Source organism: Lycium ferocissimum, chromosome 7, assembly GCF_029784015.1.
Source record: "Lycium ferocissimum isolate CSIRO_LF1 chromosome 7, AGI_CSIRO_Lferr_CH_V1, whole genome shotgun sequence".
Lineage (NCBI taxonomy): Eukaryota > Viridiplantae > Streptophyta > Magnoliopsida > Solanales > Solanaceae > Lycium > Lycium ferocissimum.
In genome coordinates this window covers 27620555-27762769 of record NC_081348.1, presented here as the reverse complement: position 1 = coordinate 27762769, position 142215 = coordinate 27620555, and the positions used below count along the sequence as shown (strand labels likewise).

The following is a 142215-nucleotide window of genomic DNA, read 5'->3' as shown; positions in this document are numbered from 1 at the left end:
CTCGATATACATCTGATATATACACTTTGGTATGTATATCTGGGGTATATTGCGTGTGGGATTTAACAGAAACGCGCATTCATGCACGTTTTAATTCCTGATTAATCGTACTGATATGTTGTTTGTTGGTTTAATTCATGTTTGGTTTAGGTTTTGTAGGTATATGCATTTCGTGGATAATCTGGTCCTCTTTCTGTTTGTTTGAATAGCATTAGTATGATCATGAATATCTTGTTTGAATTTGAACCTGGTTATTGCATAAGTTATTCAAGCGAAGTGCGTAATATAGTCGAATCCAGTTTTGGTTTCTGTTGAGTAGTTCCCTGTGTAGATTTGACTGTGGGTTTAGTTTGTTAGTTAGAAGATTAGTATATCTATTAACTGATCTTTGGTCATTATGATGCATTGCAATGCACACGATTCTGAAGTTATATGTTATAGAGACTTTGACTGATAGATTGAATGTGAATATACAATAGATGGATTTTGAATCATGAATTTTTAATCGGGTTTCCCTTCGCTCGATCTATAAATCGAATTCTGGAGCATTTGTTTGATGATGATTGTAAGATTGAATGTTAGGAGGAGATCTTTTCACTAAGCTTACTCTTCATCATATTATGCATTGACTCTTCCCCTTTCGGTTTGAAACGCTGCATTTGCCCCTTAAAAAATCATGTGTAAGCTCTGTTCGTCATATATAATGAGTCTGTCTTACAGACATACTAAATACTATATTTTTTTTTATTTTAAGACAGATAAGTACCTTTCTTTAGCATCAAATTGGGTCTTTAGTCTGTCCCAATTTAGTTAATTCAGAATAGGATGTCATTTTACAAGAATTCAGGTTTGTCGATAGATAGCTTAAAAGGAAACTTGATAGATAGTCACTGTGGTGTTGCCTATCTGCTGAGTTGTACTCTCTGCTACTGTGGTTGAAACCTGTTTTCTGCTATAATTAGTTGCTGGTTCAAAGTGACATATTCCGGGCTGTCATTTGTTATTCAAGGCTGTACGATGTGTATGTCTAAACCTGTTTGTTTCCATTTGAATCGAATTTGAAGCCTTAGAGTAACTGTCCTCAAGTGAATTAATCTCTAATTTGAACATTTTAGAAATGGCTAGTGTATCAGCGTGCACAATTACCTGGAAAACGAATTAAAAGCAATTAGGAAACTGTTGCTACATTTAACCATTTTACCGCTTTATCCTGGGCCATGAACCATTGCATTCTTTGAGTTAAAATTCAGCCACGATATGAGTTAAATTTCAGCCTTAGACTGAGTTGAATTGTCATTGCATTTCGAGGTTGAAAATATTCCTTTAGATTGACTTTTCTGCTGTAAGTTTTCAGCGAATGATCACTATACATGCTTGTGCCTCCACGATGTTTCCTTTGAGTTTCACAGGGCATATTCTTACTTGTATTTCCTTTTGAATGGCCTGTTCATTTTGTGAAGACATCCTGCATGTTTTGAGAGATAGAAGTATAGTATAACAATCGAATTTAAGGTTTGCTTGTTTGCTGTTTTAGTATTCCATATCAAATTAAGAGATGATATACTCAGATATACCTGAGATATACAACCTTGCGGTACCACGGGTACACTGGAACCTGTATATTCAAGGTATATTGAGGTATACTAATTTTAGGATGCCCTTCAGATTACTCCTATGTCCCATGTGAACGCGTACATATAGAATGTACTAGGTATGCATAGTACGTATGTAAGGTTATTGATCTGTCCTCCTCTTGAATTTGTATCTTACGTGTTTAATTTCATTCATCGATTATATACTAATCCTTTTCTTTTTCGTTTCTATGCATGACATCTCGCATACGAGTCCAAGTGACTCGTCGTCGTCTCTCACATTCGGTGTTGGGCTAAAAACCCAACGCAATTTCTCTATCGAGTCAGCCATTCTGCAGCCAAACAAGGAAATAAAATTTGGGCCAAAGCCCAATAAATGTGAACAGCAACAGTAGCGGACAACAGCATTCTTTAATGGGCCAAGCCCATTTACATTATATCTACCCCTCTATTTTTATCTTTTTGTGTGTATTTAACGTGTATTGTATGACTAACATTTGTGCTTATTAATTAAGATAAACTTTAGTAACATTAAGGGTTTTAGTTTAGTAATGGGTAATTAATTCCATAAATTACATTCACTTCTATTTTTAAAACTATTTATAGTATCTACAACATTTATTTAAGTAATTGATTTTCAAAATAGCATGACTACATCTTTTAGCTAAGAGAATCATAATTTATGTCTACTACCTTAGAAGTTTAAAACGTCACGAATCTTACACTAATGTTAGCTTATTCTAAGAAATAAAAGGCAGGTTAGTTTCAACGGATAACTTCTCACTTTAGTTCCTTTCCAACACTTGAAATACATATTTGTTTTAAAACAACTTTAGCACAATATAGATATTAAACTACTAGTCTTTATATGAAACCTTTAAAATTTCTTTAACATTAATCTTACAATAACTCTTTTAATTTGTGAGTCGGTATAACTCACTTTTCTCCAAATACATATAAACATCACATGTCCCATTTCTTTTAGTTTATTTTTTTTTTAACTAAACTCTTTATGCAACTATTATTTTCTACAAGTTTTACTTTGAATAACTTTAAGAATACTTATAAGATATTTTCTTAAATATTTAAAAATACTATATTCACACTTAGCCTAACTAATCATAAGTCCGGTCGGTTAACCATTGTTAATGGGTCTTAAAGGGTGCCTAATACCTTCCCTTTAGACTAATTGAACCCTTACCTAGAATCTTAAGTTTCGTAGACCTTAAACATGAGTTAACTTTAGATAATTACTTTAATAAACCTTAGGTGCCCTAATTCACCGTAAATAATTAGGTGGCGACTCCTTAACTTTAAATAACCCCGGAATTACCCGGATGTTGTAAACTATTTTGACTTAGGTTAAAATAGGGTATAACAGAGAGCACTTCTGATTGTTTTACATTTGATATAAATGGTACCGTATTGAGATTTACCATGAGAGAATTTGCCCTTATGAGCGGGCTAAATTGTGTAGCCGATGAAGGTGAATTTACATACGAGAGGAAGAATCGAATAGGATTATGGATGCATATTTTGGTGGAACTAGGAGTAAAGTAAAAAGATTGGAGTTCATTGATTGCTTTAAGAATAAGTGTTGGGGAGATAATGATGAGGACGCTGTTAAGTTTGCAATTTTATTTTTTATAAATACATACATCTTTTGCAGGGAGCCTAAGAAAACGAGTATACCAAGGGTTCATTTTGAAGTGGTTGAGGATGGAAGGTATGTAGATTATCCATGGGGCAAAGAAGCTTTTAACGAGTTGATTAGAAGCATCAGCAAGAAGTATTCTGCCACAACACGGATTATAGGATCCATACGGGATGCCACCGGCTATGCAAGTTTGGCTTTATGAGTGTTGTTCAAGAGTTCCATCGTATCTCGCTATTAAATCCGGAAATTCCATTCCAAGAATGTTGAATTGAGGTCCATCGACGATCGACCAAAATATAGTATTTTGATGGAAGGCATTTTTAGAGACGGCAAAAACAAGAATATTCGACACTCTAACTTATTTTTAAGTTTTTTCATAGCTTTTTATTTTGCAATTATGCCTTACTGATTTTAGTTTGTACTCCAACGCTTTCCGTCATATTATTGCTTTTTCTTCGCTGGTTTTTTTCCCGATTTTTTGTATTTCACTATATTTCGGTGTATTTCCTTTTGCATTTTCACCATTTTTTTTAAATTTCATTATATTTCACTATATTTCACTGTATTCTCTTGTCATAACATTTTATTTCTTTCTTCACCGTAGAATAATTTACATTTGCAAATACAATCCCCACTAGCAATATAGTTGAGGGCCTCCAATTGCCCGATGTTGTTGTCTTAAACGATAAATAGACAAAAATGTCTTAGTTGATGCCAATGAAGGTACCCAAGTCATTGATGAAAAAAAACATATGCCGGATGACTTTGATGATTTCTTTACAAAACTCCCCCAAATTAAAAAAGGGCAAACAACAACAACGGACGAATCGTGAAACACGATTCTCCACCTTCAAAGAGACGCAACAACTTCCTACAACAGCTTCCACATCTAAGAAACAACAAATCCACACCGAACCTACTACAACCGTGAAGAAGAGTCACAAGGATCAAAAGGTTGCTCAAAAGCCTATTTTAGTAATGCCTCGTATCTACCAAAAGTTGAATGAACAAATGAATAGACCCCAAAACAAACGTATTCTATGTGATGTCCCTACTATATCCATGAAAGAGGAAATACAAAAATAAGGAAAGATTTTCAAGTTTTCAAGGAATGGAAAAAAGAAAGTGATTTTAGTAACGAAACCAAAAAAAATTTGGTGTATTTACTTTTATTGTTTCTAAACAAATTGAAATACTATTTTGTTTAAATATTAGGTCATTGGTGAGTTCACAAGTGAGTTGTCAAACGAACATTCATGGATGAAAAATATAAGAAGCTGTTCAAGCAATCAAGGTGAACATTAAGAATGGACAAGGTAAATGTGTGAAATAGCAATTGAACTAACAAGCTTTTTTTATTGCGAAATACAATTTATATTAATTCATTTTTTTTATGTGAAGGTGTCAGCCGATAGCGAGGCACGGAGCATCAAACCGATAATTGGGATACGTTATATAACGCCCGAAGAAAACTTACGTCATGATTCTACCATTCAAACATCCCCTCCCAAACATGATGATGAGTCAATTAAACAAAATGAATAGTGACGTGAAATCCATCTTTTAAAGTTATGTTGTTGTGCATTGTATGCACAAAAAAGTATATGGTTGCCATGTTCAAAACAACACTTAAATTTTGAAGTTATGTTTTCCTCGGTATTTTCTATTTTACAAACTTTCGTATTTTATGGCGTTACGTTTGTATTTCAACATACAATTGTCTATTTTACAATCTTTTTTTTTTTTTTTTTTTTTTTGTATTTCTATGTATTTCCATGGCTTAATCAATCTAATCGACACTATTTCTGTGTATTTAGTAATTCTCAAACCTTTTATATTTATGTTATGATTATGTTTTACATTTTGATTTTTTCTTATTCAAAAGGGTGTTGGACCAAAGTTACATGAGGAAGTTCCGGAAATTGTAGTGACAAATGCGAAAATTTAACAATCCCCGAAAAAAAATAAAAATAAAAATGATTCATTTGAGAGATTAAATTTAACGAAGGAACTTTCAACTCAACGATGAGGAAATTTTACATTCAATCTTATAGATCTTTTCAAGATACTGCTATACTTAACATTTATTAAATTTTTTTTTTTTTTTTATGGGAATGGTCGCAAAGATGCTCTTGAGTTGCCTCTAGAAATTCGTGTACCAAATGTAGATGATGTGGGAATACAACCGGGGGACATCACCGATCATTCAATTTTAGAGAGACAAAGTTCGATGAGAACATTACTAAGTCTCAATGGTTGATACGACGAAATGTTAAAAGCCAAATAGGTTCGTCGGATTAACGTGTTTCATAAATTAAATTTCATACGGAATGTCCGTCGATAAAGGAATACAAGAGCCGGTGATTAATGCGGAAGTTTTTTTTTTGCTAAAAAGTATGTTATTCCAACTAGGATAGTCAAACCTAGTAAATACTTGATGTTCACCTTACATGAACACCAATTACGGTATGCCATGGCACTATTCAAAACCCCACACCTTCCATATTTGAAAAGAAGCATCCATTTGTCTGAAGATCCAATTAATGGCCCGCGAAATACTTCGCTTATTCAACAATGAATGGCTTCAGATCTAATTTAAGGCATGATAAAAAGTATGTTTGAAAATATTAACCTTTTTAATTTATATATTTATTCTTTCATCAAAGTAAGCTGTTCAAATGAAAATAATGATTGTTGTTAAAAAGAAAGGGTAAGGAAAGCCGTTACAAAAAGAATAAGCAAGCTTTGGATCCCGATGACATCAAGTTTGGCTTCAATTTTGGTGTGTTACATGAAATCGATGAGAAAATAGAGTTCTATCTTTTATCGATGAATGGCCGCCTTGGAATGATGAGGTACTATATTCCATTTCCTCTTTTACCATATCTCTCTATATTTCTCTATATTTCCTATATTCTCGATATTCTTTTCTGTATATTTCTCTATATTTCAAATCTTGATGCATATCAGATCCAAAGCTTGCTTATTTCTTTTTTTTACCTTATCCTTTCTAAATAATTTCATTTTTTACAGCATATTGATGTTATCTTTTACTACTTGCGGAAGAAATGAATATATAAATTAAAAAGGTTAATCAAATTCAAACATACTTTTTTCTCCAAAATTGATGAAATTCATCGTGCATATGCTAATCCGAGGGGACCGAAGTAGTGTTGCCATTCGGAGAACGAAATATGTGAGTACATTCAAACGGGCATGGGGTTTGAATCTTTGGCTAATTGTGCCATGGCATACGAATTGATTGTGTTCTCATAGGTTGACATCAAAGAGGAAAATCACCGGATCTTGATTATAGTGCCATTAATCGACGGTATTCCTACTTTTTTTTTTAAAAAAAAATTCATTAAACCGGCATATCTCCTTTGTTCCTCGTATTTCTATCCTACAAGGTCCGTATGAAATTTAATTTACCCACGTTAACTTATTTGGCTTGGTAATTTTCTTTTACGTGCCGGGATCAACCATTGTGACTCATAATGTTCTCATGATCGTGTGGAGTCTCTAAAGAGAAATACACAAGATAGCTACCCTATTGCCACATCATCTACATTACACGGATTTTATGAGAAAAAAAAGAGCATCTTTGGATTAACCACCCATCAAAAAAAAATTTAATAAATGTTAAGTCATGTATGTGAACGACGTGCCACAAAAGATCTATAAGATGTATGTCTTTCAACATCGAGTTAGAAAGTTTTTTTTTTTTTAAATCTCTCAACCAATAATCATTTTTATTTTTTATTTTTTTCGAGGGATTGTGTGTGTAACTTCCTCATGTAACTTTTGTTCCAACAGGCATTCCATAAGAAAAATCAAAATGTAAAACATAATCATTACATGGGAAATATATAAAGTTTGATTTGAATGCGTTCTACAATACCGCCGCCAAGAAATAGGGGGATTAGATAGATTACAACGCGGTGGAAATACATAGAAATACAAAAAAAAAAAGTTGTTAATTAGTCCACTAGGTTTTAATGTTGAATACAAACGACGCCATAAAATACGAAAGTTTGTAAAATAGAAAATACCGGGAAAACATTTAATGTAGATTTTGTTGTGTTGTTTTGTAAAGAATTGACAACCATATACTTTTTTCATCAATGACTTAACAATTTCTTTCACTACTATTTTTTGTTTAAGGCACCATATTATTTATCGTTTAATGAAAATTGACTCATCATCATGTTTGGGATGTTTGAATATATTCCAATGTTATATAAGTTTTCTTCGATTCGTTAACCGTATCCCAACATGAGTTTGAATACTACACTTTGAACTATCGACATACCTTCACATAAAAAAATGAATTAATATAAATTGTATTTCGCAATAAGAGTCTATTCCATTCTTAATGCAACTTAATATTTCTCAAACATTTCATATATTTTTCATTTTAATTGTTCACCTTGATTGTATGCATTATTATTATGAAAATGAAGGACAAAATCACTGTGAACTCAATGAACAAGCCTAATATTCTTTCAAAATAGTATTTCATTTGTTTTTTTCCAAATTCTCAACCAATAATCATTTTTATTTTTTATTTTTTTGGGATTGTGGTGTGTATGTTCACGCGATTTTGAAAACTTGAAAATCGTTTGTTAGCAATTCGTATTTCCTCTTTCATGGAAATTGAGAGGGACATCACGTAATAGATACGGGGCATTACTTTGGGAATACGGATTCGTAAAATAGGCTGATTTGAGCAACCTTTTGACAATGTGACTCTTCAAAGACCAGCTTAGGCTCGCATAGATTACAACGGTGTGGATTGTAGTTGCTAATTAGTCCACTAGGTTGTAATGTAGAATCGTTTTTCAAGGATCTTTCTTTCCGATTCATTTTTATATTTTGTTGTTGTTTTGTAAAGAATTGACAAATCATCAATGTTTTTTCATCAATCCGTGACTTAACTTTTTTTTGTTTAAGTCTAAGACATTTTTATTTATCGTTTAATGAACAACAACATCTAGTGCATTTTCAATATATTCCAATGTTATATGGGATTTCAATTCGACAAATTATTCCGAAGAAGAAAGAATAATTTTTTTACATTTTGAACAAAGAAATACGGAGATATACACGAAATATAGTGAAATTTAATGAAAAAAAATATAGTGAAAATGCAAAAGGGAATACACCGAAATATAGTGAAATACAAAATATCAGGGTTGTAAACCAGGCGCAATATCGGTTATTGCGGTCTAATGCAACTTAATATTTCTTCAACATTTCACTTATTTTCCATTTCAAAAAACTTAAAAATAAGTTATGCAATGTTATATTATGCCGCCTATAAAAATGAAGGACAAAAATTATATTTTACAACGATGAACCTCTTTATTCAATATTTTTGGGGAATGGAATTTTTTTAAAAAAAAAAAATTACAATCATAAACCAAACTTCTTACGTGGCATCCATGGATCCTATAACGTCTATTGTGACCAAGACGTCCACAAGTACTACAATATTCCTCGTTTAAAAGCTTCTCTCCATTAATGGTTTATCTACTTTTACCTTCCATCCTCAACCACTTCAAAAATGGGGTCTTTTGTATCGTTTTCTTAGGCAAAACAACTTCATGTATGTGTTAAAAAATATTCAAACTTCACTCGTCGTCCTCATCATTATCCCCGTGCACATCTTAAACAATCAATTAATCCAATCTTTTTGGTTTGAATAGTTCCACCAATATTCATCGTGCATAAGACTTTTACTCTTCAATACCTCATCATGTGGACATGGTATCTCGTCCATTCGGAACATCCACAATTTAGCATTTTTTCTTTTAAGATCAATTATGAATCGCCTTGCCTCATCATTTACGGTATACACATATTTATATCAATACTAAAACGAAATGTGTTCCTTGAGCTCTCTTGAATATGAAGCACGGGGATAAGTAATATGAAATACATCGAAATATACAATCCAAACAGAATTACTTAATATTGTCTTGGAAATATACAATCCAAACAAGAATTAGCTTTACTTCTTGATATCTTTGAACACCTCGATATGTGGCTCGCATCGATGGAACAAAATCAGATAACATACCGTCATACGTAGAGATTTACATTCCTAAAATAAAAATGCAACACTAAGTTAAGTGTTGTGAATTGTATAATACATACACACACAAGAAAGTGCAATTCCATCTCCAAGAAAAATATACACACAAAAAAAAAAAATTGCAAAACACAACTAACTCTTTTAAAATCATTAATACATTTAGTAAACATCATTGTCCACTTGTTGAAAAAACATAGAAATATAATGAAATACTCTTTTACCCGAAAATCAACCTTCTCAATCTTCTGTTGTATACGATATAAACTACAGCGTGTGTATAGATTTTGCATTATATATAGAATACGGACTCAATACATATCCAATTATGTCGAAATTGTATTTCGTGGTCACATTTTTCCAAAACAACAACGTAAAATTTCATCAATACTGTTGGATCCTCTCAGATCTACATCTTTAATGATGCTCTTGTCTAACGATACAACATACATGTTATCCTTATTCCCATTATTTTGTTGAGCAACTCAAAGAACCTTTTTTAAGACTTATCATTTTTGAATCGTTTATCACACCATATGCCAATGGTAGAATATTACCCCGCACATACATGGGTTTTTGTGTATTATTACAAAGTGAAATATAACATAAAGCATATTTGAAATACATTAGAAATAGTTGAAATACAACAAAATATACCAAAAGAGAAAAAATGTATTTAAACATTTTGGCATCTACCTCGAGTATTCCATGGAACTCTTGCCGCCATTAAAATGGAGAATTAGATCTTGTTTTAAATAGTCTAACACTATTGGTCTACAACACTCGAAGCCTTTTAAAAAAGGAATGAAAAAGAAACAAGAAAACGATGAAATATAAGAATAAATATAGAGAATTATCACATAAAGTGATTTAATGTTTTATCAAAATGTAGACATATCCTAACTTCTTGTATGATTGTGGGTCCCCTCTTAATTCATTCATTGCGAAGCCCTGGCCGTCATAATAAGAATAGATCAACTCCATACTCATTTTTTACGTCGTCTACTATAAGATGGGAGAGTATATTTCCTTTGTGATTTGCTATTTTTGGCTTAACATGGACCGACGCACCAATTACCCAAATTGTTGCTTGCCTTTGGGAATACACTTTGTAATTTTGAACGTATTTAAGCTATTAAAAATAAATAAAATAAAAGTTAGCTATTATTAATAAACAATCTTGAAGATACCGCAGTGTAACTACATAAACGAATACAATAAAAGAATTTGTGTAATTGAAGTTTCAAACACATAAGATATCAATGTCACCATTTAAGTTATATACCCATTAAGAAAGTTTAGATAATAGATTGATGGCAACATTACAGTATCACTAAATTCATGAATTAAATCCAGGTTTCAAATTGATGGTAAAAAATTTACCTTATTTCAATGTATTTCTTAGTATATTTCAAATATATTTCATAGTGTATTTCAATGGATCATATTTTTAGGTGACTAACATACCTTACGGCATTCGACCTCTCCATCCCGAAAATTGAATCTTTTCCGAATTGCATAATTCGCCATAACATTCTTCGTGAGTGTCCTTATCTTTGTAGATTTGATCAACAAAAACATCCTTGTGTTCCTTGTTTGAAATTATCAAGTCATCGTTGTTTTGAAATAAAACAACAGCCTTAGCACAATCCGACGCATCCAAATCATTTGAATCAACTACGTCCATAGCATGCATATAATCATTAAATTCAAGTTGAAACATATCGTCTCCAACTGCATGATTCGCCGGACACAAAATTCTCAAGATCATTATCGCTTACGCTAACGCACAACGGATATGCTTCAAATCCCCTCGTTTTCTCTCTTAAGCTCAACATAAACCCTTACTCCCATATTGTTGCGTATTTCAATTGGCATGTTGTCTCCTTCAACAACATATTTTATTGATATCGTTTTCCTGCTAATATCAACACCTAACTGAATTGCTATAGTTTCAACCAATTCACCGTATGAACAATAATCTTTGAAGACAACTGCGTCTAGTTTGTAATCAACAAAGCAATTCTGTTCATTCCAAAAACCGGAGTGTCTGATCACTGTTGTTATGCTTGACATGTTTCGTTTTGATAATTCAACAAAACTAGAAGAACATTGACTGCATTGGAAAAAAAATTCATCGTTCCAATCACGAGAAAATTAAATAAAAAAAATCACCCAAATCATTGAAAATTTGAAACATACCTTTTGTAGAATCTGAAATACAAATCTGATCTTCACTAAAATTCCATTTATACACTCGTTCGTATCTTATTGAGTGTATTTCAACTTGATTTTGAAGAATTCGAATGTAGAAAACGAGCTCAAAGAGATACTTCGTAGTTGGATCTTTTTAGATCTTGAGTATTTTTTTGAATTCAAAAAGTTTTGATTGTGATAAAAGTGGAGAGAGATACGTAATCGTTATGGAACAACATTCATTACGCGTGATTAATGGGCGATTTAAATCGAATCCACGAATTTAAAAAAAAAAAAATCTTTTCCATAAATACGGCCTAATTTTACTCAAGAAGGTTCGGACGTTCCGTGTATTTCAAGATATTTCAAAAAAATGAAATACACGCGTTTCAACCAAAAAATCAGCTACGCTTAGTAAATAACAATTTTATAGCTATTTCTTGTTACAAGCTACTAAAAGGTAGCTATTTATGTAAGTTTCACTGTTTTAAATAGTCTAACAATGGTCAAATTTAAAAAAAGGAATGAAAAAGAAACAAAGAAAACGATGAAATATAAGAATAAATATAGAGAAATACAACAAATAAAGTAAAAAAATTCTAATAAATTATCAAAATTGCTACCTACACCGTGTGGGTAACGATTAAGGAAGATGGAATCGTGATAATAATGATGATAGATAATGTGTGTGTGATAATGTGGTTGAAGATATTGAAGATGGGAGAGAAATTAATTTGAAAAGAGAAGAGATTGGGAGTTATTGGGAACATGGATAGTAAGTTTAGGGAAATACGAGTAGACGCTTGTAGAAGCTTAATTGTAATTTTGAAATTAATTTAAGCTATTAAAAATAAATAAAATAAAAGGTAGCTATTATTAATAAATAAGTCTTAGAGGTAGTTATGTGCAGTAAATTTTCCAAAAGAATTTGTGTAATTAATGTGCACAAATAAGATATTTCAATGTCACCATTTAAGTTTTGACCCATTAAGAAAGTTTTGCTAGAATAGATTGATGGCCAACATTACGTATCAAAATTCATGAATTTTCAGGTTTCAAATTGACGGGAAAAATTTACCTTATTATCACAATAATTGCCAGAATTTCTCTTCAAATTGGCTACAAATCCTGACGGATCACTAGGATTTCTGGTCAAATTCTGATGGATTGTCAATATTATGACCACAAATTCTGACAAATCGCCAAAATTGGCCACGAAATCTGTCCTCGCGATAATTTGTTATGTAAAAGTCTCACCAATACGTATTTGTTTCATATCAAGTTATCAACACCAAATTTGATGTACAACTTTCTAAAAAAAAGGTTCTATTGGTGTTGTTACGGATTTGTGGCCAAATTTTGGCAATTTGATATACAGCGCCATTTAACTTGTCCGGGTAATACATTTCATTGTACTTTTCAGAATAGGTATAGACCTCTCCAAAGCCATTTGCTCACCCAAGATAAACTACATATACCGAAAAGGGTCTGATATTTTTATTGGTAGATTCCACTAATTGATACTCCATCTTGTAATAAGTTTTCGTACTAATATTAATAGGTGGATAAGCCTGGAAGACGCACTTTCTATGTGGTGAACCAATGAGGAAATGTTGAGAAACGGAATTCCCATGAGTACGGTCTTATAAGTTGATCATGTTTTTCCATGTTCCTTATGGGCCTGTTTGGAAAGCCACCTGTAATGAGTGCCTACAAGTAATTACACTTAGGTGGATCAAGCTGCAGATTGTAATTGGTAATTACACTCTATTCTCAAATAGGGTGTAATTACACCGAGTGGTTACTTTTTAGTTTGTTTATTTTTTTACTTTAATTTATTTTTATTTTTAATTTATTTTATTTCTATTATTTTAATTTTTTTATTTTTAATATTTTTTTATTTCTATTATTTTAATTTCTTTTTTTATTATTTTAATTTTTTAAAATGTATTTTTTTTTTATATTATTTATTTTTTCATTTTCTTTCTTTTCATTCCTTAACCTTTACTTCTTGTGATTCCATGTTCGTATTTTTTTATTTTTTTATTTTATTCATTTAGCATAAGTTATTATTCTAATATTTAAAACTACACCTCTTAATATTGGAAAGAATGAGTTATTCAAACTTGATTAAATTGTGAATGAGGTTATAAACTTATATTTTTCCTTTCTTTTGAATTATTTACTTAAGTTATGTTGGAACTTACTTATGTAATGTTGAAATTTGACATAAGAGTATTATGTTGAACTTTTTCTTTTGGATTTTGAATTTAGGTTATATTTTCAATTTTAAGTTATTTGCTTTCACCATGTTGTTTATTTTTCACTTACATTTGATGGATTTTTTGTGTCAAACATTTGAATAATGTTATGGAATTATATATTAATATTATTTTTTTGTCAAACATCCAATCCAATCACAAAAAAAGTCTTCTTTTAAGTTTTATAATTAATTAAAATTAAATATTAATTTGAAAAATATATATCAATTATTTTTGTTACAATATTAGTTACAAATATATGATTATTAATTAATATATTTTCAAGAAACAATGTGTTATTAAATAACTAATTTAATATCATTTATAAAGGCAATATTTTTTAAATATTAATTTTAAATTTTTTATAATTAAATTTTATTTTTAAATTAAACCGACCGTGTAATTACACTTGTGCAACCAAACAAGACGCTTGTAATTACACCGTAATTACGTTATGGTTGTAATTACACTATCATGGTAATTATAGTAATTACTACCCTAGTAATTACACCAATTCCAATTTGGCTTTCCAAACAGGCCCTACATGTTGTTGAAAGACTTTATAACTTCTTTTCTAATTAAAGCTTCCTTGAGATGCAGGGGGTTGGACATGAACCCCTACTTGTGTGTATGTATATATACCAAAATACAAAGTTACATGATTTTGGTGGTTAAAACTAACACTTTTTTTTACCTCCCCATTTGAAGGAGACTATAGTGTTTTCACACTTTCTTTCCCTCCAGTGTAACTCAAATCTTGGACCTAGCTACTGGTAGTTGGTGAAGGTGTTAAAACAACACTTCAATGCATTAAAAGAGGAATGAACATTTTAATTCCAATACAAAACATTTAAAGGCAAAAATATACTTTGAGGGACAATCATTTTATACCTAACTTAAGGTTTATACTACTAAATCATCTAAAAGATAATTACAAGTTTTAAAAAATAAAAAATAAAATAAACTACCGATTATTAAGGTTAAATGGTTGTACGAAACAAACATTCTTAGCTTGTTGCATCCGCCTTAACATAGTTTATGGCATTAGATCATTTTGTTAAATAATAACTACAAGTAATAATTCATAAAAAGTAAAACCTATTTTACATTGGTAGTATAAACGAATACAAAGTTAAATTCTTGGAGCACACGTGCATTTAAAACAACGTGAAAGAATAACACAAAGGAATTCTAAAATTTGGATCTGGCTCCTCTCCATTTCTTTCTCTCCATTTACCCAAGTTCTTACTTGGATAGGTGACACATGGCATATTTATAATTAAAGGTTAAGATTTAATTGACTAAAGTAAGACCCTAACCATGATTTAGCTAATTAATTTTTCATATATTTACTTCCTTATTAGTTTGAAGAGCTCCCAAATATTTCCATATATATATTTGCTCTAAAAAATTCTGACAATATTATATTCCACAATCATAGCAACTAAATTATTTATTTTTGTGTGCTTTCTTTTTCTTTTATCATTGAAAAAGGGTAGTTTCATGCTAATCAGTTCAAAAACGCAACTTCTCTTATTCTATAGATTGAACAAATTAGTTATTAATTTCTTATAAATTTGACTTCATATTCGAAAGCATGCTCTTGATTTTTGCTCTAAATATGCTCATTTTGACATCACTTGCAATAAAAACTCTTAATTAATATAGGTTATATATCATTGTTCAAATAATTCAAAAGGTAGCTTTCTGCTACCAAAAGAAATAAGAGATATTTTCAAATCATTGAAAAAGGGTAGTTTCATGCCAAGCAATTCAAAAGCGTTACTTCTCTTATTCTATAGATTGAACAAATGAGTTATTAATTTCTTATAAATTTGACTTCATATTTGAAAGCATGCTCTTGATTTTTTGCTCACCCACATTGTGGAAATTTACTGGGTATGTTGTTGTTGTTGTTGTTGCTCTTGATTTTTGCTCTAAATATGCTCATTTTGACATCACTTGCAATAAAAACTTTTAATTAATATAGGTTATATATCATTGCTCAAATAATTCAAAAGGTAGCTTTCTGCTACCAAAAGAAATAAGAGATGTTTTCAAAATTGATTAGCTTGAATATCCAAGTTCAATGATAAAAAACGAGAGTTGGCTAAAAAAACACTGTCAATATAAAACATTAAATTTTGGAGGTCTTTTTGCAAGATAATTTGTTATAAATAGAATAATAATTATTACATCCTTAATTCAATTGGTGGGGGTTACCAAATATTTTGGGAGAAATATATGGAAATATCTTTTACTTTAATTATGGTTAAGACCCTTGGATTAGTTAATTTCATCTAGACCATTGATTTTATTTTTAACCATATAGAAGAGCCATAAACATGGACGACCAAGGATATTTTCGCGAATCCGACTTCATTTAAGGGTAAAAATATAATAGTAGCATAGTGGTTAAAATGGAATCTAGAAAGATCTGATTTTCATTCTCAAGACCCACAAAATGCCTTATTCCACGTCAGGAGTACTGCACTCTGTCCAAACTCATTTATGTTCTTTTCTTTCTGTGGGATCAATATTAGTTCCCTTTGTTAAGCATAATAATATCATAAATACTAAGGTAAGCATTTTAATTTTATTTTTAATTGAACATTAGATTGTACATAATAGTAGTATAATAATAAAAAAACCTGTTAATATAAAAGGTTTTTATTCTATCGACAATATTTGAAAAGAATTCCAAATTAATTTTTTTAATCATAATGACATGTGAAGAATTGTAATTATAATTTTTTTGTGTAATTTTTTTAATATCTAAATTTTAATATTAAAATATTGAGTTGATCTAATTCAATTTAACTTCAAAGATTAATCAAATCGACTCTTGAGAAACAAAAAGTATCACATAAATATGGACGAGAAAATAATGTGTTATTTTAATATTATCAAACCCACCTCAAAACTTTTGAAAATCTACAATTTCTCTATTTGCTCGGATTACTTTTAAATATATAACGCGACAAAGAATGTTAATTTGATAAGAGAACTAAATTCAACATATTTGTTAAACAATTTGTAAAACCTTATTACTGGTAATTGTGTATTTGGAAATAAAAAAGGTGGCCCAAAATGATTTCACCTGATAACTAAAAAAATGATTTTTTGACTTAAAATATAACAATAAACAAAACACTCTATGTGCTTGATAGATTTAGGCTTTCTTATAAATTATATATGCAAACTTCAATCCTCACAAGATAAAAGAGCCTAGCTAGAGAGTAGAGAGTCAACAAACTTCACTTTCTTAGGCCCCGTTTGGACATGGTTTCAAACCATGTTTGGACATACAATTTGAACATTTTAAGTTATATTTTTTCTTATAGACATAAAAACCCCACAAATTGCGAAAACTATCAAAACATTCTCAATTCTTATATAATCTTACCAAATGAGCAAATCATAATTTATAACAAAATTAGTACAGTACTAGAAGGCCTTTCTAAAAAATGCAACATCAATTAATCAAACTTTCGTTCAATAAAAACGAAAATTTAACATGAATAGTAATGTAACTACTCTTTAATATAATCTTCCCACATAAATTAAAGGTTGGTAGACATAAATAAAGGTTGGTGGAAGTTAATGAGATTGGTAAATGATTGGGGTAATTGTTAAAAATATCTACCAACTTATGGGTCTTTTTTTACAAAATATAAACTTATGGGTTAAATTTTATATTTTAAAAAGTTGAAACCATGGTTTCAAACCCCAAATCATGCCTTTTTGGATGATTTGGGGTTTGAAACCATGGTTTCAAATCATGGTTCCAAACGCATGTCCGAACGCCTACTTAATATACCAATGAGTTTGAGCTGAACCCGAGTAATCTACCGAAACATCCATTTATATTTTAATAGAATTGATCAACAAATCTGAAGAAAAAAATAATCCAAAAAAGATTACATGAAGTATAATAAAGTTCTTTCATATTATTATAATGTAGAGTTTGTTTGAGAAACTTTTAATAAAATATCAAAAGGTAAGAAAAACGGAAAGGCATATGAGTGCTCCTTTCATAGACGAATACAGTCTCAATACGCTCCTACTGCGCGTCTGCGCGGGAATCTTAGTCGTTCAGGGCCGATGGACGAGTTTACATATTTCTAGCTGCGCAATCCTTCTATTATTAAATACTTCACAATCTCTTCACAAATTTTAAGAAAATATATGAAATTTGTATTTTAAAATAATAATGCAAGTTTTATAAATATAGATATTTACTCTGTACTTCAAATAGTTATAAGAATATTCGCATAAATGTATACCCTAACAAAAAGAACTCCATTTTAAAAATCTAACAATTAGTTGACCAACAATATTTTTTTAGCAAATAAAAATTCAAGATGAATAACTAAAGAATTTTTAAAAACTTTCAAGTTTATAACCTTCCTTGTTATACAAAAGCGAAGTGTCGCCTGCACATAGAGTATTCGTTCTTTGAACTTTGATAAACTTGAAGTTAAATCTTTTACGAAACACAATGAAATAAGTTACAAGAGCGTTAAAATTGAAGATTTATTTAACTTTAGCAATTGATAATTGTTCATGAAGATGTCCATTGGATGATTTCAATAATATTCAAATGATAGAAAGAAGCGTACTTCTCTTTTATAAGAGGATGTCACAAATAAATCAAGAAATGCTCTATCAAAATTATTGTTAGACTTCTCGACCAATTATATTGCGCCTATTTTGTTATTATCACTAAGTCTACTAATCTTCATATTAATATTGTCTTAGCTAAATTTTGATAGTGTTGTAGACAAATCCATGATTAATATAGTGTATGCTCAAAATTTATCTATTAAAATAGTTCTCGTTCGAGATAGATGAATTAGTATTATAGGTTGACTTTTAGTTGTTTAACGCAATATTTAACTGACAAAAACTATCAAAGGTTGTAATGAAGTGCTAAGTATTTCTTCATCATTAACTAGAGATCTGAGGTTTGAGCCCTGAATATGGAATCACTTTTAGTAAGAAGTGTTTTCCCTTAACAGTGGGACTTTCTAATATGGATACAAATTAGTCGATTCCAAAGCGAATACCAAACATCGAATGAAAAACCAAAAGAAATTATGAGTTTCAAATTTATAACACGGGCCAACCTAATCTTGTATTAAAATAGAACACATGTCATCTATCCAAGTAAGAATTTGGGGAAAATGGAGAGAAGAGAAATGGGGAGGAGTCGGATCCCTAAAACTTGACCTTATGATCCAAGTTATGCGTATACTTTTTCATGGTGACGCTCAGCCTTGTTCTGAACGAAGATTTCTACTTTTTTTTTTTTTTTTTTTTAAAGCCACCTTCAGGGTGGGGGGTTAGGCCGGACCCCTACCTTGTATATTAATAATCAAAAAGAGAATACATGCACTCGAGGTATGAAGTGTCTAACCTCATATACAGTTTGTAAAGTAAAGGACATGCCCTTTGCTTCAATTCTTGCTAACCAAGGCCTAGTGTTAAAAGTTCACAAAAATTAGGACCAAAGGTCACTATACAGAGGATGAGAGTATGACTGTCTTGATAGTAGTTAAGCTTCCAAAAGTATAAGATTTAGACAATACATGAGGAACCACATCAACAATAGTCGCATGTAATTAAGTGTTACCTCTTCTTCTTCTTCTTCATTCAGGCAAAAAAATTAGAAGTCAAACATCTCTCCATGATACTTTGACTATCCAAATTGGCAGTAGCTAAGCTATTAATTAGCTCAACATTCCTCCTCTTCGAACTCGGCCCATCCACATTATTATTCAGATTATCTCCTAAGTAAGAAGAAGAAGATGAAAACTCCGAATTAGACGAACAAATATCAGGCGAACGCGGACGTCTCCTTGGCCTCACCCTATTAATCTCCGTTACATTAGATTCAATCAAGTGCGGAAAATTCAGTACAGCTCTTGGACCACGCAGCCTAAATGCGGTTCTATCATAAGCCAGTGCTGCATCCTCAGGTGTCTCATAAGTCCCTAGCCAAAGCCTAGCACCTTTTCTTTCAGGATCCCTTATTTCTGCAGCATATTTTCCCCATGGCCGTCTCCTCACTCCTTTGTATTTTTTCCTCTCCAATGGTATTGGCTCCGTTTTTTCTGTTGTCTCTTGTAATATTGGGATATCTTGATTTTCTTGATTGAGTTGAACAACGTCTTGTGGAAATAGTAAGGTGTTTTGATCAGAATTTGAGTGCCTAGGGGTTGGGAGGGTGTTATTGAATGTATTTAATTCTGAATAGATTTGGGTAAAGTCAGGATCATTGAAGAGATGCTGCATGGTATCAAGAAAATTAAGCTCAAAATCTAATGATATTCCCTGCATGATGATCTTTGATTATAAGGGAACATGAAATGAGTTTTTTTTTTTTTTTTCTCCTTTTCTTGATTGGGGAACTTTTCAGCCTGGCAAGGGAGAGAAAAATGATGATGCATATATATATATATATATATATATATATAAGTATAGGAACTCGTGGGGTTCTTGGACATTTAGGTTTTCGTGCATGAACGTGGGATTTGTTGGCTTCGCTCCAGGGCGATTAAGTTGCATTTTCAAATAATCACGGTCAACAATATCTTAATAAAATTTGATTGTTTTCAAAGGGGGACTATATGAGGAATAAGGAATATAGGTCGCCAACGTAACATATACTTGAAAAAGTGATGCCTCAAGTTGAAACAAAGGTTATTCAGGAAAAATAACTAATTTTAATTTATGCTTACACCAAAACAAACAATTTAATCTTAAAAGTAATTTCATGGCTAAAACTCACTTAGCTATCATTAAAAATAGAAGTTTACATACACAAACACTGTTCTATTAGTAACTGACACAGGCGGATCTATAGTGTCGGTTACGGATTCATGTGAACTCAATAATTTTTATCTTTATGCACCCAATTATTATTGTATAATATTAATTTAAGATCGTTGTAGGAACTAATAGCGGAGCCACCTTTATCTAATGGGTGTCAATTGATATCCCTCAGTGGAAAAATTACATTTTCTAGATAGGTATGTAAAAGAATGTTTATGTGTATATACGATACATTGAATCTCCTTGGTTTATTCTTGTGTTTATTTCTTTATATTATGAATCAATTCCTTTAGTGAAAATTCTAGCTTTACCATCAATAAAAACCATAAATTCTAAATCCTAAAACCGCTTCTATTAATTTATGTAAATATGTGGTGCGACTAATTTGTACTTCCTCCTTTTCAATTAGTTTGTCTTAGTTTAACTCGACATGAAGTTTAAAAAAATAACTAAGAAAATCTTTTAATTTTGTAGTCTTAAACTGAAGATGTGTGATTTTTTCTCCCGTTCCTCCAAACCCACAACATTCTCCTTATAGGATACCTAGAAAAATGTACCCAGAACAGCCTTGACGGAACCGCCCTCTTACTCTGTTTTAGATAAGAATGCGAAAGACACTGACCCCCCTTCCATCCAGAGAAGGTAAGTTCAAAGCCTAATTATTTCCTTTTCTACTTATTCACATCCTCACTCGAATAACACAAAAGCCTTCGAACTTACAGCCACTACCCCAAAACACATCGGATTCTAACCCTCAGGTGACTTCACTCGCTTTAGAGACGATAAATATTAAAATGCTCTTTTTAAAAATACTAACTACTCGTCGAAAAATATTTATCAACTACTCATTCTACAATGAATTTTGTAACAAAGGGTATTCAGGAAAAAGTAACTAATTTTAATTTATGCTTACACCAAAACAAACAATTTAATCTTAAAAATTACATGCAGGCTAAATGAAAATAAATAAATAAATATAATATATATATATATATATATATATATATATATATATATATATATATATATATATATATATATATATATATATATATATATACACACACGTTATATGAGGTCCGGGACTCAAAATATAAAAGTTGTAATAAGGTTTTTCGCACAAATGCCCCTATTTCGGTGTGGTCTTTAATTTTACCCCTCAAACTTTAATTTTTGCCGTTTAGGACTTTTGGTGCGGCATAAACTAAATTTCGGCCGACATAGTTAACATTTAGCTTCGGCATATGTATCATACCATCCCACCAGACAAAGAAAAACTTTCAATATTCAATATAATCTTAAAACAGGCATAAGTTTAGATTTTGCTCGGCATAGTTAGCGATTAGCTTCGGCATATGTTTCATCACATCCACACAAGTTATGCCGGAAAAGGCAAAATTTTCAACACTCAACATAATCTGAAATCCGAAAAATACTTTACAACTTAAGTCGTACAACTTAATTCGTACAAAACTTGTGCCGAGCAAGGTAAAAGTTTAGTTTCCGAAGATAAAAATGTCACAGAACTTATGCCGAGTGAAGTATATCTGGATATTTTCATAAAGGGAAAAGGTGCAAATATACCCCTCAACTTTGCGATTAAGAACTGATATACCACCCATTATAAAAGTGGTGTAAATATATTCCTGCCGTTAAAAATGGTGCAAATATACCCTTTTTGCTGACTGATTTTTGTTAAAAAATCATTTAGTTTATTTATCAATTAAAAAAAAAACCACGTGCCTTTAAAAAAAAATCTACCCATTTTTTTTAGTAGGCATATTTTTCTAAAGCAACATGAATTTTTCTTCCTGGTGGGTCAGGTGTAGTTCTTTTAAATTTTAAAGCCTTGGAGATATTATTTAAATGAGCTAGTTGAGGGGTATATTTGCACCTTTGCCCTTCATTAAATAAACAATGGGGCAACAACAAATACCAGTGTGTTTGAAGGGTAATCTGTGCAAAAAAAGTGAAAGTAGTACAGTAATATTTTAATTAAAGAAGTATAATCTATAACATATTTTCTTACCGCATAATTCGTATAATTCGGTGGCACGTTAAACATGTATTGGTGACAAGTCTTCATTATTATTAAAGTTTTTATTCACCTAATTAGATAACTTTTAAACAAAAATTATTTATGAAAAAGATAGTTTAGCTGGAGAATTATCAAATACCAAAAGGACACAAGCGACTTATTTCAGTAAAGTAACATGATTTAGATTATGTAAAACAATTACAACTAAGTGCAACTCATAAATAGAAAATATTGGCATCTTTATGCATTTGTGAACACAAAATTTCTATATTTATAGATAGAAACATATTTTATTTGGGTATTAATTAAGTTTAATTTCACTCGTGATATTTAACGTAGCAAGAGTTTATGCTAGTTAAATTTGATAATTTAAGTTTACTTTAGAGGAAATTAAGAAAAAAACTAAACTCATTAAATTAATCTCAAGAATCAATTTAGCCCTTCATATACGCTTTATGCTTCAAAATATTGTTTCTCAGTTATAATTGCAATTTATAGCACTTTTTGTATATTTAAAATATTAATTTGATCTAATTGAATTTAATTTCAAAGTTTAATCAAATCGACTCTCGGGAACGAAAAGTGTCACATAAATTGAAAGAGAGAGAGAGAGAATAATTAGTAAGATATAATAAATGTTCCAGTTGAAAACGAAAATGTGGCTATAAAATTGTTAAAATTAAAATGTATAATGACAAATAAAGGGCAATTTCCGATCCATATTTATGTTTTTAGCTTAGACACACCCCTTAATAAATCACCTACACCTAGTAAGTAAGAAGCTTTTTCACTAAATTACTCTTAATTAAATAGTCTCAATTTAATATGATTTCTTGATTAGTAAAAATTTCATTATCTAAATAGTGATAAATTTGGTAAAAAAAACTACTAATACCTTTTTTAGTATATAAAAAATTGTATTTAGACTAAATATAAAAAATTGAAAACACCAGATAATAGAATCAGAGGAAGTTAGGGGAAAAGATTAAGAAAAAGTATAGCAGCATCAAAGAAAAAGAATGATAACAAAACGTAAGAATAGGCGATAACAAAACGTAAGAATGACAACAAAGCTACGTGTAGCAGCGTCAAAGAATCAACATTAAATACTCTAAAATTGGGCAATACGTAATACTTTTCAAATGTGAGACAGAAATGACTTAAAACTAAAGGGCTGCTGTCTTTTTCATAATTATAATGTGCAATTACCTCATCAACATAGAATGTACCCTCTCCAAGAAAATCAACTTTAGAAAATGACATTTATAACATGTGAGGACGACAAAAGCATCCTCATTCCCTCCTTTATTAAGAGCCCGTTGGATGAACTTATGGCTTTTGATTTATGCTCAAAAATTATAAATTAGAAATTCTAGCTTATAACTTTTGATTTATTTATATTGTTTTGGCTTACAAATAAGTGGGCAATTAGCAGGAATGCCCTTATTTTGGTGTGGTCTTTAATTTTTGTCCAATAAATTGGTGGTCTTTAATTTCTACCTTTCGTTAGAACCCCTTAGTTTCGGATTCGAATATGTGCTCAGTCAAAAATTAAAAAAAAAATTGGCAAGGCACAGTTTGGATTCAGGGCAGTTCAGGCAAAATTTTGCATGATTCGGGCAGAGTTTCAATTTTGGGCAAAACTCTGCTAAGGCCGAATTTACTTCTGCCTTAAGGTAGATTTTTGAAGGCAAAAGGCAAAATTTTGAAGGAAAAATTCTGCCTTTGCGAATTCAAACCTCTGCCTTACGAATTTTTTTTTTTTTTTTTTTTTTTTTACTGAGCTAGGGTTCAAACCCAGAATCTCAGAGTATTAGGCCAAGGCCAAAAATTAAAGACCACCCCAGAAGAAGGGCAATCCACGCAAAAAAAAAAAATGCAAATAAGTGCTTAATAGCATTTTTCTTATTTACCCAAACACTACAAAAGTGCTTAAAAACTATTTTGGCTTAAAAGTACCTAAAATAAGCCAATCCAAACAGGCTCTAAGTAGTAATATCACTTAGCTATCATTAAAAATAGAAGTTTACATATATACACAACAGCGTTTGTATTAGTAATTGATGCAGGCGGATCTATAGTGTTGATTACGTATTAATGTGAACCCAGTAATTTTTATCTTTGTGCACCCAAGTATTATTATATAGTATTAATTTGAAATCGTCGTAGAAACTAATAACAAAGCCACCTTTATCTAAGGAATCTCAATTGATATCCCTTAGTGGAAAAGTTACATTTTGTAGATAGGTATGTAAAAGAATGTTTATGTGTATATGTTGAATATCCTTGATCTATTCATGTGTTTTTTCTTTATATATATTATGACTTCCTTTAGTGAAAATTCTAACTTCACAATCGATAAAAATCATAAATTTTAAATCCTGAAACCGCTTCTATTAATTGATTTAGTGTAAATATGTGGTGCGACTAATTTGTACTTCCTCCGTTTTAATTTGTTTGTCTTAATTTGACTCGTCATGAAGTTTAAGAAAATATAGAAGATGCGTGTGAATATTAAATTGCTCTTCTTGAATTTTGTGGTATTAAATATGTCACGTAGAATGTTGGGTGTAACGAGTTACTTATTAAATATTAAAAGAAATAATTTTTTTAAATAGACTAAAAAGAAAAATAAGATTGAAAAATCGATACGGAGAGGAGTAAGTAGTAACATTGTATATCAATAGCATGCAAGAAATTTTTCACAGTTTGGAAAACTTTGCACCTTACCAGTTGATCATTCAAACAACAAATGACGACGCAAGTTGAAAATTCATATATAATACTTACTAACTACTCGAGAAATATTTATAAACTACTCATCCTACAATGACTTTTTAAGCCACTCGTCATATCAGCTACCTGTAAAAGATGTATGATGTTATTCGGTCAATCTTCCATCTGTTGGTCGATTCAATGAATGGATTTAGGGGCCACATTCATTAAACTGTTGTTAAAGTCAGTTCTTTATATGTTGTCTACTTAATTTCAGTCTCTCACCCCCATTTTAAACAATAAGAATATCAGTCGTTGCTTTGATATCTAAATATCTAAACAAATAAGACACTTTTTTCTTTGACTTTATCTAGACCTTTCTGAAAAATAGGAAGGAAAAAATAAAGTTCGTTTCTTCAAGTAATCTATAGGAGAAGATGTTCTCCAAATCTATTTGGCTCAACTATATGAATTTCTTTCTATATTTTTAGCATATGATGAAAATGTTTGAAACGTAAATTCATTAAAAATATTATTATTTCATATAATTTTCATAGAATTTAACAGTTCAAATTAATCAAAATAATCAATCTAATGCAAAATTGATGTGATTTATTTTTCCTATCAAATTTCACTTTAAACTATCCCCTTTGTTTGATCATAAAGTGGAACTAAGTTGACCGCATTAATGGTTATTAAAACTGGGTGAATAATGTATTATGTGATAGCGTTAATTAAAGTGTTACGAAGCTGAACGTGGAATAATTCATTAGTACAGTGTCAAATCAAAATTAAATAATGTAAGATATTTAAAAGCTATTTATATTAACTTGAATAATCGGAGGAAGCTGAACCTCTAAAGTAAAATATCTGGGTCAAAACAAACATTTAATAATGTTGGTAATTCTATTGGAACCCGAAGAGAGTATTAATTTTCGTAATTTCTTCTATTATTATTTACATAATGGACTTGTTAGATTAATATTTTAAACTCCGCATCTACTCAAACAGTGACACATAAATTGGGAAGGAGTGAATATCATTTTTTTTTTCAAATGTAAGTTGTTATTATTCGATGATCTTCATAGTACAAATATATTCATCACTTAAGACGTGATTAAATTCTAATAATGAGTAATAATAGGCAATAAATGCTGTCTTAATTCTAAATCGTAACGTCTGCTTCGAACTTGGACCGGTCACACAACGTTCATCTTTCATTAATGACTCGAAACAATTGACTTGGTAAGTTTGCTCTGGGGTTATTCTGGGTCTCTCATTCCGATCAAGTTAAACGACTAAGCAGCATTTCACCTTCAGCTGCCACGTGTTCCTTTCTCGTCATGCCATGTGTCAAGTTATATTTTATCATGTATACACTTGAAATTTATTAATATCCTAAAAGAAGTACATTATTTTCAACGGAATACGTGAATGGGACAATAATAAGAGTTATATATTTTTGTATTTCAAATTTAGAAAGAAAAAAAAATCTTTACTCAAAAACTAAAAATTCTCACAGGAAAATATTTGATAAGAGGGTTATTGTTCGCATTCAATATGTACAGGGGTATCATTTCCCAATCTTTAAATGATAAAGGGTTAAAGCAGGATCACTCATATTAATATGAGGATTTTAAATCACACAAAACAGGTTCATTATTAGCGATAAACTATTTTATTCTTCTAACGATACAGCTAAGCAAAATGACGTGACTGAGCACTACATATGTCTTCCAGAAAAATCAAAACTTGACAAAGCTGTGGCGGCGTCCCTGGCTGCTGCCTCAAAATTATTACAGCCGAGTCATATTTAGGCAAAACGAAAGACATTACTGTAATAAAAAGTAATTTGTCATCATGTGATAATTAATTCAACAAGACTCCTGACTAATGCTAATAAGAGATTAAGAATATAAAAATCAAACTCCTTCCGTAAGTTTCACCTAATTCAACTAGACTCCAGACTAATGCTAATAAGTAATGAGAGATTAAGAGTATAAAAATCAAACTCCTTCCGTAAGTTTCTCTGTCTTAATGTTCATTCACTTTCAACTGTTGATTAGTGTGTCTAAATATGACATCAAACACCTCAATTCACTTTAATTAATTCATCGAATTTTTACACGGAGTAGCTAACATTAAGAGGTATTTAAGTATAATAACTACACTTTATTTATATTACCATCCGTAGCTATAATTTGACTTTTATCAAATTTCCAATTCCAATTCTCACACCGCTACTCCCTTTTTTCTGTAGTTCCTTGTTCCTCAGAAAACGAGAAACGACCTCTGTTTCCTCCATCGGACCGCCAGATCCATCACCAACGGAAAAGACCCGACCAGTCCGTCACCTCATCCAAACAACCCAGAACCACCATCGCCGCCATCTTCCATCAATACCCTAAAAATTGCACAGAATGATAGAATCACAATTCAAAACCAGTTTCTTACAATCAATCTCTTGAGGTCGATTCATCAATATCTTCAGCGTTCAGGCGGTCAATAAATTAAAATAAATTCAAATCAAAGAATAATCTAATTTTATTATATTGATTTGAGTGTCTTCTCCATCTTTTTAGTGTAAATACAGTGTATTTTGTATTTCGCCGGAGATATGACCGAATTTGATTGTATTCTTCATCTCTGAATACAGTGTATTTTGTATTTTCGTTGGAGATTTGGCCGGATTTGATTGTATTCTTTATTTTTATTTTTTAGTGTAAATACAGTGTATTTTTTGTATTTCTGTATTCCGAAAGGGAAAAAAAGTGTATTTGAATACACCCAAAATATAGTTGTATTTGACTGACTGTATTTTAGAACTATATATTTGAATATACATAAATACACGCGAAATAGTTAAAAAGTAGCTACGAATTGTATTTAAGAAAATAGTGGCTATGGTTGATTAGAAGCCTAAAAACTATAGCTATTTACGTAAGTTACCCTTAATTCATACCACTATTGTTGTTCAATAAACTGTCTCTGTAGTCCACACTTCCTACACGTATTTTCTTGAAGATTGGTTGGAAATTTTCTTGAAGAAAAAGGATTGAAACAAGAGTGGACCCACTCCGGGTTAACATGAATATATTGTCCATACTGTCTCTATTGAAATTATGTGTTTCTAAATCCAGCATAATGATGTAATTTTGTGTGAATCACTTGCAAAAACGAGATATTTCTATGGAGTTGTTGTTTGCTGCAAACGGTTTTAGGGTTAAAAAAAAAAAATACTTGTTTTGTCTATTTGTTTAAGGGATCCCTTTGTTTAATTACAATAATTACTTTTCAGCTTTTTGGAAAAAAAAAAGTTTCAGACTCACAGGCTAGCCCAATCCAATCCTAGTGCAATTTTGCTCAGCCCAGCCCAGCCCAATGCAACTAATGAGCCAGGTTGGGCCAACCCGACAAGACAAGACAAGCTCGTGTTAGCTTTTTGGAATCACTAGTTTTACAGACGCGCTTTTGCGCTGACTCCAAGAAAGATATGTCATTTGACAACAAACATTTTATAGGATTAGTGATAATTGACGTTTTACTATTTAGTTTTTCCTTCATATTTTAATCATTTGATCAAGGATTCATTTGTTTTATATTCTTTTTAAATTCTACTATGTGCAATATAAATTCATGACATATTAAAGTTTTGATTGTATTGAACGATTAAATCACATTAAAAAGATAGCATGAAATCGACTCAAGCTGGTGAAGTGGAACACCAACTACCCCTCCACCAGGAGCGAATGTATATGGTGGTGAGGGTTTTTATGTATATATATTACAGTGTATATATAGGGTAAATTTTTCGTGTTTATGTACATATATTAACTTTGGGAAAATAGCTACAGTGCACCCTAACGTTTGGCCGGATTATTTATAACACACTCAACCTTTATAGGTGACCAATTACCCCCCTGTACTTATTTATAATGTGTCTTATTGGCCATTAAAATGTCACCCCTAGTTTTTTAAAGTCAGGTGCACCCCACGCACCTGAGAAAAGTCTAAAACGCCCTTACCATTATAATATCTGCCCATTTCTTCTTTTCTTCTTTTCTTCCCATTCTTTAACACTTAGACGAAAAACACTCCTTGCACATTGTAGTCAAATCGTCGAGTTTGGGGTTTGAATTTTGGCACATTTTGCACTGAAGACACTAGAGTTTACCTATTTCATAACTTAATGTATACAAAAATTTGGGGGAAATTAGAAACCCTAACCTACTAGATATAAGAAAAAAATGAAAGAAGAAGAGAAATTTACTCAAGTTTGTAACTTACCTCTTGAATCCATCCCTTAATTTGAAGTTAAGGTTTCAATTTTTTAAGCTTCAATGGAGTGCCAATCAGGTAATGTGGTATAGAAATGGGTCAATAATGGATAAATTGAGGGGATTAAAAAAAATAGCCGTTGGGAGAGCCAGGTGGCCAAAAAAAGGGGTCAGCCGAGTTTAATACGCACCTTACACGCCCCTTGTGCGTGTCCTCAAGCTCATGTCCTGCTCACCACAAAAATGACAATAAAACACACTCTAAATAGGTACAAGGGGGTAATAGGTCACCCGTAAAGGTTGAGTGTGTTATAAATAATCCGGCCAAACATTAGGGTGCACTGTAGCTATTTTCCCATAACTTTTGAACACCCTGAACAAATGCAAAAAGTTAGCTCAAGCGGTCCAGGTGTTGAAATTTTTCTTTAGTGTCCTAGGTTCGATCCCCAAGGACAACATATTTTTTATATTTAGCTTTTGTTGTTTTTTTAGAACCCCCTCAGTGAAAATCCTGAATCCGTCACTGCCCTCCACTGGTTTCAAACATGAATTCACCTATAAATTTTTAAAAGTTCTCAATTTTTTTAACGCAGTACACACGTGCAACACACGTAGACTTATTCTATTTAATTTTCCTCACTTAATTCCAGATCTTTTGCATATTGCTGCATGCCAGCAAACAATAACAATCTTATGATATCTGTTCAAACAAATCAAGATTGAGGGAGAAAATCCTCATTGTCTTTCTTTTCCCCAATTTTCAAGATAGTTTTGCTGTATCCTACAAAAGGAGGGGGGGAGAGAGATGCAAAAATCAAAATTTTAGTCTCGCACTCTTTCTTTTGGGTGAGGTCACAAAATCTAATGAACATAAATTATGGCAATGGCAATTAAAAAAAATCTATGAACCAATTTCAACTAAAATTCAGCACAAAAAATCCAAGTCACGCAAAACGCATAATAAAATAGGTTAATGACAAAACCAAAAACACTTAAAACAATGAACTTAAATTAACGACAAACGTATGTTAGCAGCAGATAAAAGAAACTCCAAAAAAAGATACATATTACATAGAATGGAAAATAGATGTAGACAATGGTGAGAACGCAGTGTACCTATTAAAATCAGTCAAAAGTTGTCTGCTCTTGTGAGAATCTGCATCCTACAAAAGAAAAAAAAAAAAAAAGAAGAAGGGAAAAACCCAAAAGTTTAGTCTCGCTCTCATTCTCTTGGGCGAAGACAAAAATCCTAATGAACATAAATTATGGCAACTAAAAAATATGAACCAATTTCAACTAAAATTAAGGATAAAACTCAAAGTCACACAAAACACATAATAAAATCACACAATTAGGTTGATGATAAAACCAACAAACACTTAAAGCAATGAACTTAAATTGACGATAAAGAAAAGAAAATTCAAAAAAGATACATATTACATAGAAAAGAAAATAGATGCAGACAATGGTGAGGACGCGGTATGCGTACGTGCGTTGCTCGTGTGTATTGCATTAGTGAGTAAAAAATTGATTCTAAATAATTTATTTATAACAACAATTGATGTTTGAATATCTCCGCAATATAGCTAATGATTTAGCGATAAAAAAGTTCCGCGATCACGTACGCGGGTTTTAAAAATATGTTCCTTGTTGAAGCTATCTCCTACAGTTGCTGTAGGGGTTTTGGCTAAACTCGATTTTACTTCATTGTTAATATTCTTTCATAGATGTGATTTTCTAACCTAGGTAGAATTTTATTTGGATTTAATAGTAAAAACTTTCTTTAATTTCAAATAGGGAAAAGTAACTTGGAATGTATTATCGTTAATTTACATAGTTTGCCAAAAATAGATTCCTATGGAGACTTTGTTGTACACGACAATTATGCTAATTGTGAATGTCAGTTTTCCAATGGAAATTTTCCATAAGTTTAATTATGGAATTAATTTTATATTTGTCAAAGTAAAAAGGACTCTAAAAATAAATAATCAAATAATAATTTCAAAAAGTAGTAAATGACAATTTTGTCTATTGTAGAGTCTTTTAATGAAGGACAAAAAGTTCAATCAACATTTAATTCGCAGGAATGCCCTTATTTTGGGGTGGTCTTTAATTTGTGTCCCTCAAATTGGTGATCTTTAATTTTTACCCTTCACCTAATACCATGAGGTTTGGGGTTCGAACCTCGGCTCAGTCAAAAAAAAAAAAAAATCGCAAGGTAGAGTTTTGTAGCAAAGTTAGGCTTGCAGGTAGAATTTTGCCTGCTTCAGGCAGAGTTTCAAAATTCAGCTTCAGGCAACATTCTGCCTTGCGAATCCAAACCTCTGTCTTGTGAAATTCCTTTTTTTTTTTTTTTTTTTTACTAAGCTGAGGTTCGATCCCAGAACCTCGGGGTATTAGGTGAAGGGCAAAAATTAAAGACCACCAATTTGAGGGACAAAAATTAAAGACCACCTCAAAAGAAGGATGATCCGCGCAAAAAAATGTTTCTAAGTTTTTTCGTGCTTTTAATATAGGATAGATTTGCACTTCTGGTCCTATTTTGTGCTTGTCTTTAATTTTTGTCGTTCAAATGAGCTGGTCTTTAATTTTTGCTCTTCAAAATCGAACTTATGCATATAGAGGCATAAGTTAAACATCATAATATCCACAAGTTATGTCAGCGCTCTTAAGGAACTTATGCCTTTATAGGCAAAAATTTGATTTTGAAGGCCAAAAATTAAAGACCAGCCCATTTGAAGGTGGGGAAATTAAAGACCAGTCCATTCGAAGGACAGACCGTGCAATTACTTTAAAAAAAAAAATGTTTCAGCCTCACAGGCTAGCCCAATCCAATCCTAGCGCAATTTAAATGGACCTAAAAAATACCAGCCCAATGCAACTAATGGGCTAGGTTGGGCCAACCCAACAAGACAAGCTCGTTTTGACAGTTAATAGCATTAATTAAAATTATATATAATTGAAATATTTACGAAACGTAACGATAGCTTTCCTTATTTACAAAACATAACGATATATTACAAAACATGACGGATTTTCATATATTTTTCGTTTTTTTATTTTTTTTCCAGAAAATATATATATTTTTTATAAAAAAAATATTTTTTTTAAAAAAAATATTTTTATTTTTTAAAAAAATAATTTTTATATATATTTTTTAAATATTAATTTTTTTTTTTTTTGCTCAATGGCTTAAAAATTACCTCACGTATGAAAGTTGTATGAAATGTGTATGTGTGAGCAAAATTTTTAATATAATTTTCATATACAAAATTTTTGGAAAGTCTTTAAGAATATTGTATGAAAATTAATGTTGTTTTTGTATTAATTTTACGTAAATCTAACATGAACTTTATACCGAAATTTTAAGACATGAGCAAGAACATTGTTTTTACACAATTATTTTTTAAAGAAATACACATTTCATACATTTTTCATACACTAAATTTTGAGCAAACTTTTTAAGTCTTGAGATATACACATTTCATACAACTTTCATACATAAGTTTTTGAGCAAAAAAAAAAAAAAAAAAAAAAAAAAAATAAAAAAATATATTTTTTAAAAAAAAAATAAAAAAATATTTTTTTAAAAAATGATTTTTAAAAAATAAAAAATAATTTAAAAATAATTTTTTTTTAAATATAAAGCATGTTTTGTATAGAATTTGTAATGTTATGTTTTGTAAATATAAAACTATCGTCACGTTTCGTAAATATTTCTCCTTAAGATGTATATATATGTCAAAGACCCATTAATTAATTGTTAAGTACTCCCTCCGCTCCATATTAGTCGTCCACATTATTAAAAATATTTGTCCCAATACACTTGTCCATTTACAAAGTCAAAATAGAATTAATTTTTTTCCTTTCTATTTTATCCCTAACATTAATTATTTTTTAAAGTAACTAATATTGATTAGAGTGCAATTTATTGGAGAGAGATAAGAGTAATGTGGTAAACATATACATTTATAATTTCTTAAAGGACGTGTAAAGAGGAAAGTGGATAAGTATAATACGGGACGGAGGGAGTATTAAACTAAATCATCCTCATTTTCTTCTTTTAATGAGTAATGAGTAATTAATGATTATATGTCTTCTTGGAGTAGTAACCAGCTGGAGTTGGCAAAAGTGAAAGATTGTATTAGGAGAAAACAATAGACATATTGGTTTGAATTTACATTACAAAAACAGATCAACAGAAGAAGGAAGAGGTTGACGATGATTAACAATTTAAAGTTTATTAAGTGGATACACAAAATCGTCAAGAACAAGGTGAAAGAAATATGACTATACATGGTAAACACCTTACTCTCTGTCTTTATTAATTTCACATGCTGTGCTGCCGAAGTCCTAATATTTAAATAGAGCTACTACTAATTTTTTTTTTTTTTAAAAATAGAGTAAAATATTCATGACTATACATATCTTATAAATTAAGATATACACTAATACTTTATAAAAATCGAGACATTTAAAATTGTATATTATCAAATTCTAATTTTCCCAATCTTATATCAAGAGTATAAATTTTTATACTATTAATTCTCAAAAAGGGAAAAGATGCTTTTTCTTATGAGAAAATAATTTGTATCCTTATAATAAAAATATCCTTTAAAAAAGAATATATACCACCTCAAAAATATACATAACTAATGGTTGAAAATCATTTTCATCCCCAACTTTTATTTAAAAATCAAACACTCCCCTCAACTATGAACAATAGTCATTCTCCCCCCTTTATTCTATGCAATGTCTATTCTACCTTGACATTTTCAATCCTCCATCTATGTAATACCTTTTTATATTATATAAAATTTATTTTTTCAACCTATGTATGTATAGATTTTTATTTAAATTCATATTATAAGAAGAATAATCTTTTATGAATTTATCACAAAATTTAATGTTACTTTTTATGATTGATATTTTAATATTACATGGATTAAGTATATAGTACGTATGTATATGCATGTGTGTGTGTGTACACCTATTATTTTTACATATATATGTATATGTATATTTAAGTTTCACTTCTCTCTTATTCTTTATTGTCAATATATAAACATGTTTTTAAAATTCTAAATTATAATGAAATATTCTAAATTATAATTTAAAATTCATTTATAATATAAATAGGTAATCTTTTAGGAATTTGTTATAGAATATACTTCTATTTTTATTAATTATTTTGTATAACCTGCATTGAAATATATTTATAAAGTTATTTTTACCTGTTGTTTTTACTTGTATAAATAGATATCAGATTTTTGATTATTATTAATAAAAAAATTCTTATTCTTCTCGTTTATTTTATTATAGAATGACATTATGTATACTTGTTGTCTTGAAAATAATATTTAATTTTTTTAAAGGAAATTTGTTATATAGATTAAAGAGATAAAAAAAATCATGATTTTAAAGAAGTAAAAGGAAAAAAAAAAAAAAAAAAGAAAGACAAGTTGATAATGTAAGGGTAGAATAGGAATTGAAAAAAGTCAATTAGGATAATCGGGGGAGAATGACTATTGTTCGGGAGTTTGATATATCATTCTCAATGGTTCGAACTTACGGGGTCTTACATAAACTCGTGAACAACCTTAATCCCTTCGAGCTAATATGAATTTAATACAACATATCCTAACGTCAAGGTACGAGGTGTTACAACTTTAGACTTATTTCTTGAAGAATTTAGACAAGTGTAGTGATTCACTCATTTCGTGTTGAAGTTCTATTAAGGGCAAGGGCAAATACAAAGCAATTGGCTAACGGCAAAAACATAAACGGACGAAAAGTGAAATGACAACAATTTTGAATGTTGTATGGACAAATATTTTTTTCTGTTATTATCTAACAACAAAATCCTTGGATTGTGCAGAGTAAGATCGAGGATGGCTCCGACACAATTGCCGTTCACTTGACATGGATAATGTCCTTGTTATTGAACAACCCACACGTAATGAAAACGGCCCAAGAAGAAATAGATACTGTATGAAAGTTGGTAAAGAAAGGTAGGTAGAAGAATCTGATGTTGAAAATTTAGTCTATCTTCGAGCTATTCGTTACGCCTAAATCCACCAGTACCCTTGTTAGTACCTCATGAGGCAGTGGAAGATTGTAAAATGTCTGGTTATCACATTCCAAAAGGTACGCGCTTATATGTAAATGTATGGAAAATACATCGTGATCCCAAAATTTATTCTGAGCCTGAAAATTTTATACTAGAGAGATTTTTTGACGAATGAAATAAAGATAAACGGTCGTGGACAACATTTTGAGTTAATTCCATTTGGTTCAGGGAGACGATCTTGTCCAGGAATGACTTTTGCGTCACCAGTGACACATCTTATTCTTGCTCGATTGCTTTAAGGTTTTGATTTTAGTACGCCATCGAATATGCCAGTGGATATGACAGAAGGCTTAGGCATTACTATGCCAAAGGCTAATCAAGTTGAAGTAGTGGTTACCCCTCGTTTGTCTTGTAAGTTTTATGAATTCTAAGATGTAATTAAGCGATAAAAATGCTTAAGTGTGCCTTCTAAGGCTGTGTATTATCTCCTCCTCTTGCTAATTACAAAATTATGTTTGGAGTGATCATTTAAAATTACTCATCATGTACAATGGAATTGGCTCCTCAATTTATATAGTAACATACACTGGCTTCTCATTTGAATTTCTAAGTCAGCGCTAAAAATGTTTATTTAAGAAAAATAATTTTTAACGTACTATCGTATACAATCTGAACGCATAGATTGTTTTGCTTTATATTTTGGGTTATCTAAAAGTTGGATTCACCCTTTTTAAAGAATAATTTATCTCTCTACTAGTTTGTCATACTATTAACTCACATGCATTTGGATCCATTTTTGCTCTAAAATATATTCAGATTTTCTCAAAAGTTAATTTCATTGCTGATCAATTAACTTTCACTTTAATTTGTGTACCAAAGAGACAAATTTATTGTAATAAATAAAATAAAAAAAGAAGCTCAACTTTAATTAAGTATCTAAGAAAAAATATTGCCTAAATATCGCAAAAAGTCACTAGGAGGAAACAAATAATTAATTCTCTCTTAATTTTACTACAATACAAACAACACATAACTAGTGTAATCCCATAAGCGGAGTCTGTGGCTTTAATTTTTACTAAAATTAATAGGTAAAATGGAAATGTGTTAAATAACTCAAGCACCAAAACTGCTATTTTCCCAAATTCAATATATTAACTGATTTTATAGATCCGTCGGTTATTTTCATTTTTCTTAAAGTGATACTCCCTCTGGTTCAATTTGTTCGTCTTACTTTTCTTAAAAAAGGTTGTCTATTTTCTTTTTTGGAAACTCTTTCGTTTCAACTTTCCACATGATTAAGACCACAAGATTAAAATACATTTTATGATACATTCTACATATCATTAATTTAAGATTACAAAATTCAAAAGTTATCTTTACTTTCTTAGTAGGCGTTTGGACATTCGATTTCATCTCAGCGTTTGGACATGTGATTTCATCTCATGAGATGAAATCCCAAATCATCCAAAAAGGCATGATTTGGGATTCCAGATCATGATTACAAATTTTTTAAATGTAAAAGTTGACCCATAAGTTTATATTCTGTGAAAATAGATCCATAAATTGGTACATCTATTTACCAATCATGTTTACCAACCATTTATATCATATATTAAAAGATCTAAAAGTTGATACTTAATAGTATATTTATAACAAATTTACTCTTACCAACCATGTGGGAGGATTATATTAAAAAGTAATTATACTATAACTCATGTTCAATTTTTCATTTTATTGAACTAAAATTTGATCAATTGATGTTGTATTTTTTAGAAAGGTCTTCTAGTAGCGTATTAATTTTTAAAAAATTTAAATTACATGACTAAATAAAACTTCAAACCATCATGGTCTCATCTATTTTAAGTTGAGAACTTTCTGTTTTGTCCCTTTTCCCGGTTTTCGCAAGACGTGCCTATTAAGTATTAACCATGATTTGCCACTAATAAACCTGAGTTGAGGACAAAGCACGTTCTTCAAAAATGTGCTTATGCTGATGCCTCTGTTTTCTTCTCTTTTGTCTTTTCTATTTATTCATATAATATTGCAGTCCTCCTTTAATTTAACGATGCACGTGATTACTTTGATTATTACTTTCTCCGTTTCAAAATATTTGTCATTTTTGGTTTACGCATCCTTTAAGAAATATTAATTAGGAGAGATATTTGACCTACTTTATCCTTATTTGTATATAATTATAATCTCTCTTCATTAAATGTTTACTTTATTTATATGGCATCTCCATTAATGACAAAGGGCAAAATGGAGAAAAAATAATCAATTATGCCTTGACCTTCTAAAACGATAAATAATTTGAGACAATTATTTTTAATAATCGTGACAAATAATTTGAGACGGAGGGAGTACTACACTTCAATACCATCAACTATATACACATTTCTTCCTTTTTTTTTGCTTCTTCTTTTTTTTTTTTTTTTTTTTTGTTTTTTGGTTGTAAGTATGTGATCAAAGTTAAGATACTATAAGGAAGGCTTTTCATTGTAAGTCATGCAATCACCAAGAAATGTTGCCCTCTCGGTTTTGGAGTTCATCAGACGTCACGTCACCAATTATTTTTTATTCTCCTTATATCGTATCCATTATTCTTAAAGACACTTTTTCTAACCTTCAAGGTGTTCAATTAGGCGTAACTCCAATTTTTCTAGCTTTTATTTGGGGGTAAGTCCAGGAATTTTCTCAAATTGAAATTAAAGTTAATAATTCGTTTTTAATTACTTAATACTCAAAAAAGTCAGATCATTATAAATTCTCAACTTAAAATAGATGAAAAATGCCTTAATGAAATTACATGTCCCAACTCGTCCGATTTTCTCTTCCGACGCAATTTTGATTGACAGAGCTTCGAAGTTCTCAGTCTTCGCCACCGGAGATTCACTTGAAACTAGTTCATTTCCGTCAAAGTCAGAATTGGTGAAGGAAGAACTAGTTGATTCAGATTCCAATCCCAATTTTGATGGTGGAGGGGAAAGAAATTTTAGCAGTAGGATAACAAATAGAAAGGAGGGGTAAATGGGTTAGGGGTGATGAGGTGGCATGCCACGTGGCGTCCACCTCATCAAATGTTAGTGCCACATAGGATTGAGTGTACACCTTGGACAACCTTAACGGAGAAGGGTATATTTGATCCAATAGTATAACGGCAGGGGTATATTTGGACTCAAAATATAACGAAGGGTATATTTGGCCCTTTTCTGATAGTACAGGAATATATTTGGCCCTTTTCCAATTATTAACTGGTCAGTCTACCGTATAGTTAAAAATTTAGCAATGCAACTAATTCTATACCATTCAAAATGAAATGAATTAACTGCAGAACCAAAATTATTTATTCATATCCTAAGCCATACATCAAGAGAATTACATGAGCATGAAAAAAGAAAACAAACTAAAAGAACAAACAGCACTAGACTAGATGAAATTGAAATCGAACCTCATAGCAAGCGTTTTACCCCTAAAACGGGTTTTCTACACGAATCCAGATTATTCCGCTCACAAAGCGTATACCGAATACTAAATGGAAAATAAAGTAATTTATTGGGAATTATTTCTAGGAAAAACTAAAACTCTTTATTTTTTTCATTAAGTAATTTATTCACTTGTAAAAAACATCAGTAAATTGACGTCGCAAAACAACACTAATTACTACAAGTGATTCCTTGCTACCCAAGCACTCCTTGATGATAATGAGGCTCAACTCCTCTAGCCATAATATTTTTTCCACTACAAGAGACGGTGAGAATCGAACCCACATTTATTGTGTAAAAAACTCTCACCGATATCACTATATCATCTTTTCTTCTTTCTTTTTTTTCTTTTTCTTTTTCCAGGGCACAAAATTAAATACTAGTATTAAGCACAGTGCCGAACTCAAACCTCTCCATGATACAATGAGTATTGAAATTGGTGGATTTGGCTAGGTTGTTTATTAACTCAACATTTCTCTTCTTTGGACTTGGAGTTGGAGCGTCATTGGTTGTCTTGGAGGGAGAAGAATGTAAACGTTTCTTGGGCTTCACTCTATTAAGGTCGACTACATTTGAAGCAATCAAATGAGGGAAATTGAGCAAGGCTCGTGCCCCTCGCATTTTATATGCGGCACGATCATAAGCCAATGCTGCATCCTCAGGTGTCTCATATGTACCCAGCCATACCCTATTATTCCCTTTCTTCGAGGGGTCCCTTATCTCCGCCGCGAACTTACCCCATGGCCGCCTCCTCACTCCTCGGTATCTCCTCCACTTTGGTGGAGCGTCTACACCACGCTCTACTTGTAATATTGAAGTAGGACTAGGAGTGGAATCATTTATTTGTTGGGAAGAGCTAATAATATTATTGAATGGGCTAGTTTCTGAAAAGATTTCTGAATCTTCACTGAAATGTTCCATGGAATCGTAGCCTAAAATATTGCTTAGGTCAAAATCTTCAGATGAAATAACTCCAGGCTGCATCATTCTCTTTAATTGGTCGACAAATCTAAGGAAAGATCTTTATGGGATTTAGTTCCTGTTCTTCTGTCTTAGTGGGAGTTGAAGTATCTGAGAATTTTAATTGAGGCTGTATAAATAGTGTTCCTTGCTCTACTCCCTAGTTAAAAAAGTCTTATGAATTTCGAGGAAGCTCACATATTGATATATTGAAGTATGTATTTGGGCATGTGTTTTATTTGAGTTTTAATGACTTTTGCGAGGAAAAATAAAAATAGACCAGATTAATAAAATATTCCAACCATTTCATTTTTGAGGGAAGGTGTTTGATTGAGTATGAAATTTTGAAAAAGTCAAATACATATACAAATTATCAAAATTGTCTATAAAGGAATGGCGGCAAGAGTTTTTCATCTTCATTTTTTTCTCTTTTTTTATGAGATAATAAAATTTTATATCAAGTAACTAACAATAACTCATCATTAAGATAAAATAAGAATGTTAAAATTAAATTGGAGTAGTTTCCAAAGAAGAGAAATGTGTCTTTATGAGAATTGGTCAAATTGTTTTCTCAGTCACGTCTAAAGTTCAAGAAACTTCATGGTAATTTTGAATTAGGGGTCAGAAGGAATAACAATCAAACTAAAGAGAAGAAGTCACTAATATTTCTATATAAAAAGATGTGAATACATAATATGTTGATTTCATGACTAAAAAGTTCCTCGACTTGTAGTGTTTTTGCAAGTTAATTTCATAGTTATTCTGTTACCCTCTTGAACTACAATTTTGAAGAATTAAAGTTTCCTGACTCAATATTTTTTGATGTATGTAGTCACGTTTTAAAAACACTTAAATGTGTCATTTGAACTTTGAGTTGATGCATAAAAACCCCCTAAACTAACATTGTTTCGTAAGTTTCATATTTAAACTGTCGGATGTTTGTGTTCACAACTAGAAACAAAAGTTTTCTCCATCGATATTCAGTGGGAAATTTGTGTTATAAAATATGATTTTCCCACTTCATTCCTACCGAACCGGTTCACTAGAAAAACCTATGGTGGGAAATAGGTTCTCATTAAAATCTTTGGGAAGCTTTCTAATTTTTTCGTATGAAAACATTACTATTTTTTTTTTAACTGATTCAAGCAAAGTATTTGTGAGAATAACTACTAAACATTTTTTAGCGGAAAATTTCAGATGGAAAAATAGTGATTGTTTAGTAGGGGTTACCTGCCTAAACTATAATTTTTGAACGTGATCCCCTCACCCCCCAAAGAATATTACCCAATGCGTCCAGTAACATTATATGTGACATTAGATTTTCAGCCCGTATTAAAACTCTTCAAATTAATATAAAATATGCACGATGGGTGTAACAATAAGGTACACTTACCTACTCCTTTTAATTTTTAACTCCTCAAAAGACAAATTTAAACATATAGAGTTGTGATGTTGACAATTCTACCAAAAGAAGACTGAAAAAAACAGTTTTCTTATTTCGTGCGCGCAGGGAACAGCTAGCCGAACAATCAGTTTACAAAAAGGAACAATATACATCATAATTTGTTAAATTTTTAACTTATAAGAAAGAAAGAATAGGGATATGAAATAATTACAATTAAATAGACTTGGAAGTTAGCGAATAAGTTAGTGGGAAGGCTTTAATATTTCTTTTTGTTGGGATTTTATTAATATGGGACAGTACAATATCATTAAACTGTAATATCAACATACCATAAATTAAGTGTAGAAACATGTTGCTCTAATATGTCCAAAAAAATTTGACGTACTTTCTTTTTGGTCAAGAATTAATTCCCCGTTGTAAGTGGTAATTTGATGTAATTTCTCTTTTATATATTCCATATTTCATTGGAGTGGCGTGAAGCAGGAAGGAGCTAGGTATCCCCCTACCCTTTAGCCTCATCACTTCTCTCCTTCCTTCAAAAGATTTAAAAATATATAGTGGTACTAATTATGTATATAGTAAATATTCTTTATTGCTCTCCACTCCAGACTCTTTTTTTTTTTTTTTTCATTTTGTGTTCGATATCCAATTTAAGATATTGACTAATTTGGAGTCGTGCCACATGATTATAAATCATTAAAGATGGTAGTTAGTTGGGCGACTGGTTATGCAGCTATTAACTCTTGCATAATTAATACCATTTGGTAGTTGGTTAGGAAGTAAGTTTCTCATGTATAAAATAAATTTGGTGTGTAGTTTACAATCTAGAAACCCGCATAACTAATACTTGTATAAGTTATGAGGGAATCGATGTATTACTTTATGCATGATAGAAGATAGAATGACTAATTAATACATAAATGACTAAATCCTGCATTCAAAAATATATAAATTTCCTCATAACTAATTCCTGCATTACTAATACCTGTTTAACTCTAACCATCTGTCAAACCACCCCTGAGGATCTGGATGTTTTACGGGAAACAAGCTTGAACTTGAATCTTTAATGAAAGGTGAAACTATCTTATTCATGTTACCACAATATTGATGATACCTAGACTTATTTCATTTTTTTTTTTAATCTCGTATATACCTCTATACAGTCATCAAAAGCAGTTTCTGACCATACTACGTACAAATGCTTCTAACAAACACTTTTTATTCTGTATCCCAACCTCTACACAGTCATCAAAAGCAGTCTCTAACCACACTACAAACGTTATGTTTCTTAAAATAAAACTCATTTTGATTTCTTCTAATGTTCGGTATTCGATATTTCGATTTAGAGTTTGAGTTATTCGGATTCGATCAAAAAGTCCTAATTGAAATGTAGCGCACTCTATGAAAATTGACTTCATTCTCAATTTCTAACTTAATTAAAATCTGTAGTTAAAATTTAAACACAGTTGATCTAATATATATATATATATATATATACGGATAATAACAACCAAACGTAGTTATAATTTATGAGTATCACCTATGAGAATATTTTGCTTGTATTGTTTTTTTATCTTATAGCCAAATGCATATTCACTCCGAGAGTTTACTGCCTTTTGATACTATTACTGTATGTGATTTTGCGGTAAAAACAAAAATCAAATTGGAATTCGTTACGCTTTAATCGTGCCAACGGTTTATCATGTCTAAGTATTCCAACGCTATCGTTACCCTCGTGTAAACATGCACATCCTTTAAAACTATTAGGTTATCCTCTTAAACTCGTTTAAAACAGGAAAATTGTCGACACTTTACATACATACTCTGCCCTTAATTTTTAATTACTTAAATCTTGAATACTTAATGATATTTAAGGGTTTCTTTTTAATAATTAATGTTAAATTGCTCGATTTGGTGTAAACACTGGGGGCAAATTAATTTTACCGTTTATATATTATGGTAGTTTCCATGAATGCCTGAAACTTCCGTAAACTCTTTATATAATTCATTTAAGATATGGAGTAGTAGGATGAAAATCAATGTTTTATATTGCTACCAATTGACTTCAATTTTTCTTATTTTTACGTTTCTGTTTATCCTAAAAATGGATAACAATTAAATTTGTACGCGGTGCTAAGGATATGCGGTTTGATTTAATACGATTGAGTTATTATGTGATAAATAATCAAGGAAAGATTCTGGTGAAATCATAAACAAAACAAAAAAACAAAAAAAACAAAGAAAAAGAAAAAAGAAAAAAAGGGAGTTGGTATTTATCCTGGAGACTTTATATTTTCTATTCCTCCATGTGATTATATTACACATCTGATTATATTCTCTTCTTTGTTGAATGCTAGATGATAATTAGATTACTAAAAAAATCACCTACTATGGATTATTTTATGAGGTGCCGATTGGTCAGGTGTCGCTCCACAACTATTGAGTTGGAGGAGCTTTTCTTTTGGGAAAATCGTTTCATTGGAAGATGTTTTTATTTTGTAAATATCTTTATTCCGAATTTCGTATTTTCACTTCTTTTTTTTAAAAGAAAAATCTAAATGTTTCTACAAGAGTTCAAATTTTCAAAAATTAGTTACTCTTATAAGTGTTTTTATTAAGATAAAATTCCGAGTAAATACTCTGGCAAAGTAGCACTTTGTGTTTGGTCATTCTATTTGAAAAACTATTGTTAATATTAAGAAAATAATGTTTATTATATTTATTTATATATATATATATATATCCTTTTCTTATCGACATGTATATCGTACATCTTATAAATTATAGGAGTATATGGTTATTTAAACATATTAAAGGTATACCATTCAATGTAGGAAGATAATTTGATAAATATAAATTTTACAAAAGAATATTTTTGTCGTTTAAAGATTCTTGCTTTCAAGAAGTTACAAATTTATTTTTCCTCTCCGCGACAGATTTTTTTTTTTTTTTTATTACTCATAATCGCTTAGAGGATATATTGTTGTTTACCCTAAAACTGGATAACAATTGAACTTATATGAGGAACTAAGGATACGTGGTTTAGTTTAATGCAATGATAGATTTTATAGCAGACAATAAGATAAAGTAAAGAGACAGATCAGCTATGATGGACACCGATTGACCTCGGGCGCCGGAGATCAGGGTCGGGGCTTGGGAATCTAATGACAAACTTTGCACAGTAAAATGAGGATTGAGAAGAAGAACATATGTGGGATGATTTTTATTGCTTGCTTGATACAAAGAATGTGATACTCTCCTCTCCAAAAACGTGTCTCAAAGGTTTGGGGGGGCGGGGGTCCTCTTTATATAGTAGAGGAGTCCTAACCCTAATACAATTCTAAGTAAGGAACAAAATCTGGCGACAACTGTTTGGCGTGATTGGTGCCGAAATATCCGGTTGATGGCGGATACTTCGGCCTTCTCATTATGGTGATTAACCGCCTCTTCATATTTCAGTGTCTCGTTTCAACTCGAGCTTGGAGCCCGAGCACTGATTGGGTCGGTCTCGTCCCGACCGAGCATGATTTTCGTAGTGTTCATATCGGGGAACCGAAGATATGCGTGTCCTCGGTTATACCAGTATACAACTGTCAAAGATAATAACATGCTTTTCAATAGAAGCAAAGAGATGACACAATGCTTTTAAGCAATTAGACATCTCTCTAAAAAACTCTCTCTCCCAAATGACCGTTACCCATTAACGGTAATATTTCCCTAAATTCTTCACGAATGACGAACACGCTCCATCCCATGGGGGCGCTGGATCCGCCGGAAGCGGCGCGTGTCCCACAAAATTCTACAGTTATCAATGATCCAACCTCCTCTAAGGTTGGAATTCAACAGAATCTGAACTTTGCAAATGCTGTTACCACAAATACACCGATTGTTGTTGCGAACAATAGAGCTTGGGATCCATCGGTGAAAGCTAGGATGGATTCACACAATGGAATTCCAGCAATTATCTTCAAAGGAAGAGATTTTAATGGGGTCATGGTGGAAGAGTGCAAATTTACCCTTGTTGGTAAGTTCTTGAAAACTAGACCTCAAATTGAAAAAATTCGATCCAGATTTGCGGAAAAAATCTCTTTGAAAAGTAAACCGAAAATTGGAGTCTTTAATTTTATAACTATTTTCCTTGATTTCTACAAGAAGGAGGATTTCGAAAACGTCTGGTTTAGACGATCCATTTAAATTGAAGGTCAGGTCATGTGATTAGAAAAGTGGAGTCCTGAATTTAGACCAGATGAGGACTCTCCAATTGTGCTAGTGTGGGTGCTCTTGCATGAATTGCCTTTTCACTGTCACGCTTGGAACTACTTGAAACAAATTGTCAGACCTCTAGGATTACCTTTGTCCATGGATGTTACTATAGATTTTCGAACTAGACCTAGTATGGCTAAGGTCAGAGTAGAAGTTGATTTAACTAAACCCAAGATCAATGCTATTTGGATTGGTTCTGAAGATAACTCATGCCCTCTCAAAGGTTTTACCCAAAAAGTCGAATATGAGAACCCCCCAAAGTATTACAGGCATTGCAAGATTTTAGGGCACTCTATAATTCAATGCAGAAAGATAGAACAAAAAAAGGACTGAAAATGAAGGGGAAAAGAATATGAATGTTCAACAGAGGAAGGATGAATCCACTAGCCAAGGAGATGGGAATGAGAAGGATTCTGGCACTAGCAAGGAGAAACATGTTGAGACTCCAAATCAAACTAATGCTAGTGAACAAAAAAAAAAAAAAGCAAAGAGCAAGGTAAGGAGCAAAATGACATGGAAGGAATAGAGAGTGTCATGGAACAAAACAAAGAAAAAGGGGAACAAGGTCCTGATGGGAAAGAGATCAACAAAAATGCTACATACAAAGATACTGATGAGGACCAAAAAGAAAAGTTGAGCAAAATATTCAACAATAAAAAATAAAAAAAAGAAGAAAGAAGTAAAGAAGATCCCCAAGAAGAAGAATAAGGTCTTGTTTAAGACCGTGACACCAGGAGAGATTACCAAGAGGAAAAATAAAATAAAAAAGCAGCAAGTTATGGAAAAGGACAATGAGTATGAATCACAGAAAAAGAATCACAATGTAGAAATGAGGAAAGACTCACTACAGGCCAGCCATGCTGAATAGACCACTGATGGTAACATACATGATCAAATAGAAGTTACCCATGTTAGTGACACTGATGATGAGGCAAATGGGAGGAAGGAAAGGAACAAAAGGATGCAATAGCCAAATACTAATGATGTGGAATAGGAAATGGAGGAAGGGAAAATACAACCCCTTCGTCAGATGCCTTCTCACATTAGGGATGCCCCTGGGATTGATCTATTTGTGGATCTCAATTGTGATATCCAAAGAAACAAAAATTTGACAGAGAAGAACAAGAAAAATCAGCAGCAAAAGGAAAACCCTATAGATACCAAGACTGACAGTTCCAAAGAAAAAGAAAAAGAAAAAGAAACTCAACACAAGAACAAAAGGGGAAGGAAGGAAGAAAGAAAATTTGGGAGAAATCATGCCTTATCAATCGACTCTATTGAATCCAGGAGCCAAAAGATTGATCAACATCATACTGCATAGAGTCAAAGAAGGAATAACTCTAATGACTCTAGAGGCAGAATCACAAACAGAGAAAGAGCTAGGAATGGCAAAACAAAAACTGCTACAAATAACAGAGGTCATAGACAAAGCGCCCCACCATCATCCAACCATGATTAGTGCAATATTTTGGAACGTTAGGGGGGTGAGGACCAAAAAATCTTTCCTTAGGTTGAAAATCCTTAAAAACATCAACAAGGTGACCTTTATAGCAATATATGAGCCATTTATGGATGTTAGCAAAATTTCTGGATACAAGAGGTACTTTGGTTTCCAACATTGTACTGCCAATACTAACAGTCAAATTTGGTGCTTTTGGAATAATTTTGACCAGACAAATATTATTGCCAATACTGAGCAGTAATTTACTTTATGTCTTAGGGATAGCATTAATGATAAGGGTACCTTTGTTACTGCTGTCTATGCTAAATGCACACCAGAGGAAAGAACAGAACTCTGGGACAGCTTTGGGGACATGAACATCCATATTAATGGACCATGGTGCATGGGAGGTGACTTCAATGTCATTATGGGTCCAGATAAAAAACTTGGAGGTATTCCCCATAGAGCTTCCAAAAGCTTGGACTTCATCAATTGTATGAATACCTGTGGACTTAATGATATTGGTTTCATTGGTCCTAAGTTTACTTGATGTAATTACTGGATACCTAGCAAAAGAATTTGGATGAGGTTAGATAGAATTATGATCAATGAGGAATGGGCTGATGTTTTTCAAAGCAATGTGGTGAAGCATCTTTCCAGGTCTGGATCTGATTATAGACCCTTACTTCTTAAATGTCATAACCCTCAACAGGAGCATATAAAATATTTTAAATTCCTAAATTTTTGGGTGGAGCTTCCTCGTTTCATGAAAACTGTCCAAAATAGTTGGAGTGAAAATGTGAGGGGTAATCCTATGTGGAAGCTTCAAAGTAAACTTAAGAAGCTTAGCAGAACTCTGAGCCTGTGGTCTAGATAAGACATTGGTGATATCAATGACAATGTCAAAGAATAGGAAGCTAAGGTGGAATTGCTTGAAGAAATTGATATGACAAACAACACTGATCAGGGTAGACAGGATCTCAACAAAGGATATGCTGAGTATGTGAGAAGGCTGAACTTGCAAGACTCTATGCTTAGGTAGAAAACTCAGCTTCAATGGTTCAAGGATGGTGATAAGAATACCAAGTACTTCCATAGTGTGCTTAGGAATAAGAGGAGGAGATTGTAGATACATAGAATCAAAAATCATAGAGGGAGATGGGTTCAAGGAAATGAGAAAGTTGCTAAAGCTGCCATCAAACACTTCAAGAAACAATTCAATTTGAACATACCTAACAAAGATAGCAACATCATGGAGTGCATCCCTCAGACAATATCTTCTGAAGACAATAACATGTTGACTAAGATGCTAGATGAAGATGAGATCAAGCATGTTGTTTTCAATATGAGCAAGGACAGTGCCCCAGGTCTAGATGGCTATAATGGTAAGTTCTTCCATTTTTGTTGGCACATTATTAAATCTGATGTTACTGCCTTTGTACATGATTTTTTCCATGGGAGACAGCTTACTAAGTTTTACACACATTCCTGCCTTGCATTAATCCCCAAAGTTGACAATCCCACTGATTTTGCTGAATTAAGACCAATTAGCTTAAGCAATTTTACTAATAAAATTATTTCTAAAATTCTTGCTATGAGACTTAATTTGTTACCACCCAAACTGATTTCTGAGAACCAAAGTGGTTTTGTTTCTGGAAGGATTATTACTAACAATGTAATGCTTACTCAAGAAATTATTCATAGTATTTCCCAAAAAAACAAAGGAGGAAATGTGGTTTTGAAATTAGATATGGCCAAGGCCTATGATAGGCTCTCTTGGTCATTCCTTTCTAAAGTTTTAATCAAGTTTGGTTTTAATGATGATTGGATTAACTTAATATGGAGAAACATTTCTAATGTTTGGTACTCAATCATTATTAATGGAACCAGACATGGTTTCTTTACATCCTCCCAAGGCCTTAAACAAGGTGATCCTATATCACCTTCTCTTTTCATCATTGTTGCTGAGGTTTTGTCCAGATCTCTTAATAATCTTTTAACCAATTCCAACTTTACTCCTTTTACTATGCACAAGAATGGTCCTCAAATTACTCACCTTGCATATGCGGATGATATTGTTATTTTTAGTATTGGAAATTCCAAATCTATTAACCTTATCATGAAGCAGATAAAGAGGTATAAGAGGGCCTCTAGTCAAATGGTTAATAAGGATAAAAGCTTCTTTCTTTCTAGCCCAAATACTTGTGCTTACAGAATCAATAGAATTAGATCTTGCGCTGGTTTTTTAAACAAAAACTTTCCTTTTACCTACCTTGGTTGCCCCAATTATATTGGTAGAAAAAAGATTTCTTACTTTGATTGCATGGTTACTAAAGTTATAAAGAGATTAAATGCTTGGCAAGGTAATATGTTATCTTGTGGTGGTAGACATGTTTTGATCAAAAGTGTTATTCAATCTCTGCCTATATATATTCTATCTACCATTAACCCTCCTAAAGGTACTCTGGAGCTCATTGAAAAACACATTGTGAATTTCTTTTGGGATGCTGCCAATGGGAAGAACAAGTACCCTTTGGAGTGCTTGGGACAAACTTTGCTATCCTAAGACTGAATCAGGTATCGACACTAGAAATATGGGTGATATTGCAAACACTCTAGCCATCAAGAGATGGTGGCAGTTCAGACAAAACAAATCCGTGTGGGCTGATTTTCTCAAAGCCAAATACTGCCCTAGAATGCATCCAGTGGGTAAGAAATGGCAGCCTGGTAATTCACAAGCATGGAAACATCTTCTATGGGCTAGGGACAAAAGTGAATATTGTATACAATGGAACATCAATTCAGGATCATGCAGCTTTTGGTGGGATAACTGGACTAAAACTGGTCCATTGGCACATACTTGGTCTAGCTTCATCAACAAAAATAACTATAGAGCCAAGGTACAAGACTTCATTGTTAATCAAAGATGGAATGCACATAAAATCTACAAAGCCATACCAAGTCAGTTAGCATTGCATATCATGTCCATTGAGATAGGAAATGAAGATACTGAAGACTATGCTATTTGGAGTCCCACTGAAGATGGTAACTATTCTAATAGCTCATCTTGGAATTTGATTAGAAAGAACAGATATGTTGACAATTTTATAAACAAAATCTGGCACAAAGCTATTCCCTTTAAGATGCCCTTTATTTGTTGGAGGATGTTTTCGAGTAAACTACCATTTCCTAGAGCTTGGAACAATGCCAATGCTAGCACACAAGACAGAATCTACTGTGTTTGCTGTCATGACCCTCAGTTAGAAAGTATGCAATATGTGATGGTGGAAGGCAAAGCTGCAGACTGTTTGTGGAAAGCCATGGGCGGACCACTGGGACTTATACATCAACACTCTCCCATACGATCAATTTTTAGCAACTGGTGGAATACTAAGCCCGAAAACAAGATTCATATATTGATGCTTCAAGCAACACCTGTGTTGATATGTTGGGAGATTTGGAAATCATGGACATCTTGCAAGTATGGAGACAAGAACAAGTTTTATCATTACAAAATGGTGAATCAATGTATCTAGAATGTCAAAGCTGTAATCAATGAAGCTTTTCCATCTGTTAGTACTGATGAGACGTGGGCAAATGTATGCAAAAAAAGTGGAAAGTCTTAGACATAAAATAAGATGTAATCCTGTACATTGGGAGAAGCCTGCTACTGGTATGGTGAAGCTAAACACTGATGGGAGTTTTTTCACAAACACTAGAAAAGCTGGCATAGGAGGTGTTGTTAGAGATGAGGCACGAGACTTGATTTTTGCCTTCTCAGTCCTAGTCAATTGCAGCAGTAACAATCAGGCTGAAGCAGCTGCTGTTAATTATGGCATCAACTGGTGAATCAGACAGGGATTGAATAACTTTCACATTGAGTTAGACTCTATGGTTATTGCTAACATGTTGAAGAACAAGGATACCAACAACTTAAAGCTCAAGCACTTGATTACGAGTACTTCCAGAATCCTCGGCAACAGCCAGTATCAAATTTCTCACTGTTTCAGAGAGGCCAATCAAATTGCTGATTTCATGGCAAAACTTGTTGCTACTAGTGGAAATAGGAGCTTATATCATTCTCTACAAGATCTTCCTAGAGAAGCAAAGGGACTATTTCAACTAGATAAATGGCAAACTCCTACCCTTAGGAGGAGATATGAGAAGTGTAATTTTTTTGTAAGTTAAACCAACTTGGTAGATAAGGAAAGGAATATATAGGCTTAATCCTTTCCTTTTAGATTGTGTTAACAATCCTTTTTGTAGGTAAGAGGCAAGGTTCCATGTCCCCCTCTAACCATTGTAAGTTCGTTTGACTTAAATATAACATGGTAGGGGTCTAGCCAAACCCCCTGCGTCATAGGCTCACAACCTATTGGCGATGGCTTAATTTTACAAAAAAAAAAAGAGATGACACAACACTTACTAGGAACACATACTAGGATGATCATACAAGAGGTGTTCTGTCAAGGCAGTTTGAAAATGAAGATTGCAAGAATTCCGGCACATATGAATTTGTATCATAGTTGAGTCTAGTTTTAGATAGTTTTTGAGACACCTTGCTTTACAAATTTTGATAGTTTTTGAGACACTTTGCTTTGCAAATTTTGAATCTGTTTTTAGTCGAGTCTGATGTTTGTACCGAACCTTGTTGCTTTGGTAATAAAATTGCTTAGTTACCAAAAATAACGTGCTTTCCTAGTACTTATTTTTTTTATCTGAAAGCAATCTTACTAAATGAAATCCAAAAACACAAACCTCTAGCCTCGTGCAATAAAACGGAAGGTTCCTAGAAGAGAAGTAATTCATTTGCCAAAAAGATGAAAAATATATCATTGAGCTGTTATCTCTCTTTCTTTAAAAAATTGCAGTACGACAAAACTTCTACTTTTCCCTTTTCCTTTGTTTTTTGGTGGCACGCATCGGATATAACAGAGGGCTTTTATATATTACTATTAGTAATAGAGTATTCGAATTTGTAAAGTGCTAAAACCTACTTCTCCGTTTAAAATAAATCAATTTAAAGTTTTTAAATTATTTTTTTATGATCGCACAAATATTATCAAATATTTAAAATCATAATTTTTTATATCTTGTAATCATATAAACAAAGTTATGATATATTTAACATCACGAATTTAAAAAAAAAAAAATCTTATTTTCTTAACTTTATGTCAAGTTAATTATGTTCGCATAATTTGAAACACGAATGATATAAATTTCTTTCACATCAAGCTGGAGGGCTGGTTGAATATGACGGCTTGACCGGTCCAGCCGGATGGATCATGTGTGCAAAATCCCAAATTAAAAAGAAAATTAATAGAATATACTTAAAGACTTCGTTGAACTTTTTTTTTTAATTATCTTAAACCAGCCGAACTTTACTTGCATTATATAAACCAGACCATATAAGACTATAGTTAGTCATACACTGGGTACTTAATGATTAGTTTCACTTAATGTGTGCCCACGTGTGGCATGATATAAATATAAATTAAAGCATTAACATTGTGAAACAAAAAACACATGCTTAATGGACGAAGTTGGATGGTTTAAATAATGCTAACACTAAAATTAGGAGTGATAAAATTCGGAGCTGAATAGACGAATTAAACTGTACTTAATCAATAGATGAGTTATTATCCAATCCTGCCCAAAATTAATATGTACCTACTAAATAATTGGTGAAAACTCAACACACCCAACTCTTATATCAAGTTTTAATTAATTTATTTATTTTCTTATAATTTATTTAACTACCAAATAAAGTTAATAAGAAATACTTTCTTGAATGTAGCTATACATAATATATCAATGGAGAAGAATATTTAAATATTTTAACAAAGTTTTTCTGGATCATTTTAAACTATATACTTAGCTAAACCAGCCCAACTTTTAGATTTGCTAAAGTTGGGGGTCAAGTTGCCCTGAGTTACTAAATGGGTGAGGTAACTAATCTACCCAAACTTGAATAGATTGGACTGATCACATTTTCATTGGTTAATTTTGTCTACCCCTTCTTTGGTTGGTACATATTGTATTCAGGGGCGGATCTTACACTATATATATATATATATAAAAGATTTTCTTTAATTTATTTTTTACGTACATAGATAGATTTTGAATCTCATAAACACAAGACTAGAGATTGACCCAGTGATTTAGGGAGTTTGCTTTGAAATTTACCTTAAAGTTTCAAGTTAAAATCTCAACGCTGTATTTTTATTTTTCAAACCCCCTGAGTGAAATTCTAAATCCGTCCTTTGGTTGTATTATTCCTTTAAATACAATATTTTTTATTGTTACTTAAAGTTTATAGTATCGCATCATCAAATCTGTCGTTACGTCAAAATGAAAAGTCTCATTTTATATAACAATTGATTTGGTGCGATCGCCACATTTTTATTATTATTTTGCCTTTGCTTATTATTAATTTGAACTACCCGCCGAACTTTTAAATTTGCTAAATTTGCGGGTCAAGTTAAGCTGAGTTGCTAAATGGGTGAATCATTTCCCTGCCCAATCTTGAAGAGATTGGACAACTTTCATGAGCTAATTTTATCTAGGGAAAGTCACACAAGTACAACTTTTTGAAATGGTAATTAAAAAGATTGCAACTATTTTCTAAAAATTACATAAATACGATTTATTCAAAATTTTGACTTTTTAATTACAAAAATTCAATTTTTCACATTCCTAAAATATCAATAATACTTAATTTTAGGAGTTACTACCATTAATACATATCCACTTTTTACAAATCTATGAAAAGGGCACGAGAGAGAATGTAATATTTCAAATAAACAAAACAAAATCAATTTCAAATCCCATATTCCATCTACCGTTTTCAAAAATATTTTTTTCTTTCGTTTCCTCCCCTTTATTCCTTTTTTATTTTTTATTTTTACTTCATAACTGATGCAATTATTTTTTTGTGACTAAAAGAAATTATTTGAATATATTAATATTAAGAAAAGTACATGAAAAGATGGTATATGGTATAAGAAAAGTACATGAAAATATACCTAAAAAAGTATATGTTATATTAAAATTGGCAAATTTAACTGAAAAGATGATAACAAAATATTTATGGATATAATAGTAGAATTCGTATATTTAATTTTGTATATTATATATAGTATATAATATAATGATACCTTTTGTGTATATAGTATATAATATTACAATATACCTAATATATGAATATATTACTATACGTGCCAACCAATTCTAGTCTACAATGACACATATATATATATATGGCACCACCTTGGGGGACCCGCGGAATCCATGCACTCACTCAATCCACGATTTTGGGACTAACATCGGATATCGGACTCTCACATCACTCTCATTTAAAAACTGAGCCCAGCTCATCACAGTGTTTCATCAAGTACCAACAGTGTATCAACAGTATATCATGAAGAATGAGAATGCGTGTAATGTATGTGTCAATATCAATAATCAGATCAATATCTCAAGTACCAGCATGAATACATCAACACTATCATGATAGACTACACAAGTCATATGGAACTCTATCATGAATTAACCTTTTTTTTTTTTTTTTTTTTTTTTGCTTAAAACTCATGAATTAGCTTGCTAGTAGATTGTGCTGGAGCTTTCTAGGTAAGCAATTATTGTGTTTTTATATGCATTTAATTATGTCATCACTAATATAAGGTATCTCCTTATTTTTAACTTTTTATTCATAACAATAATTTCCTTGTTTTTAACTTTAAGTTGCATAATTTGTAATATCTAAATTAGTTGTATATTATATAATTATCTCTTATATATCTTGTATTCATGAAAGTCCCCCTTTTATCTAACCAAAAAATTTAGGCCTTAAATTAAGTTGAAACAGTTTAACAAACTTGATCCAAGAAATTGCACGGTTTCCCTTAAAATGGGTTGGTCTTTAATTTTTAACAAACTTGATCCAAGAAATTGCACGGTTTCCCTTCAAATGCGTTGGTCTTTAATTTTAGTCCTTTAAATAAGCTGGTTTTTAATTTTTGTCATTCAAAATTGCATTTATGCCTAACGGGGCATAAGTTTTTTAAGACAAGGAAACATAACTTGTCAGATATTATGATACGAAAATATAAACTTATGCCCCGCAAAAAAATTATTTATCTTGAGGGACAAAACTTAAAGACCAACACAAAATAGGGTCAAAAGTGCAAATGACCCCACTTGATCTCCACCGAAATAGGCCATGCCCTAAGAGAGACCGATCAGCCGTAGGAATTCAGCTGAAAAAAAAAAGTGAATAATCAGTCAGAAGACTAATGCAATCTAGTCCTCACAATGATCATTGCATATTATTTTCATTTCATTTGGTTCCAATTACTTAAAACATTCTTTAGAACTTCTCTTTACATATAATTTTTATGTCCTCTCAAGGTTAGTCGTCTGACTTGTATATTTTGAATTAATACCTAAATCCTTTAAACTATTCATATTTATTTGTTTAATACTTAAACTATGGGTTTGACTATTACCCTGAACTATAACATTTCCTCTACTAAAACCCTTCATACAGTGCCAAGTGGTAGAACTATAATAGTGGATATTTTTTTCTGAAAATCTGAAAGTTCGCTAGTGATGCCAAAGAAATTGTAGTCAAGTCCTTATGTCTGCATGTATGATAATCAATCTCTTTTCTTTCCTCATCCTAGAAGGCTACTTAAATTCTTGATTATTTCTCTCTTAAGGATATCTTCATGTAATTCACTCTTAGCAATATAATACAGAGATTTTAGTACCCATAGCAGAATTTATGTATTTGGTTCAGACTTTAATCCTACTCGACCAACTCCTGAGGGTAAACTCAATATCGAGTGAACATGAATATTAAGTATGCTCAAAGTTTGAATAAACACGTGTTGACAAAAGACTATTGGAAAACAAATATCCCCCCTTTGGACCGATAGTCAGATAACCATAAACTTGCACTAGTTGTTAATACTAGTCAAAGCACAAATAGCACCACATAAGTTTCAAGTTACCCATTCATTCAGTTCCCTTTCTTAATCTCTTCGTACTACGTTTAAAGGGGCTTGGTTTTGCTTTAAGTAGAAAAAGAAACATTGTCTTTTTTTTTTTTTTCCACGGTCCGTGATCGAAATCTTTAGCATTGGGCGACTAAATCCGTATTCGTGCCGCGTAGGGCTCCATTCGGGGGGAAGCGCTACCTACCCCTTTTCCATGTCGGGATTGAGGAAGGCTTACGGTTAAGAAGAAAGCATTCCATCCGTTATACCACATCCTTTATTGGTGAAAAAGAAACATTATCATTCACAGAGAGAAATGACAATTATCCATATTCATTTTTCCAGTGACATTAAAACACCAAAATACATCAGTTCTCATCACTTACATTTCTATTATATAGAAGCCCCGTAAGGGGACCAACACAGCAGCTCATGGTTGTACCATGGGCTTTAAAAATTGTACCCCCATTAAATTCTTGTACCATGAGCTATATAATTTGTACACTTTATCCAACTATTTTTATATCCCATGTAGACATGTGTCATAATCTTAATATTTATTACCTTCATTACGATAGACGTATGCACTTTAAATTTAATTCTTCGACATATTTATTTCTAGTGTACTTTTACTTTTTCACTTTTGACTTTTGGTATTTCTATTGAATATTTATTCTCTTCTCATGTATAGACATATGCGGCTCAATTTTAATTCTCCTACACAAATTTATTTCCTCCATGCACTTTAATTTGTTCACTTTTGACTTTTCACATTCTTTGAGAATTAATAAATCCCACGTGGATATATGTCATAGTTCTGAATATTTATTTTCTTCTCATATATACACGTGTGCACTTCTATTTTAATTCTCCGACACATATTTATTTCTTCCGTGCACTTTTACTTGTTCATTTTGACTTTTCACGTTATTTAAGAATTAATAAATGAAGTACTCCTTATGTCCCATATTACTTGGTCACGTTACTATCTTTTGACTTTTCACGTTCTTTAAGAATTAATAAAAATGAATTACTCCCTTCGTCCATAGTAACGTAGACATGTGTCATAGTATTTAATATTTAATAAGCGGCTTTGGGGGGGGGGGGGGGGAAGGGCGAACACGACTCATAAGTGGCTTGGGGGGTACGAACACAAGTCGCCCAAACTTGTACCAAAAGCTTAACAAATTGCACATGCAATGAATGCTTGTACTATAAGCTATATAACTTGTACACTTTACCTAACTATTTTTTAATCCCACGTGAACATTTCTAATATGTCATAATACTTAATATTTATTCCATAGACGTATGCATTTCAATTTTAATTCTCCACTACATTTATTTGCTCCATGCACTTTTAGTTGTTCACTCTTGACTTTTCGCGTTCTTGAAAAATATAATATGTGTGTGTCCAAATTACTTGTTCATTTATAAAACCAAAATAAAATTAATCATTTCTAGTCAATATTCTTGAAAATAGTCTATTGGAGAGAGACTATGACAAATGTCTAAGTGGATAAAAAAGTAGTTGGTTAAAATGTGCAATTTATATAACTTTTGGTACAAATTTGCATTGCTATTGTTCGTCCTCTTTTCCTTCTTTGTCAATACTTTACTTATATTACTCTCCTTTGCATTCTCTGATTATTGTTTCTTTACATTTATAAAATGTATTAGTTTATATTTTCATTTTGGAATTAAAATTTGATGATTTACGATATAACATATCGCATTTCTAATATGTCATAATACTTAATATTTATTCCATAGACGTATGCACTTCAATTTTAATTATCCGACACATTTATTTCCTCATATTTTTTAGTTAATTTAATTAAAATTTTTTATTAGTTTTGCTTTTAAAAAAACCAATATATACAACAATTTATTAGTTAATTGATTGAGACAGATATCAACTTGTCAGTATACATATGAGATATTAAACAATTTAAAAGAAAAAATCTAAAATCAAAATATTAATTTTCCCTCACCTTCTTACTAATTTTCTTTTTCACATTGATGAACAACTTTCATTGTCATGATTATTACAAATTTTTAAAAATTATTTACAAAATACAAACCTTAAAGACATGCTAATTAAAGTGAATAAACATGTTCGGCCCGTGCGAGCCCATGCATCGCACGGGCATATATGGCTAGTAAATTCCTATATGGGAGAATTTTTTTAATTTTTAAAGGGACTAATTTTTCTCATTCTTTTTGGTTCACCCGGGGTGACAGGAGGGAGTAACAAGTTTTCACGCTAATCAGAACAATCACCATGATCAAAATAATCATTTAGTCGTTTTCATCATTAGATGTTTTAATTCTGCTCCAATGTTCATTATCAAAAATTCTACTCCAATGTCTTCACTGCTAAATGTTCTAGTCATGCATTGATCACATCTTCTAGGGAAAAAGATTTATATCTTTTACAAATCATTATTGGGACTTTCTTCTTTCCTTTCTTTTTGTCATAAAGTAAATAATTTCATTAGAAGAAGGGCAAAAATGAGCCCGCATACAAGAGGTGTACCAAAAATAGAATACCTTACTAAAACAGGGGGGTGTTCTTGTTTTCTTTACAAATGATATGCTAAGAAAACCAACCAAGTGCTGCACAAATTACCAAAGATTGAGGGCATATTCCACTGGTTTACTTCGAAGTCTGATCCAAGTTAACTAATTTAAGACTTAAATGCATTAGATAAGTTTGAGTGCATCCAATCCAATTCACAAACTTTGTTTGCACACAAAGCTTACAAGGAAATGATGATCAAGAAAGTTACTTGATGCAGTGGGTAATTAATATAAGGAATAAATTGATACATCAATGTGTAAGTTATACTTAAACAACATGCATGATTTACCTTTGTGTCATATTGGCACACAAAACATAGATATGTATTTCGCGATGGCCATTTTTATTGCAACCGATAAATCTGCTGTTCTCAGCTAATTGGGCAGATGGCCAATTAAGGCTGCAAAAGGAAGAAAGCAGTTTTCTGATGCAAAAGAGATTAGGTTTGTTGAATTCTTTTATCCCTAAGCACCACTAGCAGAGGAAGGCTGAAGCATCATCAATACCAGCAAATAACCATCATAACATGTCAGATTATTTGGTCTTTTCTTCTGCAACAAATCAGGAAATGACATAACAAGGAAACGAAATGCCGAAATGACACAACTGATATAACCACAGAAAAGAACAACTTTCTTTTCTTTGCAATTATCAGGATACTATATATACCCTCTCAACACTGTGGATGGCATCGACAAGGGCAATCTAGAAGTCCAAGAAAAATACCTACCTCACTTTGCACTTCAAAACAATCCTTTTTCTTACAGCTGAAGCAAAGATGAAGGGAGTCATCATTTCAGCCATTGTAGTGTTGGCCATGATTCAGCTCATGTTTGAGCCAGCAAAAGCCCTCACTTGTGGACAAGTAGATGCTTCTTTGGCACCATGCATTCCATACCTTACTCAAGGAGGTGAGCCAGGTGCAGCTTGCTGCAGTGGAGTGAAAAGCCTGAAAGGATTGGCCCAAAGCACAGCTGACAAAAAGGCTGCTTGCAATTGTGTCAAGGCTGCTGCTAACCGGTACGCCAACCTTAAAGATGATGCAGCTCAAGCTCTTCCTACCAAGTGTGGTGTCACCATGGATACCCCCATCTCCAGAAACGTTAACTGTGATGCGTAAGTTACATTTTTTATGCATTTCGATACAAGTTTCACTAATAAAAAGTTTCTTTTCTAACTTAAATATTTTTCTGCTTTTTTATTTCTTTTCTGTTGACAGCATCAGTTATTAAAAGAAAGGAGGATAACTATGAGCATCTGCAAGAAAATAAAGAAGGATGACTTCTCAGTGAATCCTCATATTTATTTTGCCTATGTTGTACTTATTTTCTTGTATCTGTAAAATAATGGTTCTGGACTGAGTGACATCCCGAGAACCATTTTTCAGTATCTAAGCTTTATCAAGTTATTCAAGCTTTGTGATACGAATGCCAACACCGAGCATAGTGACAACAATTTACTTTACATGCTTTTATGTTTCCCTTTCGACTAGTTCATTTCTTAAAAGAGGAAAAACCGAAGGAAAATAAATGTAAGTTAATCTACAACCTTTCATGCTTCCATATCAAGTAGTTCCTTACTTCAAAAGAGGAAAACTAGAATGGCACTGTGTTACCAACCTTTCATGCTTCCATATCAAGTAGTTCATTACTTCAAAAGAGGAAAACTAGAATGGCACTGTGTTACCACTTTCTATAGGAAACATCAAGACTTGAGAATGCGTATTTCTCATACATACAGTATTTCTCATACATACACAAGGGTGGGGGGAAGGTCCTCAGCAGAAACAACTAACACTGTACTGACACTTTTCGATAGAAAATATCAATTTTGCAAAGTAACAGACACAGAGTTCTCTTAATGTTAAAATATTACCATGAAAAGAATTCTCCTTTTCCTTCTCAATTGATAAGGTAGAAAAGACAAGACGCTGGGATTAAACAAACTAATGGACTCAAATCCCCTCCGCGTATCCTCAATGATCCTTGAAAGGGTGTTAAATATGAAATTTAATTTGAAATGACTAGATTTTCTCAATAAAGTATGTACACTCAGTGCAATAGCTAGTCCATGTTGGTGTATGTATCATTTCTTTCAAGAAATCTATTTCTTTATAGAAATCTATTTCTTTATAAATATGATAATATAATGAAGACCTCCAGAATAGAAATTTCAAAAACCATAGATTATTTTCCAGAAAGGTCAAACTACACAAAGAACACCGCTTTTTGTTTACAAAGAAAATCATTAGAACAAGTAAATAAAGAATTATAGAAAGCTCACATGAATAAACTTTTAGTTAAAATGGACAAAGGAAAGAACATAAAATTCACTATTCATAATAGGCTTAAACCCTATTTGACTATGCTGGCCCAGGAGTTCTCAAGAACATCTGAACTTGGTTAGAAAATATGTTTTAAACATCCCTGATCTTGTGTATCCCTCAATTTCCCAGACGTGGATAACACATCAAATCAATATTAGACATATTCATGCCATGTCATCATCATCTTCACCAACAGAAAAAAGAAACGTTTTTATCCTTTATTTTGCTCTATTGTTGAAGTTCAAGCTTTCTAGTTTTTCTTCATCATTGTTGAGGTCTAAATCTCTCTTTTTATTTTGCATCCACCATTGTTCCCTGCAAAATTACTTTCCACTAAACTGAACTCTCAACCATGAGCACTGCAATTGCTTTTCTCCCTTAAACCAACAACAACAACATACCCGGTATAATTTCACAAGTGGGGTCTGGGGAGGGTAGTGTAAATGCAGACCATACCCCTACCTCGTGAAGGTAGAGAGGCTGTTTGCGATAGACCCTCCACAAAACCCAATATCCAAAGAAGAAAAATACTTTCTTACTGCATAAAGGTAGTACTTTAACTAATTAGGAAAACAAACTAACCAACACCAGAAGTGCAAATCACAAGCATGCTGCAGGAAAAGACATATGTTGTTCATGTTTCCAACTCCACTTCCAAGTAAATGTATCTTGACTATGAGATAAAATTTTAATTATTTTGATACCATGATAATGCATAAACGAATTAGAAGGTGAAGTAATAAAACTCATATAAGTATTACAAACTCCTGTTGAGTGTTCTGGAATTGAGTTCTCACCAAAAGACAAGGTTAAACAAGCGCGAAGAATCTCAACGTATAGAGGATTCAAAAATAGTGAAATAAAGAAGAAGAGAATATGGGAAGAGATAAAAGTAGATTCAATGGCAGAAGTCTAAACTTTACACACGATTCGTTCTCCTCCTAGAATGATTTTTTAACATGAGCTAGTGGACACCGACGAGCGAATGGATGGATCTTATGGCATCTGAAGTGAAAGAATCTAACACAATGGTCTTGAACCGCGCATTACACAACGCGTTCTGTGAGTCCAGGGACTGTTTCGTACGAGCCAGTAGTCATTTTCCGAACTACCTGCTAGTTGATATTGCTCACAATTCATATAAAAGGAGCACATCTTCCTCCATGAAAGCCACTTATCCATGATGTGCAATCTAATTCCATCTGATTGACTCCAATCTAAGTGAAGCCCTACCTTGCAAAAACTCTTCTTTCCGAGTATTTTACTTGCTTCCCAGCTCTAGTTCTATAAGGCTTTTATTGTCTTGTAACACACCTCAAGGAAAAATCCTTGAAGAAACTTGAAGACAGACCCCTACTTAGATTCCTTACACTTTTCTTATCATATTTGCCTCATTTTCATTATTCTAATAAATTATATCATTATTGCATTATTTACGATTTACATTCAATTGACATAATTGCTAGTGCTTTATCTCGTAATTATTGAACTGTTTAACAATGACAGAAATTTTGATAGTCTGATCCATGAGAAATGTGAAAATTTGCAATAAACCTTACGTTTAACCCTTTCCCCATTAATGATCCAGATTTTTTGGCGTTATATTATCTTCTAATCCGCATCAAGCAGACGTGATAGACTCTAATGCATGTGCACACGATAAGTAGCAGGCAATTGTACTATGGTATTCATCAGAAATACTTTATTTTACCTGAACAGTATGGTTTGCCTTTGTTTTACATTGGCTTACAAAATAGAGGTATCATATTTTGCAGATGGCCAATTAAGGCTGCCAAAGAAAGACAATAGTCTCGTGATTCAAAAGACAATAAGGTCTTATTGAATTATGTTATCCCTCAGCACCACTAATAGAGAAAAAGTGAAGCATCATCATAAATGTCTGCAAATAACCGTCCAAAACTAGTTGCTCTTTCTGCAACAAATTAGGACAGGGGTGACATAATGAGGAAACAAGAAGCCGAAATGACATAACTGATATTACCAAAGCAAAGAACAACTTACTTTTCTTAGCACTTCCTCAATTCCTATAAATACCCTCTTAAGACACTGGCTGGCCATCCACAAGTGCAAAAACAAAACAATAATTCAAAGAAAACCACTTGCCTCACTTCAAACTCAAATTTCACCCATAAACTTACACGAAAAAACTGAAGCAAATATGAAGGGAATCATCATTTCAGCCATTGTAGTGTTGGCCATGATTCAGCTCATGTTTGAGCCAGGACAAGCCCTCACCTGTGGCCAAGTGGATGCTTCTTTGGCACCATGCATTCCGTACCTTACTCAAGGAGGTGATCCAGGTGCAGCTTGCTGCAGTGGAGTGAAAAGCCTAAAAGGATTGGCTCAAAGCACGGCCGACAAAAAGGTAGCTTGCAATTGTGTCAAGGCTGCTGCTAACAGGTACGCAAACCTTAAAGATGATGCAGCTCAAGCTCTTCCTACCAAGTGTGGTGTCACCATGGATACCCCCATCTCCAGAAACGTTAACTGTGATGCGTAAGTTACATTTTTTATGCATGCATTTTGACAGAGGTTTCACTACTAAATTTTTTCTTTTCTGACTTAAATATTTTCTGCTTTTTTATTTCTTTTCTGTTGACAGCATCAGTTATTAAAAGACAGGAGGAAAACTATGAGCATATGCAAGAAAATAAAGAAGGATGACTTCTCAGTGAATCCTTATATTTGTATTTGCCTATGTTGTACTTATTTTCTTGTATCTGTAAAATAATGGTTCTGGACTGAGTGACATCCCGAGAACCATTTTTCAGTATCTAAGCTTTATCAAGTTATTCAAGCTTTGTGATACGAATGCCAACACCGAGCATAGTGACAACAATTTACTTTACATGCTTTTATGCTTCCCTTTCGACTAGTTCATTTCTTAAAAGAGGAAAAACCGAAGGAAAATAAATGTAAGTTAATCTACAACCTTTCATGCTTCCATATCAAGTAGTTCATTACTTCAAAAGAGGAAAACTAGAATGGCACTGTGTTACCACTTTCTATAGGAAACATCAAGACTTGAGAATGCGTATTTCTGATACATACACAAGGGTGGGGGGAAGGTCCTCAGCAGAAACAACTAACACTGTACTGACACTTTTCGATAGAAAATATCAATTTTGCAAAGTAACAGACACAGAGTTCTCTTAATGTTAAAATATTACCATGAAAAGAATTCTCCTTTTCCTTCTCAATTGATAAGGTAGAAAAGTCAAGACACTGGGATTAGACAAACTAATGGACTCAAATACCCTCCGCGTATCCTCAATGATCCTTGAAAGGGTGTTAAATATGAAATTTAATTTGAAATGACTAGATCTGCTCAATAAAGTATGTACACTCAGTGCAATAGCTTGTCCATGTTGGTGTACGTATAATTTCTTTCAAGTAATCTATTTCTTTATAAATATGATAATATAATGAAGACCTCCAGAATAGAAATTTCAAAAACCATATATTATTTTCCAGAAAGGTCAAACTACACAAAGAATACCTCTTTTTGTTTACAAAGAAAATCATTAAAACAAGTAAATAAAGAACTATAGAAAGTTCACATGAATAAACTTTATTTAAAATGGACGAAGGAAAGAACATAAAATTCACTATTCATAATAGGCTTAAACCCTATTTGACACATGTACTTGCACGTTTTCTAATGCTGGCCCAGAAGTCCTCAAGAACATCTGAACTTGGTTAGACAATATGTTTTAAACATCTCTGATCTTGTGTATCCCTCAATTTCCCAGACGTGGATAATACATCAAATCAATATTAGACATATTCATGCCATGTCATCATCTTCACCAACAGAAAAAAAAAAGAAACGGTTTTATCCTTTCTTTTCCTCTACTGTTGAAGTTCAAGCTTTCTAGTTTTTCTTCATCGTTGTTGAGGTCTAAATCTCTCTTTTTATTTTCCATCCACCATTGTTACCTACAAAATTATTTTTGACTAAACTGAACTCTCAATCAAGAGTACTGCAGTTCCTTTTATCCCTTAAACCAACAACAACAACATACCAGTACAACCCCACAAGTGGGGTCTGGGGAAGGTGTGTACGCAGACCTTACCCCTACCTTGTGAAGGTAGAGAGGCTGTTTCCGATAGTTCCTCCACAAAACCCAATATCAAAAGAAGAAAAATACTCTCTTACTGCATAAAGGTACTACTTCAACTAATTAGGAAAACAAAGTAACCAACACCAGAAGTGCAACTCATGAGCATGCTGCTGGAAAAGACATATGTTGTTAATGTTTCCATCTCCACTTCCAAGTAAATGTATCTTGACTATGAGAGAAAATTTTAATTATCCTAATACCATGATAATGCAGAAACGAATTAGAAGGTGAAGCAGTAAAACTCATATAAGTATTACAAACTCCTGTTGGGTGTTCTCGAATTGAGTTCTCACCAAAAGACAAGGTTAAATGAGCACGAAGAATCTCAACGTATGGAGGATTGTGAAATCGAGGAGAAGAGAATATGGGAAGAGATAAAAGTAGATTCAATGGCAGCATTCTGAGCTTTACAGACGATTCGTTCTCCTCCTAGAATGATTTTTTAACATGAGCTAGTGGACACCGACGAGCGAATGGATGGATCTTATGGCATCTTAGTGGACACGTTCTGTGAGTCCAGGGACTATTTCCTATGATCCATTAGTCATTTTCCGCACTACCTGTTAGTTGATATTGCTCACAATTCATATAAAAGGAGCACATCTTCCTCCATGAAAGACACTTATCCATGATGTGCAATCTAATTCCATCTGATTGACTCCAATCTAAGTTAAGCCCTACCTTGCAAAAACTCTTCTTTCCGAGTATTTTACTTGCTTCCCAGCTCTAGGTCTATAAGGCTTTTCTTGTCTTGTAACACACCTCAAGGAAAAACCCTTGAAGAAACTTGAAGACAGACCCCTACTTAGATCCTTACACTTTTTTATCATATTTGCATTATTCTAATAAATTATACCATTATTGCATTATTTACGATTAACATTCAATTGACATAATTGCTAGAGCTTTATCTCGTAATTATTGAATTGTTTAACAATGACAGCAATTTGATAGTCTGATCCATGAGAAATGTGAAAACTTGCAATAAACCTTATGTTTAACCAATTGCCCATTAATGATCCAGATATTTTGGTGTTATATTATCTTCTAATCCGCATCAAGCAGACGTGATCGGCTCTCATGCATGTGCACACGATAAGTAGCAGACAATTGAACTATGGTATTCATCAGAAATGCTTTATTTTACCTGAACAGTATGGTTTGCCTTTGTTTTACATTGGCATACAAAACAGAGGCATCATATTTTGCAGATGGCCAATTAAGGCTGCCAAAGAAAGACAATAGTCTCGTGATTCAAAAGACGATAAGGTCTGTTGAATTATGCGATCCCTCAGCACCACTAATAGAGAAAAGGTGAAGCATCATCATAAATGTCTGTAAATAACCGTCCAAAACTAGTTGCTCTTTCTGCAACAAATTAGGACAGGGGTGACATAATAAGGAAACAAGAAGCCGAAATGACATAACTGATATTACCAAAGCACAAAACAACTTACTTTTCTTAGCACTTCCTCAATTCCTATAAATACCCTCTTAAGACAAGTGCAAAAACAAAAGAATAATTCAAAGAAAGCCACTTGCCTCACTTCCAACTCAAAATTCACCCATAAATTTACACGAAAAAACTGAAGCAAAGATGAAGGGAATCATCATTTCAGCCATTGTAATGTTGGCCATGATTCAGCTCATGTTTGAGCCAGGACAAGCCCTCACTTGTGGGCAAGTGGATGCTTCATTGGCACCATGTATTCCGTACCTAACTCAAGGAGGTGAGCCAGGTGCAGCTTGCTGCAGTGGAGTGAAAAGCCTAAAAGGATTGGCTCAAAGCACGGCCGACAAAAAAGTAGCTTGCAATTGTGTCAAGGCTGCTGCTAACAGGTACGCAAACCTTAAAGATGATGCAGCTCAAGCTCTTCCTACCAAGTGTGGTGTCACCATGGATACCCCCATCTCCAGAAACGTTAACTGTGATGCGTAAGTTACATTTTTTATGCATGCATTTTGACACAGGTTTCACTACTAAATTTTTTCTTTTCTGACTAAAATATTTTTCTGCTTTTTTATTTCTTTTTCTGTTGACAGCATCAGTTATTAAAAGACAGGAGGAAAACTATGAGCATCTGCAAGAAAATAAAGAAGTATGACTTCTCAGTGAATCGTTATATTTATTTTGCCTATGTTGTACTAATTTTATTGTATCTGTAAAATAATGGTTCTGGACTCAGTGACATCCTGAGAACCATTTTTCATTATCTAAGCTTTATCAAGTTATTCAAGCTTTGTGATGTGAATGCCAACACCAAGCATAGTGATAGCAATTTACATTTACATGCTTTTATGCTTCCCTTTCGACCAGTTCATTGCTTTTAAGAGGAAAACCGTAGGAAAATAAATGTAAGTTAATCTTACAACCTTTCATGCTTCCATATCAAGAAGTTCATTACTTCAAAAAGGAAAACTAGAATAGAACTGTGCTACCAGTTTCTTATAGGAAACATCAAGACTTGAGAATGCGTATTTCTGATACATACACAAAGAGAGAGGGGGGGGGGGTGGGTTGTGGCGAAGGTCCTCAGCAGAACAACTAAAACTGTGCTGACACTTTTTGATAGAAAATATTAATGTTGCAAAGTAACAGACACAGAGAGTTCTCTTAATGTCAAAATTTTACCATGAAGAGATTCCTCATTTTCCTTCTAAATTGATATGGTAGAAAAGGCAATGATCCTTGAAAGGGTGTTAAATATGAAATGTAATTTGAAATGACTAGATCTGCTCAATAAATTATGTGCACTCAGTGCAGCAGCTTGTGCATGTTGGTGTATATTTCATTTCTTTCAAGAAATCTATTTCTTTATATATGATAATATAATGAAGACCTCCAGAATAGAAATTTCAAAAACCATAAATTATTTTCCAGAAAGGTCAAACTATACAAAGAAAACGTTTTTTGTTACAAAGAAAATCATTAAAACAAGTAAATAAAGAACTATAGAAAGTTCACATGAATAAACTTTTATGTAAAACGGACAAGGAAAGAACATGAAATTCACTATTCATAATAGGCTTAACACCCAATTTGACAAGGGAAAGAACACAAAATTCACGGTTTTCTAATGCTGGCTCAGGAGTTCTCAAGAGCATCTAAACTTGGTTAGAACATTCTACCTTTTAAACACCTCGGATCTTGTGTATTCCTCAATTTCCCAGACGTGGATAACACATCAAATCAATATTAGATAAATTCATGCCATGTCATCATCATCTTCACCAACAATTTTTTTTTTTTTTTTTATCCTTGCTTTTCCTCTGTTGTTGAAGTTCAAGCTTTCTAGTTTTTTCTTCATCATTGTTGAGGTCTAAGTCTCTCTTTTTATTTTCGATCCACCATTTTTCCCTACAAAATCATTTTCCACACCCTCAACTCTCAACCAAGAGCACTGCAATTCCTTTTCCCTTAAACCAACAACAACAACATACCCAGTGTAACCTCACAACTCACAAGTGGGGTCTGGGGGGTGATGTATATGCAGACATGACCTCTACTTTCACAAGGTAGAGAGGTTGTTTCTGATAGAGCCTTTTCAAAACCAATATTCAAAGAAGAACAATACTCTATTACTGCATCAAGGTACTACTTCAACTAATTAGGAAAACAAAGTAACCAACACCAGAAGTGCAACTCACAAGCATACTACAAAAAAAGACATATGTTGTTCATGTTTCCATCTCCACTTCCAAGTAAATATATCTTGACTATGAGATATAATTTTAATTATTCTAATACCATGATAACGCAGAATTAGAAGGTGAAGCAGTAAAACTCATATAAGTATTACAACCTCCTGTTAGTGTTCTGGAATTGAGTTCTCACCAAAAGACAAGGTTAAACAAGCACAAAGAATCTCAACGTAAAGAGTATTTAAAAATAGTGAAATAGAGAAGAAGAGAACAAGGGAAGAGATAAAGTACCTTCAATGGCAGCATTCTGAGCTTTACAGACAATTCGTCCTCCTCTCAGAATGATTTTTTAACATGAGCTAGTGGACACCGACGAGCGAATTGGATGGATCTTATGGCATCTGAATTGAGAGAATCTAACATAATGGTCTTAAAACCCGCATTTCACAACGCGTTCTGTGAGTCCAGGGACTGTTTCCTATGGTCCAGTAGTTATTTTCCTTAGTACCTGCTGGTTGATATTGCTCACAGTTCTTAAAAAAGGAGCACATCTTCCTCCATGAAAGACACTTATCCATGATGTACAATCTAATTCCATCTGAATGACTCCAATCTAAGTTAAGCCCTACATTGCAAAAACTCTTCTTTCCGAGTATTTTACTTTCTTCAGTTCTATAAGGCTTTTCTTGTCTTGCAACACACCTCAAGGAAAAATCCTTGAAGAAACTTGAAGATATACCCGACTTAGATCCTTACACTTTTCTTATCATATTTGCCTCATTTTCAGTATTCTAATAAATTATACCATTATTGCATTATTTACGAAGGGGAGCCTTGGCATAACTGGTAAAGTTGCTGCCATGTGACCAGGAGGTCACGGGTTTGAGCCGTGAAAATAGCCTCTTGCAGAAATGCAAGGTAAGGCTGCGTACAATAGACCCTTGTGGTCCGGCCATTCCCCGGAGCCCGCGCATAGCAGGAGCTTAGTGCACCGGGCTGCCCCATTGCATTATTTACGATTTACATTCAGTTCACATAATTGCTTGTGCTTTATCTCGTAATTATTGAATTGTTTAACAAGCACAGGAATTTTGATAGTTCGATCTATGTGAAATGTGAAAATTAAATTTGCAATAAACCTTACGTTTAACCCTTTGCCCATTAATGATCCAGATACTTTGGCGTTACATTATCCTCTAATCCGCATCAAGCAGACGTGATCGACTCTCATGCATGTGCACACGATAAGTAGCAGACATTTGAACTATGGTATCCATCAGAAAATGCTTTATTTTACCTGAACAATATGGTTTGCCTTTGTTTTACATTGGCATACAAAACAGAGGTTTCATATTTTGCAGATGGCCAATTAAGGCTGCCAAAGAAAGACAGTAGTCTCATGATTCAAAGGACAATAAGGTCTGTTGAATTATTTGATCCCTAAGCACCACTAATAGAGAAAAGGTGAAGCATCATCATAAATGCCTGCAAATAACCGTCCAAAACTAGTTGCTCTTTCTGCAACAAATTAGGACAGGGGTGACATAATAAGGAAACAAGAAGCCGAGATGACATAACTGATATTACCAAAGCAAGAACAACTTACTTTTCTTAGCACTTCTCTAATTCCTGTAAATACCCTCTTAAGACACTGGCTGGCCATCCACAAGTGCAAAAACAAAACAATAATTCAAAGAAAACCACTTGCCTCACTTCCAACTCAAAATTCACCCATAATCCTCCACTAAAAAGCTCAAGCAAAGATGAAGGCAATCATCATTTCAGCCATTGTAGTGTTGGCCATGATTCAGCTCATGTTTGAGCCAGCACAAGCCCTCACTTGTGGGCAAGTGAATGCTTCATTGGCACCATGCATTCCATACCTTACTCAAGCTTGCTGCAGTGGAGTGAAAAGCCTGAAAGGATTGGCGCAAAGCACAGCTGACAAAAAGGTGGCTTGCAATTGTGTCAAGGCTGCTGCTAACCGATATGCAAATCTTAAAGATGACGCAGCTCAAGCTCTTCCCACCAAGTGTGGTGTCACCCTGGATACCCCTATCTCCAGAAATGTTAACTGTGATGCGTAAGTTACACTCTTTATGCGTTTAGATACAAGTTTCACTATTAAAAAAAAATCATTTCTGACGTAAACATTTTTCTTCTTTTCTGTGGATAGCATCAGTTATTAAAAGACAGGAGGAAACTATAAGCATCTGCAAGAAAATAAAGAAGGATGACTTCTCAGTGAATCCTTATATATCTTTTGCCTACTTTACACTACTTGTAAAATAATGGTCCTGATTTGCATGATGCGGGGGAACCAATTTTCTGTACTCTAAGCTTTATACAGTTATTCAAGCTCTGTGATGTGGATGCCAACAGTGAGCATACTCATGATAGCAATTTACTTTACATGCTTTTTATGCCTCCCTATTAACCAGTTCACTACTTAAAAGAGGAAAAAATGGGAAAAATTAAAAAGTACTATTGCTAATGACCCTATTATATAGAAGGTTAAAAAGCAAGAAGGCACATCTTGATTGAGAATATAATTAAAAGAAAACAAGAAAAGAAATCCGCAGCAAACTAACGGACACCAGAGTTCAACTTGTGATGGACAAACCACTAACTATTTCATCAAGACCAACTGATGAAATCATTAATTGGGAAAATAATTTGCGCTTGAGGTAAATTATCATGAGAAAGATGCGCTGTATAAAGAATCTAGCAGACAATTTATCTCAAGAGGAGCAAAATGAAAACAAATTGAACAAGAACCAATGCAGCGAGTTCTCGATCAGCTCAACATAGATATATCATAAAATATGCTCCAATATTGTTTAAAGCTCGCTAAGGGGGGAAACAATGAAAAAAATGACACCTTGATGATCAATACTTCTATTACTAGAAAGCCATCACTCACTGTGAGTCGAAAATCACATATCTATATTTTGCAAATTCAATATGTACCAATGTGAAACAATAGAATATGTACCATCTTTTGTCAACTTTGATATGTAGAGATGTTGATCTAATGTATTTTCCTATTTCTTAATAGTTAAATATAAAAGGAGGGAAAGGTTTTTGCAATTTTGCACCTTGGCTATGGAAATTGTACTCTCAACCTTAATCATCTTTACCTTAATCATCTTTAGCTATTTTCTTGGGTAGGGTGGCACTGCAACAAGATGTTACGTGTTTTTCTTGAGGATAATTTGATTGCTTCGTTAACCCAAAAGAAACAAACACGAACAGCGAGGCAATAAATCACTGAGGCATTATTTATACCAAGTACTTGTCGCCATTGCTGAAGTTACTTCGCCATCTTGGTAATTATGTTCTACTCTGATGTGTACGTCCAAACATAAAAAGTACTAGAACTTAAAAGATAATTCTGTACTAAATATTGATTCAAAGTCCCCCCTTAAATCTGTTAACACTATAGAAAGTTAAGAAAAATAAGTACATATTATTGGATACGGAAAATTATGGGAAAAAAAAAGGAACTAATTATTTAACCACAGTTAGAACCTTGCTTTAGTCCGTTAAATCGATATGTATTCATAACCTAAGCAAGAATTTGAGAGATGGAGAGGAACCTATCCAAGTTTTCATAATTGGCATACGTTTTCGCTAAGGTATAATAGTATGCTGTACTTAATACAACATGGTTTGCCTTTCTTTAATATTGAGACACACAGAACATAGGTATGTATTTTGCAGATGACTAATTAAGGCTGCCAAAATAAAAGAAGCTTACCTAGTTTGAGGATAAGGTTTGTTAAATACTTCCATCCCAAAGCACCAGCCAGCAGTAGATAAATGGCAAAACGTCATCAATGTCTGCATATAACCGTCACTATCCTCAAGGAAAAGAGAAACTTCTACTACTCTCTCCATCTCAAAACAGTTTGACGCATTTTTCATTTACATGCCCCTCGATAAAGCAACCATTTATAGGGGTACTGTTTTGATTATTTTATGACGTATTTGTAATCTCTCCTTAATAAATATATAATCTATTAATGATAAAAACCTCTTAAATAGTGCTAATTAATATAAAGATAAAATGAAAAAAAGTTATTTAATTTTTATTTTAATTAAATAAAATAATAAATATTTTGAGATAAATATTTTCAATAAAAACATAAATATTTTGAGATGGAGCGAGTAGCACTATATTTGTTCTTTTCAATAACTTCGCCATTTGTCTCTTCATATTGTCACTCGTGCTCCCAGCTTAATGACTTGGTAGTAGAGGTGTCAAATTTGGCGGTTAAAATTTCAACTAAAGGGTTAAAGAATTAAATGGATTAGGGCAAATTTCTTTTAACCGAAGGCGAAAGAAAAAGAAATTTCAACCCAATTTTAGGCGGGCACAGTTAGTAGAAGACTGGCCGCCTAAGTTTTTTTCGTCTTCCGAAATAACATTTTCTAAATAGTTTTTGGTACAATTTTGAACATGAAAATTTTGCAATATGAATTTGAATATTTTACCATCCATTCTTGCGCAAATTCATATCATAGAAGAAAAAATTCAAGAGAACAAAAATAAATTATTATTTTTAATCACTAATCCAGATCACGTTCAAAAGAAATTAAACATAATATAAATTCTAAGACTAAAAAGTACTGCTCCAATTTCTAATTACTACTTAGTAGTAAATATATTCTTTTTTCTCATTACATTTAATCTTTTTGTTTAATTTACTTATATTTAAAAAAAATTATTATTCTTTTCTAGCCTCCAGTACAATTTCGGCCACTCAAGTCAATCGGGCCATGCACAAATTTGGGCTTTTGAGTCTTCACTTATATGAAATAAAAATGTATTCAACCCTACTTAAATAAAGGGTTGGGTTGGGCTGGCCTCGCGGGCTATGCCCATATTGACAGCTCTACTTAGTAGTACTGCGTCCGTCTCATGTCAGCCTTATTAAAAATATTTATCATTTTACAAAATTCAAGATAAAATTAAGTACATTTTTCATTTTACCCTTTATATTACTACAACATTTAAGAGAGTTTATCATTGATGGAGTTAGCATAGGTATATAGTACTCTCTTCGGCTCAAAATAAGTGTCCTCGTACTTTATCAAGAAGGAATTAATTGTTAAATTTTATATTTATCCCTATTTAGATAAGTGAATTTTATGCAATCAATAAAGTATATTAGTTAGGTAGTATTTAGTTAAGGGCAGTTTTGTCAAATATCAAAAAAAAATTGGAGTTAATAATTTTTTAAAGATTTTGTTAAAAGGCTGGACATTTATTTTGAACATATTAATTAAGGAGAGATAAGAGAGTAAACGAGTGAAAATGCTACCTTTATTAATGCTTCAAAAAGGGATGTGTAATTGAAAACACGTCAACTATCTTGAGACTGGGCAATAGTTTAATCAAAAATGATTTTTTTTTCTTTTAAGTTCCTCATTCGATGTTCGGTACCCACATTGAGCCTGACTAAATTTGGATTTGTGTCGGAAAGTCCCACATAAGAGGTAAAGTGCTTCCAAACAAAGTTGACTCCGTACCCAGTAGAACTGGAATCTGAAATCTCTGATTAAGGATGATAGACTACTTACCCCTCCAACGTAACCTGATTGCGGTAAGAGGGTTGGTAAGTGAAGGAGTTTTATTTGTAATTCTTCCCTTTTATATTATCTTTTCATTTTTGGTTCACATAGTAGTGGACTTTCTAACAGTCTTCAATGTTCCATATGTCTCAATGTTAGGGATATTGAGATCTTTTCATTTTTCCCTCCGTATTTTGGTTAAATATTTTCCTTAAAAAGTATTTTTAACAAATCAAATATCAAAGAATTACTCTTTCTATCTCAATTTATGTCGCATTTTTCACTTCTCAAGATTCAAATTGCATGAATTTTAGTTAACATTTTAAGACATATTTTTTCACTAAATTAATATGAGAAAAATTGCAACATATAGTACTTTTCATGTAGTTTTCAAATATATAAATTTTAATCTTAATATATTGAGTTAATCTTATCAAATTTATTTCAAGGTTTATAATCAAATAACATCAAAAAGCAAAAAGTGTCACGGAGAGAGTATTTATTTATTGAAAAAAAAAATAGTAGTAGTACTTTTCAGAAATTATTTTCCATTGTGCCAACCACATAATTGGAACCCTTATTAGTCCCAAAAAATTTTTTTTGTTGACGTTCGTCGAATTTTCCTCGACCCGACCTCTGGACCGGCAGATTCCTTTGTCTAATATTAATGAATTCTCCATTGTGAATCCAATCAGTCATTTAAAAGGTTTAGCTCCGGTTAATATTTCCATGGATCGTTGGACAGGAATCTTGAAGGTGCCATTGTACACTAATAGCACCACTTATTATCGAGTTGCTGCTTCTCTTTGCCTCTCTCCTTCTACTAATAAATCTCTCTCTGTAAGTTCTTTGTAAACCTTAAATCCTGTTGAGAGTTTAATTATTCAAACATCCCACCTCCCAAGCAAATTCACTTTTTTCTTTTTTCGGAATTGCCATTTTAATATTGTAGCTAGCTATCTGGATCAATCCATCAAGAACTGTGCTTCAATTCCAAATTAGTTGGGGTCGTTTATATTTATTGGTTCTTGCTACCCTTCAATTCTTAATTCGTAGGGGTCATTTATATGTATAAGTCCTTTATACTATATCTATTTAAGAGCACTTACATATGTGGGCATGTTGAACTTATTGAATTCATCAACGTTGGACTATTTTTATACTGGCATCAACTTACTATGAGTTCTCGCGTAGCAAAGTTCACATAAGCCGAGCTTAGTGAAGGCGGCTCTACATAGACGAAGAAGAAGGAGAAGTTCGAGGGGGGCATGGGTCGTTTAGAGTGATTTTGTAAAGTAGAGACGTTTTTAGTTTATTTTTGGTCTTCCCATGAGACCCTATTAGTCTATAGATGATTGGGTCTCAATCATAGAGAACCATATTTTGGTGTAGGTGCTCTACTTTTGTTATATGGGCTTTGTCTCTTTATTTATAAAATCATTTACCTGATAATAAAAAAATGTATATACTGTAAAAGGAATGTTTGTTTTTAGTTGAAGTGATGGACATGTTAGCCATTTACTCTTTTGGATAGCAAGAAAGTTGTTCTTTCTTAATTGGTTTTAATCGAATGACCTGCTCCTAATGTCTTGCGTTTTGTATGAGAGGTAGGTGCCTGCTGCAAATGCTATTTTTTTCAACGGAGATAAGATTGAAGGGACAGGAAATCCAGTGATTGAGAGGCTATCTGACCTGCAGAAAATTGCTGAAATCTTGGTTTCAAAATTTGGGAATTCTATCAATGCTTGGGTTGTTGAGGCACCTGTATTCAATGGACCTTTTGCGGTTTATAAGGACTTTATCCCTTCTGTCAATGAATATGGAGAGCCAAAATCTTATGACGCAGATGGTTTCCCTGCATCTTCCTCCATTGTCTTGCTTTTATGGAATTGCCTGAAAGAGGTATTATTGCTCGAAGTACTTGCCTTGGTCTTTCACTGATCACCATGTACTACTTTTTAGTTAAGTTAGTTCAACTTGATTGAAATAGAAAACTTAAGGTAATGATCCTTGTTAGAGTCTCGGAATAGATTGTAAAGTCTTTTTGGCCCTCTAAATAGATTGTAAGTCTTTTCGGCCCTAGGAAGCTATTTCTGCAGTTTCTTGTAGCGACTATGTCCATCTTGGCTCTGTAATTTAGGTAAATATCACACTATTCTCAAGAAAAACCTAAATAAGCCCAAAGTAAAGGGTTTGACCATTTACCTGTAGTCTATCTAGTGAAGGAAGAAGTCCTTTGGGCTGTTTTGACTAGACATTGCACTGAAAATGTTTGTGGGAAGACATACTTATTTCTACAGTGTCCAATAGCTGCAAATTTATGGAATATGTTTTTAGTACTTTTTGGACTCAAATGGGTCATGCCGCCCACGTTGCTAATTTAATTCTGTTTGCAGTAACATAGCAATTAGGTAAATACCTCAAATACGTTAATTTTCATTTCATGTCATGTTACTAATTTTTTGGTTACTATAAATACTGAAGCAAACACTACATAACATTCTTCCTTTTCCATTCCAGAATTTTCTTCCCAATTTTTCATTACTATTATTTTGCTCATTTTGATTTGAAATTCTTCTTGCAAAAAGTTTCTTTTTTCTCCTTCTCAATGTGGTGTTTTTACCAATATTATTAATTTTATATACAATTCTAGCGCACAATTTTTATTTGTTAGGAAATGGGGGAGAATTGCATATGGCGTTATTTGATATGGCGTTATTTGTAAGAAGTATCCGTCAGAATTCAAAACTTGAAGAATACATTATCATTAGCGATATATAATTTTGTTACTCTTTTCATTTGTTTCAAGTTTGTACATAGTTATAGTGTGAATTCAATTTAATAATTTTATCTTTTCTGGGGTAAATGGCCTATTCTAAATTTTATGAATAATTGTATTAATTTCTTATTGGATTTTGATTACTCCATTATTTATGAATAAATTAAATAACAAAGATGAGTATGATTTTCTACATGCTCCAAAAACAAATGACATCTTTAGAAAATATAGGTATTTCTTTCATCTCAAAATATTTGATATGATTTGTGTACACTTGCAAACAATAATAAAGGGAACCTTAAAGAACGACTCAACTTCCTCACACTTGCTATAGGTCCTTCAATTTTGACAAAATATTATTTTCTTTAAATCAACTATGGTTATGCCTGTATGTCTCTTAAGCTTTGTTTTCCTTAACCTTTTTATTGAATTTATAAAGAACCCGATGAGTTTACCGTAGTGGCAAGAGAAATTAATCAAGGAAGGGTGATCTTTGAGATTTTTAATAAAATAATTGGAAAAAAGAAGAAGAAATGAATTGGTTACTCAAGGAAAGATAACAACTTCTGATTTTTTGGATGGATATAACTATGAGAAAGAAAAGGGAAAAAGGAAAACCAAAAATATGTATTGTAGTATGCTATATTTTTGATAAATATTTGATTATCTAAATTTATTTTAGACCGGAGTTATATATGCATGATTTAAGATAAAATTAGGATTGCTAATCCTTTAAAACTAAAAATCTATATATTTGGGTGAACTAAAATTTAAAATTGTAACTAGCGTCACTTATATATATATATATATATATATATATATATATATATATATATATATACATATACATACTAGTCTTTCGACACGTGCGCGCACGTGATTCTCGAGTCTTGTAGTTAAGATGATCATATATCACTTGATATTGGAGCATACACTTTTTTGGTAAGTAATATCATGAGTGTTAGCTAAAAAAAATTGACTTAAAATTATACACGAATGAAGCCAGTAAGGGATTTTCTGAATCATCAATGCTAATCGTTGAATGGTGACCTATTTGCGATGTCAAGATAATTGCATATCGTGTGAATTACCTATAAAGATGAAATCCAAAGTTTAGTTAGAGCATGTAATTGTTTTTACTTATTTTGATTTTATAATGTACAATCATGTAATTATTGTATCTCACCTAGTAATTTCCTACGGACGATATACTGGGTCGGGTGTATGTTCCTTTCATTTGTTTTTGTTGCTCTGTCATAACCAAAACTATGGTTGTCGATATTGAAATTCTTCTTGAAAGTGCAATGTAAAGTAGGCCATGTGAGAAAAATATATCCAACATTGGTGATTTTTTTGACCCATTACTTATTTATTGCCATTGCAAAACATAAATGTATTGAAAATTATTTTTGCACGAAGTTGGAAGGATATCCTTCATGTTTAAGGGAAGAGAGTTGAATTCCAGGAATGACACATGCTTGTTAGCTGATTGAGCCAATGTAATTTCTGCATGTACAACTGCATGTACAACGTTGTTAAATCCACGACAAATCATCCTGCAAAAAGTGATTAGTCCAGACAATTAGAATTTAGGTACACTCTATTCAAAATTGTGCATCTATTCCTCGAGGATCAAGTTCAAGAACTTGCTCTATTCAATCCTATTGCAATTAAGAATATCATTTCCGAGGTTCAATTCATGATTCAAAGATAGTATTTAATTGGTGATCAAACAATTAAATTATCAACCTCAGAATTGAATAATTAACTCAGTATGATACTTTAATGAAACGACAAAACAATCTGCCCCTAATCCTTCTGCGCTAAGGGAACTTGACTCTCACACACTGCTGCGAGATTGAGCTTCTGCACAGGTCATTCTCCAACACCTTGCTAGCTTAATAGATAAAACTCCTCACATCTAATTTTATCTCAATAGGCATGCCTTGAACTTAACAGACTTCTTCATCTCTCGTTGTCTACATACATATATACTTCCCTTCCATTTTCCTGTAATTCACCTTTACATATACATGAGCAATCAAACTAACGCTAAAACAGTATAACATCAATAATTAAGCAAAGTTTAGCATATTCAATGTCAAATACAACTAAAGAACGGTATAAATATGCGTAAATAGTATCCAAACATACATAAATATGCCCAATATATGTCATTTCCCATGTTGACTCCAACTAATAAATTGATGGCGTGTGGTAATGTAAATCTTCAATAATACTTGCTGATAAAACAAGGTCTTGGGTCTTTGTTTAACTACTACCTTTCCCAATGACTTCAAACTGGCTTGCACAATTTAAAATTTGCTTTATTTGTATGGTTCCTCCATTCTAACCCAAGAATGATCTGCTTTTCCTTGTATCATCATCACTTGCGGGAAAGGCCGGACTGATTGAAATTAATTAATCGCATATGTTAAAAATATAATCATTTCATTCTTTAGCCATCACAAGTGACAAGTTGATGCATAAACATGCATGATTTATAGTTATGTAAAGATATTTCTTCATGTATCGGTCTCGCATAATTTCGTCTAAGATTTCCTTAGAACAATTACTTGGATAAACAAAATCAAATAAGCACCATGGTTGTAGCATATCTAATATCTATTCATCTGTTCATATAATTCTAGCCTATAACTCAAGCCTCGTCTAAGCGAAGCATCAACTAAAAACAACTTCTGAAGAGCGTGTAATTATTCATACTGTTTTAGTGCTAATATTAATCTGAATTATATTTACCCTGGAATTGAAGGACAATGCTAGAATCTGTAGAGAATAGAGATCATATCCAGCCTTTTCCTACTTATCCTGGACGTTGTCTCTCTAGGTACTCGTGGCTCGTTTGACGTAAACAGTACTAACGTTAAGGAGTATCATCAGGCCCTTCATGAGTTGTGTACCTTTTCAAACACATGTGTAGGTTTTGGCTCGTGCAGCGGTCTCAATATTATTGCAGGCATTGCCTTTGATGAATCCTCAAGGGGCGTGACTGTTTATCGTTGCAGTCTTTTTTATAAATAGAATTTTAGATGTTTAGAAGGGTATTTTAGTAATTTAACATTTGGCTTAACGGCCTCCTGCTAAGAAAAAATGAGAAAAGACATAGGTCAATTTAGTCAAATAATTCATGATTAATATCATTAATTAGATTTTTTTTAATGGGTATGCCACACTCCAAAAATTTATTTATGGGAAAAGGGTCAAAAATCTTTTATTTGGAAAAGGAAATTAAAATATCGTCGAACTTATTTGGGTGGAAAATTCCCCTCCCCATCCTTAAAGTTTTCAAATATACCCTGTCTTGTGAGCCGTAATCATCCCAAAATAATAAAATCATTTTTTAACTTGATTCCTGTCATTTAAGCACCCATACTAAATAATAACCCATAAGATTCCCCCTTATTCCCTCAATCTACGTATGTTTGAAGTTTGAGGGAATTTTGGGGAATAAGGGGATCTTGTGGGTTATTATTTAGTTCGAATTTAAATGATGGAGCGGGTTAAAAATTTGTGGTTATTTTGGGGGATGTTTTCACAAGCATGTGGGTATATTTGAAAACTTTAAGGATGAGGGGGGTATTTTTGACCCAAAATAAGTCAAGGATATTTTTACTTTTTTCCAAAGTAGAGGGATATTTTTGACCCTTTTCCCTTTATTTATTTTGGAACGGAGGGAGTATAATCATTTCCCAAAATATTGACTTTATTTTATTGAAGGGTTGATATAGTAAACTTATCATTATATTGATTACTTTTAAAAGATGTGCCGAATCAAATATGAACAAGTAAAAATAGACTGAGATAGTATTTAATTAGAACCAAAAAAATTGCATGCAAACTTGGATTATGTGAATGTTATAAATATGTAAAGTTATCATGATACATGTAAAGAGATAAATGAATGAGAAGTTTGGACACTTTATTCACTGCAAACGAATATTTTTTCATTATATATAAGCGGTTTGGGGGGACAGAACATGGCTCCCTAAGCTTGTACCAATGCCTTCACGAATCGTACCCGCATTAAATTAGCATGCAGCAAGTACTATATAATTTGTCACACCTTATCACTCGTTTTTATATCCCATGTAAAACACGTATCATAGTACTTAATATTTATTCCCTTCTTATGTATAGACGTACGCACTTTAAATTTAATTTTTCGACACATTTATTTCCTCCGTGCACTTTTACTTGTTCACTTGACTTTTCGTGTTCTAATCGAATATTTATTCTCTTTCTCATGTATAGACATATGCGCTTCAATTTTAATTCTCCTACCCAAATTTATTTCCTCCATGCACTTTAATTTGTTCACTTTCACATTCTTTTCGGTAATTAATAAATCTCACGCGCATATATGCCATATAAGCGAATATTTATTATCTTCTCATGTATACACGTGTGCACTTCTATTTTAATTCTCCGACACATATTTATTTCCTCTGTGCACTTTTACATGTTCATTTTGACTTTTCACGTTATTTAAGAATTAATAATGAAATACTCCTCCCTTCCCATATTACTTGGCCACATTACTATACTTGACTTTTCACGTTCTTTAAAAATTAATAAAAATGACGTAAACATGTGTCATATTACTTAATATTTAATTCCCTTCTCATGTGTAGACGTATGCACTTCAAATTTAATTCTTCGACACATTTATTTCCTCTGTGCACTTTTAATTGTTCACTTTTGATAAAAAAAACAGGATTTAGCGACGGATGAATTCCATAGCTAAACAACAAAATCCGTTGCTAATCCTGTTTAACGACGGACTTGCGACAGATATCTGTTAGCTACGAGCGATATAGCGACGTATTAGCGACGAAGTTCGTAGCTAATTCCAGTTTTTTTAGTAGTGCATATTCTAGCTGAATATTTATTCTCTTCTCATGTATAGACATATGCAGTTCAATTTTAATTTTCCTACGCAAATTTATTTCCTCTGTGCACTTTAATTTGTTCATTTTTGACTTTTCACATTCTTTGGGAATTAACAAATCCACGTGGACATATGTCGTAGTACTGAATATTTATTCTTTTCTCATGTATACACGTGTGCACTTTTATTTTAATTCTCCGACACATATTTATTTCCTCCATGCACTTTTACTTATTCACTTTTGACTTTTCACGTTATTTAAGAATTAATAAATGAAGTAATCTTTCCGTCTCATATTACTTGGCCACATTAATATACTTGACTTTTCACGTTCTTTAAGAATTAATAAAAATGAAGTACTCCCTTCGTCCATATTACTTGGCCACATTACTAAAAATATATGGCTATTTTTCTATTCGGTATTATGACATATGTCCACGTGGAATAAAAAAGTATTTGGTTAAAATGTACAATTTAAATAACTTGTGGTACAAATTTGTATTGTTGTGTTAAGTCCTCTCTTCACACTTATATATATTAGAATTGAAGTGCATACATATATACATGAGGAGAGAATAAATGTCAGTACTATGACATATGTCCACGTGGGATAAAAAAGTAGTTTAGTAGTGCGGCTATAATATGGGACGGAGGGAGTACCCATTTAGTATTGACAAGAGAGGAAATCACCGGATAAAAGTCACTCCCTCCTTCACTCCCTCTCTTCACTTTTACTCGTCCACCCTAACATACGGGAAAAATAATTTTTCTATTTCTATTATCCGTTTTTTCTTTCTTTGTCAATACTTTAAACGTGAAGAAGACCGACCAATAGCAATGCAAATTTGTACCAAAAGTTATTTTAATGCTCCTATACATAACTTGTTCACTTTTGACTTTGCACGTTCTTTGAAAATTAATAAATAAAGTATATATGTTATCATAATATCCATATTTATTGGTATATACTCTCAGCCTTTAAAATGATTTGAAAATGAATAATTAATGTGAAGGGTAAAATAAGAAGAAGAATTTTTTTTCCTTGATATGTTAACGTCGACAAATAAAAGTAAAGGGAGGGAGTGACATTTATCCCCGTTTTCCGTCATTGTCAATACTTTACTTATTTACTCTCCTTTGCAGTCTTTGATTATTGTTTCTTTACATTTATAAAATGTATTATTTTATATTTTCATTTCAGAATTAAAATTTGGTGATTAATGATATAGCATACATCTTTCTAATTTTGATTTCTTTGTAACAATTAATATAAAATATTATAATATATTTTATAATTAATTTAATAAAAATATTTTAATCCAATATATACACCAAAATGGTTCTTAAGTTTGGATATGAACAATTACTAAATTGAAATGGATATCAACCTGTCGGTATACATATAAAATATTAAAGAATTTAAAAGAAAAAATGTAGAATCAAAATATTAATTTTTCCTCATATTCTTACTAATTTTCTTTTATATCAATGAACAACTTTCATTGTCATGATAATGATAAAAAAGTCTGACTCTTTCCATCTCAAAGACTTTTAATTACAACTAAAGTGATGATACATAAAATACATTTTGTATATATAATAACAATTATAATGATTTTAAAAGTTATTTTCAAAATACAAACCTTAAAGACTGGCTAATTAAAATGAATAGACATGTTCGATCCGTGCATCGCACGGGCATGTATTGCTAGTACTACATAATGCTTAACTGGACAGTAAGTAACTTTTCTGAAGGTGCGGATGTTCAGTAGTGGAACATATCCGAAAAATCAGAGTCCGGAGCCTAAATGGCATAAATTTGCCACAAAAAAACAAAATGGTATGCCTTTTTTTTTTCAAATTAAAATGGGGTATTTCGTTGGATAACCACGAAATACCCGCATCTTCTTGTTCATACTCGAATTATTTCGATCAAATTTTTTTTTTTTTTTTAATTTTGGTGCATTTCGTGAAATCTTTCGAACGAAATGGCATTAAATTTTTTTTTTAATTTCGTTTATACAAAAAACGAAAGTAAAAATAAAAATATTTTGGCCTATTTCGTTGGAGTCAACGAAATAGGATAAAAAATATTTAAATATTTTTTATCCTATTTCGTTCGTAGTCCAACGAAATAGGACAAAAATATTTTTTTTTAATTTCGCTTTTGTTAGCCAAATTGTTAGCCAAATAAAAAAAAAATAAAAATTTATACTATTCGTTAAGCATTTCACGAAATGCAATCAAATTAAAGAATATTACTATATTTCCCTATTTCATTTTTTGTATAAACGAAACAATTTTTTTTTAAATTTCCTTTTTTGTGTAAAAGAAAAAAAAACTTTGTTTAGTTTATACAAAAATGAAATAGGGAAATATATAATATTCTTTAATTTGATTGCATTTCGTGAAATGCTTAACGAAATAGCATTAAATTTTTTTTTTATTTGGCTAACAATTTGGCTAACAAAAACGAAATTAAAAAAAAATATTTTTATCCTATTTGGTTGGACTACCAACGAAATAGGATAAAAAATATATAAATATTTTTTATCCTATTTCGTTTTTTATATATGAAAAACGAAATTAATAAAAATAAAAAAAAAATTGTTGCATTTCGTGAAATGTCCAACGAAATGCAACAATTTTGTTTTTTTTTTTTTTTATTTCGTTTTTCTATTAAAAACGAAATTAAAAAAAAAAAAAAAAAAAAATTGTTGTATTTCGTTGGACATTCCACGAAATGCAACAATTTTGTTTTTTTTTTTTAATTTCGTTTTTCATATATAAAAAACGAAATAGGATAAAAAATATTTATATATTTTTATCCTATTTCGTTGGTAGTCAACGAAATAGGATAATTTTTTTTTTTTAATTTCGTTTTTTTTGTTAGCCAAATTGTTGTCAAATTGTTAGCCAAATAATAAAAAAAAAATTAATGCTATTTCGTTAAGCATTTCACGAAATGCAATCAAAAGAATATTACTATATTTCCCTATTTCATTTTTGTATAAACTAAACAAAGTTTTTTTTTCTTTTACACATAAAAAAAGAAATTTAAAAAATTTATTTCGTTTATACAAAAATGAAATAGGAAATATAGTAATATTCTTTAATTTGATTGCATTTCGGTGAAATGCTTAACGAATAGCATTAATTTTTTTTTATTTGGCTAACAAAAACGAAATTAAAAAAAAAAAAATTGTCCTATTTCGTTGGATTTCACAACGAAATAGGATAAAAAATATATAAATATTTTTTATCCTATTTCGTTGGTAGTCAACGAAATAACCAAAATATTTTTATTTTACTTTCGTTTTTTGTATAAACGAAATTAAAAAAAAAAAAATTTTAATGCCATTTTCGTTCAAGATTTCACGAAATGCCAAAATTAAAAAAAAAAAAAATTTGACTGAAATAATTCGGGTATGAACAGTAAGATGCGGGTATTTCGTTGGTTATCCAACGAAATACCCATTTTGGTTTGAAAAAAAAAAAGGCATACCATTTTGGTTTTTTTGTGGCAAATTTATGCCATTTAGGCTCCGGACTCCGAAAAATCACATCCTTTCGGCTTTGGGGTTGTTTTGAGTAACAATTTATTTATTTATTTATAATTAAAACTTAGATATTTAAGTATTTATTTATAAGGGTATTTATATAATTTAACTTTTAAGTTAGGGAGTTCATACTTTTTAATATAATATATATATATATATATATTTCACCAAACCTTAAAAATACCGGAAAACAATATGTATATATGAATAATTAAGATCATGCATTTAATATCTTCTTCTTTGTCATGCCTCGTAAAAATTTGAAAGCATTGAGTATAATTATTGTTATTACATACTAGATATACAAAGAAGAGGAAAAATAAAGAATAAAGAGAGAAGAATGCTTATAATTAGCAATCCATCTGCCTTCTCTGTCTCTTTTTTATCCTTACCTATAATCAAATCAGATTAAAACCAGAAAGCACAAATTCAAAAGAAAAAACATGCAGGTTGATGGAAAGTGTAAGCAAACAACACTTGAGGAGAAAATTACATTAGAGTAGGAATCATATAAGAAGATGCCACAAAGCGGTCTTAGGAATAAGAAACTTTTCAATTAATAATGAAGAAATTAATGGAAATTAAGTGCATTAATTGTCATCATTTTTAAAGCTGGGAAGAACTAATTTTTTATTCAAACAGAAAGAATGGATAAAATCAATAAAAAAAATAAGAGAGTTTGAAAAAAAAAAAAAAAACGAGGAGGATTAAGTGGAAAAACAAGGTATAATGTTCTGTAGACTAGCTAGACTATACGTTTCAATGAGAAGAAAGGTAATTTTATTATTTTTTTAAATTAGACTTTTGAGATTTGTAAAGCAAAACTTGATGAGACTTTAATGCTTCTATAATTACTGGTGTCATAAATAATGTGAGAGAGTGGAAGAGTTTTATACTCTTTAGGTAAATAACGTCACACCTCTCCAATTATTTAATGGTATGCATATAACCATTACAAGGATTTTAGACCATAATTATAATTTTAGTTCAAAAAAAAATAATTAAGAGTCAGTGTAATGCAAATAAACTATTACGTATTATATATGGGTACATCATAAAATCCGCAAGGTTTGTTGTTCAGATTGGGAGTTATTTACTATTCGGAGGTTTTGTTATTCACCTCTCTACTGGTGTGGCTGATTTCACTGCTGCTTATCGGGTACATTTTACTGTTATCCCATTTACTCTATGTAAGGATTAATTTCACAGATAGTAATTCAGGTTGAAGGAGGACCTAAAGAAAAAGAATCATATTGTTAATTTTACGGCGCGAACACATTTACTAGTAATAACATGATCCAGAGCACTAGACAATTAACTATCCAATACTATAATGTAACTCCCAAAACTAAATCAATGATTGATCGAAAAAACTTCGGACTATGGAGCACAATGGAGAGAAAATGCCATGTTTTGCTCCAACAAAGGACTTCCAAAGCTACCTTTCTCTGTATTCACGCCATAATGCTTCGAAACGCTATTGAAAATAACGTTAATCTCCTCACCAACATCATGAACGCCAAATGTTCGACAAAAGTCTCCAAAAAGACGACACTTTCCTTTGTAACACCATGATAAAATCCCATATGGGTGTTGGTCAGTTTGTTGAATCGACACTTTTTTATAGATAATTACTAAGACACTTAAGTTTCAACCTGATAATTACAGGTTTTCGAGCCTTGCCAAGTATTGTGGCGCACGATTAGTGTTGTCGGAAGGGTTAGAAATTCATAATCATGTGTTGAAATGTGGGTTTGTTTCGAATTTCTTTGTTGCGACTTCATTGGTTGATATGTATGGGAAGTTTGGTGAAATGGGTTTTGCTAGGAAGTTGTTTGATGAAATGCTTGAGAGAAGCTCGGTCTCATGGACGGCTTTAATTGGAGTTTATTTGAAGTGTGGATGTATGGATATTGCTGAAGGACTTTTTGATGCAATGCCTGAGAAAGATGAAGTGGCGTGCTTATGTGAAGAAAGGAGATATGATATCAGCAAATAGATTGTTTGAGGCAATGCCGGAGAGAAATGTGATTTCTTGGAGTAGTATGATTAATGGATATTGTAGTAATGGTAATGTAAGTGAAGCCAGGGTGTTATTTGATGCAATGCCGAAGAGGAACTTGTTCTCGTGGAATGCAATGATTGGTGGATACTCTCAAAACAAACAGCCGCAAGAGGCTTTGAAGTTGTTCCATGAGTTGCAGACAGGGACGACATTGGAGCCGGATGGTGTTACTGTTGTTAGTGTGCTTCCAGCTATTGCTGATTTGGGTGCTTTAGATTTGGGTAACTGGGTTCACCAGTATGTGAAGAGGAAGAAATTAGATAGATCTTCAAATGTTTGCACTGCTTTGGTTGATATGTATGCCAAGTGTGGGCAAATCGCAAAAGCCAGGGAATTTTTTTATGAGGTAGAAGTAAAAGAGTCATCAAGTTGGACTGCTTTAATTAATGGATTGGCGGTCAATGGATCTGCTAAAGAAGCATTGGAGGTGTTTGAGGAGATGAAGAATAAAGGATATGACCCGAATGAGATTACTATGCTTGGTGTTTTGTCAGCTTGCAACCATGGTGGATTGGTGGAGGAAGGTAAGAAATGGATTGTAGCAATGGAGAGTTATGGGCTTACTCTGCAATTTGAGCACTATGGTTGTCTGGTTGATCTTTTGGGGCGGTCAGGGTGTTTGGAGGAAGCCGAAAACTTGATCGAAACCATGCCTTATGAAGTGAATGGAATAATATTGAGTTCCTTTTCTATTTGTGTGTGGTTATGCCAAAGATATTGCGAGGGTTGAGAAGGTCAAGAAAAAGGCAATTGAGATGGAGCCGTGGAATGATGGAATCTACATTATGTTGAGGAACATGTATGCCACTGATAAAAGGTGGAGTGATGTTGAAGACATTAAGGGGCAAAAAAGGAGGAAGGTTGCAGTACCATTGAAGTAGACGATATGGTTTGTGAATTTATAGCTGGGGATAAGATACATGCACAGTGTGAGGAAATACATCTTCTATTAGAACATTTGTTGTTGTACATGAGAGGTCTGGATACACCTTATAGTAATGATATTGGATTGGCTGAATTTTAACATGTGTGTTGTTGGAGTTCATGATATATCACATGCTGTATATCCACAATACACAGTAGTGGTAATTTGTGATTTTTGCCATTATTTCGACATTGTCTGATTATACTCTGTAAGATCGTTGACATGGTACTTCAAGCTGGTACGAACTCGTCTACGAATGCTTCTACCCTAGATTACACTAGCCCTATGTATTTGGCCTCGTCTGATGTGCCTGGTGTGTCTTTAGTGCATGTTCCCTTCTCAGGGACTGGTTTTGGGGGCTGGAAGCGTAGTGTAACAATGTCATTGTCATCTAGGAATAAGATAGGGTTCATAGATGCCTCTTGCACCAGGCCACCTGAAAATTCACCTCTCTGTAGTCAGTGGGATAGGTGCAATAACCTTGTAATGTCTTGGCTGACCAGTTCTTTGACTCATGACATTGCTGAGAGTGTGCAATACTCTGAGACTGCTGAAAGTGTCTGGAACCAATTGAATAAGAGATATGGCACTGTTAGTGGTACAAAAATTTTTGAACTTAAGAAGGAACTAGCATCTACTAGTCAGGGATCCCTTGACATTGCATCCTATTTCAACTTGATGTCAGCAATGCCTTTTTACATGGTGATTTGGATGAGGAAGTTTATATGAAACTTCCACTTGGTCTGAGCACTGATCCTGTTTCCAGCACTTCTTCTCCTTTGGTTTGTCATCTTCAGAAGTCATTGTATGGTCTGAGACAAGCCTCTAGGCAATGGTATGTCAAGTTGTCTCAGGCACTATATTCTAGGGGGTACTCACACTCTCTTAATGATCATTCTCTTTTCATCAAAAGGTCATCCTCTTCTATTGTTCTTCTTGCTGTGTATGTGAATGATATCATCCTCTCTGGTGATGACCTGGATGAAATGTGTGCTCTCAAGTCCTTCTTAGACAACCAGTTCAAGATCCTAATCAAGGATCTGGGAACACTCAATTATTTTCTTGGGATAGAAGTTTGTTACTATCCCACTGGTCTGTTGCAGCATCAGAGAAAATTCATCAAGGATCTTCTTAAGGAGTATTGTTGTGATGCTGTCAGTCCTGTCACTGTCCACTTGATTTGTCGATAAAACTGAAGGCTGCCATGGGTGATCCTCTTTCTAATCCTGAGAAATACAGGAGTTTGGTGGGCAAACTAAATTTCTTGACTCACACAAGACCTGATCTTTCCTTTGCTGTGCAACACTTAAGTCAATATCTCCAGCATCCTTCCCAGTATCACATGAAGGCAGCTTTGCATTTGCTTAGGTACCTCAAAGGCACCTCTGATGTTGGAGTTTTGTTCTCCAATTCTTCTGAGTTTTCTGTTTCTGCCTACTGTGATAGTGACTGGGCAGCACGCCCTGACACCAGGAGGTCTGTTACTGGGTTTTGTGTCCTTTTGGGTGGTTCTCTCATTTCTTGGAAAGCCAAGAAGCAGCCTGTTGTATCCCTTTCCTCAGCTGAAGCTGAGCACAGGTCAGTGAGTAAAGTGGTGGCTAAATTGGTTTGGCTGATAAGGCTCTTATCTGATCTTGGCATTGTGGTTTCTACTCCTGTTCCTGTGTTTTGTGATAATCAGGCTGCCATTCACATAGCCAAGAATCCCGTTTTTCATGAGCGCCCCAAACACATTGAAGTAGATAGTCACTTCATTCGTTCAAAACTTGGTGAAGGCTTGGTTGATTTGAATCATGTTTCTACCACTGCTCAGTTAGCTGATGTTTTTACAAAGCCTCTTACTGGACAGGTCCATCATTCCATTTTGCTCAAGTTGGGTGTTCAAGGCCCCTCCAACTTCCGGGGGGGAGGGGGGGGGGGGTTGTTGGAGTTCATGATATACCGCATATTGTATATCCACAATACACAGTAGTGGATCCAACATGATGGGCTGTAGTTGCTGCATTATTTAGTTATGGCCCACATTGTATTCATTTATTCTTCCGGGTCAAAGCCCATGTATATAAGGACCAATAAGTCCTCCCTTTGTAATCAGATATTCACTTTGCCACATTTCACAATTAACAAAAATTCTCTCTCTATATTTGTTTCCCCTCAATGAACCAATTCTAGTGTTGATCCGTTTCGTTGTATTCCGAAATTTTAACATGTGTCGCAGCTTGTATACATTGTGTAGCTTTTCCTCATATATCAGATATCAGCCTTGAGGTTAAATATACATGCACGACAATCAAAATGGGTGCGAAGAGCACAATCTATTATAAGGAGACATGATAAACACCCTGACCTTCCCGAGAAAGGAGTTTATGCGGTTATAACGTGTAGAACTTATCTTTGTTAAGAGTGCATTTTATAAACTAAAGTTGTGAACCATACGAAGGGCCTCAGACTGAAGATCAAGAGAAAATTGTTACTTGAATGTCTCTGTTGGTTAGTAATCAGAAATGACCGCTGCACAAGTATGGTTCTTATGGAGTGACTGATGGGTGATAAAGGCAGTGTGTCATGTGGGAGCCCATCCTATAGGTTCCTGCTTAAGCTAAAGCTTGATAAAAGTCAAGAATCTACACAATGAGCTCCCACATGATGAAAGTTTAAATGTTAGTGTTGGTCAGGAGTCAAAAATGTCCCTGGCACAAGATATGGTTCTTTTGGGATAACTGTTGCAAGGCAAAATCAGAGCATCATGTGGGAGCCATTGTGTAGATTCCTGTTTAAGCTAAAGCTTGATGAAAGTAAAGAATCAGATCCTAGCAAACCAATGGAACTTAGTTACTGGATTCTTTGCTTGCACTGGTCACCTAGACAGACTAGCAAGCCATTCTTATCCTCTTCGCTCGTCTTTTGTTCTCTTTCGTTAAATACTACAATGAATTTGTTTGTTCATAATCGCCAAGATGGATCTGATCATGAGCTTAGCAGGAAAAGGTCAATCATCTTCACTTCTCTTTTAAAACTTATACTTTGCTAATCTTCTCAATTCTTCATCTCCTTACTTTCTTTGAGCATATCTTAGCTTGTATGTCATATATTCAGAAGGCATTGACATTTGTAAACCATAACCATTCAACTCTACAGGATTGTCAATAACACCGGTTATAGGTAAGATGACGGATAAATTCCATGAGGAATTCGTGAAAAAAAATACCAAGGAATTCCCAGATTTCCATCTGGCGGTTCTCAGCATGGTCATGTAAGATTCTTTGTCCAAAACTCCGATAAACTTACAATAATCTACATGGCCTTATTTATAAATATATTATCGTTTGGGTGCCCGTCAAACTGCCAGCATCTGGTTTGTTCTTAGGATAAATGAAACTATAAAACCATTATCTTGGGTAACGCCGAAACTTCTTTTAACCACAGATCTGTGAATGAAGCATTGCCTGGCAAGCACTGGGATGTGCCTCCGTATCAAGAAATTAAGGTTGCTATCTCTCTCTCCGTATATATTATACACGCACACACACACACGAATTACACACGTGCACGAACATCACCCACAAACTGGTTGCTAATGCATGTGTGGCAAATATAGAATTGTTTTATGGAAAGGGAAGGCCAACCCAATGAAGAACTTAAGAAGGAGATTGTCTTAAAGTTCCTGAAGGAGCATATACAACCAAACAAGTTAGATAAGTTTTCATTTATGATTGGGCTGGCAACACCCCCTGCAGCAATGGCAGCCAAGAAAGCCAGTGAAGGTGTACCTCAGCTCAAATTTATGAAATCCGTTCCAGACATTCTGTTTGTGCCTGGTGCTACATTGTTAGCTCTTACAGGAGTTAGGTTTTCCAGAATATTTTTCCTCCAGCAAAAGCATCTGAAGAGTGAAGACCATCTAGTTGAAAGAAACCATATAGGAACATCGGATTCTTAAGCTTCGCGATGAAAACTTTTCAATTTGTGCACAAGATTGTTGAACTGGTATAACCCACCATTCCTGCCAGTCAAATGTATTTAAAAATAAAATAAAAAATAAAAAAGTCACATTTGACTTGACATTCCATGTATACTCGCAATAAGGAACTAATGCATGCTCTTTTATGAGATCTACTAGTATCGAACCATTGGTGCTAGTAAAATGTAAGGGAGCGTCTCCTTATACAAAAAGTCTAAATTTATGAATGGAAGATAATATCCTCACACGTACGCTACATTAACATACAGTAGTTACCGCAAGATAAATTCAAGAAACTCCTCCAAGTTATTACGTCCTCACCTCGAAATGTGAACAGACTAACATTTTAGAGGGGGCACCGCCTACGCAGATCCAAGATTTTAGGTTTTATGATTCAGCCTCAGATTTTTAGCATCAAATCCGTTGTAATTTAAAATTATGGTATCCGATCTACCGTTTTAATTTGTTTGTCTTGATTTTGACTTGACACAAAATTTTAGAAAATAAAGTAGAGTTTTAAATTTTGTAGACTTAAACTAAAAATATATGAAATGTATTAAAATGCCCTTTAATTTTGTGGTCTTAGAGCCTGTTTGGATTGGCTTATAAGTTGGTCAAACCAGCTTATAAGTTATTTTTTAATTTATTTGGGTGTTTGGTAAAACAGAAAACGGATTAAATTAAGTTAAAAAGTCCTTAAAATAAGCCATAACCAAGAAGTTGCACAACCCCAACTTGTGTTTTTTTGCTTAAAAGCATGTTTGACCAACAAGTTTACCCTTTTATGCCTTATATTTTTTATTAATTTCAATGCTATCCTTACTTCTAAAAATCATTTAAGCACTTTTATCCAAACACGTAACTTCTTATTTATAAAATAACTTTCAGCACTTAGGCTTAAAAGTCACTTTTTTCAGCTAATCCAAACGGGTTCTTAGGGCGTGTTTGGAAAGCCACCCAGGTAATTGGAATTGAGTGTAATTACACAGTTTGGCCTGTTTATTTGACCAGGTAATTACACAGTTAGGTTGGAATTGGGTGTAATTGAGAGGGTGTAATTACACTCTCCAATTCTCAAGAAAGGGCTGAGAATTGGGTGTAATTACACCCTATAATTACAAGGTTATTTTTTAGTTTATTTCTTTTTAATTTGATTTTATTTTAATTTCTTTTCTTTTTTTATTTATTTTTTATTTCTATTATTCAACTTATTTTTTATTTTATTTTCTAATTTATTTTTTATTTCTATTATTTAATTTCTTTTTTTTTATTTTTTATTTTTTATTTTTAAATATTTTTTTATATAGTATTTATATTTCATTGCCTTTCTTCTCATGCCCAACCTTTATTTTTTGTGATTCCATGTAATTGCTCGTATGTTTTTTAGTTTTTTATTTTATTCATTTAGCATAACTGTGCTAATATTCTAATTTTTGAAACTACATCTCTTAATATTAGAAAGAATGAGTCATTAATAAATTTGGCATATAATGAGTGACGTTATTAAAGTAGAATTGCCTTTCTTTTGAATTATAGGAGTATTTACTTATGTTACGTTGAAACTTACTTATGTAACGTTGGAATTTGACATAAGAGTATTATGTTAATTTATTTTTCTTTTGGATTTTGAATTTAGGTTATACTTTCATTTTTAAAAATATTTGCTTTAATACTATTGACTTGTTTTTTCACATCGCATCCTGTTTATTTTTCACTTACAATTGATAGAATTATTGTCAAACATTTGAATAATGTTATGGCATTATATTTATAAATATTATTTTTTTGTCAAATATCCAATCCCATGATATTCTCACAAAAAAAGGTATGCTTTTAAGTTTTATAATCAATTAAAATTAAAATATTATTAATTTGAAATTATATATCAATAATTTTTCACAATATTAGTTACAAATATATGATTATTAATTAACATATTTTCAAGAAACAATGTATTATTAAATAACTAATTTAATATCATTTATATATGCACATATTTTTTAAATATTAATTTTAAATTTAAATTTGTTATAATTAAATTTTATTTTTAAATTAAACTAACTGTGTAATTACACATGTGCAACCAAACAGCACGCTTGTAATTACACTGTAATTACATTATGACAAACAAACAGGTCGTTGTAATTACAACACTGTGTAATTACTAGGTGCGTGTAATTACCAGGGTAGTAATTATACCAATTCCAATTACCAGGTGGCTTTCCAAACAGGCTCTTAGTGTTAGATGAAAAGTTGAAATTAAAGAGTTGTCAAAAAAGAAAAGATGCGTTCTTTTTTAAACGGACGAAGAATAAAAGTAACACAAACAAATTGAAATAGAGGGAGTACTATTTGTTATAAATTTAATACTCAAATTGTTAAACATAAATATATGCTCTGCTTCAAAAGTACTCCCTCCGGCTCCCGGTTAGTCGCAATCGCACTTCTGTGCAATATCCAACGTATATTAAAGCACTTAGGGGCCAAGTATCAAAAGAGTAGCCTGCGGATTGGTGCCCGGTGACACAGTAAAGGTTGAACCATCAACAACTCTGAGTGCCCCACCCAGTCTTAAGTCCCTATCAACCACTTTCCCAACAAGGCAGCATAATAAATGTCGCCTTAGTCAAAAAATTTATCGCGTAATAAGTGTCATCTTAGGAAACCAAGACATAAATTGGTTAGTTTTTCCAACTCCACCCTTAGACAAAAATTGATAAGTTAAAGTAACACTCAAATGGTGATTGGAAAAGCCACATAGTTACTTGTATTGTTGGATTCCCAATATCAAAAGAATTACTATTTGTGCATGCTCTAATCAAGAGGAAAAAAGTAATTTATTTTTATTATATAGAGGTAATTTAGTAAACTTTACGATATTGATTTTTTTAATATGCATGTTTGTGGCTATAATGACACTTAGGTGCCGTTTGTCCATAGATACCAAAAAAATTCACTTTTTTTTGGAATTTTGGAGTTGGAGTTGGAGTTGCGTTTGGCCATAGTTTTTGAAATTGTAGTTTTTGGTAAAATGTAGTTGTAAAAAGTGAAAAAAGTGAAATTTTTTTGAAAAATAAGTTCATGACCAAACGCTGATTCCGGAAAAAAATGAAAAAAAAAATTCAGAAAAAAGTGAATAATTTTTATGGCCAAACGGCACCTTATCATGTAACGGATGAAAAATTGAATTCTGATCGGTATGCAACGGCCTCTCAATACCTACCACAGCATCTACAAGACAAAAAGATCAGACAGCGGGTGACAACTCAATGCTGTTCTGCAAGAAAATGACACATGAAATTAAAAAGGTCCATCTTTGCTGACCAAGGAAACAATCCTCCCATATTCCCACACCACATGAAACACATTCGTACGTCCAACATTACACGTTAAGATAAACAATTAATTGAACTATAGAACAGCTTAAGCGTTACTTGTGATTCAAAAAGATCAAACTGTAGATCGAAGTTAATCAGAAAAGGAATAACTCCAAGGAAGGATCTAGAGGGTTGAAATGTGTTTTGTTGTGAGGGGGTAATAGTTACACCTCTTCAATTTGCAAAATTTGATTCTTAAACCTCGTCGTAGCTTTTAGAATGAATTCGTGGATCCCAACAGCTTGTCTAAATATATGATTTTATACTCAAGGAGACAAAGTAGAAATAGCTGAAGCCACATTCTTCCAAAAATTTGTATTTGTACGCCGCAGCACCTTTTTGCCACTGTATATGGTGAGCCATACTCGATGTTCCCACCAAGCATATTAACTTATGATTATTAAGTGATAAGTTAAGGTGAGAATATATAATATAACTAATACAGCCATTCGAATATTTATGGCTTGTTTTAGACTACAAATTTCTGAAGTTTTTCTTTCTTTTTTTGTTGAATATTTGCTTTAGAACTGTAAATCTTTTTACTGCAGTAATTTATTAAGTTTTACCTAATCAACTAGTTAGACCTAATATTTAGAAGTTGATTTCTATTTGAATTTTGAAGAATAGTATTTCCTAGTCTTTCGGACTTTGTTCTTTTCAGCAGATTTTTTGCTTATCTTTAGGTTTTGAAGTTAGTATTTTCTATTATAAATTGTAGTCTTAGATTGCAATGAAAACAAATCGAACTTTCAACTTCAGTTCATAAGCTCTCTTCTTTCTTGTACTCTACTGCATTCAATTATAATTCTTAAATTTTTCTTCCTCTCTATTTTTCTGTAATTCTTTTCTTTCAAAAAACAACATTTTTAAACAATGTGCATAATCAACTCATATCAAATAAATTGAGACGGAGAGAGCAGAAGTTTATGCGCAAACATATAAATACATCTATCAAAAGTTTAGTGTAAACATCCAAAGGTACACTTTTATCTTTTTGCCATTGACAATCACACTTGGTTTTCGTTTTAAAAAACGCAATGTTTTAAAAAATGCATTCTAAAGTGATTATAGTATAATTAATAAGGGTAAATTAGGAACTAAGTGTTAAATTTTGTCTTAATTTTCTAAAGTGGACATCTACTTTAAATATATAGGACAAGTAAAAATGGACGGAGGGAGTATTTTTTTAATTTCTAAACCTTTTTTATCTTTTTGCCACGAACACTCGCATTTAGTTATTGTCAACTACCACGACCCTTTAAACCTTTCAACACCCTGTCTTATTTTCTCTTAGTAGTTGGCCTCTTTTTCACATGTGTTCTTCATTCTTGTCTCTCTCTCCTTCCATCATATCTTCTCTTCCCACGTGTCTCTTGACAGTATCTTCAGTTTGGTCTCTTCTTTATCCTAGAAAAGAAATGATGCAATCCATGTTTTTTCTCCACCATCCACAGTTCTTGGAACAACTAGTAAACCAGTGAATCCAAGATTTATACGCCCTTTTCAAAAGATTATCATATCATACAGTTCTTGGGTCTTTATGCAATGAACTTCATGTTGATTTTCATTTTCCTCTCGACCCTGTCAATCACTACATATTCTCTTCCTTTTGTTGTCTTTCATGGTAAAGTTCTCTTCTTTTATATTGCTCTATGTTTAGTGTTGCTTTCAGGGACTGCTCATTTTGTTGAATAATCTTGAAAATAGGTGTTAGAGTTGATTATTACGAGAGGCGGATCTAGGACTTGAAGCTGGCGGGTGCCATAATTTTCTTCAATGTATAGTAGTGTGTATTTGGGTTGGGCCTATCTCTTTTGAGTTTATTCGGGTCAACTTAATAGGGCGTTTTTTATTTGCAAATATACATAATTAGCATCTTAAATAAAGAATCACACCCATTAACAACAGAAGTAAAATCAATATTTTCACCAAGGAACTTACATCTTTTATATATATTAAAAAATGAACTTACACAAGTAAAATAACATCTTTAATAAACGAATTACTCCAAGCAAAATAAAAAAAAAATAGAAAAACTCTTCAATAAGTAAATTACACCCCATAAGTAAATGTAGAATAGATACTACAAGTTCTAAAAAATAAATCATAAATTTCATATTTTTTCTAAGCAATGCTTACGAAATTTCCATCACAATTTAAGTAGTAAAGTAATTTAAATTGAATTTAACAATTATAGAAAAGCAAGAATTTCTATAATACACTCCCTCCGTCCATTTTTATTTATCCACTATACTAAAATAGATGTCTACTTTTATATGTAATTTGTATAGTTTGAAAACCCAAGACATAATTTATCATTTTATACCTATTTTACCCTTATTATTAAGTAATCAAATTCATTTCTCATTTTATTTATTGCTTATTAAGAGTGTCTCAAGTTAAATATAGACAAGTAAACATGGACGGAGGGAGTAATCAACAAAAGAAATTGTAAAAAAATTGACTTTTGATCTCAATCCAAAATTCTCATTGAGATTCAAGTTTTTCGATTTAAATACTCACAGATTTGAGATTAAGAGAAATGCTTGATTTAAGAGATTTTGAAGTTTTGTATTTTATGTGTTCTCGCTAGAGATCACAGATACAATATAAATAATAAAAAGATAAATAGAAAATTGGGAGAGCTCAAAAGGTAAATGACTGGTACAAAGAACTAAAAAGCATAAAGAGAAATGGGAGTAGAAAAATGTTTAAGATAGATTCAAACTTGTGTCTACCAGCCATGGCACCGGCAGGATTAAATATTTAATCTAGTTTAAGGAAATTGCAACATAGGTATATAAAAAATTTATCAATTTAGGGAGTGTCATGCCACTCCCACCCTGGTTGGTGCATCCGCCCCTCTGGAGCATTGCACTCATTTGTAGTACTGACTACTTGCCACTTGGATTTTTCATCTTTTGTGTTTTTGTGGCAAATTTGTGCCGGATATATCTTGCAAGTTGATAACCAACTTTTCTTTTCCCTTTATTATTATTATTCTGTAATATGTTTGAAGGGCACTTCTGTTTTTGAGCAGGGGCAGAGCTAGAAGTGAATGATACGTTTCGGCCTAACTCGGTAGCATTAGTTCAAATCTTGTATTTTGTATAGAGAAGTTTACTAAATATGTAGAAAAGAATAGATTAAGAACCCATTATTGGCATCTGATGTCGCTATCCTAGAATTTTGAACACATAAAATTTAAATCCTGGCTTTGCCTCTATTTTAAAGAAATATTGTTTCCCTTTCCCTGTTTGATTAGCCTAAGGAAACCAGCCAAACTTTTGTATGATAGGGATTACAAATTAGCACGCTAGGCCATTGTTTGCGATGACATCTAGTGCTCACCTTCTTCTGTAATCATATCGGAGTAACAATGCTTTGTAGCCCAAAAACGGGGTCTAAATTGTTCAATATCTTGAAAGAAGGTTGATTTTTCTCGACATGATAAATCAGGAATATCAGATAAATGTAGCAATGGAGGCATCACGCGTTTCACCGAGCTTCTAAGCAACTGGTCAGGCTCTTCAGGACATTGCATGTAAGCTACTTCTGCAATATGACTACATTTACCTGTTCAAGTTTTTAGAAAAAAATCTTACTATTTCTGTTTGCTTAGTGAAATTGGTAATGGAGAGTGGGATTCCTGGTTTATGCCTTTCTCCAAGCAGGTCACCTCTGTTCACCATGATTACTCTCTCCACTGATTCATCATCATGGATAGAGCAAAAATAATGACTTTTCGTGCTTCTTGTTTTTTCGTTTGTAGGTAGACATTGCTTGTGAGAAGGTAAGGCAAGCAAGTGTATGTATTATTTTACTTGATCAACCTGCAATTGTTTCTCTAATCTTATTATTCCTTCCAACTTACAGTTACAGAAAATGAGTGAGCTTAGTGAAGGTTACAACATAATTGGGCTCTCCCAGGTAAAAGAAATTTCTACACCATAGAATATTCATGTCAAGGGCGCAATGAATCTCTCCTGAATCAATGTATTTAATAGAGATGTTTGGTAGCTAGTCTTTTTTACTGTCTGCTGTAATGTCACCTTTTGATTCGTTATTTAGTTGTTACAATCTAATCCTTTTGCAATAAGTGCAATTTCCATAAACTAACGTTGTTTCCACAAACAGTTATTTGATTGCATCCTCTTTACACGCACAATTTCATCAAGACCTGTTCACTTGAATCTGCTATGTCAAACTTACATTGGTTCTCTTGCCAAGTTAAGACTCAAATGTTAGGGAATGAACCTAAGAGAGCAGCACCTTTGCATGAATTGATAAGATTGCAGGAAATGATTTTTCACCAATGTAGAGCTCTTAACGTTTCCAAGCATAATTCAAGCTCCTTTTTTGATAAGGCTGGCAATCCCTATCATGTTAGTTTTGTCAACTGCCATTTTCTTTGGACTCGTGACTCCTTTGTTTTCTTTTTCAGGGGAGCATGGTCGGCAGAGGGGTTATTGAGTTCTGTGATGGTGGACCTCCAGTAAGAAGTTAAAACGTTTATCTTTTCAATGAAAACTTCTGTATCACGTATGAAAATATATTCATTATATACATTCATGTTGTTGTAATATATGTAACAGGTGAGGAATCTTATATCTCTGGCTGGTCCTCATACTGGAATAGCTTCTGTTCCCTTGTGTGGTGTATGTGCCTTTTGACCCCATGAACTTAACTAGCCATTTTCAACTGCTCTCAGTTATTGTTTTGAGGGAAAGATAATAGCGTCTAGTATTTCCTCTTTTGGCAGTCAGGTTTCTGGTGCATTCTTGCAGACTCTTTGCTCAAGTTAGCTATTTACAGCAATTTTATCCAGGTCTGCTCTTTCTTATCATACACTACTACTATTATGTAGTCTCTTTATTTCATCATCTTTTTTGTTCTCTTATTTTTCTCTTTCTGTTTATACCTATGTTGCTCGGACTCTTCAAATATGTCACCGGGTGCGTGTCGGATCCTCCAAAAGTAGTGCATTTTTGGAGGATCTATGTTGCTCGGACTCTTCAAATATGCCACCGGGTGCGTGACGGATCCTCCAAAAGTAGTGCATTTTTGGAGGATCCGTCACGGGTTCGGCAACATTTTAAGAGAGTCCGAGCTACAGAAGTTTATACTAATTATATGGTGTCCTTTAATGCAATTGCAGGAACATCTTGCTCCTGCAGGGTACATTAAAATCCCAACTGTAAGTTACCAAATTATGTGAACATAAAAAAATCTCCTCCTCCTTGTCTGAAACAAAATATTACTCCCTTTGTTTCAGTTTATGTGATGCACTTTCCCTTTTAGTCTATCGCAAAAAGAATGACCACAAGTTTCAAAAGTCTCTGTGCCCAGTCAAAATGTATCACATAAAATGGGACGGAGTGAGTAGCTTACTGTGTCTCAAATATATCATCCTATCCTTCTAAGCTGACCTTCTCTCTTTTCTTTTGTGGCCTTTTGCACTTTCCACTTTTCCAGGACATAGCTGACTATAGAAAAGGATGTAAATTCCTTCCAGTACTCAACAATGAGGTACACAGAAATTCTACTTTCAAGAAAAGGTTTGCAAGCTTGGAAAAGTTGGTACTTATTATGGTGAGTAGGGTATAGTATATATTCTTCTTTTTTCAGCTTAGAGAGTTGACCTGGAATTTGGAGTAGCTCATAAGTTTTCCTCCTCATTTTCATCAGTTTGAAAAAGATGAAGTTTTGGTACCAAAGGAGACCTCATGGTTTGGGTACTATCCTGATGGTTCCTTCAGCACTGTTTTGCCTGCTCAGAAGGTAATATATGGCGTTTGACACGTCACCTAATCTTCTTTTTAACAATATAATCACGTCTGTTTCAGACATGTTTCACTTTCTAATCATAAAATCAATTTACGTTTCATTGTGAAAATTCATTACCAGCAATTTGGAAACTAGAATCTATGTAATCCTTGATGATTCTGCAGGATATTCTCTGATCTTATTGTATGATATTATGTATGTAGACACAGCTCTATACAGAAGATTGGATTGGTCTGAAGATGTTGGATGAAGCTGGAAAAGTGAAGTTCCTGAATGTATCTGGAAGTCATCTTGAAATATCAACTAGTGAAATGAGGAAAAAGATACTACCATACTTGATAGATAATGTATCTACTACAGTGACTACATCAAGATCATCTGATCTATTATGGCATTCATCTGTCTGGGATTTCAACGATGAATTCAGTGGTGCTGTAGAAGAAATTCTCCAGCTGCACACTATGCTGAAACAGTTTAGCTTAAGATGATGGAAATTTTAGTTTAACTGTTAGTCAGTGGCTGCCTAAAGAAACTCCAATCCGATCCACCCCCACCTGGATGGCATCTATCTCATTCCGATCACAAGGAGAGTTTCACTATGATGGGGTTTACTTGTTTTTTTTCCCTTAAGGAAAAAATGAAATGCATAGGGGACCATCCTTAATGGGGAAAGTTGAACAACGAAGAAAAATCAAAATCCGATTATAGTCTTTTCAATTCGCACAACTTGATTTTTTCCCTTGTGATATCACTTTTATCTCTAATAATTGATCTAACAACATGAAATTGCCGTGCTCTTTTCTTTTTTATTTTTCAGTCTTGGATGGATTTCGCTCATTAGATTCTTGTTTGAGTAAGTATGGTTCGGATCAACTACTAACACTAAGCAATTTAACGGAAGAAGAAACCTTTTAGTATTTTCTGCCATGGACGATGCTAAAATGCATGGAAAATATGGCAGGCTTGCAAGTAAAAGAAAGTTGCCAATCAACTTCACAGAATATAATTCTATTTTCCAAAGCTAACATGAATTGGTCTCAAAATTTATAAAATAAAAAAAAATAGATCACTTTAATTCAATAGGTTATAAACTTTTAATTATTAGTAACAAATAGATGGACGAAGGGACACAGGTAAAGCACTTGTTAAGCTTCATTTTCCTCCTTTATTCTCCAGAAGCTAATCACAAAACTACGCTTCATTACCAAACAAATTACCGTCGGCTATACGAATCCTAACTAACCATGTTTCTGCAATTAAAATCCATCCCAGGCTAGCATTATACAAAATTAAAATTAAAAGTAAAGTCAAACTGAGAAACCCATGCTTATAATGCCATCATGTCTAGTATACCTAGTCCTATACTTCCGGGAGCCTTTTTGATCCTCTTGTTAGCATAATATTCCATCGTCATGGCTTATGTTTAAGTTGTCTCTGAACATATAATCATTTGCTGCTTATGTTATCAGAGGATCACTTGAGGGAAGAATGGTAGTTAGTGTTGTACCGCCATGTAGACCGCTCACATTGGCCTCTAAAAGAGTCATGGCACTATGGTAACTTTGACGATATCTATTGATGTCTCTCACTTCAACTATCAGTCTAGTAGTGATAGGCATTGTTGACATCAAGTATCGTTCCTGTAGCTTTTGAACAAGTTAGCCAAAAGACAACTTGTGAAGATGGAAGATGTTTATCGCTTATATATATATATATGTATATACACATAGCTATATATATATACTAAAATATATACTGATAAAATATGTCTAGAAATATATATATAGTATTATAAAATTTTCTAATATATATATAACATTCTTTAATATCTTATATATATAACCAACTCATATATATATTATATACGTGATATATGTTGTATATATATATATAACTTAATATATATACAACTAATATATACTGTATAACTATATACTTAATCATATATCTTCAAGAACACTATATATATATATACTTTAATATATCTTCTACCTATATACGTAATATAATATATGGCATTTTAGTATGTTTTCTGCAGCGAAATGAAATGATCATATTTGGTGAACCTGTCAATGATCACTCTCATACGACATTTGGACCATTTCTCGATTTGTGGGTGTAAATCTCGCGAAGGGGCCATGAAAGGGTTATATCAAGTCAAAATTTGTGTCACCCCTCCTAATGAAACTGAGGACTTATAACCCTCATCTAGACCTTTCATATTTCTAAAATGAAACCAATATCACCCAATCAGATTTGTTTCGTTTCAGCAACTGGTGTCTCAAGAAACAATCTGTTTCAAAACCTAGGTGAATGAGAGGTCTTTTTTTCCAACCCTATTTCAATTGTAAATGTTGAAGCGACTTTTTTGAAATGTACCAAAAAAAAAAAAAAAAAAAAAAAAAAAGGATAAAACGTAAAATGCTTGAAAAACACCATCAATTTCATCATCCAAACCACCTAAAAACACTACTATATCATAGAAATTCTTTCAAGCGTTTGTACAGAAACTGTCGGCTGGCTAATGTCTCTGCAAGTCTATAATGTACAGGTATTAAACAAACTGCCAGCATAAATTAAAATACAGAAACCGAGAAGCAGCAACTGGACTTCGAAACTAATAACGCCCTGCCAATAGATCTATCAAGCCTAAGCTCAAAGAGACACAAATAATGACGAAAACAACTATAAAAAGGAGGACAAATCACACAGCCTATGTACCCAAGAGATAAACTATAGAAGTAACTCAAAAGCAGGCAGACGTTTGGGTAGAAAAATAAGAAGCCTTTGCTCCTTCCCAAAAGCCAGCACCATTAGTTTCGGAACGCTAAGTTTAGTGCCAATGGCACTGAGAGGATTATACCTACCACTATTGCTGAGCAAGGCGCCAATGGCAGTGGTCGCAATGCACAAGCCTAGGATTACTACTAGTCTTCACCTGGCCTTAGGTTAAGAATTCTACTTGATGGTGCTCCAAGTTTCGAAGTACGATTCGCGCAAATATTTTGGCTTCAATAGGGGCGGTGGCTGCTGCAGCAGCAGCACGCAAAATCCTTGATGCTCCACTGTTCTGTAATAGGCGGACGTGATGTTGTGCATGCCGACCACCAGGGATTGTGAACTATAATGTAAACACAAGATTGGTTAAGTTGCCAGTTCAAAGTAAAAAAACTGATATCAAAAGCATGTCGGTACCATTCACCAACCTGAAGAAGGGCAAATGCAGCACATGCTTTGAGAATAGAAGAAGAATTACGTAACATTGTCACGAATCTTCCAATCTCAGCTCCACTGAAGAGGCAATTTAAGAAAAATCATTAATAAAAAGTCAGAAGGATATATAAGAAAATTAACAAGGGGATGAAAGACGAAGATTCGACAAGTGAGTTTATGTTTGTAAGACATTCTTATCAGTAGACGTTAGATTAAAAAGGTCGGTAAAAGGAAGGGTGGGGAACAACATGCATACCTGCACCTTAGATGACCCGCTTCATGAATACGAGCTGATTCGGTAACTTGAGTCAATGCTGCGGGGACAGATGATGCAGCAGCAGCAGAAAATGCTTGTGGATCAGAAAATGCAAGGATGAAAGCTTCAATGTTCTTTAAAGCCATTCTTCGAGCTCCATCTAAGTTTACACTCTTAGAGTTGCTATCTGAAGTTCCCACAAGAGCAACTTCATCCATTCTGTTAAAAAGAAAATCATATTTTAACTTTTACTCAAAAAGAGACACACAAAGGAAAGAATGCAACAATTCCAGAATGCCTCAAGCACTTTTTTTTCCTTTGACAAGTGAGAAAATCTCAGAACCACATTGTTTAACTTTCTTTTCCCTTTGCAAGTACCCATAGTGAAGCAGTTGTAGTTTAAAGATTTTAGCTGAATTCCTCACGAAATCCAATTACAAGAGTTTTTGGTTTAGCCTCTCCCATGGAGTAGGTACCCAATTGTCTGGTCACACAACATGGAATGAACATCAAAACTTGTCCTTAAAAAAGCATACGAGATTGTCCCATGAGATTACAAGAAAAGCAAGTTTCTGTATCTCTACAAGTCATCAAACCTACCCAAGGTGAGAACCAGTCAAAGTTAACTAAATTCCCCTGAACTCCCCATTCAAGCAAAACAGTTACATCCAAACGAATCTCATCAAGTAGTTCTCTCAAACCAATATCTACATAGAAGTTTTTGAGAGTCGTGAGATAAGGAAACTTGTGCTGCTGAGGGAGTCCGTTTCTCTACAAATGTCTACCAGTAGCCACAACAGATAAAATAATTACATTCAAAAGTAACTCCCCACCCCACCCACCCACCCACACAAACAAAAAACAAAAAAACTTGCTTCCCAAGTAAAAATGTTCAAATAAAAATTGCCCTATTCCTCCATCTTAAACAACTCAGCCACTTGAGAATGAATGGAAGCTACATGCTTGTTAAGCATAAGAAAAGATGAAGACACCTCGCTCCAGTTAGATTGGATTACTAATATAAGGAGAAGAATGCCATAAATAAATGGCTCCTGGAAAAATAAATATCATCTTAAGATGGCTCATGTGGAAAAGTTAAGAGAAAACATTTGAATAAACCTATACTAAATAGCATACAGTATTTAGTATATGGTGCTGTTTAGTATAACATTCGCGGGTGAAGGCAACGTCAAAGTACCTTCCATCAAACATATAAGCTAACGCCAATGCAGCCATAAAGCGTGCCATTTTTGAGACAGATGACGAACAGAGATGAACAAGGGCAGGAACCCCGCCTTCCTCCACTATACGAAAAGCATTACCAGGGTTGAAAGCAAGATTCCAGAGAGCCCCAGCTGCAGTCTCATGAACATCCTGGACAGAGGGAAAATTTAGGAACGAACAAGCATAATTATACTCATACTTATGCCTCAAATGTAATTATACTCATACTCCAGAAGGCAGAAAAACTTGTATGATTCAGAGTATCATGCATTTGTCATTACATGTCAATCAACAGAAATACAGAACTATGGCTTCACGTATTAATTTTATGTCTTTTTTAGACGAAGAGATATATCATTGGAAGGCATCCAGAAGATGCAGAAGAGGTACAAAAGCATTAGTAGTGCAAGCTCCAGTATATATGTAGCTAAGCTAAGTTTAAGGAGCTAACAAAATCCAAAGTTAAGGGCATCATTAACATTGCACCGCTAGTTAAAACCGCTTGCAGGTACATAAAAAAAAATGTCAAATGTACGCTACACCTAAAGATGGCAGATTAACATGACAATATATTCAGAGGCTATGTGAAAGGCGCTGTTGGAACTACTACCCACATGCAGATTTTGTAACTTGATGCTTTAGAACTTTTAAGGTGGAATTAATGACAGCTCCACTAGCCAACATCCCATTGAAGGGTTTAAGCCTAAACAACCCTAGAATTCAGAAAGATTCCTGATCCAAAATTTACCTTCTAAACTACGCAACTCTGAAGAACATACATTTTATGTTAAAGCCTAGCCATCATGGGACAGGTCGGTTGATTCTCCTTTTTAAGTTTAAAGAGCTAGCTAACTCCATCTAAAATTTTCCGGACGAAAATGGATTAATGGTACAACACAAAATACAGAAAAAGCGATTTGGTTTCCCTTTGAGTAACATAAAGTCACAAATGTTAATATCCAAAAGAAGATTTAGTAGATGTGTTCCCATGTTTTTAGCAGATCATATTGAGGTGCCACAATTAGTGGTAACATAATTGCTAGGTAATGGAGAACCACAGGTTGGATCTCCCTGGAAAAGCTTTCTAGCCGCCAAATTTGTATTTAATATTTACAATCTGTTTCTGAAACAAAATTAATATTAGCTATGTTAAGCATGAATTTAAAAGATATACAAGGACCCATTCAGTTACAATTTGAGGAAGGTGACATAGTTCAATAGTAGAAACTAAAATTAACAAATCAAACAAATTAAGCCTTCACAAGTTGTAGACAGCATGGAACAAAGCAACAACCAGGCAGGAACGGAAAAGCATTTCTATACATCATATAGAAGTTACATTGCACAAAGATTTACCTCAGCATCAGATCGTGCAAGTGCTATAAGTGGTGCCACACCTCCTTCTCGTCCAATGGCGATACTATTGCAGGATTCAATAAATTATGAATTGGATTATTTTCAAATCAAATAAAGAGAAAGCAAATTTTGCAGTTGCAACATGGCTAAAACAATAACATAAAGCAATGTGCAGAAGCATGAAATGAATTTCATATTCAATTAGTATGTTGCAAAGCTCAGGGCCTAGTGGTTTAAGTTATGCTCATCTCCGTCCAATTTCTGTTGGCATCATGCTGTATATGTGCCCCTTTCTGTTACCTACCCAGAGTTAATGGTGTGTAATGTAATATACCAGTGTTTGACAAGGATTATTGTGATGACCTTAGTAAGTTACGATGGACAAAAGTAATTGTAGGACATGAAGAGGTGGTGGAAGGATAGAGTTTAAGATAGAAGGATGGGCATAATTACAAAATAATTCGAACTCAGAGATGAAGGTGGTAAGAGGTGGTGCACTGCCAGAGAAGGAGATCCTCTAATTTTGTGAGGGAAGAAAATTGGACTGGATGTTAACAGTTGAAAATGTCAGGGATGCTTTTACAAAATAAATAAACAAATAATAAGTTTATTTCAAGTAGTGCAGGATAATTAAATTAACTAAGGGGAAAACCCTCTATAATTCATGAGAGGCAGGAACACTGAAAAGCAACAGTACTAATAATAAAGGATCAAGACAGGAGAAAGTGTAGCACCTAGAAAAATTGTTGTTGGGTCTTCAGGTGGATAATTTGATGGTTGAAGGACACAGCTTTAGTTCACTTACAACGGCAAAAAGGTTTCTTGTCATTATTTATATGGTAGCCATTCAGCCTAATATGATTCATAGATGCAGTAGGAGATTCATCTATAGAAAGATCTTCGCGGAGATTAATAGAAGTACCAAACATACAAACGCAATGCAACAGAACCATTACTGAGAGCAGTATTAGTGCCTAAGTGTGTGACCATCTCATCTAAAAGCAAGCTTAAGCTGTTAGAGAGCATATTTTTATTTACGCAATTATATCTTCAACACAACCCCTCACGTGTAGGCTTAAATCATTTTCACAGGCCAAGCACGTGAAAGTTCTTTTTTGATAATAGGTGGCAGTAAGACTCGAACGCATGACTTCTGCCTGCTTTGATACCATGTTGAAGTGTGTGTGTGACTATCTCATCTAAGAAATTAAGCTGTTAGAGAAAGCACACTTTTATTTACTTAATTATGGCTTCAAGAAGTAGGTTCACGTAGTGTCCAATAGATATGCTAATCTAGTACCACACCACAAAAGCAAAGAGTTTTACAGACCTGTTTGCTTCTGATACAGACAATCCCCATAAAGCACCAGCAGCCCTCTCCTGTAGGCCAGGAGAAGCATTTGAGCATGAATGTGCAAGAGCAACCTGGCAATCAAACAAGATGAAAGGATAACATCAACCTTCAACCTTAAAAAGAACAGATTCGGAATTCCAATATTCAGTAGAAATGTATGAACCTAGAAAGAAAAACCATCATTTGTATGAATCTAGAAAGAAAAACCATCATTTGACCATTCTCCGAAGCAAACCAAAAAAAAAACACAAAAAAAAAAAAACAGATGGCAACCACATAATTAGACCTCACATATGTAACTAAGAAGTATTTCCTAGTTTCAGTAAACTGAAAATAGCAAGGCCAATGTTAGATTAACACCATACCAAAGCCTCAACACCACTAGCTGCCGCAATTAATTCACGATTTCTGTCATCAAATGACAGATTCCATAATGCTCCAGCAGCTTCTTGCCTAAATCACAAAAAGGAAAGCAAAACAATGAGATATAACATATACTTATCAAAAGAAAAGCAAAGAGATGAAATATAGACCTAAGGTGGCAGGTGTTTAAGGTCATGCATTCTGTTTCACTTTGTTTATGCATCAAATCTGACTTTGAAGATACTAAAACAAAAAAAGGTTCCATGTATACCAGCTCTAGTTTCCAATTCAAGCGGTCAATAAATGGTGCCCTTCAACTTTTAGGTCATCTCAGGATGATCTGGTCAATCATTTGTATCTCAGCCAGGGGTTCATTACAAAATGTCTCACTCCTATTATTAAGCCCAAATCCCCGCTATTTATTCTGTCCTTTTTCTCCCGACCAGTGGTGTGCTCCATTTTAGCAGAATAGTTGTTGCAGCCCAGTGTAAGGGCAATCCCAATGTTTTCAAGAGATCTTGCATGTCCTCAACTGACTTTGTAATTCGAAAACAAAATTAGATTGCTTAGTCTGTTCTGTTGCAAGTGCCCCCCTAGATGTGTTATCTTTCATAGGAAAGACTGTCCGGAGATTCTCCATCTCAATGTTAATTGTATCAATTGTTTGTACTTGGTCGAAGATGACGACATGCTGATGAAAGAGTTCTGGTTAGCTCATATTAGAATCCTCTATAGGTTGTATTCCCTACCTCAAGCACGATCAATGCTGGTAATGGCTTCAGTATGCACCTGTCACACCTTCACGAGCCTATCATAAGTGAGATCCACTTCTGATTTCTTCATTTAATTTCACAAGAACTCCACATTTCTCTCCGACGATCCGAACAAATGCTTTGTGAACATATACTGCACCAAATATCCAGAAATCTTATCCAATCATGGTTTAATTTTAGTTCTTCTCAGTGGTAAGTAACACCACCCACCAATCAAAAAGAGGCTCCTTTCCACTTCTGATCTCAATGAAAATTCGAATAAGAAAGATATGCATTCATTTCCTTTACTGTTACTCCTATTCAACTGGGGATATCTGCTCCTCCGATGATCTCTGTTATAAGGTGTCTGAATCATTTTTTTTAGGATAGGTAACAACTGTATTCATGGGCGACCTTTTTTTTTTTTTTTTGAAACTGTATTCATGGGCAACCATATTTACAATTGCACAAAACAAAACAAAAAACTTGGTCTATCTTACAAAGATGTAAGAACTCTACCAACATTTCAGTCTGTCTACATGGTTTTCTTTACACCAAAAATGAAAAAGATAAGTACTCCCTCCGGATCAAAAAGAGTGTCCGCTTAGCCATTTGCACACCCCTTAAGGAAATACTAACTCGTAGGCAAAAATAAGTAATTTGACTAAACTAACCCTAACCAAAGAGGTATTGGGATTTGATCACTTAACACTTAATACAAGCAATTTCAGAAGAATAAAGTTAATTGTTTCTTGATTTGGTAAGTGGACACTCTTTTTGAACCCAAAAAAAAAAGGGTAAGTGAACACTCTTTTTGATCTAGAGGGAGTATAATTTATCTTAGTTTTCAGTACAGCGCTGCTTTTGTCATCAAACATTTTGCACTCTTTCTTTCCGTACAGCCCACCATATGCATGCTTGGACAACATTCCACCATTTCTTTTGATCTTCCCTCTTGTATTATTCCAGCTCCATAGGAGATCACATATGTCCTTAGGCATAACCCATTTAAGGCCAGCTGAGGTTAAAAATAGTTGTCATACCGGATCAGTAACTTCACAGTGTAAAAGTAAGTGATAGTTGCTCTCTGCTTTCTCATAGCATAAGAAGCATCTAGAGCTCGGTTTAACCCCCTGTTTTGTAGGTTCTACTGGGTCAAACATGCCCTTTTTGCACCAGCCATGAGAAGCACACTGCCTTAAAAGGAGCTTTATCTTTCGATATGTGTTCCCAAGGACAGCCTGTACCCGGTTGTTCAGTAAGAGAGAGAAGCTGGTATGCATCTTTCACTGAAAATGCTTTCCTGGTATTTCCATTCCATACCAAGGAGTCTTCAGAACTTGAGGAATTTAGCAACTCTCCCAATTTCACAACCATTCAAAAGTCTCCTAAAAGGTAAATTCAATCCATGTTGGTTCAATGCTTCCTCAATCGTTGCATATGGGGATGAAGCCAAACATAACATGTCTGGAAAACATTCTTTTAGAGTTTCATTTCTCAACGAATTGTCATTTCAAAAGGATATTTTCCTGCCATTTCTAATTTTTAAACCAATGTTAAGAACAAACACCTCCCAGAATCTTATGATAGATTTCCAGATGCTCACCCCAAATGAGGATCTTACAGTTTTGGTGCACCGGTATTATTCAACTGACCATATTTGCAGTTGATCACATCCCTTCATAGTGCATGCTCTTTAGTGTTATTATCTCCATAACCATTTCATTATCAGGCTCTTACTGTGTAATCTTAAAATTTCTGATTTCAAGTCCTCCAACTCTCTTGCCGGTGATTAGGAATTTACAATTTACAAGATGGAAACATATGGCTTTCTATTGCCTTGCCACATGAAATTTCTTCTCAAAAGATCAAGTCGATTTTCAACTTTAGCAGATAGAGGGAATAGGGACATTACACACGTAGGAGCTAGCGCATTGTTTACCAGTATGATCCTACCCCCAAAGAAAGATATTAAGACTTCCATCCTCTCCATTACCCCGTTTCAGATTTCCATAACCTTTTTTGTTGAACCCAAGTATATTGAGACTTCCATCTTGTCAGTTACCCTGTTTCGGATCCAGTTTAGCGACTTTCTCCCAAATCCTATGTCATTTAGAATAGTGATTAGGAATCTCTGGTTAACATGGTCAAAAGCCTTTCCGATATCCAATTTGCATAAAATCCCTGTTCTTTTAACCCAAGGGTATGGCCTGGGTCAATGAAGTAGGGGAGAACCATGAGGTCTCATATCCAAATTCCAGTGGAAAGTGGAAACAAAATACTGGGTGATTTCTTCTCATCTCTCTAGGCCTAGGTGAACAGAGTTCCATGGTACATGTTGTTGGTGGGAGGTAGCAGGTATTCCGTGGAATTAATCAAGGTGCGCGTTAGCTAGCCCGGACACCATGGTTATCAAGAAAAATCCCTGGTATTTTTCTTTGAATCTAGTATCCACACATTTATTTGTTATTAGAGCTGCATCCATGATTTGTCATCATCGATGATGAAGGTCATTTGCTGTTTATCCACCAATTTATCCACCCTTTTTAGCCTTTCAATTAGTGCCTTGGAGATAATCTTACAAGCACCTCCAAGTCAAACTGATTGGTCTATAGTCCCGTAAATCTTTAGCTCCATTCTTTTTGGAAATTAAAGCCACATTTTATTCTATTTTGGATCAAGTAAAAGTATTTTCATGGAAATTAAAGCCGCATAAGTAGTAGAAATTTGCCATAGTCTGCATCATCTCTGTTCAAACTGTCCAAAGAATCCCATTGAGCACCCATCAGCCCATGCTGCTACGTCAACAACACTCACCTTTATGCTATCTAACACTTCTTGGTCTACAAAAGGTCTTTGAAGCCAATTCTGCTCTTTTTCTAATATTCTAGGAGGGTTCATGAGCTTGAAATCCAGCCTCCATGTTTCACTTTCAGCATATAGCTTTTAACAAAAGGAAATGATTTCTCATTTTATTCCTTCCGGATCTATCTCTTCAATCTCGAGTTTGTCAATATGGTTTAATCTTCTATGTGCATTTGTCATTCTTTGAAAAAAAAAAAAAAAAAATTGTGTTCTTATCACTTCCCTTCAACCATAACACCCTAGATCTTTGTCTCCAGGTTGTTTCCTCATACTTTGCAGTCTCCTCAAATTCCATTTTCAGACTTGCCTTTACCAGTAGTTAATCATCATATAGAGTTCTTTGTTCCTGTAACCTATCAAAGTTAGCAACTCAATTCAGTAATTCTGTCTTTTTTCTTTTCTAAACTCCCATAATTAGATGAGCTCCACTCCTAACAACAGGGGAGAAGACATGGAAATAACACATTTACTGTATGCTGATGACTCCTTGGTATGTGAGGCAGAGGTTGACCAAATCAGACATTTAAGGGCTATTTTGACCATCTTTGAAGCCATTTCTGAGCTTCGTGTCAACTGAAAAAAAAGTTGTTTACATCCAGTGAATCAGGTGAATGATTTACAAGTGTTGGCAGGTAATCTGGGGTGTCAAACTGAATCATTGCCCACAAATTTTTTGGTAATGCCATTGGGTGCTAATCATAAGGCACAGGAGATATGGGATGATGTGCTTGAAAGATGTGAAAAGAAATTATCAAGATGGAAAAGTCAATATCTTTCACTTGGGGGCAGACTGACATTGATAAATTCAGTCTTGGATGCTTTGCCTACTTACCTGATGTCTGTATTCCCTATCCCTAGGGGTATAGAGAAGAAGCTGAACAGATTTAGAAGGGAATTTTTGTGGCAAGGTAACAAAGAAAAAAAGGGTTACAACTTGGTGGAATGGGAGACTGTGACCCTTAATAAGCTACATGGGGGCTTGGGGACTAAGAATCTCAGTTGACACAACCAGAGTTTGTTACAGAAGCGGTTGTGGAGGTTTTGCAAGGAAGATAGGTCTCTTTGGAAGAATTATATAGCTCATAAATATGGGTTGATGAACCAATGGGCAACAAATGAAGTGAATGCTACCTACGGATGCAGTGTTTGGAAGACTATTAGAAGAATGTGGAATCATTGTAGGGAGAATTTGAGCATAAAGGTGGGGGATGGGACAAAAACTTCTTTCTGGGAAGATCAATGGATTGGTCATTGTAATCTCAGAACTTTGTTCCAAAATTTACACATCATCAGTCCCCAACAGAATTAAAAAATATCTCAAATGTGGACAGAACAGGGATGGAATCTGGTGTTTAGAAGGTCATTGAATGACTGGGAAATAGGGAGTGTCAGATCTGCTTTTGTTGCTTAATTCCTTCACTGGTACCACAAATACTCCAGACATCCCGGTCTGGAAACTATGCAGCAAAGGGAGCTTCACTGTCAAGTCACTATACTGGGAGAAAAACAAGGTTGTGAACCCATCACTGATTTGGCCCTGGAAATTTATCTGGAAAGTCAAAATTCCATATAAGGTTTCTGCTTTTGTTTGGTTAGTTTGAAGAGGGCTTGTCTTACACAAGAAGCCTTACAAAGAAGAGGTCTACAGATATGCTCAAGATGTCTATTTTGTGGGAAAAATGCAGAAACAAATGAGCATTTATTCCTTCATTGTGAGACAACTGCACATCTGTGGCAAATGTTCTTTTGTATACCTGGGGTGAATCGGCTATTAACAAGATCAACTTTAGAACTCTTATGCAATTGGAAAGCAATTGGAAGAAGAAATGCACAAGAAGACTGGTGGCAAGCCATTCCAGCTTGTATTTTGTGGACAATATGGAAGGAGAGAAACTCGAGACAATTTGATGACAAAGAAAATTCAATTCAGATAGTAAACGAAATGTCTTTAGTCTCATGTATTTTTGGTGTAAACAAGATATAGTGGGGGAGATAGGAGATTTGGTAAGTTTTCAAGGCAATATGTACATTGTAATTTGACTTTTACCCCCACAGCCACTGCTTGTGGTTTTACTTGTAAAGTAACTGAAGCAGCAGTTGATATGCTGATACTTTTGGATGAAATACAAATGTTACCTTATTCAGGGAAAAAAAAAAAAAAAAGATGAGCTCCACTCCTTCCAACTTGGTTTACAACAGCTTCAGTTTGTTAGCAAGGATGAAATCCAGATGACCTTGTACCTCAAAGGAGTCCCACCACGCCTTTACCTTCTCTTTAAACCTTTCACTTTTCAGCCACCAGTTATCACACTTGAAGTAGGATTTCCTGTACTCCCAGTCCCCGTTGTAATTGCATTGGGCAGTAATCAGATGATATTCTAAGAGGTAAAGATGCTTTATATTCCTAAATTCATCGTCCCATTCTGTGAAAAAGGAATCTATCAATTCTTGAGGAGATTACTTGACTATTCCCCCTATTCCAAGTGTAAGAGTCCCCAGATAAAGGGGGATCAGCAAGCTGCAAGTCATTGATGATCTCAGATAACTCTATCACGTCCCTTGTGTGCTTGTGGTTGTTGCCCTTTACATTAGAAAATCTAGTGGTATTGAGGTCTATGCAAACAACCCATGGGCCATGGCCGACTTAATCTTCCGCACTTAACAAGTTAATATCTATCAGGATTCAATCTTGGCTTAGTGAGCTTTCCTCGTCCACAATCAGATTTCCTCCCTCAATTGTTTTATCCATCACCAATTTTAGTATTTCCCTTGGCCACTCATAGATCACAGCAATTTGGTAACTTGCTTTTTGGCACCCGAGCTATCTCCTTTGAATGGTATGTTCCTTTGTCCATACTCCATAGACTTCGAGGTTCCCTATTTAGGGTAAGTTCATTCTTCACTTCCCATACAATGTTTATGAATTGTCTACCACATTCTTTATTTAGAAATGTTTCTCTTCACGCGGTAGCACGCTATGGCTTACATAGTTGATCGGATCAGATAGCTCTTCCTTCAGGCAAGAAACCAAACCCGGCACATCCAATTCCATTTCGATCAACAACTTGGAGGTATGGTTGAGTGGCTTAAGGCATTGGTTTGCCAAATTGACATGCAAGAAGATTGTATCATGGGTTCGAATGCCATTTCCTCCGGTAGGGAAATGATACGGGCAGGCGAAATTACGTGAGAGAAAGAATCTTACTAAAAAGGTAAGATTTATTTTCCAATTTTATCATGTAGATGACATATCTTTTTATTTATTTTCACTTCAGCTAATTTCTCTAAGTAATCAAAATACTATTGTCGTTAGAGCTTGATAGAAATTGCCGGGAGACAGAGAATCAATGTTTTGCTTGTTTCTATATCTCAAGTAGTCTAGAGTCTCTACCCTCGAAAGACTTTTGCTGAATCGATAGCTACATGCAAGCAGATTTAATAAAAATAGCTACGTGCAAGCGGCAAGAAAATATTGAAATATTTCACTTCACATAAAACAATACACAAGTTAAATTATGGAAGATAAAGTACCTGACTCCATCATGAGGAGAACGAGTAAGTTGCACAAGTGCTTCAAGAGCTCCTGCCTCTTGTCCAACTGCTGCATTGTTACTGTTGCTGTCTCCATGAGCAGCGAGATTTGCGAGTGCACGGGCAGCCTGGAGAAACAAAAAGGATATCGTCACAAAACTGACAGCATCAGATATACGAACATACCCTTTCACCAAGTGTTCCATAAACTGAAAGCCAAAACAGTACAACACTAGACACCACAATTTAAGCAACCCTTTTCTGGCGACAGATCATACAAGTCTTAACCTAAGTTACTCGGACTCTTCGGAAGTGTTGCCGCACCCGTGTCGGATCCTTCAAAAATACACTACTTTGGAAGGATCCAACACGCACCCAACGACATTTTAGGAGAGTCCGAGTAACATAGGTCTTAACTAGCAGATGTTGCATGTAATGACTCGCACATTAAGAATAAAAGGGGCAAGAGGACAGAACAATATTACAGAGAACTTTGCAAAAAGAATTAACTAGAAGTACGAGAGAATTCAGATCCATTGTGCTCAGGTGTACCCTTCAGTAGTTCAGTACATGCATATACAAGACCTATCGCAAACATGTCGACAAAGAAAATGATGTTTATGTCTCATAATACACACTGATTTGCTAGTGACCCATCAACTTGAAAGGATGCCCTTTGGTAAAGCACAGGGCGTTTGATGTGCATAAAAGCTTGTTCAGACTTACTCTTGCATTCAACAATTTCAATTGGATTCTCAGACCCGAAATATAAAGTGATATGTTGGGGAAAAAATCCCTAGAAACTGTCTGCTTGTTATCCTGAACAGTCTGACAAAATTGCTGACTACAAAATCTGAAAGAATTGAACCTGCTCTTGAACTCCTTCAGCCTTGCAGTTCTGAGCAAGCTTTACTAAAGCATGTACACCACCTACTGTTGCTACTTCTATGCTACATTTGTCATCTGCCGCCAAATTTGCTAATGCACCAGCAGCACGTTCCTAAGAGGTGGCAAAAACAAGCAAGTTACTTACAGCAACATGAGCTGATAACCTTCATTTTTATGTGGCATAAGTTGCAAGTATGAATGCGAATGCATATGCATTGCTAAAGCACGTACCAGAACTCCCTCACCGCCAGTGATGGACCACTTGAAGATAAGATCAACCAGAGCTTTTACACCACCAGCTTCAGCAATGGCAGCCTGTAGTTAAACTCTGTTTAGCAGGAAGCAAATTGCTGAACAAACAAGAAAAGCGACTATGAATCTGACAACCTTATGCTCTTCCCCAACTGAGAGATTCCACAGTCCTCCAGCGGCCTCTTCTGCAACCAACCTATTCTCAGACGTTGCCAAATTTGCTAGGATGCTTATCCCACCTTCTTCTGCTACAGCTTTTGCAACATTGGCATTCACAGATAAATTTGCTATAGCCTACACATCGAATTGAGATGCATACATATCAATTTTGCCATGAGAGCAAAATAACTTTAGCACATTTTTGAACCATTCATCAAATTGTGACAGGGATGAAGGCAAGCTAATGGATGCTCTTCAGAGACAGAATTGAAATGAATAGACTAGCACGAATATGATCTAGCAACGACAATATACCGTAAGAAGTTATACAAAATCAAACTAAACAGCTGGACAAAGCATCAGAAAGAAGTTTCACCTTTGCAGCTTCTGTCTGAAGCCCTTCCCGCCAAGATCTTGCAAGGTTTAGCAGGAGACCTATGCCTCCATCTCGCATAACTGCTTCAGCCCTACCACCGTGAATACTAGCATTTTCATCGTCAATGACAACAAAAGTTGCCAGGCCAGTGGCTGCCCTTTCTTGAACTTCCTCTTGAGTGCTCCGCATTAAACTAAGTAACAGATAGGCACCCTGGCTAAGCCAAAAATTGTCCAAACCTTGTGGATTGCTTTCAGCAATTCGCAGAAGTGAATGGGAAAGGATCCACTCCAGCCAATTCATAACATCATCCATTTTTCTATCCTTGGTCTTTAAATTTCTCCACTCCACAAATACATTCCTCTCTTTATTTGTAGTATCGACAAATAGTGATGCTACTTCTTTAAACATGTCAGTGAAAAAAGAAAGAAGTAGTTTACCTTTATGGTTGTTATTGGAAACAAAGCTGGCGTCTTTCTCGAGGCCTGGGCAATACAAGGCACACAAGATCTTTAAGCATGGTGAGGATGAAAACAATCTTAAAACGGCATTAGGAATTATATCTGTTCTGGAAACATCTAAGCCTGTCAGGTTAGGAAGTTTACTCCAATTCTGTAAAGCCAAACTCCATTTCATATTAGTTGTGCCAGCAACCGACAGGAAGCGAAGAGAGAAAACGTTTCCCAAAGCCACCTCATCAACGTTGAGACAATCGATGAGACCAATGTCCACCAAATCCCGACAATGCCTAGCCAATGCATTGATGGCATCTCCATCAACTTCCCGAATTCCAGAAAGTCTAAGTCTCCGGAGTTGGGGACAGCAAATGGCTATTGCTTTTATTGCATCACTGCTTATCCTTTCACAAAAATCAGGGCCAAGTTGCAAACTTTCAAGTGACTCGTGTCGAGCAGCAATTACAGACAATGTAGCATCTGTGATCTTGCGGCAGTAATCGCCACTGATCTCACACAAACTCTTAGCCTGGAGCTGTATGATTGCATCCGCCGATTCAGCACCACGAAATCGAAGTTTTTGAAGATTCCTACACCTAGGGGCAAGAGAAACAGCAGTCGAAGAATCACACTTGTGGGGACGAATATCCAAAACCTGCCATAAGCATGGTGATTCACCTAACTTTCTCCAAGTCCGGCAGGTCGATGACAAGCTTGCTCGATCACGATAATTCAGACACGAAAATAGCTGGATTACTGTATCATCCGGCAACCTAGTCCAATCAACTATCCCTCTCTCATCTAAAGCCAAACACTCATCAACCTCAGGGCAATCCACCTTCTCCTGTCCCCTCCTTGTCAATTTCCTCCTAACCCTCCTGCTCATATCTAAATTTGTGACTCACACAAATTATTTCACAACCGGGGTTCGATAAAAGCAGACAAGGGCGATTTCTAAACACTTGCAGAGAAACAAAGAATCAATAAGATACTGACAAGTGATTGAGGAACAAATGCTTTTCACATAAAGCCTTTCACCTCAAAACACACAGCAAAACCCTAGGAAAACCAAAAGGTGATAGCTTTACCACCAATCACTAGATACCCACACAGAGCAACACAAGCAAAAACCAAAAAAAACCCAAGAATTCTAAGACCCTTTAATCTCAAAATGAAATCCCAAAACTAGCAAAGGCCTTGCTAAGAATGTCCCTGTTTTAATCCCAAAATGCCCTAGCATAAACCAAGCAACACATATATTTACACCACAGCACAATTCAAGATTCAGTTATAACCAAAAGGATCAAACCCAGATTACACTAAATCTCCAATCTTTAATGCAAGTTAATGGGCAAAGTCAAACTTTATCACAAACCTAACTGATTGGGCTTTGTGGGTATTACCGCAAAACCCTTTTACTTGCACACTAGATATTAATTAAATGTACTACCCAATAAGAGAATTTGCATTCACCATTCAATAAAACTTCAGTATAAGCTCAAATACTATCCCAAATACAAGAATTTATACACTATGATGATATGATATGTCTTATGAGGTTTGGATTGGAGAGATATAAAGAGGAAAAAGAAAATAACTTGAGAAGGGGTTGGAGAGAATCAGATTTTATGTATTTATAAGTAGGAAAAACATTTAGGAACACAAAAAAGGAAAGTAGGCCAAATTTTGGGTTTGGTTTGTTGTTGGTAATTTGGTATGCCCAAAATGCAAGAACTGCATATACTGCAAGCAATTATAGAAACTAGAAAGGGGAGGAGATTATCCTGGAGATTTTTGTGATGGGGTTAAGAGGAGATAATTTTGCCTCCAAGGGTAGATTGTAAAGAAGACTAGTGTTGGCAGTGTTTTTTTTTTTTTTCTTTCTTTCTTTTTGCCTTTTTGTTCTTTTCTTTTTCCCTTGAAATTGAAATGAAAATAGTATTACAATAAAATTTTGGTCAACAAAAAATCATAATCATTATTATTTATTAACGGCTGGAAATTCAAGCGTCGTCGTAAAAAACTATTAACGCTGCATGAAGGTGAATAGGTGATCGTGTCTTGTAGTTAACGATTTTCTCTTTTCACATCATTTATAACGCCTATAAAATCAAGCGTCATCGTAAAAAACTATTAGCGCTGCAGGAAGGTGAATAGGTGATCAAAAAAAAACAACAACAACAACAACATACCCAGTTAAATTTCACAATGTGGGGTCTGGAAAGGGTAAGTGTACGCACACCTTACCCTTACATCAGAAGGTAGGGAGGTTGTTTCCGGAAGACCCTCGGCTCAAGAGAAAACATGACGAAAAAAGGTCAAATAAGGACAAGTTGTTCAAAGCAGTATCAAAATGAAAGTAGCGAAAGCGAAAAAAAAGCCATGATAAGCAGTCTGAAAGAAAAGAGCAGTAGCTACCACACATGAATAATATAATCGAAGTACAAGAAGCAACAGATAGTAGTAACAATCAAAGGACAATAAACTATAGAGCAAAATGGCGACTACTAGTACGAGGGATAAGCGGGACTACCTGCTAGCCTTCTATCTAATTTGAGTCTTCCATAACCTTCTATCTAAGGTCATGTCCTCGATAAGCTGGAATTGCATCATATCATGTCTAATCATCTCTCCTCCAATACTTTTTCGGCCTACCTCTTCCTCTTCTGAAACCGTCCATAGCTAACCTCTCACACCTCCGCACTGGGGCACCTGTTTCTCTATTATTCACATGCCCAAATTATCTCAGCCTCGCTTCTCGTATCTTATCCTCCACCGATGCCACACCCACCGTATCCCGAATATCTTCATTCATAATCCTATCCCTCCTAGTGTGCCCACACATCCATCGCAGCATTCTTATTTCCGCAACTTTCATCTTTTGAACGTGAGAGTTCTTGACTGGCCAACACTCCGCCCTATACAACAAAGTCGGTCTCACCTCCACTTTGTAAAACTTGCCTTTAAGTTTTGCTAACACCTTCTTATCACATAGCACTCCTGAAGCAAGCCTCCATTTCATCCACCCTGCACCAATACGATGTGTGAGATCATCGTCAATATCCCCATTTTCTTGTATAATAGACCCAAGATATTTGAAACTTCTTTTATTTTGGATGGGTTGGGTACCAAGCCTCACTTCCAGGTCAGCCTTATGTGGCACGCCATTGAACTTACACTCCAAGTATTCTGTCTTGGTCCTACTCAACTTGAACCCTTTAGACTCCAGAGTTTGTCTCCAACCCTCCAGTTTAGCGTTAACTCCGCTATGAGTCTCGTCAATTAAAACTATGTCATTCGCAAATAACATACACCATGGCACCTCACCTTGAATTTGCCGCGTCAAACTATTCATCATCAAGGCAAATAAAAATGGGCTAAGAGCTGATCCCCGATCGTTTCTTGTAATTAATATTTTTTTCCTTTTACATTATTTATAACGACTCGAAAGTCAAGCGTCATCGTAAAAACTATTAACGCTGCATGAAGGTGAATAGGTGATCGTTTCTTGTAGTTAATGATTTTCTCTTTTTACATTATTTATAACATCCAGAAAGTCAAGTGTCATTGTAAAAACTATTAACGCTTCTGGAAGGTGAATAGGTGATCGTTTCTTGTAGTTAATGATTTTCTCTTTTTACATTATTTCTAACGCCTAGAAAGTCAAGCGTCATCGTAAAAACAATTAACGTGGCAGAAAGGTGAATAGGTGATCATTTCTTGTAGTTCACGTTTTTTCTCTTTTTACATTATTTATAACGGCTAGAAAGTCAAGTATCATCGTAAAAACTATTAACTCTGCAAGGAGGTGAATTGGTGATCGTTTCTTGTAGTTAACGATTTTCTCTTTTTACATTATTTATAACGGCAAGAAAGTTAGGTGTCATCGTAAAACTTATAAATGCTACACGAAGGTGAATAGGTGATCGTTTCTTGTAGTTAAAGATTTTTTCTTTTCACATCGCACAGAAGTTGCACAAGCTTTGATTGTTTGAATAAAGTTATGATCTTTTGTTTTTTCTTTCTCTAAGAAACTGAAATGATAAATGAAATTACAATAAAATTGTGGTCAACAAAGAATCATAATCATTATTATTTATTATGGCTAGAAAGTCGAAAGTCATCATAAAGACTATTAATGCTACATGAAGGCGATCGTTTTTTAGTAAAAGAATTCTCTTTTTGTATCTGATAGAACTTTCACAAGTTTTGATTGTTTGAATAGAGTTATGTTCTTTCATTCTTTTCTTTTTCTTGGAAATTGAAATGAAAATCGTTTTACAATAAAATTGTGGTCAACAAACAAAACAATCATATTATTTATAGATGACTAGAAAGTCAAGCATCACGTAAAGACTATAAACGTTGCATGAAGACGATCGTTTCTTGTAGCAAAAAAGAACTTCTCTTTTTCATCGAGTAAAAGTTGCGCAAGCTTTGATTATTTGAATAAAATTATGATCTTCATAACCTTTATAGTAACAAACGCTTCAACAATAATCGGATTCCAACAAATTAATTTGGATCCACAAGTAGGAACCAACAAACGTGAGACATCCAAAGCCATTATACAAATGTTTTCTCTCGATGTATAAAGTCAAGCATCATCGTAAAGATTATCAACACTGCATGAAGGCAATGGCTTCTTGTACTAAAATGATTTTCCTTTTTTGTATCAGATAGAAGTTGCACAAGCTTTGATTGTTTGAATAAAGTTATAATCTTCGTAACTTTTTATAGCAACAAACGCTTCAACAATGATCAGATTCCAACAAATTGATTCATAGGAAAGAACAAAAAAATGTGGGACATCCGTAATCATTATACTGGTATTTTCTCTCAAATACACAAAGTCAAGCGTCATTGTAAACACTATCAACGTTGCATGAAGGCTATTGTTTCTTGTAGTAAAAGAATTTCTCTTTTTGCATCAGATAAAAGTTGCACAAGCTTTAATTGTTTGAATGAAGTTGTGATCTTCGTAACTTTCATAGCAACAAACGCTTCAACAATGACCAGATTCCAACAAATTGATTTGGATCCATAGCGCAAGAACCAACAAACATAAGATCTCCAAAGTAATTATACTAATATTTTCTCTCAGTGCATCCATATCAAATCTTGCATCAACGATGATGAAGTTTATGTCGTGGTTATAATATGAGCATATAATATAGTAATACTCATTGTATAACAATTATGGTAGGTTGATTGGTTTAGTGGAGGATAGGGAGATTGATGTGGTTTATGTCTCTTAAAGAGAGGCTATAATTTAGACAGATAAGATAGTAACGAGTAAGCAATGGATTCCATTTTCTAACATGTCTTTCTTTGTTAGTTTCCTCTTTCTTCTTCCTACTTGCATTTATGACATATTATTAAATAATTATGTTTTTTTATGAGATGTAGATGCGCTGGTAATTTTCCTTTCTACAATATCAGTATTCTGAGAATATCACAAGTCTTAAACATATCAGGAAACTTCTTCTAGTAATAATGATCATCTTCACACAATATACATTATAATTTGCATATATAGAAATTAATATTGTTTATTTCTCATGCAATTAGAGGTGCACCGCTAAAGCCACATCTCTCCACCTAACTACCTAATCCTTGAATGATGTTGAGGCTTCTTCTACAACTGTGATAGTGTGAAGTTGTACAGTATGATACCGTTATGGGATCTACACTAGTCAATCAATGTAATGATTAAGGATTTTAGGAGTGCCTGCTTACTCGTGTCTTGCTTTGTATATCAAGTAAGGTAGCTTATATTAGACTATTGACAACAAGTCTTGTCCTAATTGCTTTATTCCATCGCCAATACACTTACCAAATACATTCCAAGATGGGCGTAAAGTCACGGTCACATTTGATAGCTCAAACACGTAACATGCAAAATAAGGGTAGTTCGGCATCTTGATATGTATATAACTATTCGTAGTTTAAGCAATGACAATTTCTTCGTCCCTGAAAGTATTTCAAAGCTTATTGCAATTCTCTGCTCTTCTTGGAAATGATTCATTGCTAGTCGTCTCAACCTCCTTCTTGACCTCATCATAGTGTTTGATCTATTGGTGGTACTTTCTAACTATTAAGTCATGTAGAGCCTACATAAATAGGTGTACGTATGCATGATAGACATATACATCGACTTTACATGTTGTATTATAAAGTAACGTGCGTTACTAGTGTATGGGTGGATGGAAATATCACACCCCAAAATAAAATAGGACGTGGCAGACACCTGATATCATCGACTCACACAGAGAAAATTATTATGATATACTTTCAACTTGCTTCATGTCCATAAACAATACATCATACATATATTATTTAAGGTTATGGATATTGAAATGAGTATCTAAAGCCTCTATTTTATTTTATAAAAAAAGATCAACTAGATAAATAACTCTTACACTTCAATTACATGATCATCATACTTCTTGTTCTTATTTGTCACGACCCAAACCGATGGGCCGTGACAGGAGTCTGACCTCTAGCGACCAAACACCCCTAAACACTTATCTGAAACATGTTGAACATCAATAGCCCATAAATGTCACAAACTAATCTCATAAGAGGAAACATCAGAACTCTGTACAACTTGCATATATATATATACACAACATGCGGAAGAACAGTGCAAGCCGGCTAGGCTGCTATATATACTGTACACAAAAGAATATAAGCCGACAAGGCTACATCGTCTGACTACTACATACAACTGTCTACGCACCTTACTAGAATGAAAGCCGTAGAAAGGACGGGACGGGCCCCGTCATACCCATCTATATACATCTCAAAAGGATGGCCTACTAAAAATAGACCGCAACTCCGATCGAATGGAGTGCACCGATCTCCCCGCCGGATAAAGGTCCTACTAAGCCGGACCACCTCCTCGTCTACCGTACCTACGCGTATGAACGCGCCCCCCCGAGCAAGGGGAGTCGGTACGGATAATGTCGAATATGTAAGGCATAAAGACAACATGTATAAATATGTACAGAAATCATGAATAAGATCTGAACTCATAAGCTGAAATGACTATTTGCATAAATCTGTATGAACTAGTATCTATCTGTATCTAGTTGAATCTGTATGTCGGAAAGTATGGACATGCATATATATATAACTAGTAGGTACACACCTCCTTGTCACATCACAGGCCACACCTTCACCCCCCCGTCAAGTGTGCTTTCTCATGTATATACTCCAATATCATAAAGCCACTCATGGACCACTCATAGGCCATACCTTCACCCCCCCAAGCGTGCCTTTCACATATAAAACGTAATATCACAGTCACACCTTCACCCCCTGTCAAGTGTGCCTTTCACTGTACCTCTAAGGACTGAAAGTGAATGCATAATGCAAGTAAGACTGAACAACAGGATTCTCAATAATATGATGACAATTGGCCTCTTTATGGGCCTTACTAAACTAGTACTACTAGGACAGGAAATCATAAGATCTGTCTATGGGGAAATACCATAGCCGGGGTAAGGGAACGTCGAAACTGTATCTCTTTTAGTACTTATAAGAATAGAGTAATAGAAAAACTCTCTGACTCGTTTATTGATTCATATCATAAGATCATGCCAAAAAAAGAAGGAATAAACTTAACATACCTTGACGTATATCAAATCGCCCAACTTCTACTTCTTGAACTTGTAAATCTACAATTAAGATAACATAAGCCTTAATTAGGCTACTCACCTTACTCACTAATCATCATATTACAAAAGAGCTTAACAACTATGGACAACATATTCCTTGAAAATGTAGAAAACCCTCAGCTCCTAATTCCATCCAATCTCAACTACAATATCAAGGATAACATCAATGGCAACATTCTCATAACAAAGTATACCCAAATACATCCCTCAATCATCTCTTGACATAACCCCAAAAGCACTATTTAACCTTTCATTGACTTATCACTTTCATAGCTATCTTCTCTTTATAGGAACCACCAAAACTCTTGGTAACTAACTTAAATACAAGGGTAAAAATCATTTACGTACCTTGAGGGGTCAAGAATCCCAAGAATCACTTTAACTTCAACTTCCTAAGCTTCCCATTCTTGGAGAAACCCTAGAACCAACCTTCTTCTTCATAAACTCGAGTTTACGGGGTCCGGATCTTGCCAAATCTTCACTACTATGCCATAAATGTTGGGAGAGCAAAATATTAGGGTTTTCTAATCTGGGAAAGAGAGAAATAAGACATAAAGTCGTGGATTGTGTATTTATACTCGGAGAATTAAATGCTTCAGTGGTCCGGTTCGACGAGCGGGTCGACGACGCGTCGACGTGTCGACGGTCCGTTGACGTACTCATCGACCTGCGCCTGCAGAATGTAGGGCTGCGGAACCCTGTCGATGCCACACAACGACGGTCCGTCGACAGGTTCGACGACCCGTCGAACACGACTGGTGTCTGTAGACTTTTCCGCTTCACTTCGGATTGCGTCGATTCGTTCAACTTCTAATCCTGTAAATCACCAGGAATACCTGCTGGTACCATTGCACACGGGGTAAGACACTTTCTATCTCCAAAACTCAGGCTTGGGTCTCAATTCCCAAGGCATACTCAACTAGGAAATCATAAGTTCTACCACTACGAAAACGAGGGGTGTAACATTCTTGTTCTTGTTATTATTATTTTTATTATTTTATTATTATTATTATTATTATTATTATTATTGTTATTGTTGTTATTAATATTATTATTATTATTATTATTACTACTACTACTACTACTACTAAAAAAGTTTATTTGTTGTGCCTACGTAAATTACTCCTTTAAGTGATGAAATAGTATGATTCTGCCGTGTCCCTCCAATTTCAAAATTCTTAGATATATAGATTCTAAACATCTAAATACACCTAATTGTCATCTCTAGCCATTCAACATCAAAGAGATCCACACAAACCTCTCCCTTCATAAGAGGATTAGACCTTGAGAAACATAACAGTACATCAGGCATCAACGTAAATGCCACAACTTAAAGAACAAATACTCTTGTCACCATATTTTCCTTGAGTTAGTGCGTATAACTGGAAACTTGATCATGCCTAACAATAAAATATATGCATTCTACAAAATCACTATGCTATTGTTTAATTGGTTTAAGGATGCCAAGTACACCCAGCGGTGAATAACACTTAACTAAAATAAATCATCTAACCAAGAACGAAACGATCATCTCAACCAAGAAATCCAATTGACTTACCTTGAAACGTATAATTTTGATGGCGATGATATAATTATTTCTATGAACAATGGAAAGAGCCGGTGAATGGAAAGACTATGCATTGCTTGTTGTTGGTTTCTTCCGATACCTTAACTTAGTTGGAAAACATTATAATTCCGACGGAAAAATGATACAACTCAGTAATGTCATCTTAAGCTTTTGAACAACTCTAAGTACAATGCTTCCTCTATGCAGTATACTATTTGAAGCTATTACCTACTTAAAAGGGCATTTTTTAAGTTATCTTTTGTTGAACTTTCGTTAAAGGGACAATTCCCCGTTTCTATTGACAGTTATATCTTTTGCAAAAAATAAAAAATAAAAAAGAAGAAGTTATCCACCAATATAATTTCAGTTAGAAAACCTACTCCTCATGTATCCTTAAACACAATCAATGTACTAAATTTTATCCAAAACACATACATATCAAGAATAGTCAAGAATAGAAAATTTACCGTAGTGTTATCTGCAAGCACCCCCAAAACCTAATGATCCATTAGTCTCATGAGATAATTTTAGAAAAGTTAATATTCCAAAAATTAGTCTCATGAGATAATTGTACGAAATATAATGACAAGTAAAAATAAAAAACATAAAAGACAAAAGAAAAGTTAATATTCCAAAAAAATTGAAAGTTCTCATATACAACTAAGAACATAAAGATTACAAGTGACGACAAGACTAATAGAAATATATGTATTAAGTACATAATTAATAATTTATTCATAAATATATTTATCTCTCTTCTATTTTACTTTCCTAAAAAAATAAAAAACATAAAAGACAAAAGCATATTAAAGAAGCATGCTTTGATCGAGAACAAGATACAAGTTAGCACATATAAGCTGAAGAGGAAAACACCATCTTTGCCATCAGCTTGCGAAGAGATTTAAATTAATTAAATGTGGTAGTTTTAGTTCTAGAAGGTTCAAACTTTTGAAAGATGTTTTAATCCCGTTGCCGTTCATACTTGGAAGACTCCTCCAACTATCGTAAATCTAGCAATTGTTTTTGACTTCATATTCGTAAAATTAGGATATATGACATTAGTATCCAACTATAAAATGATAATTTAACTTTCATAGGGGTAAAAAAGTCATTCAATATTTAAAGGATATTTTGGTCAATCAACATTTATATTCATGCTTTTAAAATAATATAGATTATTATTATTATTAATGATAATAATAATTAATAACAACAACAAAATAATAATAACAATAACAATTTAAAATAATTCATAAGGTCATACGAGTAACCATAACTCAAAGGATTAAATAAGTTCATCTATGAAGCTTCTATCACGTTACGAATGAATAAATAAAGTTGTGGGCTTAGCCCGACTATACAATCAAATAGAAGTGCATTAACATACTCCCACAATCCAAAGTGGGCGCACCAATATTTTTAAGGGAAATTTCACAAAATACCAGTGAAAGCATAAAATACTTCATAATCTACAACTATTAACTAAATTATATAATGTACAATACATACAAGGTAGATGAGTAAATGAAAAAACCTTTAGGTATGCTAGTTTTTCTATAAATGAGAAAGCTAACTATGAAATATAATCAGTAAAATCGATTAATTCTCCATTCTGATAAAAATAATTTACTACGTATAAATAAAGAAGCACACTATCAGACAAATCATCTTCATCAGATGCTGAACAATTCCTCAAATAATTCAATTTTTATAAACCTACATTCTCTCAAATTCAGTCTCCTTCTTGATATACTCTCGGTAGTAATACTCTTCTCTTTTCCTTTTTTGATTTTGTTTCATGTACTCTAAAAATGAGGGTAAAATCTACGATAAGTTATATATCAAGAGTTTGTATATAAGGTATAGCATAGTGATATATATTATATAATAAATGTATGTTACGATTACTTATATTCTGCTTATGTAATAACAAATTTATACTTATTTGAAAAAAATTATACGTTAAACCGTTAAGCTATTCCTTATATACAGTTTCTCCATATGGTATATGGAATGTGGTGAATATAACAGACCTTATATATATAGGGCGTAACATAATAATAAACTATTTCTTATATATAGTATGTCAAGATAGATATACGGTATGGTGGATAATATACCAAAAATGGTGGAAGAAAGAGGATAAGTAAAGAGGAATATAGGGAGATATACGAGAAAGAGGGAATTTATGGAGATATACTATTAAGGAGGAGAAGATCTTGAGATCTGATCATTTTGGAGGAAATTGATATGGTACAATTTTAGGTGAGAGGATATTAGATATTATTGTGTATTTAACTCGGAGAGAGATTTAAGGATACGAAAAGTCGCATATAATGCAATTAAAAAGTTTAATAATAGAATACGTTGTATTTATATTATTTTCTAAAAGTAGTTGTAACTTTTTTAAATAGTAACATTTATAAATTTTGTGTTCTATATAATTTCCTCAATTTTAAATAGAATAGGACCTTAGTTAATAGGCAGACCGTCTTGTGCTTGATAAACACCTACAAATTGTCAAGAGCCTGGGATATTCAGTATGCAACAAGACAAACAATCTCACAACGGGGAAAGAGTTATATAAAAATCAACATGCATGAAAGAATTCAAAGAAGCATATCAAGTTACACAATATTTAACAAGTTGCGAGATTTTTCAAATTAAGAATCTTTAAATTTTATCACATGCCAACAGATGCCATAATCTTAATATCCATGTCCCGTTCACAATAATAGGTGAGGTAATAAATTCGGATATCGTCAATGATGACTGACGTACTCTCCTCGCTAGCTAGGCTATGTAATGCATCAAGTATTCAATATGAATGATCTACCCCCAACCAGTTGGGCGTTGATGCACCGGGCAAGGTAAGAATCCACGTGTTTGATATTCCTTCCAACCGGTTAGGCAAACACAAATATTTTTCAAATTTATTTTAGTTATTCAATTTGTTTATCTCAAGTTGCACAATGGCTCATTTCATTTTTTAAAATGAAAATAAGAAACAATAATTGTCGATAATATTATTTCAAACATATCATAGCTTTTCTACAACCAATAAGATGTATATAATATTTAGAAATCACAATTCATCATAAATATCTCATTTAGTTCGTAAGATGAACTCAACAATTTTTAAAACCATTTCTTAGCAATTTATGCCAAAAACAATCGATAATTTAAATCATGAAGCAAACTATGCAAGCTTGTCCCTAGAGTCTCATTCAAGCCTTTGTTTCGAATTTAAGATGTGGTATGAAAACCTCATCAAAGCTCAACACACCCTTTAATTTCCAACACTAGCTCCAAGTACTCAACGACCCAAACATGTTCAGTCTATCAGAATTCAACTAATAAACATTTTTTTATATTCATTAGAATTTATACAACACATTTAGCGTCAAGATTTGGCTACAAGCAATCCAAACGTCCAATACGTCATCAAAATCATATTTGAACTACCACAGCTCGATTTATATTACTAATTAAGCTATGAAGTTCGTGGAATCATCATTCAACTCAAAGTTCCAATCTAATTATACTATTCATCTTATTTCCCATCTTATCCCTAGCTAAAGCAACACATATTTCATGAACTTATATAATTCTCTAACCAAATGGTATTTTCTACATCACAATAAGTCTTAAATACTTAATCCATCAACAACATATTTGAAGCTAGAATGACGAAGTTATCTCCTTTGCTCAAAATTCTAATTTGAGCTCACTTGAGAGTTCTTGAAGATTTAGGCAATTTTATAAAGATTTTATCCAATCATATGTTAGTATTAATATTAAATGATGTTTTCTACCATTAACCATAAATCCATACCTTTAGGTATATTTAATGTTTTGGACGAGCCGCCATTAATGCCCTCTTAATTTCAATACCACCAACAATTTTCTCTCTCCCTGCATATCCAAGCTATTTATAACCTAGGTACTCACATGCTAGGCGTTTGTAGATTTTGTCAGATTTCTGCCTTACCCGTTTCCCTTTCCTTCTTTTTAAAAATCTTCGCGCGTTAGAGCTAAATGCGTTGATTTTGAAATTTCACCAGGTTTCTCCTTCGCGTGTCGATCGTGCGCGCAGTTCTTTCTTCCTTTTTAAGAAATACTCGCACATTGGAGCCTAAATGTGTTGGTTTTTGCAATTTCAACCAACTTTTCAAATTCAAGTTTTGACTATTTTTGGCTACTTTGCCATTTCCAACCACTCCCACCTTGTAACAAACTTACACTACCATCTTCTAGTCATTCCTACACCTTTGTGTGACCTCACAGGTACGGGGTACTTCGAAACTAATTAATTTATACTCTTTAACTTGTTTTTTTGGCTTGAATAAAAACTAAAAATCACCGGCTTTACAGAAGAGACGATAATATAGATATGTTCTATACGGTGCAGAGAAAGGCAATGGTATATGTATTGAGGTAGAAATATATGGTATAAATATCATTAGGATATTGCAGTGTGGTAGAGGCAGGAGGTGCATGTGAAAGACTATGAGTGTTGATTATATCTGTTGAGTGTATATATGCTAGACACGAAATTGAGAGAAAAAACAGAGAGCGTCAATGTACTTGCCTACATGCTCTAAAGTTCAAATTCCAAGCCACTCTCACTTATGAGATTTCTAGGTCATCCTATATGGAGCATTGGCTATACACCGGAGTGAAACAAGCTCAGTAGCTTAGTCTTAAATCCTGTATTTATCTAATTAGTATTTTCATCCATTTAATATGTACAAATCATCAGTTTGAATCTACTGCGATGATCATAGATGATCCTCATTCCTCCAAATTAGATAACATTGAAAGCAAGGTGGGACTACAAAGTCTTCTAGGTGCATGTAAGACCATTTAACAAGATCATCTATTGAAAAAATGCGAAAAATTAAACAAAAGGAAAATACATTAGTATCAAATAACATATAGGGATAAGGCACCATTACCCCCCTGAACTATACCCGAATTTGCTACAACACACCTTACCTTTCCTTGGGCCTATTACCCACTAAACTTATTTAAAACGGAATAATTACCCCTGCTTGATGTGGCAAAGAGAGTGTGTTTCACTCTCTTTGAGAGAGTGATAAACATAAAAAAGGGAAAAACTTAATTTTTTTTTTCTTAAAAATGCATTTTCTTAAAAATTTGAAAATAAATCTAGTCTTCCACATTTAGTTTTAAAAAACGGGTTTTCCACATGTTAAGAAAATAATTAATTTTTTCAAAATTTTATAAAAATTCAGTTTTTCACATTTTGGCAAGAAAAACATTTTTCAAGATTTTATTTGAAAAATAAAAGTGTCCTAAGAAAATGAAATCAAGATTTTTTAAGACATTTTAAAAAAATAATCAAGTTTTCCATATTTTTAACAAATCCATTTTTCCATATTTAAAAAAAAATCATTTTTCAGTTTTTTTTTTCTTTTTCAAAAACGGGTTTTAAAAAAAAACAAATTTTCAATTTTTTTTTTAAAAAGGGTTTTAAAAATCCTTTTTTTAAAAGAAAATTCATTTTTTTAATCCATGTTTTTAGTTTTTTTTTTTTTTTTTTAAATGGGTTTAAAAAAAATCAAATTTTCAAATTAAAAAAAAAGACGGGTTTTAAAACTCTTTTTTTTTTAATGAAAATTCAGTTTTTTATTTTTATTTTAAAAAAAATTGACACGTAAGCTTGGAAAATTAAAAAAAAAAAAAGAAGAAAACAAATAAATACACATGTGGCAAGGAGAGTGTATGTCACTCTCCCGTATGAGAGTGGGCATCGGCGTTTAGGGGTAATTATTCCGTTTTAAATAAGTTTAGGGGGTAATAGGACCACGGGAAAGGTAAGGTGTGTCGTAGCAAATTCGGGTATAGTTCAGGGGGGTAACGGTGCCTTATCCCTAACATATATCTATAAAAACATGTCATACATCAAGGTACCCCTCTTGCACCGAATTCAGAGGATAAAAGGACTCGTTTGTGCATCATTGCAACAATAACTCATCCGACGAAAATGATAAGTAACAAGCGACTGGCAAAGAAAAAAAGAGAAATAAAGAAAAAATCGGAGAACAAGGAAAAAATGAAAAAGGCAAAGAATGAGAATAAAAAATGAAAAAGTTCTTTTAGAATATACATGTGATGACGCATGTATATCACTACATAACACAAATTTAAGTGTGACTTTTTAAGAGCGTGTATATTATTTTAGTTTGAAATAGCTCAGAAAGGTAATAGGACTCCCACATGGATTAAATGTGTAACTGAGAATTCAACTCAAGTTCGAAATTGTTTACCTCAAATTTCGGTAACGATTGAATTTGTAAGTGAGGTATAGGATATGTGGATGAATTTTAATCTATTTTTGGTTGATACGAAAAATGTATGGATTTGTTCGTTATATATATATATATATAGCACTACCGATTCGGACTAAAATCGGAGAGGAGAGAGAGAACTTCAATATATTTTTCTATTACAATGTTCTAGATACGAAAAAGCCAACCCCAAAAAGTGGGATAATGCCTATTTATAGGTTTGCCTCATGGGCCTTGAATACAACATAAAGCCCTTTAGAATAAAGAAATCCTAAAAAGATAAGGTAGGACCGTACGGTCTGACACCCGTACGGTCATCAGTACAAAATGGCAGAACGATTTCATAACGCGTGGCGACATCGCAGGCGGATTAACTTGGGACCAACGGCCACGTCGAGTTTGGATCAGAGTAACCGGACCAACGGCCACGTCGAGTTTGGATCGGAGTAACCGGACCAACGGCCACGTTGAGTTTGGATCGGAGTAATCAGACCAACGGCCACGTTAAGTTTGGATCGGAGTAACCGGACCAATAACCACACTAACATCTCGAGTCGCCACGTAGGTGCAATCGCCGGTCCGAAGAAAAGACCGGAACATGCTCATGCTCATTTGGACTCGCCCTCGCCCACGATCTCACCGATCATACATTGATCCGATTTTTACCTATACGAGATAGTCCACACACTTTTCGGACCGTAGTTTTACCGGAGTAACGGAAGTGGGTAAGTCACAAACCGGTGGTTCCATAAGCTCGTTCTTATCTTCAAATTTGGCAAGAACGAGTTATGTCCGTCCTTCGACATCGGCCACGTGTCTCGTCACGAATGATCGACCTCGGGAACCGTCTTAAGGCACGTCTCTCTCTTCATATCACGTCGCATTAAATGTGGGACGGTGTTGCTTTTTGATTGGCGTTATTTTGTAACATTCTGATATCACACCTATATATAAGGCCCTTAGCTATTTTTCACTTTTTATTTTCACTTAACTCATTCTTCACTCTCAACTTCTTTATTTCTTACTCTCTTGATCGTAAAAAGCCATTCCAAGCTTCTCTTCATTTGTTGTTTGATCATAAGAGCATTCTTTTGTTAAACCTTTCATTTGTTGTTTTGCATCTTTCATTGTCTCCTCCATCCTCCTAATATTTCCTCCGTTGTTTTGTTTTTGAATTTTCCATCGTCACTTCAAATTCTCAAATTTTCTTACCACTCTTTCACGCCTTCCAAATGTTTGCCAACACGCTGATACTACTACCCGGGACGTTCCCTCGATTTCTTCTCGGGGAGCCGAGCCGGCCTCAAAACTTGGGAAAAAAACATTTGTTGAAGCGAGCGCTTTGGACATAGTGTCGTCCAAACCCAACTACAGCCACGAATTTGACGTCGAGATGCCATCTCCGATAGCGGATAGGGGTTTCGACGTAAGGCAATATCCTTCGTCCATTACGGAGGATCTCTTTCCCTAGGTCTGAGTTGATTGCGAATGAGATAATCATCCGGTGCAAGTGTTCGCTCCCGGGCCTGACGAGTCTATTAGCGATCATAGAGAAGGTTTCCTATACGTTGACATGTATCCGTTTACGCTCAAACTCGATCCTCCAATCTATCCGGTTATTTTGGAGATGTGCCGGACGTATAACGTGACCTTGGCCCAAATTGGGCCGATTATCTGGAGGGTCGTGGCCTGCCTCCGGTTACTGGCCAATAACGTCAACAGGGAATTGACGATGGTGTACTTCATCCGGTTATATTCCCCGAGAATCTTCCGAGGGGGCGTGATAAAACTCTCCAAGCGAGGTCGGAACCCGATCTTTTCCAAACTCGATCAGGATAGAGATCGAGGATCGTTGGAACGTTATGTCCAGGTAAGGATCGCGGATATTATTTTGGCGGATCACATGCCTTTTTCGGAGAGGTGGAACCATAGGCGTAAGTTTCTCGCCTTCTCTCTTCTATAATTATTCTTTCCTCTATGCTTTGTCAATATTTGCTCCCTTGTATACGTATGATTCCCCCCCCCCCCCTTTTTTTTTTTTTTTTTAGCCGGTATGAATACTCGTACCGTCCGGAACCTTACCGAATGGGTTAGAGCAATCATCGGCCACACACGCTCGAACAACGGACGTGGGGGGACTGTCGCGTGGCCGATGGGTTGCCCAAAATCACGAACCTTCTCCTTGATTTGGTATTTTATTGCATCCTCCCCCTTTTTCTTTTCTTTTCTATAACCCGCTTCGGTATTCGGGTTTACCCAAGGGCTCGGTGGAGCCAAGACCGGAACCAACAACAAAGGCGAGCCCTGGCGCTCACACGCCTGCCTATTGAATTTGATACGAGCGGGATCGTCTCGGCTCGTTCTTTGCGGTAGGTAAGAGACGGAGAAAGCCCTCCGCCAAAGGGCATAAACCAAAAAAAAAGGGCGAAGAGCGTTTTTCGGACTCTGAGGGATGAATCAGAGCCCGATGTTCTTATTTGAAGGGTTGGTGAGGGCCCCTTCGTCGCCTCTGTTCCTGAGGAGGAAGCCACTATTCCACCCTTTCCTACAATTGAGGATGGACCTTTCATTCCGGCTTCGCACACAGGTGGGGAAGAAGTTCTTTTTCCAACTCCTCTAAGGTCAATTGAATTCATTGACATTTCAGATGACGCTTCACCCGAAGAGATTCCTGCGAGAGGCTAGAAGATCCGGCCGTCTTCAAATGTTGAGGCCGAACAAGAGCGAGTCGGCCCGGATCTCGGGCTCCGATGTTGCGACCCTTTGCTCGGTGGTGACAGCTACGCGCATTCGAGGCACCTTCTTCTACCGAGGCCGCAGGGGCTGTTTCGGCTTCTCCTACTCTTGCGCCGAGGTCTGATAACCTGGACAACATGTTCTCGGATATCCCACCTGCAACCGGAGAAGCAGTCGGGTTTGGAAAACTACCTATTCCTCGAGCCACGAGGGCAGCTAGCCGGGCCACCTAAACGGGTGCAAGAGATAGTCTTGTAGGTATTTTTCCGGCCCCTAGCGTGGAACCGAGAATGACAAGGTCGGCCGTGGTCACCGTCCCCGAGGATTGCGAGGCTTTTGTCCGTCTTGTGGGAGTAGCGAGCTATACGAGGCCCTCTGATTTCAGACTCGGATAAGAGAAAGATGGCCGGAGTCCCTTGGCAGTGCCTTATTAATGAGGGCATGCACGCGTAAGTGGCACGGGTAAGCAACATCAATCTTTTACGTAATTCAATGTGATTTTTAACTCTAGTTTATCCAAATTAACTTGATTTGTTTCTTCTGCAGAGCGTTGTGCTCGTCAATGAGGGCTTTATCCATGCCCAGCACGAGGTCGATGACTTAGAGGGCCAGCTGGATGCCCAGGGCTGAGAAACGGAGAAGTTCCAGCACCTGCAAGGAAAAAGAAGACCCCGGCCGGGCGGGCCCGCTCTTTCCAACCTTCAACCCGAGCTCAATGCTTCAAAGGTCGAAAATTTTCGTTTAAAGGCCAAGTTGGCCGAAGTGGTTAAAAAGAACCGGCTCTTTGAAGCGGACAATGCCGGCCTTCATCAAGACAATGCCCGTTTTATTTCGAGGCTTGGTGAACTCGAGGCCACTATTTCCCAACTTCGAAGAAACTTTATTCGGTCAAGGCCGATGCCGTGAAGATGGCAGAGAGGCACCGACTGCTGGAATCCGAGCATGCTAAAAACAAGGAGAAGTTGAGGGCAGTCGAATAGAAAGCTGAGGCTCGAGCCCGGATTAGTGACGAGCTCAAAAGCAAGTTCGAGGAGGCATCCAAAGCCAATGACGTGCTTCAGGCTGAGCTCGACTCGGCTAATCAAATTCACAGAGCTCTTCTCGAAGAGAGATCCGAACTAGCGGCTAAATTGGAAAAAGTTGAGGCCGACTTAGAAGAGTCTCTTAAGGACATGGAGGCCGCCAAGGCTCGTACTACGATTTTGGTCTAGTATGAACGGTGGAAGTCCCGGAGGGCTACCCTCGAACAGGCCCAAAAAGGATTAGGGGACCTCCAGGCTCGAATAAACGAAGCCAAAGCAATAGAGGAGGAGGCTAAAAAAGCTATTGATCTTTGAGTCTGAGGATTTCGAGCGAACGATTTTCGAGAACTTCGGCTCCAACCGTACCAGGTAGATCGGGGGTACCGCACCCGGCCTTTATTTTGTTTTTGCCTTTTGGTTTGTTTTTGCTTTTTCACTTGTGGAAAAGTTCAAATGTAAAACCTTTCATATATGAAATGAGCATTTCCTTTAATCGTTTTTTTCTTCATTCTTTTGTCCGAATTCTTGTTATGACGTTGCCTTAAACGCTTATCCCGTTAGGAATAATCAAAGGTTCGGAGTCATTTCTTTTTCCGGATTATGCCTAAGTGTTGGCTTTTCTCTTTATTCGGTACATTTTTGTCAGAGGATTTGATCGAGTGATTTGCCCGCGGGACTTATTTATGCTTTGTGAATTCAGACGTCTCCGAATCACGTTAGGCATTTTTGGACCGAGGTTTTTCGACCGCTTACTTATAATAGATTAGGTTTGGACACCTGAATTCCTGCCTTGTCAAATTTTGATACGGCAGTCCCCAGTGTAGGATATTTAATAAAAAGATGCCGAATTTCGACGGTAGTCCCCGGTACAGGGTATTTAATAAGAAGACTGTCTGAGATGAATTTTTCATAATTTTCTTTATATTGCAAGTATTTGCACGTACATAATATGAAGACTTCATCCGTTTCCTTCTGTTTTTGCCGTAGCAAATACTAAGTGGACACGATTCGTTTTTGATCGTTTGGTCCTTACATCGAAACCTAACACAGAAGGTCCGGGGTAGCACTTAACAATATTCTTTCATTCGCTTTCTTTGAATTGGACTCGTTTTAAATTTTTGGGGTAGACCTCGATGTGGGTATGATAGTCCTCTAGTGTTTATCCGAGCCGCATGATCGGGTAAGCACTATCAAGTCCCCACTCGAGAGGTGGACCCCGAGTTACCGGGTACTTTGCCTTGTTTTCATAAAGTAACACGTTGTACTTGTTGTCTCATTAAAAACCTTGTCGGAAAACCTATTTCGGGACAAAACCGTACTAAGGAAAAGAGTGCAACACGTATTTTCGGACCTAACTTCTTTCGATACTTTACTTTCTGCAAAAAAGAAGACAGGTTAACAATAAAAAATTATCACAAGGGTTGGCATCCATACCTTAGCAGTAGTATCTCTTCAAATGAGCCACATTCGGTTATTATTGCGCAATCGTTGTCTATCCATGGATTTTGTACGACCCTTTGCGTTATTCGGTTATCTTGTACGAGCACCTCCCAGTTAGGACCCAACTTCCCATCATTAGGATTCTTGGTGTTCAAAGTAACTTTCCAAAGCACTAAGTCCCCAACTTGAAAATGCCGAAAATTAGCCCTCCGATTGTAGTACCTCTCCGTATTCTCTTGTTTCGATTTTTGTTATACGAACTGGAGGGAGCTCCATCGTTCCTTTGGAAGCGGTTCACAAATTCTCGTAACAACTCATCATCCCTTTGGGCTATCTGAGAAGATGTCGCCCCGGCCCTCGCACTTTTCGCTCGGCGTGGGCTTTTATGTAGGCGCATCCGCGAGCATTTCAAAGAAGTGATTGAATGCTCGGGAAGATGGTCGTACCAGGTCAATGCTTCTTTCGATAGGGTTTCCCCAAACTTTTTCAACAACACAGACTCAATTTCATCCTCTTCGACGTCATTGCCTTTTATGGCACGAAGGAGTGTACGAAGTCATGTGCTCACTGCGAGTCCGTCTTTGTCATATATTCCGGATATCCCGCATTTTCAACCTCTTGGGATCAACTTGGAGCGCACTTGGAGGAAAGGCCTTTGAATGTACCTCTTTGAATCCCGGCTTCTTTTAGAATAGGCGGAGCTCCCGGGATCGATCCCGCCGAGTTATATGTTTCCACCCTCTTCACCGTTGAATCTACCCGCTTTGCTAAGGTCTTGAGCATCTTCAGAACTTTGATGGATGAACCGGCTCCCGATCCATTACTGTCGACTATCCGAGTTTCATCCCGCCTTGGTTCAGTGACCCCTTTTGACCTTTCGTGAGTGCACTTTATTATTTTTACTCTGTACCGAGCTATTGCGATTCCTGTTCGGCTTTGGCGGTCCACGTTCTACAACATTTCAAAAAATTAAACGTAAGTTAATCTCATCCAGGAGTATCCGATGCTTTCGACTTTCGAGCTCCGAGATAAAGTAATTGAGTTGTGAGTATTCAAGGGATCAGTGGCCGGTAAGGTGGCATTCTCCTGGTTCAGTGGCCGGTAAGGTGTTCTGCCGGTTGAGGCCTTCCCTCGAATCAACAGAGTTTGGGTCGATTGGATCTGCTGGTAGGCTTCCAGTGCTTGTTCTCATTTTCACCACACAATCTCGTTGTTGTTGACATGACCAAACTGCCCGCTGCTTGCCATTTGGTCGGTTTTTTGCAGAAATTAGTAGAAGACTCCTTAATCAAACGGGTAAAAGGAGATAGAAGGAAAGATTAAAAAACCACTATTATCCTAGCCCCACGGTGGGCGCCAAACTGTTTACCCCGAATTTTGGTAACAATTGAATTTGTAAGTGAGTTATAGGATATGTGGATGAATTTTAATCTATTTTTGGTAGATACGAAATATGTATGAATTTGTTCGTTATATATATATATATATATATATATATATATATATATATATATATATGTTTGATACGAAATATGTATGAATTTGTTCGTTATAATATATATATATATATATATATATATATGTATGTATGTATATATGGCAATGTATTATGTTGAATAGATGAATAAAGCTAGAGAAAGCACTCGATTCGTACTAAAATCAAAGAGGGAGAGAGAGAGAACGATATATTTTTCTATTACAATGTTCTAGATCCGAAAAAAGCCACTCCTAAAAGTGGGATAATGCCTACATTTATGGGTTTGCCTCGTAGGCCTTGAATACAACACAAAGTCCTTTAGAATAAAGAAACCAAAAAGATAAGGTAGAATGACCGGTACGATCGACACCCGTACGATCTGACGTCCTTTACAAAATGGCAGAACGGTTTCATAACGCGTGGCAGCATCGCAACTGGTTAACCGGACTAATGGCCACGTTGAGTTTGGATCGGAGTAACCGGACCAACGGCCATGTCGAGTTTGGATCGGAGTAACCGGTCCAACGGCCACGTTGAGTTTGGATCGGAGCTTGGGACCAACGACCACGTTAAGTTTGGATCGAATGCTTAGGACCCAACGACCACACTTCTCTTATCTCGAGTCGCCTACATCCGTGCAATCGCACAGTGCAAGAAAAGCCGAACATGCTCGTGCTCATTTGGACTCGCCCTCGCCCCTGATCTCACCGATCATACATTGACCCGGTTTTTACCGTATACAGAAATAGCTTAGGGAGGTAATAGTCCTAATGCAATATTTCTGCTTGTAAATAAGGTTATATTTCTCACAGTTTACATGCTCTTTTTAATCAGGGTCTCAAATATAATTTGATATATAGTAGCTTGTTTGGGGAATGTTTGGCCTAGTGCTACTCTTACCAGTGAGTCCAATTTTCACCAAACTTTTTTTTTATCTTAGCCTCATTCATAATACTAAGCATGGGCGTGTATTTTCACAACCTCACTCTTTTATTCGGTTGGTAGGAGG

At 34.0% G+C, this 142215-nt stretch overlaps 12 protein-coding genes and 1 pseudogene across 15 annotated transcripts; 10 read left to right on the top strand and 3 right to left on the bottom strand.

Annotated features, from left to right (window-relative positions):
* Positions 1 to 19126: 19126 nt before the first annotated feature.
* On the bottom strand, positions 19127 to 20211 carry LOC132062665 (ethylene-responsive transcription factor 13-like). The gene has a single exon (XM_059455199.1). The coding sequence runs from the start codon at positions 20140 to 20142 to the stop codon at positions 19456 to 19458; it is 687 nt and encodes a 228-aa protein (XP_059311182.1). The 5' UTR covers positions 20143 to 20211; the 3' UTR covers positions 19127 to 19455.
* Positions 20212 to 39138: 18927 nt separating this feature from the next.
* LOC132062664 (pathogenesis-related genes transcriptional activator PTI5-like) lies at positions 39139 to 40249 on the bottom strand. The gene has a single exon (XM_059455198.1). The coding sequence runs from the start codon at positions 40204 to 40206 to the stop codon at positions 39592 to 39594; it is 615 nt and encodes a 204-aa protein (XP_059311181.1). The 5' UTR covers positions 40207 to 40249; the 3' UTR covers positions 39139 to 39591.
* A 5950-nt stretch (positions 40250 to 46199) lies between these two features.
* LOC132062077 (uncharacterized) lies at positions 46200 to 47168 on the top strand. Its single transcript, XM_059454722.1, has 2 exons — positions 46200 to 46343; positions 46842 to 47168. Exons 1-2 carry the CDS (start codon positions 46200 to 46202, stop codon positions 47166 to 47168), a joined length of 471 nt encoding a protein of 156 aa, XP_059310705.1.
* Positions 47169 to 49882: 2714 nt separating this feature from the next.
* Positions 49883 to 51137, top strand: LOC132062076 (uncharacterized). The gene is made up of 2 exons (XM_059454721.1): positions 49883 to 50816; positions 50866 to 51137. Exons 1-2 carry the CDS (start codon positions 49883 to 49885, stop codon positions 51135 to 51137), a joined length of 1206 nt encoding a protein of 401 aa, XP_059310704.1.
* Positions 51138 to 59533: 8396 nt separating this feature from the next.
* LOC132062663 (non-specific lipid-transfer protein 1-like) lies at positions 59534 to 60327 on the top strand. Its single transcript, XM_059455197.1, has 2 exons — positions 59534 to 59987; positions 60091 to 60327. Exons 1-2 carry the CDS (start codon positions 59650 to 59652, stop codon positions 60101 to 60103), a joined length of 351 nt encoding a protein of 116 aa, XP_059311180.1. The 5' UTR covers positions 59534 to 59649; the 3' UTR covers positions 60104 to 60327.
* Positions 60328 to 63192: 2865 nt separating this feature from the next.
* Positions 63193 to 64103, top strand: LOC132062662 (non-specific lipid-transfer protein 1-like). Of its 2 annotated transcripts, none has more exons than XM_059455196.1 (2): positions 63193 to 63714; positions 63827 to 64103. In XM_059455196.1, exons 1-2 carry the CDS (start codon positions 63377 to 63379, stop codon positions 63831 to 63833), a joined length of 345 nt encoding a protein of 114 aa, XP_059311179.1. In that variant the 5' UTR covers positions 63193 to 63376; the 3' UTR covers positions 63834 to 64103. The 2 variants fall into 2 exon arrangements, with proteins under 2 accessions (XP_059311179.1, XP_059311178.1); XM_059455195.1 differs by having other exon boundaries at positions 63243 to 63714; positions 63821 to 64035.
* A 2748-nt stretch (positions 64104 to 66851) lies between these two features.
* On the top strand, positions 66852 to 67772 carry LOC132062661 (non-specific lipid-transfer protein 1-like). Of its 2 annotated transcripts, none has more exons than XM_059455194.1 (2): positions 66852 to 67277; positions 67392 to 67772. In XM_059455194.1, the coding sequence occupies exons 1-2, from the start codon at positions 66940 to 66942 to the stop codon at positions 67396 to 67398; spliced, it is 345 nt and encodes a 114-aa protein (XP_059311177.1). In that variant the 5' UTR covers positions 66852 to 66939; the 3' UTR covers positions 67399 to 67772. The 2 variants fall into 2 exon arrangements, with proteins under 2 accessions (XP_059311177.1, XP_059311176.1); XM_059455193.1 differs by having other exon boundaries at positions 67386 to 67736.
* Positions 67773 to 70636: 2864 nt separating this feature from the next.
* LOC132062660 (non-specific lipid-transfer protein 1-like) lies at positions 70637 to 71351 on the top strand. 2 transcript variants are annotated; one of them, XM_059455191.1, is made up of 2 exons: positions 70637 to 71067; positions 71167 to 71351. In XM_059455191.1, the coding sequence occupies exons 1-2, from the start codon at positions 70748 to 70750 to the stop codon at positions 71171 to 71173; spliced, it is 327 nt and encodes a 108-aa protein (XP_059311174.1). In that variant the 5' UTR covers positions 70637 to 70747; the 3' UTR covers positions 71174 to 71351. The 2 variants fall into 2 exon arrangements, with proteins under 2 accessions (XP_059311174.1, XP_059311173.1); XM_059455190.1 differs by having other exon boundaries at positions 71161 to 71351.
* A 3855-nt stretch (positions 71352 to 75206) lies between these two features.
* LOC132062659 (uncharacterized) lies at positions 75207 to 76842 on the top strand. The gene is made up of 2 exons (XM_059455189.1): positions 75207 to 75401; positions 76173 to 76842. Exons 1-2 carry the CDS (start codon positions 75291 to 75293, stop codon positions 76500 to 76502), a joined length of 441 nt encoding a protein of 146 aa, XP_059311172.1. The 5' UTR covers positions 75207 to 75290; the 3' UTR covers positions 76503 to 76842.
* Positions 76843 to 87102: 10260 nt separating this feature from the next.
* On the top strand, positions 87103 to 88904 carry LOC132064130 (pentatricopeptide repeat-containing protein At2g44880-like; annotated as a pseudogene).
* Positions 88905 to 91003: 2099 nt separating this feature from the next.
* Positions 91004 to 92818, top strand: LOC132064129 (uncharacterized). Its single transcript, XM_059457018.1, has 4 exons — positions 91004 to 91787; positions 91938 to 92052; positions 92226 to 92286; positions 92398 to 92818. The coding sequence occupies exons 1-4, from the start codon at positions 91757 to 91759 to the stop codon at positions 92737 to 92739; spliced, it is 549 nt and encodes a 182-aa protein (XP_059313001.1). The 5' UTR covers positions 91004 to 91756; the 3' UTR covers positions 92740 to 92818.
* A 4744-nt stretch (positions 92819 to 97562) lies between these two features.
* LOC132064128 (uncharacterized) lies at positions 97563 to 102731 on the top strand. The gene is made up of 12 exons (XM_059457017.1): positions 97563 to 97761; positions 99597 to 99681; positions 99760 to 99811; positions 99910 to 99930; positions 100014 to 100067; positions 100582 to 100632; positions 100733 to 100795; positions 100900 to 100965; positions 101296 to 101334; positions 101613 to 101729; positions 101826 to 101918; positions 102128 to 102731. Exons 1-12 carry the CDS (start codon positions 97683 to 97685, stop codon positions 102410 to 102412), a joined length of 1005 nt encoding a protein of 334 aa, XP_059313000.1. The 5' UTR covers positions 97563 to 97682; the 3' UTR covers positions 102413 to 102731.
* Positions 102732 to 104366: 1635 nt separating this feature from the next.
* On the bottom strand, positions 104367 to 120832 carry LOC132064127 (protein ARABIDILLO 1-like). The gene is made up of 12 exons (XM_059457016.1): positions 118514 to 120832; positions 118114 to 118272; positions 117958 to 118041; positions 117707 to 117838; positions 116839 to 116966; positions 109693 to 109780; positions 109304 to 109398; positions 107974 to 108037; positions 106592 to 106767; positions 105394 to 105612; positions 105131 to 105215; positions 104367 to 105045 (listed from the first exon to the last, which is right to left on the bottom strand). Exons 1-12 carry the CDS (start codon positions 119852 to 119854, stop codon positions 104869 to 104871), a joined length of 2748 nt encoding a protein of 915 aa, XP_059312999.1. The 5' UTR covers positions 119855 to 120832; the 3' UTR covers positions 104367 to 104868.
* Between the last annotated feature and the right edge of the window lie 21383 nt (positions 120833 to 142215).

What these genes read in the sequence shown, in the direction of transcription:
- LOC132062665 (XM_059455199.1), bottom strand. Translation starts at nt 20,142, where the DNA reads ATGCAGGGAATATCATTAGATTTTGAGCTTAATTTTCTTGATACCATG.
- LOC132062664 (XM_059455198.1), bottom strand. Translation starts at nt 40,206, where the DNA reads ATGATGCAGCCTGGAGTTATTTCATCTGAAGATTTTGACCTAAGCAAT.
- LOC132062077 (XM_059454722.1), top strand. Translation starts at nt 46,200, where the DNA reads ATGAATGTTCAACAGAGGAAGGATGAATCCACTAGCCAAGGAGATGGG. An exon ending in AAAAAAAAGCAAAGAGCAAG is followed by an intron (nt 46,344 to 46,841) that starts GTAAGGAGCAAA and finishes GATGTGGAATAG; the next exon opens with GAAATGGAGGAAGGGAAAAT.
- LOC132062076 (XM_059454721.1), top strand. Translation starts at nt 49,883, where the DNA reads ATGGGTGATATTGCAAACACTCTAGCCATCAAGAGATGGTGGCAGTTC. An exon ending in TTACAAAATGGTGAATCAAT is followed by an intron (nt 50,817 to 50,865) that starts GTATCTAGAATG and finishes TCCATCTGTTAG; the next exon opens with TACTGATGAGACGTGGGCAA.
- LOC132062663 (XM_059455197.1), top strand. Translation starts at nt 59,650, where the DNA reads ATGAAGGGAGTCATCATTTCAGCCATTGTAGTGTTGGCCATGATTCAG.
- LOC132062662 (XM_059455195.1), top strand. Translation starts at nt 63,377, where the DNA reads ATGAAGGGAATCATCATTTCAGCCATTGTAGTGTTGGCCATGATTCAG.
- LOC132062661 (XM_059455193.1), top strand. Translation starts at nt 66,940, where the DNA reads ATGAAGGGAATCATCATTTCAGCCATTGTAATGTTGGCCATGATTCAG.
- LOC132062660 (XM_059455190.1), top strand. Translation starts at nt 70,748, where the DNA reads ATGAAGGCAATCATCATTTCAGCCATTGTAGTGTTGGCCATGATTCAG.
- LOC132062659 (XM_059455189.1), top strand. Translation starts at nt 75,291, where the DNA reads ATGGATCGTTGGACAGGAATCTTGAAGGTGCCATTGTACACTAATAGC. An exon ending in CTACTAATAAATCTCTCTCT is followed by an intron (nt 75,402 to 76,172) that starts GTAAGTTCTTTG and finishes TATGAGAGGTAG; the next exon opens with GTGCCTGCTGCAAATGCTAT.
- LOC132064129 (XM_059457018.1), top strand. Translation starts at nt 91,757, where the DNA reads ATGGATCTGATCATGAGCTTAGCAGGAAAAG. An exon ending in GCGGTTCTCAGCATGGTCAT is followed by an intron (nt 92,053 to 92,225) that starts GTAAGATTCTTT and finishes TTTTAACCACAG; the next exon opens with ATCTGTGAATGAAGCATTGC. An exon ending in CTCCGTATCAAGAAATTAAG is followed by an intron (nt 92,287 to 92,397) that starts GTTGCTATCTCT and finishes TGGCAAATATAG; the next exon opens with AATTGTTTTATGGAAAGGGA.
- LOC132064128 (XM_059457017.1), top strand. Translation starts at nt 97,683, where the DNA reads ATGAACTTCATGTTGATTTTCATTTTCCTCTCGACCCTGTCAATCACT. An exon ending in ACATAATTGGGCTCTCCCAG is followed by an intron (nt 100,068 to 100,581) that starts GTAAAAGAAATT and finishes TTTCTTTTTCAG; the next exon opens with GGGAGCATGGTCGGCAGAGG. An exon ending in GGTACATTAAAATCCCAACT is followed by an intron (nt 101,335 to 101,612) that starts GTAAGTTACCAA and finishes CCACTTTTCCAG; the next exon opens with GACATAGCTGACTATAGAAA.
- LOC132064127 (XM_059457016.1), bottom strand. Translation starts at nt 119,854, where the DNA reads ATGAGCAGGAGGGTTAGGAGGAAATTGACAAGGAGGGGACAGGAGAAG. An exon ending in TCTCCTCATGATGGAGTCAG is followed by an intron (nt 109,781 to 116,838) that starts GTACTTTATCTT and finishes TTTGTGATTTAG; the next exon opens with GCAAGAAGCTGCTGGAGCAT. An exon ending in TTGCACGATCTGATGCTGAG is followed by an intron (nt 106,768 to 107,973) that starts GTAAATCTTTGT and finishes CCCTCTGTCCAG; the next exon opens with GATGTTCATGAGACTGCAGC.